The 141,360-nt window shown below is 41.3% G+C and overlaps 9 protein-coding genes and 1 long non-coding RNA gene across 14 annotated transcripts in view; 6 read left to right on the top strand and 4 right to left on the bottom strand.

Annotated features, from left to right (window-relative positions):
- Positions 1-394: 394 nt before the first annotated feature.
- Positions 395-8,931, bottom strand: LOC106924955 (ribose-phosphate pyrophosphokinase 2). The gene is made up of 7 exons (XM_014998933.2): positions 8,623-8,931; positions 4,546-4,729; positions 4,232-4,330; positions 2,375-2,499; positions 2,050-2,223; positions 1,783-1,942; positions 395-1,330 (listed from the first exon to the last, which is right to left on the bottom strand). Exons 1-7 carry the CDS (start codon positions 8,742-8,744, stop codon positions 1,238-1,240), a joined length of 957 nt encoding a protein of 318 aa, XP_014854419.1. The 5' UTR covers positions 8,745-8,931; the 3' UTR covers positions 395-1,237.
- Positions 8,932-10,534: 1,603 nt separating this feature from the next.
- LOC106924954 (histone deacetylase 4-like) lies at positions 10,535-74,893 on the bottom strand. 4 transcript variants are annotated; one of them, XM_014998927.2, is made up of 27 exons: positions 73,859-74,893; positions 69,298-69,692; positions 53,487-53,555; positions 44,875-45,221; positions 38,118-38,268; positions 36,132-36,255; positions 34,500-34,618; positions 27,871-27,999; positions 27,658-27,767; positions 25,671-25,802; positions 25,374-25,560; positions 23,143-23,363; positions 20,776-20,991; positions 19,791-19,986; positions 19,544-19,677; positions 19,364-19,466; positions 19,235-19,281; positions 19,035-19,142; positions 18,218-18,273; positions 17,931-18,018; positions 17,724-17,843; positions 17,296-17,393; positions 16,961-17,079; positions 16,322-16,455; positions 15,492-15,576; positions 14,998-15,142; positions 10,535-14,724 (listed from the first exon to the last, which is right to left on the bottom strand). In XM_014998927.2, the coding sequence occupies exons 2-27, from the start codon at positions 69,419-69,421 to the stop codon at positions 14,682-14,684; spliced, it is 3,405 nt and encodes a 1,134-aa protein (XP_014854413.2). In that variant the 5' UTR covers positions 69,422-69,692; positions 73,859-74,893; the 3' UTR covers positions 10,535-14,681. The 4 variants fall into 4 exon arrangements, with proteins under 4 accessions (XP_014854413.2, XP_014854416.2, XP_087870376.1 ...); XM_014998930.2 differs by having other exon boundaries at positions 10,535-14,721; positions 73,859-74,892; XM_088014250.1 differs by lacking the exons at positions 69,298-69,692; positions 73,859-74,893 and having other exon boundaries at positions 10,535-14,721; positions 53,487-53,960.
- A 6,790-nt stretch (positions 74,894-81,683) lies between these two features.
- Positions 81,684-85,106, top strand: aamp (angio associated migratory cell protein). The gene is made up of 11 exons (XM_014998926.2): positions 81,684-82,002; positions 82,168-82,311; positions 82,404-82,523; positions 82,695-82,834; positions 82,971-83,115; positions 83,410-83,493; positions 83,620-83,735; positions 83,811-83,905; positions 83,980-84,070; positions 84,147-84,301; positions 84,601-85,106. The coding sequence occupies exons 1-11, from the start codon at positions 81,912-81,914 to the stop codon at positions 84,674-84,676; spliced, it is 1,257 nt and encodes a 418-aa protein (XP_014854412.2). The 5' UTR covers positions 81,684-81,911; the 3' UTR covers positions 84,677-85,106.
- Positions 85,107-93,160: 8,054 nt separating this feature from the next.
- Positions 93,161-94,757, top strand: LOC106924966 (G protein-coupled bile acid receptor 1). The gene has a single exon (XM_014998950.2). The coding sequence runs from the start codon at positions 93,180-93,182 to the stop codon at positions 94,215-94,217; it is 1,038 nt and encodes a 345-aa protein (XP_014854436.2). The 5' UTR covers positions 93,161-93,179; the 3' UTR covers positions 94,218-94,757.
- A 9,431-nt stretch (positions 94,758-104,188) lies between these two features.
- On the bottom strand, positions 104,189-108,753 carry LOC106924952 (intermediate filament protein ON3-like). 2 transcript variants are annotated; one of them, XM_014998923.2, is made up of 9 exons: positions 108,492-108,753; positions 107,092-107,300; positions 106,924-106,984; positions 106,704-106,799; positions 106,442-106,606; positions 106,240-106,365; positions 105,938-106,158; positions 105,815-105,837; positions 104,189-105,101 (listed from the first exon to the last, which is right to left on the bottom strand). In XM_014998923.2, the coding sequence occupies exons 1-9, from the start codon at positions 108,702-108,704 to the stop codon at positions 104,863-104,865; spliced, it is 1,353 nt and encodes a 450-aa protein (XP_014854409.2). In that variant the 5' UTR covers positions 108,705-108,753; the 3' UTR covers positions 104,189-104,862. The 2 variants fall into 2 exon arrangements, with proteins under 2 accessions (XP_014854409.2, XP_014854410.2); XM_014998924.2 differs by having other exon boundaries at positions 105,065-105,146; positions 108,492-108,745.
- A 153-nt stretch (positions 108,754-108,906) lies between these two features.
- LOC106924951 (keratin, type I cytoskeletal 18-like) lies at positions 108,907-112,776 on the top strand. Its single transcript, XM_014998922.2, has 8 exons — positions 108,907-109,357; positions 109,445-109,527; positions 109,882-110,038; positions 110,114-110,275; positions 110,356-110,481; positions 111,045-111,271; positions 111,428-111,462; positions 112,294-112,776. Exons 1-8 carry the CDS (start codon positions 108,977-108,979, stop codon positions 112,626-112,628), a joined length of 1,506 nt encoding a protein of 501 aa, XP_014854408.2. The 5' UTR covers positions 108,907-108,976; the 3' UTR covers positions 112,629-112,776.
- A 5,011-nt stretch (positions 112,777-117,787) lies between these two features.
- arpc2 (actin related protein 2/3 complex, subunit 2) lies at positions 117,788-125,118 on the bottom strand. The gene is made up of 10 exons (XM_014998921.2): positions 124,902-125,118; positions 123,665-123,699; positions 123,353-123,465; positions 121,514-121,559; positions 121,175-121,361; positions 120,892-120,985; positions 120,274-120,400; positions 119,749-119,849; positions 119,068-119,168; positions 117,788-118,303 (listed from the first exon to the last, which is right to left on the bottom strand). The coding sequence occupies exons 1-10, from the start codon at positions 124,973-124,975 to the stop codon at positions 118,282-118,284; spliced, it is 900 nt and encodes a 299-aa protein (XP_014854407.1). The 5' UTR covers positions 124,976-125,118; the 3' UTR covers positions 117,788-118,281.
- Positions 125,119-125,604: 486 nt separating this feature from the next.
- LOC148160755 (uncharacterized) lies at positions 125,605-129,895 on the top strand. Its single transcript, XR_015765737.1, has 2 exons — positions 125,605-127,215; positions 129,514-129,895. It is a non-coding gene; the product is annotated as an uncharacterized LOC148160755 (long non-coding RNA).
- A 665-nt stretch (positions 129,896-130,560) lies between these two features.
- On the top strand, positions 130,561-134,126 carry LOC106924949 (C-X-C chemokine receptor type 2-like). Its single transcript, XM_014998919.2, has 2 exons — positions 130,561-131,349; positions 132,503-134,126. Exon 2 carries the CDS (start codon positions 132,505-132,507, stop codon positions 133,558-133,560), a length of 1,056 nt encoding a protein of 351 aa, XP_014854405.1. The 5' UTR covers positions 130,561-131,349; positions 132,503-132,504; the 3' UTR covers positions 133,561-134,126.
- Positions 134,127-136,012: 1,886 nt separating this feature from the next.
- slc19a1 (solute carrier family 19 member 1) overlaps positions 136,013-141,360 on the top strand; it is a 7,707-nt gene continuing 2,359 nt past the window's right edge. The window contains exons 1-4 of the mRNA XM_014998915.2: positions 136,013-136,075; positions 137,448-138,024; positions 138,751-139,495; positions 140,831-141,023. Of these exons, the coding sequence (XP_014854401.1) occupies positions 137,773-138,024; positions 138,751-139,495; positions 140,831-141,023 (1,190 nt within the window). The 5' untranslated portion in view covers positions 136,013-136,075; positions 137,448-137,772. The remainder of the gene's footprint in view (positions 136,076-137,447; positions 138,025-138,750; positions 139,496-140,830; positions 141,024-141,360) is intronic.

A 141,360-nucleotide genomic window follows, 5' to 3' on the forward strand; every position in this document is an offset into this window, starting at 1 on the left:
AATATTCAAGATGGATTTCAATAAACTAGAAGGAACTTCAAGTAAAAGTTAAAATAATTTCCAGGTGTGTATTTTATTGGTTTATGTTCATCAAATATGGAAAAATCTTTGCAGTTCCACTAATTAAAGGTTATGCAGCTTTTTTCTGTTCAGTTTGATCATTTCCTGCATTTTTTTGACATTCTTGCAGACGCCAATCCATATTTGTTCATTTTTGCACCGTCGTTACCTGTGTGCGACGCCACTTTGATGCAAATACGTATTCAAACTCCACTTCCACGCAGGTGCAAAATGAATAAATTAGCCCAATTCCTTTCATGTTTTGTAGACTTAATAAAGTATTTATTTCTGCTAACTGTGTGCGTAAAAGAGAAAAAATCAGACTCAGTCGGGATCAGTTTGCAATTTTCAGCGCTTTATTATTAAAAGAAACAGCTATTCCTGTGGTACATTTAAAAAAAAAAAAAAAAAAAAAAAAGAAAGATCAGCACATTTCTTTCTTTTAAAAATCACCTTTCAAGCCGCTTTCAGGCACACTGTGAAACCTGTCTTTATTCAACAGAAGTGACCCGTTACAGCTGTGGCAGCGACGCCGCTTTACAACAAACAGGTCCCGGATTCTTAACACTATTTAAAGAAATAAAAAAAAAAGCTTTGGGCTCCATTGATTCTCATGACCTTGTTTTGAGAGAGCAGGCAACGAGCCTGCCGCACCTTGAGTTAGTTAGAACTTTTTAGTACAATCAGAAGGATTAGATCAGAGAGAGGTCATGCTAACATCATGACAGCAGCTTGTGGCTCATGAAAAATAATAATAGAAAAATAAAACTGATGGCATAATCTGAATCCCTGCTCAAGTCAGACTGTTAGTGAGTTAAAAAGGTTAGAAGGAGACGCTCTTAAATGTTTACGCCGCATGCCAGAGAGGAATACACGACTGAAACTGGATTCAGCAAGAAATTAAAAAACAAAGAAAAAAAAAAGAAATAAGATGCGACACGATGGACCACTTGGTTGAAGTGAAACTTAAAACTAACAGGAAAGTCATAAATACAAACTTGGTCTTTGTCTGCTGAGTGGAAATGTCACTGAGGATGTGTGTGTGTGTGAGTGACCGATTTGGGAGTCACACGAGCGAGGCCGTTCGGCCAGAAAGTGCCGGCCAGAGAGGCCTCGTGGGAGGAGAAACGGAGGATGATGAGGAGGAGCTGGAGAAGGAGGGCGGGGTGGTTCTTCCTCACAGAGGTACGTGGCTGAAGAGATACGAAACCGATTCGCCGTTGTGGGTCCTCCTGATCGCCTCGGCCAGGATCATGGAGATATCGATGACCTGGTGAGAAGCGCAGGAGCCAGCTCAGTTCTGCGGAACACTTTCTAAAAGTTTCACTTCTGTCCTCTGATGCATTCACTGAGGCTCCGAAAACTAAAACAACTTTCAGTGACATTCAAGCACCGTTCAATAATCCTCAAGGTAAGTTTTCAAACTTTTCCAGCCCAACTTGGGAGATAAAAACAAGACAAATTAACTCGAGAAGACAGATTCAATTCACCGTTATACGATACAGTTTATCCAATTTAGTTACAAACTTGTTTAAGGACAAAAAAAGTCAACGTTTGAGAAGCAAGAAGGGAGACTACAAACGAGTCTACGGGGAAGATTGGGGCAGAAGTTCATCAAAAACAGAAAACTTCTGGAATAAAATCCAAAATGTTTGACTCAAGTCGAGGGGATCAGTAGGTGACCTTCAGAATTAGCAGGAAAAAAAAACGTAAAAAGCCTACCTGTATCTTTGGGCACGCCTTCATCTTCTCCTCCTGTGGGATGGTGTTGGTCACCACCACGGCCTCGAACGGCGCGCTGTTGATGCGGGAGATGGCCGGGCCGGAGAAGATGCCGTGCGTGAGGATGGCGTAGACCTTGGTGGCGCCGGCGTCGATCAACCTGACGAACGACAAACCAACACGGCGCCTTTGAGAGAGACGTTCGGGGCAAGCGGCGAACGCCTCGAGGACCTGAACGGGGTGGGAAGGGGAGAGGGAGGGACCAACTTGTCGGCGGCGTGGCAGATGGTGCCGCACGTGTCGGCCATGTCGTCCACCAGGATGGCCACGCGGTCCTTGACGTCCCCGACCAGAACCATGCGGTCCACTTCGTTGGCCTTCTTCCTCTCTTTGTGGATGAGGGCGAAGTCCACGTTGATGCGGTCGGCGATGGACGTCACGCTGCGCGAGACGCAACCAAAGCCAAACAGAATCAAACCGAGGGTCTGTTAATCGGCTGTGCCTACGCGACGAGCGGCAAGACCGTCTCCGGCTTATCCGACCCGGCGACGCTGCCCTTTGACCCCCGACGTGTCTTATCAAATCTGCTCACCGCTTTGCTCCGCCGGCGTCTGGAGACACGATGATGCAATTCTTCCACTCAGGAATGTTTTCTTTGATCCACTGCAGGACGGCAGGCTCTGCGTACAGGTTGTCCACGGCGATGTCAAAGAATCCCTTCAGAACGCAGAAAAAAAAAAAGAAATATTTGGCTTAGGAGTTCAGAAAACCTCACAATTTTGAGAAATTTATTTAGTTGATAAGTCCTCGACTTCCTAACTTCTTAAAGTTCAGTAAGCATACATGAACTGTTTCCTAGGCGACTAAATACGACCCAAGAGACATTTAAACGCTTTTAAACAAAAGAAAAGAGATTAAAACAGACAACAGAAGGCTAAAACTCACCTAAATCTACAGTCGGATCAATAATTCAAGTTTAAAGCAACAGAAAACTGATGAGAGTAAGGAAGTAATTATTTGTTTAAAATAAATAAAAATAAAAAAAAAATTAGTGGGACTTTAAAAGGAACTGAGATAGAGAGCTTTTCTGCCAGATCTGGTTTGAATTGGTTTTAGGATGATTGAAATTAATAATCATATAGAATAATAAATTAAAATGTGTATTTATTGAATGTTCAAGGCATGTTTATTTTACTGTATAAATATTTACTTCAGGATTAGTCCTGTGTATATCATAAGTTTATCTGTGAGCCTCACCCATTAAAATAAGTGGGCGGGGCCAACAGTGTGGAAGATAAGGTGATTGGTCGGCACTGTGGCTGCTGGAAATTATGTCATGACAGAATGAAGCACTGGAAATATGAAACGATAATGTGGCTTCAATATGTTTAATTAATGAATGTTCAAAATATTTCACAAAATGATGCATAAATATGATTAAAGTTTTGTTTTTATTAAAATGTTCTGAAGAAACAAAAATGTGCATAACAAGTTATTTATTTGATTATGGCACATTTGGTCTTCCATATTATGGATCTTTATAGTATATATAAAAAAGACTCAGATGTTTGCACAAACATAGTAACTTTGGAAAAATGTGCTAAAGAATTGAGAAATTTTTTAAAATGTAAAGGTAATTAATTTTTTTAAAGGCTAACTTTATCAGTTTTCACTGTTTCTTAATGCAACATATGCAAAACATTTCCACAAAGGAATGTTATTTTTTATGATGAAGTTTTTTTCTTTTTTAAAGTTGCAAATAATGTGCTTTCTGATATCTTTGTCTGTAAAAATATTTTTTTAATTTATAGATAGACCCTACTAAAAAAATAAATAAATAAACCCTAAAATTATTGTAGAATTTAAAAATATAAACTAATTTTCTAAGACAGGAGTTAAATAAAAAAAAGTTTTTTCCTTTTGGAGAGCATAAACAAGTGTTCAGCTGAACGGAAAGCAAAAATGACATAGGGCTGAAAAGGCTGTTGACCTTTGACCCTAACCATTCTCTTTGCAACCCATCTATTTCAACATGCACTGCCCTATTACACCATCACCTTTCTACATAATGATCTGTCAATCACTTATTTAGCATTTCTTCTATATATAATCTGAAATATTTTCTTTTAATTAGAATATAAATAAAACGTATTTACCAAGAATTGAGAACAAAGTCAACTTTTTTTGTTTCTAGACCTTAAATTCTGTGAAAGGAGTGAACACTTATAGAAAGTTAAAGAAGAAGAAGAAGAAGAAGAAGAAGAAGAAGAGCTTTTTTCTTGTAAAAAGGGGCTGTGCAAACTATTCCAGTAAGGATTTGAGTTCTGGAAGTCTTTTTAAACCGAGGTCAAATTTAAAAAGTCAAATTTAGTTCCCATTTTTCTTGTGTATTTTTTTTTATCTCTTTACACATGTTCACATGTTCGTCTGGCAGGTTGAGCTCACACACCTGGATCTGCGAGGCGTGGAGGTCCATGGTGATGATGTGGTCAGCGCCGGCCACCGACAGCATGTTGGCAACCAGCTTGGCCGATATAGGCGCTCGACTCTGAATCCAGACAGAAAAAAAGACAAAACAAAACGATGATCGGGGTGTGCAGATGCGCTGGCGCTGTGCTTCTGAAGCGTGCCCGCACATGCAGAACGTGCTGCACGACTTTTTTTTTTCTCTCTCTCTCTCTCTCTCTCTCTCTCTCTCTTTTGGGAGTCGCCACTTCGGCACTGCAGGGGGAATAACTCTCTGGGCTCTGCGGCTCGCCTGACCTTGTCCTTCTTGTCCTGCCGGGCGTACGGGAAGCAGGGGATGACGGCGGTGACGCGGGACGACGAGGCAATCTTGCAGGCGTTGATCATGATCAGCAGCTCCATCAAGTTGTCGTTGATTTCGCCACAGCCGCTTTGGATGATGTAGACGTCCTCGCCGCGCACGCTCTCCCCGATTTCCACGCTGTCGAGGAAAAAAAAAGTTAAAATAAAAACAAAACAAACAAAAAAACACTTTAGCAGCATTGCTGTTTCCCAGGCTGCTTGGGTTGCCGGCAGCACGTAACTGGTGATTAATGTTGATCAAATTCCAGCTGTATAACAAAAAGCAAACAGAGGTATAATGTGAGAAATCATTTCCAGGGACTCCCTCCACTCTGGTCCTTGACCTTTGGGGTCATCTGGTCGGACCGGCGCTGCAGCAGAGCAGAGCTGCGAGAAGGAAACGGCGCAATCTTTGTTGTTGCGCTTTGCACCACACAAACAGATCCAGTTCCCTGGAGAGAAAGTTAACTCTGGATTATCGGAATTGTTTTTTTTTTCTTTTGTTCAAGTCGTTAGTGGAAACATTACCAGCTTAAAAAAAAGAGAGAGAGATAAAAAGGTTGAGGCATCGTTAAAAGCTCTGACCTCCTTTGACGAAGGTGAGATTATAAAGCACAGCGTGTTCTAAGAGCAACATCAAATTTAAAGTTTTGCAACTTTGACTAGGCCGTTCTAACACGCTCAGACTCAAATCTCGTGTGGATTTTCTTCCAGAATTTAGCTCCACCTTCCCAACTTGCCACAACAAAACTTCCCCGTCTCCGCTTTAGGAAAGCATCGGCAACTTATTTTTACCATTTACCATAAAACAAAAATAAACAACAAGTGACCCCATGACCCCTGCAAACAAAAAAAGGCTACTCAAACTGCTTTGTTTGCCACAAGTCCATGCTGAAACGAACGCTGCAGTGGGGAAAAACACCACCACGACGGAGCGGCATGAGGCCCAAAAAGGTCATCCTTCCCAGCAGCGCACAAGCTGAGAGAAACAGGTTAAAGCCAGGGGCAGGAAATCGTCAGTAAAAGACAACACCGGTCAGAAAGGTTGGAAATTAGTGAGCACAGATTGTGTGCATGTGATGAACCACAGCGGAGTTGAGAGTAACTAACCTCCCTGACGCAGAGCAGCAATGCAGCAGGGAGCTGCTGATCCACTCCGAACTGTAACCCAATCACATCCGAGCGCAGGAAAAATGACTGGAAACGAAAGTTCACCGACTGCATGCGTTACTGGACAGAGCCTGCCTGAGGTTGACGTGACAATTTCAGCGTCTGCTCCCGACGACAGAGGCAAATATGCTGCAACCTAACTGTTAAATATTTGCTCCTGCCTGTATGACTTCTAAAAAATGTAAGGTACACAAATTTTTATGAATTATTTTTGCATATTGTTTAATTATGAAATAATGAAATATAGAAAAGCTAAATAGCTTAACTTATTGAATGTATTTTAAATGTTTTTTTGTCTTTAATTAAATTTAAATTATATTAATTTCCCTTTTGGATCAATAAATACACTTCAGGGTTTCCTCCAGTGTATTATAAGCCTGGCGGTCTGCCATGCTTTACTAGCCCCTCCGCCAGGCTAAGCGTTGCTTGTTTACGTTACTATGAAAGGGGGGGGGGGAATCGTTTTTTTGTTTGTTTGTTTGTTTTTTAAAGCCGGTTCTGCAAGCGTCTCTTTTGCTCTTAGCATTTCACTAGCAGAGCAGATTTATTCCTAAAGGATAGGTTTATAATAGGTTTATAGTTTATGCATTCAGCGTGGACCAATCACACCGTTGGCGCCTCTGCGCTTTGCCTCGCGCGCTGCCACCTCCTTTCACTCAAACTGGACAAAAGCTGACCTGTATGGACATTTACATCAACTTACTGTGCGGAATTATGATCCTTTGGAGAACTCTAGGTAAGAGTTTAAAACCCGCCGCGTTAGCTCTGGTTGCGCAGCTCAATGTGAACCGCAGGAATAAGTTGTAGCGAATTCAGAGGCGCGTTGTGGAGCGGTGAGAATGATTTATCTTTGTGAACGAACAATTATATGCGGCGTTTACATGTCAACACGCTGCCCAGCGTGTAGCTCTGTGTCTGTCTTCCCTGTAAAGTTTATGTCTCTGGTCCCGGTTGGCCGGAGAGTTTGTGGATAACGAGCAGCGCTAACCTGATCATGCAGGTTCAGCCTGGTGAGGAGCTTTCGCGCTCTCCTCGGAGTCACGCATCACGCAGATGTTATATTATTTTAAGTATTATTTTTCCGGTTACACGATGCATCAAACCATATCAAATGCGTTGTCTACTTAGAGTTAATGCGCGCGGCCGCACGGAGATCTGAGAAGCTCGTCCCATAAACTCGACCAACCAGAATAGTTTCTGTGATGCTTATTAAAAACTCAACAGACACAAAATGAAAGAGCTACTAAAGCCACATTAGCAGCATTGAATTAAATCTCCTGTTTGTTGCGCATTTCTGCGTAGTGCAGCAGATTACCTCATCATGCAGGGCCGGTCCAAGGCTGTATGAGGGATGGAGCAGAATCTGACTTACGGGCCCCTTTTGTTGCTAAAAATATCAGCACCTCTAACAGCTTCTGTGTTAGATTTAGTCAAATATGGGAGAAGGGAGTAGTTTAATTGGCCAGCCTAAAAAGTAATAAGTTATAATCACAGTTTACTAAACTGGATTTGTAAATTCAAAGATTAAACTCACATCAGATTGTTGCTATGGTAACAAAACAATCTAACTATGAATATTGTTCTTTGAAGTTTTACAAAGTAAACTTGCTATGCCTAAACAATTGAATCAAATTTAACAGCATTGATCATCTCAATAAACAAGTGTTACATTTATGTATCTGTGGTCTGTTTTAAAATATTAGCGTTTATGGGGCCGCTGAAGCTCTTGGGGGCCTGATGGAGCTGCTGACTTAATTTGGATTAAACAGAAGTGCAAATTTGTTGTTTTTAGACTAGTTGTGGGTTTAAATAGCATTTCACTCGGGATCTTTTCCCGTAACATATAATTACACAGTAATACTTTTACATTTCCTGTCAACTTAACATCTTTTAATGCAAAAACACGGTGGACCGCCGGTGGACCGACTCGACGCCCGACCACCGGGCTTAGCAAGTTTTCTGGGGGAAACCCTGCACTTACATTTGCATATTGTCTAGTGAATAAATTATTTGCTAATTTAAATAATTTCAGATATTTATTAATCTGTTGTTAATTTTTTAATGTTTGGTTTGTGACCATTTTAATTGTTTTAATTTGATTCACAACATTGCAGGAAATGACATTTAATTTTAAGGAATTATTTGGATATCTAAGGAATATTTAGTTGTACACTTAAACTACTGAATAAACTGTTGAATTATTTTAATTACTGTAATAACATAAACCTGTAAATATGGGCGTTTCCTATTTATTTATTTTTTATGCCAACGATGTAAACCTGTATTGTGTTGTTATTTTTGTCTCCAAAATCTAAGCATAAAATAGAACATTACAAAAACTCCGATATAAAGCAACAATTACACACATATGTGCAACAGTACATGAAAAATACTGCAACAGATATCAGTCAGGCTAAACAGAAGAAGGCCACGCGGTGTTGTGTCCAATTTAGTACACCCCAAAACTCGAGTCCAGTGTCCCAAGTTGCAAATGTTAGCTTCTTAGCTAACTATGAGAACTTTAGCAAGACCGTGAAAAATGAGACACAAAGTCTTGTCACAGCAAGCAGCGAATACGCTTAACTATTATTCAGGATCTAAAGTCAGACTTTCTGCTTCGTTCAAACTGCAGGCATGTCAAAAACATAACAAAACACTTAAATATGGGCTTTTGTCCGAGTATGGGGACACTAGCATTAGCTTGCTGTGTTTACATGAGGCTACATGTTAGCCTTGAAGCTAAGCTACACACACGTGATAACGGTGATGAAGCACCGTACGAGACCAACAGCTTGATTTTAACATGCAAAAATGACTAATACAAAAAGGGAAACACAGTGTTTGAATAAACCACGGACCCACCACGTCTCTTGGTTACTAAACTTCTTGGTGATCACCTTCCCGAGCTCCAGTCCGAGCCGATCAGCCACTTTCTGGGACAGATCATGATGGGAGCTCCCGCTGAAAAGCACGATGTTAGGCATGTCCACAAAAATGAGGGATTCCGCTGCAGACGGGTTAAAAATAAAAAGGCGACGGAGATCGCGGAAGCAATGAGGGGTCTCTCCCCGCAGGGTGATGAAGACGGGGGGAAGTAAAGAGTGTTAATGTTGCAGCTTGAGCATGGCACAGTCGCAGCGCTGAGGACAGACGGCAGAGAGGAAATATGAGGTCAGTATTTGCATGTAGAAAGGAAGAACCCGCTCCTCATTGGACAGTGCGGAGAGTCACTGATACAGTCATTGTTTACTATAGATGATACGGCAAGCTTTGTAACATATAATTAACCCACACCGCTGTCTGTAATTAATTTTACAGATAACATTAGCACACTTACTCATTAACTTTAGGTATTAACGAGATATATCGGGATAATAACATTATATTGCTGGCATGTGAACTGAAATAAATGTTGACCATATGGTATGGTAAGAAGTGTTATCATATAATTACAGGTGAGCTCCCACTTTGTACTTGCATGTTGCCATTTCGTCCTTTCTTCTTCCATTTTGTACTAACCATTTCATCCCCGAGTACTTCTGTGAAATATTTTCTATCAGTTCAGTTTTCTTTTCACCAATTATGTTTTGTAATCATAAAAATGCTAAAATCTCGTTCACAATTTAATTAAAGATTACATTATTTTATAAATTCTTTGTATTACACTATTTACTTTTTATAACAAGGGAAGTAATTAACATATTTGCCAACTTGCACCGTGATGACAGACATTTTAAAACAGTTGTACAATAAGATTTTTTTTCAGCTAGCAAAAATCTATGTCTGTATGTATTAAAGCAGCAAAGCAAAGGTGAATTTGTTTAATTTTAAATTCTGGTTTGGCTTAAAAGGTGAAATTTCACATGAAAAAAAAAAAAATAATATATATATATATATATATATATATATATATATATAAGTACTTTGAAGATGAAAATCCAAGTAGAAAAGTTGGAGATTTCTCTTTAGCCCAGACCTCAAAATCCAACATGGCTGCCTAGTGTCTACAATCAAGTGACAACTGCAGTATTAATAATAATTTGACCTATATTTTTTTGTAAGGCAAAGTGAAGTCCAATTCCATTTGACAAGTAGTACCCAAAAATATCTGAAATGTTGATATTTGATAACAGTGCTGTTATATGATAAAAGAGCTTACCAGACTTTCCTTAGTGACGCTGATTGAAATTGATCTAAATGTTTTTACTGACAGGTTAGCACTCATTTTGTTTGTTATATTTTGATGCTATTGCATTTTTTTATTAATCTGTTAATTCTACATTACTAAAATGCTCTTTTTTAATTTTTGATAACTTTAAAAAATAATAACTGCTTCTTTTATCAGCTGAAACAACTTTTCTGAGCAGAGGCAACTTTTCCTGCAGAACTTTAGAGGAAAGTCACCAGACTGTTTTGTAATTAGGTTTTCCACTCAAAGAGAAGTCATCTGAGAGTCTTTTTTTTTTACAGTTGTCATGTGCTGGGAAGCTTTTTTTGTTTTTATCACGTTATCAGATCAGATGCAACAGAAAAATCAGAAGCAGAGGATCTACATGGAGTTATTCCAAGTCAGGGATTGATTGTCCGACAGCATTTTGAACTTTGAGCAAAACTGGGAACAAGATAGCTCTAAGTGTATCTATCTCTTTAAATCAATTCTGCTCAGACTTCTTGTTGTCAATTAGCTGCATTCATGAAATAGCAAAAAAAAAAAAAGTTACTCAATCAAAACATTTATCTGGTTTCATAAAGGAAGAAAAAAACACAAGAAACATTTGTAATTTTCAGAAATATATTCTATAGATGATGTCAGAGATGAAATGTCTAAAGCGTAGGTCCCAAAGAAACAGAACGTTTTTCATCAATAGAGACAAACAAACAAAAAATAACTTTTTTTCTCATCAATGTACATGTAAACCAAGATTTGCTCTTGAGCCACAGTGGTTTATACACACACACACACACACACATATATATATATATATATATATATATATATATATATATATATATATATATATATATATATATATATATATATAGAACTGGCCGAGGTGGGTGTGACAATCAAATGGCGATGCCCTTTGTTTTCCCAAACTGCCTTCCGGACAACATCCGTCATTTGCAAGAAAATAAAAATAAAATAAAAAAACCCCTTTGAAACGAGAGCGTTCTTTGGGAGTCTCTTCTTGGAGTTGTGAATGTTTGCAGAGGTTTTGGCAGAGCACGTCTCTCTAAAACGCAGTCCGTAAGTGCTGAATCGTGTTGAAAAATATCAAATGCTTCTCAGCGTCAAAGTCTTTTAGTAAATCGTTCGGCCGGCGGCGGAGGCTGGAGAAAAGCCTCCCCCGCGCCCGGGAGGTTTCGTCTTAAAAGTCCCTCCAGTGTTCTTCTGTTGTGCAAATACAATTTTCTTTTTTTTTTCTTCTTCTTTTTTTCCCATTACATAGACAAGCAGGCATGCTGACTCAAACCATGCAAAAGAGTTAAAGTTGGTGCGAGCAGACAGCAAAAAACAACAACGAAAAACAAAAACCTTACTTAGGTTTCTACAAAAAAATAAAATAAAATAAAATAAAAATACTTTAGAGAAGCCAAATTAAACAGATAAGTGGAATGTATAGTTAGGCTGGAAAAACATCAAATCAATTTCGAATCTTACAGGTTTATAAAATGATATTGGCTTAAACATGATGGGCGTCTTTAAGTTACAGCTGAAACTGCATTTGTTTGAACTGTAGAAAAACCCATTTTCCCCTCACCGTTTGACATTAAATCAGCCTAAACGTTTTTTGTTTTAGGTTAGCATTTTAAAATAAAAAGTTAACTGTTAGAAATAATCAAATATTTTGTTTAATTTTCTCAAAATTGAGACACTTGCATGTGAGTCGGTTTCAAGCTTTGAATGTAATTGGAGGGAACATTTCAAAAATCCTCGAGCGACCTTAACAGGTCGACTAAATATCAGGACATTTTTGTTCATTTCAAAATTCAAGCTAATAAAAATCAGTGTTGTTATTCCAGCATTCAGCAAATATAAGTAATTTAAAACAGAACAATTAGTCTGATTTAATGCCCAATGGTGAGAAAAAACCCCGGCAACGTTTCCTTTTTTTTCAATCCAGTGTACGTAAACGTCCGGTTAAAGCTGCGGCAAGTCGGTTTCTTCTTCTTCGCCGTTTTGAGCCGTGGGGAACTTACGTGAAAACGGCCTCGAAACGTCTGGTGAACATCATCCCGTGCGCGGGAGGAGGATGAACTGATGAGGCAACGAAGTGATGAAACGCGTCAAAGTCGACTGCGGTGCCGTGCTGCGATTCGGCCAGAGGGCCGCTTGAAAAACAGTGCAGTCGATGACGAGTTCAATACGCTGTTTGTACACCGTACTAGGTTTTTTTTGCTCACAATATCATAGCTGTCATAAGGTAAGAGTACATTTATAAAGTTTCCATATACAAATCTCCTATAAACAGTACATGTTATAAATACATAGTTGATGAAAATGCTGAAAAAGGCTTCGAGAGCCGTAGAAAGAAAGAAAGAAAGAAAGAAAGAAAGAAAGAAAGAAAGAAAGAAAGAAAGAAAGAAAGAAAGGAAGAAAGGAAGTGTTGGTTCTCGTTTTCCATAAATACAAGAAAAAATAAACGACAACAGCACTGAAAGTACATGAACGCAGCCCTATATCTATCCAGAAAAAACCCCAAAATGGATGAAAACAAAACACGACAAAACCTATGCATGAAAAAAACAAGATGTTAGAAAAATAATCTTGCACGATAAAAAAAGAAAAAAAAAAAGTGGACTCGCTGAACTGAACACGTTTCTGATATCATAAAATCGACAACATCGATGCGGAAACTCAAACACGTAGATACAAAACCGACAATACTTGGATTACGGTCAAAATATATTCAGTTAAATATACACGACTGGTGTGAAGCTCACATTAAGGTAGTTGCCAACCTTTCGATCAGCACGCGTAAAGAAGAAACGCTCACATGATCCGAGGCGGATTAAATCAGTAAACGTTGGACCGGGTATTTTGAGCTTTGCCGCCCCCCTCTATGGTACCATGTTGGCCAGCCAGAGCTCCGAAAGGCACCGCTTTACATGATGCAATACTTTAAACACAGACAAAAGACCACAGGAACCAATAAGAGTGCTTTGATTGGTCAAATAACTTCAAGAAAACCTTATTTCAAACTTGTTTTGGGGGGAATTTTTTATATTAACTATTTTTTTTTATTTTTTAATGCCGTGTGGGCAGATGCCCAGGGCGGCTACAGAAGGGGGGTGGAGCACCAAATGTAAAAAAAAAAAAAAAAAAAAAAAAAAAAATACAAAGTAAGAACTGAAAAAGTTTTCTATTGCTTTTGTTCGTTGTTTTGTGGTTACAAACATCGAAATTATCTTTATTAATTGTAAAAATGCAACCAAATTTATGATGACGTTCACTTAATTGCGAACTGATACAATTTGCTTGTGTGATTTAAGACTAATTAAAAAAACAAAAAACAAAACAAAACTAAACTCCAGACATTGTTTTTGTCCCCTAACTGGCATCATAATGCATACCATAGAGGGTTAAAGGGCCAATATGTGAAACGTTGCATGTCGACTCGCCCTTTCCAGATAAGAGAACGGTAAAAATGCAAACTCATGCTTTGGCTTTTTTTCTTCTTCTTTTTTTTTCCTTTTTTCTTGCTCGCCTTTCTCTTTTGGGCAACATTCGTTAAAATCTGCTTAAAATGCATGCTCTGCAAATTGTTCTGCAAAAAGCGCTGACTCTTAAAGGGAGGCTACATCAAAGGCTAAACTGCTGTGAGAGTTCGCGATCCGATTCCTTTTCTCGGTGTTTGCACCGTTGTCTAAAGAAGCTGGCAACTACCTTTTTACAAAACAGTTTCTTTCTCTCTCTCTCTCTCTTTTAAACTTTTTTACAGAAAAATAGATCCATCAAAAAAGTAAAGTAACTCTTCAAGAGAGGCCGTCGGAGACATAAATGCCATCTCCATCACTTTCTAAGTAAACATGCTGAAAGATTGTTAGCTTTTTTTTTCATCGTTCCCCGCCTCATTCCCCCATCTCCTTCCTCGCACCAATTCCTCGGTGGGAGAAACGGTTAAACTTAAGGCAATCTTTTTCCTGAACAATCCTGAAAACAGGCGGACCCCAGCCCCCATCCCTCCAAGGCACTCCTCTCACTCGTCAACCTTCGACGGCAGGCTGCTCCAGGCGACTGTCTCACCCGTCGAAATCTTTTGCGAAAGCCTTCCTCGGACGACGGCGAATCCACAGTGAGTGCGGCACGTTAAAAAAAAAAAAAAAGTCCTCCCAGATGCCGCAGCGTTCCCCTTGTTTAGTGGGGAACGAAGTTAAGAGAAGAGAAACAAACACCCCCACTAACCCCACAACCCTCCCACCCCACAACCCTCCCGAGCTGCTCCAGGACAGTCGGGATCGTCCGCTGTCCCTGCTTTCTCGACTGAATGCGGTCAGAGAGGGCAGCTGCGCAAAGCACCGAGTGTGACGGCACACCTTTACCTTTCTGCGATAAGATCCGACCTCGACCCCCCTGCCGGGTGATCGCACAGTCGGCCGCTGTGGGCCGACGCCAAGGTGCGAAGACTGACAGAAAAAACAATGAGTGTCTCTAAACGAGTGCTGCTAAGCAACGCCGTTAAGTTTTGTTATTTTATTTTTTTCCTCCCATTTCAGTTCAGTCCTCCGTCTTCTGATTGGCTCCCTACGCTGAGGCTGAGCCCGCCCCCCTCCCCCTCCCTCCTTTTAGACTGAGGGATCGCCAGTCAAGGTGACTGACGTGGTGAGTGGGGTTGGGGGCGACTAAATGAAGGGGTCAGCCGAGGCTCTTCTCCGGAGAGGTCAATGGCAACACTGCAACGCCCTGACGCCTGCCTCAGTTACAGCGGAGCCTCCTCCTCCATGGGCTCCTCCTCCACCCTGCTGGGAGGAAAAAAAGTCAGAAAATATGCCTATATGCAGATGATCTCACACTCTTCATCAAATTCATACACTGACCAAGATGTAGAATTTAAACAAGAGTGAAAAGGACAGTAACTTCAGAAGGCACTGTATGTTTAATGTTTAGATGATAAGACACAAATTCTACAAAACTCCAACTAAAAACTATAAACATATCATTTTGTGATTTTCAAAGCTTGTATTAAAAAAACAATTAGAGGAATTTGTCTGCTTAGCTCTCTCAGGAAGCTGCACCTTTGATCCATGGTGTTGGTGTTGGCGACGGACAGAGACGCCATGGCGCTGACGGCCTCGGCCTCCTCCGAGTCGCCTCGCTTGGCCTCCAGCAGAGAGAGCCCCAGCCGCGATGAGTAGCGATGCACCGAGCGCCAGTACTTACCTGAGACGGAAGGGGAGGACAGGACAAAATAAGAAATCGCGGGGAACGTGTCCCCGCGCTTGTTCGTTCTGGTGAAAGTCAATGTATAAAGAATGACCAAAGAACAGTGCCGTTCTAGCAAATATACAATTGTAACACAGTTAAAAATATGAAAATCTTTCCCACTCTATAACCTGAACCTTTAAAAGTCCTACAAACCACTTCCATGTCTGTGCTTTCTAATTCTCCACTCAGAGTGAGACCCCTGTCCATCAGCAGCAGAGAACCATGTGTGTAATCCTTTGTGTTTTGCAGCTAAAGAACATCTGTGTGTTTCTGCATGCGTGCGTGTTTACGTGACCGAACTCACTGTGAGTCTCTATGACTTTCTCCAGAGAACGCACGGCGTTGGGGTTGGGCCTCTGCTCCAGGATGGCCTTTGGAAGCGGATCCAGCTGCACGTGACAAAAACACACAGAGCATGGAGACATGAGGATGGAAACATGAGGATGGAGCGGGTTTCCACCAGGGGTCAGTCTGGACAGGAAGAGCACAAGGGAAAACAGGGCTTCGTCCATTCCCAGCAAACTCCCACTGTTCTGTTTACTCCTGAAATGCTGCTCCACAAATAAATCGACACTGCATGTTCAGTAACATACGACTATTAGCTTTCTAGCTAGGAAGATTTTTTTTTTAAATCTGTTAACGCATTCAGAGTAGCGCTTAAAAACAAAGTGTTCAAATTTTTCCATACCAGATTTTTTTTTCTCACTTCCTTTTCTAAAAATGAAATTACAAATGACAAAAAAGTGTTTCTTGAGATGGAGTGTTGGTGCCAAGCTGTGTTTAGTTATGATTATATAGTCACAATTTTATCAGAATAAATACACAATTTTACTAGAACATCTTAAAATTATAAGAAAGTTGCTTTGATATGAAAACAGCTTGTTCTTTTTTTTTATAGTTTGACCCTTATGTTTCATCACAGAGTCGACCTGAATTCAAAGTCCAAATAAATAGAAGCAGTAAAATAAGATGGCGTCTCTGAAGAGCATTGGAGGAAAAAGAAAAAAAAAATCCAGATTTTCCAGAAATAAACTCTTCAAAAACCAAGAATGCAATTAATCTAAAAAAAAACGGATCTAATGTCCAGCCGCAGTTCAGAATCAAAACTTGATGCTAAATTTTGGAACTTCTCACCTCCTGCCCGAGCAGGGCGGCAACGCAGGCCTCAGAGGCGTCACAGATGGCGGTGAGGTCGTGACCTCCCTCCAACGCCAGGACCACCCGGCCTCCAGCGAGGGTCATCAGCTGCCTGGTCAGATACCCAAAACCTGAGCGGACAGAACCCATCAATCAAATATGCGCATATTGAGGGTTTCTGCAGGGTTCACTAACTTAAATTAAGACTTTTTAAGACCATAATGAATGGAATTTAAGGCCTGTGTCTCCATAGAAATGTAGAAACGTTGTCCAGCCAACTGGCAATAAAATTATGCTTACCATGATGGACAAAAAACCCCCCAGCTAGCTGTGTATGTTAGCAGTGAGTTAGCATTAGCTTCAACTGTCTCGAGTCAGAAAAGAAACTATATAGAAATAGTCCTGTCAAGACAAAACTTAAGGCCAACTTACCTTTTTAAAATATATTTCAGACATTTTCAAGCCTTATTCTTACCAACAGTATTTTAAGACTCTTTAAGGGTTTGCAGACACCCTGATATTTGTCAGTCACATACCAAAAAGAAAAAAATTGGATGCGGTTGCATGTTATCCTGCTGGTGGATACAGCTGGTGTTTGAGATAAAAAAAAATCTACTCAGACAATCTTTTGCTCACATTTGGAGGTCAGGGTGTAGCCGCCCAGCGGTGGGGGGTGTCCCTCCACGGCGTCGAAGCCGGAGGAGACCAGCACGATGTCCGGAGCGAACTCGTCGGCTATCGGCATCACCACAGACCTGGGGAGAAGGGCGGGGTTGCGGGGGGAATTATCATTATCAAGCTGCACAGCTCACTCTTCAAGGTCAATAATCGAAACAGGAAGCAGTGACGAGGTATTGATTGAGTAAGTTTCAGTTTGAGAAAATTTTGCTTCAAACATCCTGGAACACAGTTTAGTGATTACAGAAAGAACCCAAAGCATTAAAATTGAGTCAAATCTTCTCAAACATTACCTGAAGGCAGCCAGGTACTCTGCGTCTCCCATGGGGGGGTCCAGGCCCCCAGTGAAGGCCACATTGACATTAAAGCCCACCCCTGGACCGCTCCCCACCTGAACAGAGGAACCAAACAGAAAACAGTAACAACCTCCATTATTTTAATTAATAATAAATGTATTTTTTCTTAAGTGTTAAAATAATAAATTAGTAATAAATAAATAAAGTTTTGGGAAAAAAACTGCACTGATTAATTAAGAAATGGTTCAGAATAAAACTTTTAAGAAAAGATTTAGTGGGATAATGATTCAAAACATTTGCCCAAATGTTCTGCAATTATCTAAAATATCAAACTGAGAAAACGGGAGAAGGTTCCAGTGATAAAAGTTAAAATTGTTCATAGTTTAGAAAGATTTTCAGTCACCAGAAGAAATTGGAAAACTCACCTCATCGGGCGCTCCACTTCCTGGAAAAAAGTTGCCATCGTCGTAGCGATGGATAGAGACGTAAAGGACATTAGGGTCGTCGTAGAAAGCCTGCTGGGTGCCGTTGCCATGGTGAACATCCTTAAGTTCAAGAGATAAAGTGAACTCGTTCAGTGCCAAACCAGGACCGGGCTAAAACTAAAAGATGCGGTTGCTAAGGAGACGGACCCAGTCCACGATGAGGATCTTGCTGACGCTGAGTCTCTGCTGCAGCAGTTTGGCTGCGATGGCCACCGAGTTGAAGTAGCAGAAGCCCCTGAAACGGCAGCAGAGATGGGAACCGTCACAAATCCGCACGCAAACGCATTTCAGTGCTCCATTCTCATGTTCACATGGCAACGCTTCGCCTTTTGCGCTTTAAGTGCAAATAAACGGTTAGTTTATTAGTTAGTTTAAAGGTTTAATGGTCCCTGCTGCTGTTTGTGTGGTTTGTGTGGTGACGGCTGTGGCCTTACATGGGGGTGCTTTCCTCGGCGTGGTGTCCAGGAGGGCGGACCACTGCAAAACCGTTCTGGGAAGAAAAACAAAGGTCTGTTAACGGCAGCAGAACTCATCGACACAAATAGATAAAAACCTGCTGCAGAGGAATTCACATCCCACATCCAGTCAGGCTCCAGCCACAACATTCTGGATATTTTATAGGCTTTCATGTGCCAGATTAAAGTTTTTTATGATATATATACACACACACACATATATATATATATATATATATATATATATATACACAAAAATGACACTTTTTGAGGAACGTGGAGAACGCTCAGTGTGTTGGAAGAAGTAACTGAATCCCTGTAGTGAAACATGGTGGTGGCAGCTTCATGCTGATGCCTTTTGTTTTATTGTTGGTGGAAAGTAACAACCTACGTCATCCATCAAATTTTTTCCCAAATCCCACCCCCCCTCCTTTTTTTTTTGGGAATTCCACTTTGTTTCTTTCCTATCATATTTATTATCCCCCCACTCCCAAAAAACCAGGTAATTATGGCATGAATGAAAAAATCTAATTCAACAAATCAATAACAAGCGGTAAACATTTCTTGTTATTCTGCATCACAAATGAAACAAAAGAACATTGGTGCTAAACATTATTTGCAAAACTTTCCTCACTTCAACTGATTTATTTAAAAGTTCAAAAGTTAACGTTTTATTTCACTGTCAAGATTATTCCATGATCCGGGAACCTTTAATTGAAATGCATCTTTCCATCTTCGCCGTTCTGACTCTAAATCTACTGAAAATCAAGCTGTGGACCTGGTAAGAACCGTTTACCTTTAGCTCTCCGGTTGCCACCTTGAAGACCAGCTCCACGACGGAGCCGACGGCGAGCCGCGCCGCGCTGGACGAGTGGACCTCGTTCCAGATGGTGTCGCTGTCCACCTGAAACGCCAGGAAGCACGTCAGACACGCCTGTGTGGGGGAGGGGGTAACTTACGGGAGACGAATTCGGGAAACGCTCGGTTGTGACTGACCCCCACTCCTCCGCACGGCAGCCGAACGAACATGGGTGTTATGGAACCTGTTGATCGGGGAGGAAATGTCGGATTAGCTGGAAACGGCAGCGGATTCCTCCTGTTTTTAATGAACAGAGTGAAGCTTACAGTCGAGTTTCTGCCGGAGTGGGTTGGTCCCGTACAGCAGGACGTGGGCTTCGGAGTGGACCGTCTGCAGCTCCTCCAGAGTGGCCTTTCTCCCACGGATACACTAAGCAAAACACACGCTGTCACATGGAGCAGCGATCGCGGTCCGGCCGCCAAGCGGATTCGGCTTTCTGGTCTCACCTCGCACTGAGCTCGGAGTCCGGTCTCCTGCAGCCGCGACCAGATGCTCTGGATGCGCCCGGCGTGCTCCGGATGGCTGTTGGTGTTTCCGCACATGCACTGGTGCTTTTGCATCAGGGAGTCGTACACCAGGCCTGAGGAGAAGCAAAACTCTGCAGTCTGAATGCCGAGCTTTCAAAGGCTTTCCGAGTCGACTTGAAATTCAAGCGTTTTCCAGGATTTCAAGGATTCGATCAGGTCTGCTGACCTGTGGTGAAGCGAGGCTTGGTGGGAGGATCCTGCGAGGGGACGCTGATGGGGAAGGACGACGCCGAGGCCGGAGACGACTGCGCCCTGGACAGGGGTCTGTGTCCGGGGAAGGACATGGTCATGCCGGCGGCCTCCATGGACGCCTGGTAGTTCCTCAGCTGGTGAATCCGCTGCTGCTCCAACAGCAGAGCCTGCTGCTCGCGCGGCGACGAGGAAGACGAAACAGATGTTAACAAGTTTTAATGGACTTGCGCATGCGATTCATCTAAACAAGTTTAACTTGTTAATGTTAATAACACCAACTATTTCAACCTAAATGCCACTCCCCCATGGACTGTTACCTAGTTTACAGCAGAGTTACGCTGTCTTGTACTGCGGACGGCAATGCAGAGTTGCAAATTTGAGAGAAAAGACGAGTAAGGTGTCAGGCTGGGTTGCTTAGCGGCAAATTTCATTTTAAAAATACACCAAATTCGAATCCCATCCTCAGTTCCCTTCCTGCATGTCTTTCCTCCTTTCTCTCTGCCCACTTCCTGATACATTACTGCCAAATAAAGTCCACTAGAACCAAAAACGTCTTAAAAAAATACTTCAATGGACGCTTGGATAAAATGAGGTCATGAGGTTATTGCAATGATAAATTATCATTCCTTTGAAGCACATTATACTTAACATTTCTAAATTATGTTTGAAACAAATTAACTTTTTTTAAACAGTCCTGAATATGAAAACCTACAAAATAGAGATGCTTAGTTTGAGACAATAAAACATTTTCTTAAACATTTTATATTTCAAGCTTACAAAGTTAACCGTAGTGATGAGAAGTGTGATGAATCTGATACATTTTTTAAAAATAATTTGACTGTACTACTGTAATTACAACAAACCGCCAACAGATGGCGGCCGAAACAAATGATTTATCTCTGATGTTTTGTCTGGTGGAGGATCCAAAGCGATATTCTGGATGTAAATTCATGCTGTACCTGTCTGAAGAGCAGCTCCTGCTCGCGCTCGCGGTGCTGCTGCAGCACCTCCTCCTGCAGCTCCTGCAGCTCCTGCGGGTCCGGCGGCTCCTGCTTGATGGTGACCCCGGGCGGCAGGGCCCCGGCGTCCTGGTGCTCCCTCAGCTCCTCCTCCGTCTCCTCCGGGTGGCTCTGGTGCTGCCGCCCCACGGGCGACTCGCCAGGCTTCCCCATCATCTGCGGAAAACGCAAGACAACAACAGAAAAAAAAAAAAAAATCAGTTTCATAATCCAACAAATCCCATCCAGCGCGAATCGAATTGATGAATCATTTCCTTTCTCTGAAGCATTCTGCGTTTAACGAGCTTAATTTGGATTACGCAGTCAGCTCCTCTCCAGCCTCTCTGTTTCTAATTGGATGTGAGTGGCCTGTGCTGACGGGACACCAGGGTGACATGTCTCGCTGATCAGAGGCATTCCACACTCGGAGTCCCGCCGCTCGTCATCAACTCATCCGCTGATTCACTTTCCACCGACACGGACCAGTCAAAGCCCCCAACGGCTCTTGCCCTGCCAGGCCTTGCAGAGGAAGACAAAATGGGAAGTTTCAAGCGTGGCCTGCAGGTGTGTGTGCGTGTGTGTGTTCCCAGAGCTACAAAGCCCTCGAGTTCCGTGGTGTTATGCCAAGGGGACAGCATTGACGTCAGAGCATTCATTCGTCCTCTGGGCTTCTGTCTGAGTCTCCTTTGCGTTCAAACAGACATGGACGTGTCCCCGCCGAGAACCCTGTGCTCCACTTACTCAGAACCGGTTCAAACCCAGGTCCGGTACCCCGTTCGCAGCAGCCGCTGCCAACTGGAGGCGTTTTCTTCAGTTTCCTGTCTTTTAAATCTTTGTAAATCTATCGTTTTTTTTAACCATAGTATTAGTATAGAATTCCTCAACTATGTTTCAACTCTCCTTGACGATGAGCTTTTTTTCTTTTACAAATAAAAGTCAGAAAAGTGCAAATAATTACCCGCTGATGCCGTTTATGAAGGGACGTCTAGAGCAGGGCTGTTGAACCCGCTTCCATTTTGGGTCAAATCAAGATCATAAATGATCTTAAAGGGCTGATTGTCCCTTTAAGAAACTTTATGACTTGTTGATATGTGAACATTTTCACTCAGGCGCTATAGGTATTCCCAGTTTTCTCTCTCCGTAAGGATCTGCTTCCCTCTGTTTCTACGTGGGTAATGCAAGCCTGCTGTTCTCCACAGACCCCGTTATGAACTGTGATCACAGATCAGAAGAAATATTGCTCCAGACGGAAGCGCTGCTCTGTGATGTTCGACGAGGAATGGCTTCAAGTCTGGGCGCGCGACCAAAGAGGAGTTGTGGAAGGATGATTTTTATTTATTTATTTTTTAATTTAAGTTTCTTCTAAATCTACTGAGCAATGAAGGTATGTTTGGCAACCAAAGTTGATATTTGATATCCTGGCTTTGTTCGCTTCTTATAGGTGAAAACAACAATAAAAACAGGAAAAAATAAAAAAAGAATAAAAATGCATCTGGTTTCAACTGAATAGAGATCTTAAAATAACTACATTGATGCATATTTCATATGGACTCAATGAAGGCAAATCCACATTTTCCGTAACCACAGAGAAATGTTGAGGTACAAATAATTCCTCGGTGTGCCGGCGGCTTTTCCAGAGGTGTTTGTGTGGAAAGCCGCCGCTGGAGAGCTGGGAAACATCTGCGAGGGAGGGAGACGGAGCGGGGGAGGCGGAGGAGAGGAAATCCCTCGTTTCATCCGCCCACCTCTCTTCGTCTCCTCCGGCGAATCCTCGGCTCCGATAGGTAAGAGCCGACAGGAGCGACCGACTGCTCACTTCCTCCCTTCCCATATGAGGCGCGGGCTTCCGCTCCGTTGCCATGGCAGCGAACGGTTAGGTCGCACCGACCACAGTCACAGAAACGTGAATGCGAGCGTTTGCAGATATAAACTCACACACACACACACACACACACACACACACACACACACCCCCACACACACACAATCGGGTTGTGCTATACGTGTCGGCCCATACCTGCTTCCACCTACTCACAAACAGAAATACTACAGAGAGGGAGAAGAGGAGGACGCCTCATTGGCTGAGCTGCCGGCTGCCGCCTACGCAAAACTACAACACTCCTCCGGCCCTCTGGAACTGATAATTATCTGTTTATTTCACTGCAGTGTCGCGTCCAGTGGGCCGCCACCAGAGCCGCTTCCACCCCGTTCACTGAATATTTCAAACCTCGCTTTGAGGTCTTTTTTTTTGTTTGTTTTTCTTAATACATTCAACATCGACAGCTGACGACAGCAGAGCGGTGGATGCAGGAGGGGAGGAGCGGGTACCTTGTTGAGGTGGAGCTGCTGCTGCTGGAACTGCTGCTTGTGCTTCTCCAGGAACTGCTGGTGCTGCTGCTGCACCACCAGCTGCTGCAGGGCCAGGGCCTGAGCGTGGGCCTGGGCGGCGCTCCCCTGGGGCAGCGGCGCCGACTGGGTCCGCCCCAGGGGCCGGTGCTGCCGCTGCAGCTTGGCCATGGAGGCCGACGACATGGACATGCCGCTGACGCCTGGGGACGGACACACACACACACACACACACACAAACACACACGGTGGGGCTTGGGGATTAGATGAACGGCACAATCTGATCTGAACTTCCCGGTGAGAAATGTTGAACTGGTAACGCTGAAAGACGGAAAACGGATCAGATCTGTTCAGGAAAACAGTCTGGATGACAAAATCTGGGATTATGTCAGGATTCCTGAAGGGAAAAGTTAAATGTACAGACTCAACTTCTGTTCATAGTTTTTAGTTTTTCTAGACTACATTACATTTTACTGTAACAGATGTGGAAAAGGGTTTCCGGCTTTCCTGAGAGATAAATATTCAAATCAACCTGAACTCATGGTTCTATGGAGAAACACAACAGTGGCAGCATCATGCTGTGGGGATCAGAATTGACACATACAACCAGAGACTGATTAATCATTTCATTTCGAGGTATCAGAGTAAACGTGTCTGAGCCCCCCCGTACTCTTTGGTTCTCCTTGCACTGATTCCACCAATACAGACGCTCTGCCGCCGCCGAACCGGAGGTGTGCGAGCAGATGCACGAGTCAACCCGAACCAGCAGAACCATCTGTGCCGCCATACTGCAGCGGCTCCTCCGGCGTGATCATCCGAGCCCAACGCCATCTCAAGGCGCGGCGCGGCGGTGGGGGGGGGAAAGCTATAAACCTTAATGGGGGCCGCTAAATGATGCAAGGAGTTTGACTACTGTGCAGATTTGTCCACCGCTGCATCGCCAGGATGCAGAAACCCCGCCGATGCGCAGCTGCCAGAGAGACGGGAGGAAAACAAGAAACAACGGTTTTCTGTCCTCCGATCTGTAATTTCTCACATCTGGGATCTTCAAAGTTTTATCTTTTTCTTTTTTTTTTTTTTTTTTTTTTTGTTGTTAAAGAGCAGAAAACAGTCCTGCGTGCGTCTGCATGTGCGTCACAGCTCTTTCAACGCTAATGCCCGTCTGAAAATAGAAGCCATGTTTTTTTGTCTGTGAATGAGCTGATGGGAAAGGGCACACAATGCTCCCATGTCACACTCTCATAGCATACGCTGACATATGAAAGGAGCTCATTAGTTTGAGCAAATGAATGGACGTCTGTCAGCGAGAGGGGGTTACATCCCCTCTCGCTGTGAAAATAAAAAGTGAGAACGCCTCACTTTTTATTTTCTTTTTTGTTTTTTTAAATGGCTCACTGCTTTCCTTCATGTTTTATTCAGTTAACGGCAATTTTTCCAGACTTTAAATGGAGAAATCCTCTCGAAATTAAAACATATCTGAATGCACACGTTTACCAACAAGCCATGAAACTAGATGATGTTCTTCATTTCCTGAAGAAATCAAATTGTGACTTTGAACATCAAAAATACAGAATGTCATTCAGATAGAAACACATGTAAAAACAAACCTAAAATTTAGATTTAAACCACGGTTCCTACATATTTCCAGACTTCCTGGTCTTTTCCATTCATCCTAAAATCCATCACAAGAAAGTTCATTATGGATCTGTGACAAATATTATTAGGGTGATTTGAAGAATGAGAGGGTGGAAGGATGTAAGGAAGGAAGAAGACGGATGGAACAAGACAAGGATGGACAGGGAAGAAAATTGGGAGGGAAAAACAGAGGGATGAGGGCAGAAGGAAGAAAGAACAGAGGTAAGAAAAGACTGAGTTACACAAAGCAAGGAAGTACAGAAGGAATGAAGGAATAAAGGAAAAAGTAGGAAAGGAGGACACAAGGAATAAAGAGAGGACAAAAAACAAAGGTAGTGCAATGGAAAGATGGATGGATACAATTAAAGAAGAAAGGTAGAAAGGAACGTAAGGAATGAACCAACCAACTTTAAGACAACAGGAGACAGAATAAAGTCTGGAAATACAAATATTTTTCCAAAATCCAGACCTGGAAAGAAGTAAAATCAGATTCCAGGAAGCCTGCTTTAATGCGTTTCCCAAGTCTGGAAGACCTGGGAAACGTTCCACGTTTTCAAGGCTTTTCGACTCGGCCTCACCTGTCACCAGTGGGCTCTGAGCGGGACTCTGGTCCATCAGAACCATGTGCTGCAGCAGGGGGCTGTGAGCGCCGTGGCCACCGGACCCGCCGTCTGCGAGGTAGGGGCTCAAATGGCCACCGGAAAGGAAGGGGGGGCTGAGGGAGAGGGCTGGTTGCAGGCCTGCATCCTGCTGAGCGGAAGTCACCTGGAGGAGAGGGCGAGAAAAAAAACAATGAAAAAAACAACAGATGCTAAACTGCAAAATAAACACATTCATGGATGCAGAGTCAGACGTCCAGCTGATTTCCTCCTTACGTTGGAGGCGGCGGTGGCTGTGGCAGTGGCGGGCAGCCCCAAGGTGATGTTGGGGAGGGACGGCGAGGTGTAGAGGGACAGCTGGTTGATGGAGCTCTGATCGCCGCCGCACAGCCGCTGGGCCAGAGACGCCTGGAAGACACATTTACACAATCTGCATCACGGATACGGAGAAACATCCAGCGCACGACGGAAAACCGACACCACGATTCCGAATTACAATAAGTTCATTTTGTTGATTAGCTGAAGCTTCCTTGGTGGCAGCTGTCTTCTTTGACAAGCCAGTTTTACACCTTCTGTTTATTCGCACTTTGAATTCAGGTCAACTCTACGACAGAATGTTGGAGCCAGGCTGAAAAAATGTTTCTACTCCAAAAATAAAGTCGTAGGACAATAGAGTAAAGGTTAAAAGTTCATTATGTGACTTTAAAAAAATACATAGATTTACTGTTGCAGGAAAACTGTTTATCTGCTATCAGCGATGGCCATGATAACAAACCTGAGAATTTATAAGCAAGAGAGGGAGAAGCATGAAGATAAAAAGGAGTGATTGACAGCGCTAAGACCCGCCTCTTGCCTCTAATTGGTTGTTTCTAGTTAGCACTGAGAGAAGGCAGACGAGCTTGATTTGTTGGAGATTATTTGTCTCAAATCAGAGAGACAACTCATCTCAAATTGAGACAAATCATAGTTTCAGCAAATATGTTAAAATATATTTACTATTAAAGTTACATACTGCAGCGTTAAGTCTTAACTTTAAGATGCTCTTTTGGTAAAATTGCGTTCTTATTCTGCTAATATTATAAAACAAAAGCCACTTTTTGACAATATTTTCTGTCATTTCTAATTTCTTTCTTTTTATAGAAGAAGAATAAATAAAAATCCATTAAAATCAGATCCGGTATTGGGAGAAAGAAATTGTGGTTTTTATTTGTAAGCCGTGTCGCCCAGGCCTGGCGGACGTCCGCACATGGAGAAACGGCATTTGCTCCCTCCTGGCGTTCTAACGTTGTCACAGCCACCGGCCTCCTCCACACTGCCTGAGTGGCCCTAATGGTTTCCACAAATAGCATCCTGCCAGCTCCTCGACGCTGTCTCCCCCCGTCTGGAGCCCCGTCACCTCGCTCACAGCCTTTGTATATGCAACAGCCTGAAATGTTTGGTGAGCTAGAAACCAGAGACACAAATCTAATCCTACAGTTACAACTTTTTTGTTGTTGTTGTTGTTTTATACGTGTTGAAGAAGATTTTAGGTTATAATATTTCTTAAGAAAGAAACTCTTTGGCTCAATCTTCTCTTCGATCCCAGGTTCTCCCGGCGGACCGCGTGTAGCCACACAGAAAACAACAATGGGTGTTGACGTCACAGAATTACAGAGTTTAATCCAATAGAAGACAACACATAAAATTACAACAGAAACTGCAGAGCAACAGAGACATACATTCATTTACCTGAGACAAATGGAAAAGGAGAAGGAAGAAAGAAAAGCAAAGACGTGCAAAGACATCTTTGGAGAATTGCAAGAGCAAATCTGATTTGTTACTCCTGTGTAGAAAGTTTTATAGTAAAGGCGTATTCTTGTCTTTAATTTATTCAAATAAGGCGTACCTTTGCCAAGCAGAAGCTCTCTGACCCTTTTAAAACTCCTAGCAAGTCACGATCTAAGACCATTTGTCTCCATTGTTTAAACAAAGTGGAAGCAGAGACTCTCCTGAACTCCTGCTGATTTATGGCTTTTCACGGATCAGTGTGAAAAGCTGGAACTTCTCCTGATTGTTTTCCCACACAGATCAAAAGTTCAAAAGATCTAGCAAACCATCTGCTGTAACTACAGGTAACAAAAAGGTCAATAGGCCAGAATAAGTTACTAATTTCAAAACTATAATTAGGCTATTTCAATCAAGACATGTTAAGTTTTAAAACTAGCATATTTTAAATTCATTTTCTTAACATACGCTAGAAATAAAGACGACGGCTGTGATGTACCTCCATGTTGTTGGAGACGGACACAGTGATGCCGTTCTCGTTGGGGATGTTGTTGGAGCTGTTGTTCGGGGAGCTGGGGCCGGAGCCGGGGGCACTGCTGCACGCCGAGTCTGAGACAGGAGGAGAAGAAGAAGAATCAGCAGGAGTCTGGGAAAAAAAAAGGTTTGAAACAGCGGGATCCTCGCCGCCGCCTCCTCCTCCTCCGCCTCTCACCCGCCATGTCGAGGGAACGCTTTTTGGCCGTAGTGATGGGGCTGTCTCTGCGGCGGAGCAGCGGGCTGCTGCGGCGCTCGCTCACTTTCTGCTTCAGCCGGGAGCGCAGCTTCAGGTTGGGCTCCGAGGCTACGGGGACAAGGAGGGACCGACATCTGTCACGAAGCGTTTTTAACACAAAATAATCTGCTGGTTTCATTTAGAAAAAACACCAAATGATGTGTCCCTCCCCCCCCTCTATATGTGCATGACTGAAGTCAGAGTAGAAAGAAAGTACACCCTCTTTCAATTGCCGGGTTTCACATACTGGAATATATTAAAAATCTGCGATTGATTAATTATATTTTTTATCAGATTATGATCATTTTAAGAGGGGAAAAACTAAAATGCACCATAAAAAGCAGAAAATGAATGTTCTTAATTTTTTTGCTCTCAGTATCAAACAATGTCAGTGTGGAATGTGCTCTGTCTTGTAATTTCCACACTCGAGGTTAGATTAAAATAATCCCAGAACTCGGTGAAGGCCGGATAACTGCATTTGTCTCAATCGCAGCTGAAAGCGAGGACAGAGAACCGGGCGAAAACAAATCGAATCCAAAACTTTTCATGCCTCAACAGAGCTCTGAACAAAGCGCCGAGCTTGAAGAAAAAAGTCAAATTTTCACGCAACAATCTCACAATCTTCCAGCTTGGGCTCCACACACGTTTCTGTTATGGAGCACCTTCCACAAAGCTGCCCTGTTATTAAAACCTCTTTGCAAGACAAACTGTTACACGCCGCTGTTCATTTAGCCTACAATTCATCCCTCCCAATTAGATGCTTCTGAACAAGCCAAACTCATATTTTCCCAAAGATGAGCTAAAAAGCAATTAGCTCCAATTTGGGAGCCGTGTCTGACTTGCCTACATGGCATTTCAGTCTTTTGTCTGGCCTGTCACAGACTTGTGAATAGAGACAGGGAGAAGGGAACGGCATGTCACCTTGGCCAGGCCTCCGGCCACTAATGCTCTGTTTACTTTATCCAGACGTTCATCAGCCTGGAATCTTTTCACTATTCATTATCTAATTTTTGGATATCAAGCCCAAAACCCAGAGGATGGCACGACCGGATCCATCTGCCACTGAGACCTCGCAGGAGCAGGAAAGCTCCAGGAAGCTTGCTGTTCCATGTAGAGGAGGGAGATCTCCTTTCAAGTAAACACTTGTAGATTTTGGTCCCGTTTCCAGTGTCAGGTAAAAATAAGCGTGATGAAAGGAGAGAGGTGTGAAATACAAAGTGCGAAGGGAGAAAAGGATGGAAAACTCCTTCCAGTTGGAGTTGAACCAATTAATGTAGACAGAAGTCTGCTTCGGAAGCCAATTTACTACGACTCTCGTAAAGGGTTGCAGATCACATCAATCAGACTTTTGAACACTTCGAGAAGCAACGTCTAAATTTCATCCGGAAAGACCCAATGAATGGAACTTCATGCTGCCAGGCAACAGCGTAACCAACCACGACGCCTTGCGGTTCAAACCGATCTTTGAAATCAAGTGCAGTTCAGGGAATATTTCTTTGTTTGTGACGTAGCATACACTCTTCAATACGAAAAAGACAGCAGACATACCATGATGGTGTTGATTGTCTGGGGATGTCTGCAGAAGGTTAGCTACTCGTCCAACCTCACCAACCAGAAGGATTAGCAAGGAAGAAATAAACTTTCTAAGAGCGCGTTGCCACCAGGCCTGATTAGTCCGCTTCAATCCAACCGTTTGGCTAGAAGGTTTGGTTTGTTTGGAGAGATGTGAATCCGCGATTCAGACCAAAAAAGCGAACTCTGGTCTGTCTAAACACCTAGGTCTTGGTTTGAATTCATTTGCGAATGCCAAGGAGCCCGAAGGCCGCTTCAAAAGCAGGAAGTGAACTATAGCGTAGAGCATTCTGGGTAAATAAAATCAAAACAAACGGCTTGTTTTCTTTAGCCAAAGACAAAAGATGCTAAAATCCCACGCTATTCTATTTTTATTTACACTTTCGTGAAGAAGGAAGTGTCTTCTTCAGAGGTTTTCGTGCTTTTTCCTTCAGTGGTTCTTGGTGCGACGCCGCCACAGGAGAGGAAGTGAACAGGTGTTTCAAAGAGATTTGTTTGTTTGATCCGGTGCAATGAAAATGTCACAGATGTTGAATTTTTGGTCTCCAATTGAAACACCCCAAGGCTCACTTTTGGGAAGTAGAAGTCAACAAGTCTTCCCAATTTAGTCGCTAGTTGCAGTTGTTTCTGTCATATTATTACAAATGTAAACATGTGGAGTTTACATTTGTGTTAAAGCTTTGCTGGTTTGAACATTCAAAAATAGGTTAAAGGCTTTCAGGGGAAAGATGTGCAACTATATCCAAACCCTAGCTTACACTTTAACAGACGTAATTTCTCCCTGAATTTGATGGCGGTGACCATTAGCATGCGAAAGGAAAAACAAAGCCCCGGGACTGACAGGAATAATAATTAGCACCCGGCGAAACAGAAGCGTTTGGTTTCTGTTTTCCGGCGGAGCGAAAACACATTTGAGAAAGAGAATGATCCGGTGTGACAGGAGCCCGAATGATCACAGCAAAGATGTACTCAAAGCCAAGTGGAATTGATCCAGAGAATGTCAATACTCGTGAAAAGAGGTTTTCTCCGTTACCCGAGATGACAGGAGAGAAGACGACACAATGGGATGTTTATGGAAATGCAACTGCTGCCAAACAATGTGCTGCTTTTCAGAGAAAATAGCAATGTCAGTTTAATTAAAGCTTATAGTTAAAGAGCCCTTGGTTAGTTTAAGCTATCTGCTTCAGACTCATAGACCATTTTCTCCCCTCATTTCATCCTGATACTCGCCATTTTTGCACTACTTGCAATTGCAGCTTATAACTTTATTTTCTTTGCTTTAGAAAGTATGGCAAGAACAGCACATTTGGATGAAGCTACTGTACTTTACATTATTTGAAATGTACAGTACATTTCGGTGTAGTTAAAATTTGCAAGTACTTGAAACACCTCCTTAAAAAAAGGCTTAAAACTGACTAATTTAATCATTCAAACACCAAATATACCTTAAAATGCATTAATACAGACGGTGGAAACCTTCTTAGCTAACAGCTTTATCTCCACCACTCTTAAGGGAACAAACACCAGCCTAGCCGGTAGCATTGCGTCTAGCTTCCGAAGATGCATTTTCTTTTGAATTTTTGACATGTGCGCTACAAAAAAAAAAAAAAATCAGCTAAAAAAACAAATTAGCGAATATTGAACCACAAATAGGTCCACTATATGTTCACGATGATCCTCATTAGAAATGTGTAGCTACATCATATCACTCCACAGACGGCCTATTGTTGTCATCCCTGTCAAAATGGGCCGTAGAGCGGAGTCAGAAAGCTCCACATCGCGCTCAATCGGGCCGCAGCTTGTTGCTTTGCATTTCTGCGTTGTACAGCTCCAGACTCCCTATGTGCCATTGTGTCCATGCGGAGGACGGGCTGCCCCAGTTCAGGGTAAAATCCACGCTTGCTCTGCCAGGAGCAGTACGCTTAGCTGTGCCTCTATCAAAGGGTGCTGTGAGTCTGAGGGCCTCACGCTTTTCCACACCGGCTACGTCTCTCTGAGGCATCTCTGTGTGTGAGTGCGCGGACCACACAGGGCATTATTCATGTGATGCTCTCTCTCGTTCCTTACTGTGCGATATGTAGGGGAGGTTAATGGGTTTGGGCCCTCTATCTGGACGACGGAGGTTTTTAAGGAGCCCCCGCTCTTGTCACGCGAACACACCATCCGCCGAAGTAACTTTAAAAGTCGCGACATTGGCCATAAGGCATCCACGGCCTCTCCTGTTGTTGCCGGCACAGACGCGTTCTAGCAACGCGCCGCTGGTACGACGTTCCTTTTCTGTTTTTATTTTCGGCCACCGCTGGAAATCCTGGCTTCCAGGCTTTGACTTTTACAACCTGGCGCTGATATAAAAGGGCCTCTAAACGATCCCGAGCTGGGATTACCATAAGTAAACTCCACAAAGCACGTCATTGCTGTGGGCAAACATCAGGGTGGCACAGGTTCTCCTCGCTCCCGGCAGCCAAGCACAATCTCTGGCATTATAAAAGCGGAACGGCGACGCTCCCGGGACCATCTTTTTGCTTCTTTTCTCCCCCCGTAAAGCAGGTTTATTTTATGCGATCATTGTGCCACATGATTTATTTTAAATCCAGCTTGCCAGCTCGTTTTCGGTGCTATAATCTTCCATTTCAAAGCCGCTGGAAGGAGATCTCCATCCTACCTGCCCCAGAAAATTCTCAGTGTCCTTCACCCTACTTTCCCTCCTTTTTTTTTTTTTTTTTTTGTTTTTAACTCTCACATTATTCCCCCCCACACCCTCCCCGTCTTCTTGCTCTCCCAGGTTGGAATGTGGCTGTGTGGGCCAGTGTCAACTGCGGTCTGTCCGCCATCGCAGCCAGCGGCTCGAAGCCTCGGAGTAAACAGGCCCCAGGCTGCAGCCGCCTGCCACTGCGCTAAGTGAATAATTGCACTGTAAGATGACCGCCGCTTCGCAGCTACACCGCCGCGGCACGCTGTTCACACGTCGCGCACCCGCACACAAAGCTACGCTTATAAACACAGGGCGGGAGGGGGGTGAACAAAAACAGACGGAAAACAGCTGGTTTTACTCTGTAAAAAAGATGTAAGGCCGTGAGCCGCAAGCAAATCTTTTTTTTTTTTTTTTTCCAGCGGGGCATTAAGGAGTATTTTAGCTGCTTTACAGAGATCTGACAAGATCTGGGCAGGATCGAAAAGAAAACACGCGGCTCAGTGTGACGCTGCTGCTGCACCGTGAGAGGGAAAAGCACAGCAGTGGTTTTATTCTTAACATTTTATGTACAAGAAAAGATGAATTACTGTGCTTTTTCACCTGTTTTTCCTCACAACATCCCACTTCCACCTGCTTCTGGTTCTTTAGTGAGTTACAGTAGCTAATAGAAGATCAGGTCAAAGACGCCACAGCTTAGCTAATGTAGTGTGTGCAGGTGGTGCAGAAATGTGCAGCTAGTTTTAAGGAAGGTTTCTGCATTTAAAAGACAACTTCAGCTGTGGTGAGGAAATTCATTGGATGTTTTTGTTGAGTTTGAAAAAACAACAGTATTTGATTTCAGATGCAGCGATCAGACTCTTACCGACTGGAACTGACTTTTGTTTATTCCCGAGATTTTAATCGGGCTATTCCATCTTTTCATTGAAAGGCAACGACACGTACAAAACTCATTTCAGTGAACATATTCAAACGTAAAGCATTCGCTTTCACACAAGAAAAAAACAAAGTACATCACAACTCTTTGATGAGTTCTTTACAGAGAAAGAAAAGGTGGGAATTTTGAGTTTTGGTGCATTTAATGAACCTAAAACATCAGCTGTTTTTAGTCTGTTTTTTGAGTCAAGTAAAAACTTGAAAATTTGATTATTGGTGGATTAAAGATTCACAACATATCAATATCTACATTGGTATCAGTCGATGTTTGTCACTTTTTTAAAGATATTAGTATTGGTCCGATAAGGAAAAGCAGCTTGATAATAATGATGTTTATTTCCAACTTATTGTTTGGGTAAGTGTATTAATGGATATGTTTACAGTAAATGTCTGCTTTTGACCAAAAAAACCAATAACATCAATATATCGGTCAATATTGATATCAGCCTAAATGTTCATATCGGTAAATCAATAACTGTAATCTTTGACGTTTCTATACTTGGTTATCTTAAAAAGAAAGTATAATGATGCGGCAATCAGCCACTAATCAAAATAACATGATTTTCAATTGATTGGCTCAACCATTAGCAGGTCAAATATGGAAAGAAGTAGAAATGCATGAAGAGTAAACACCTACATTTTTTAAAATTGAAACAAATTAACTAAGATTATCTTATAAATCTAATGTTGAAAAGAAAAAACAGAATTGACCAAAATCTGAAATAGCACGAATGATCAGAAATCGGTATCGGCTTCAAAAAGCCCGATCGGTGTATGCTTACTGAAGATTGGTTCAAAGAAAAAATAAAAGTAAGAAGCTCTAAAGACAGTTTGAGTTTATTCTCAGATATCTGTCATTAGTAAAAAGTTGAAAGTATTTCATAAAGCAAAGACCTGAAGTCATAACCATTACACTGTAAGAGATCAGTGTCCCACAAAACGTCTCATCATGTCCATTAAGCTTGTTTTGCTAAAATATTAGAACTATTATCCATTTATGCATCAAGCTAAAGACTGACAAACATTTTCCAAAAACTCAAAGAATTCTGGAAGGACATCTTTAAAATAAATCAGGTAACAAAATCATGATTCTCTTCCCACTTAACTCTCTCTCTCTCTGTTGTGCTCCACTACCACCTACACTAACTCTTTAACACTCTCATGTGGGGGATGCTTGGAGACCCTGACAGCCTAATGTGGATGTGATTAATGGAGCAGACCTCTGATGCTGTTTAAAATATGCCAGACATGAGTCTGCACTGCAGCTAGCAGCCGTAGCTCTTCTGTGTGAGCATGCATGCAGCAGATACGCCGGTCTTCACCAGTGAAACTAGGGAGTTTGGCAAAAAAAAAAAAACAAAAAAAAACGCACCAGTCTTTCGCAGCGGGAAGTCGTCCCGAGGGTTGTAGACGCCCAGCACCGGGTGATTGTAGGTGGACACTGTGGTTTGTGGAGGCGAGCTCTGGTCCAGAGAGCTATGCTGGGTTTTTCTGCAATAAAAAAACAAACAAAAAAAAAAACAAACAACAAAAAAAACAGAAATCATCAATGGTGTGTGTCGAAAAGAAACCATCTCGTTCTCGTGGACTTAAACGATTAAGGCGTCATGCAAATTGCTTGGCAAGGATGCGGACATGTGTCGCCATCTGCTCGCTTCCTACAGTACAAAGTGTCGTTTGTAGGGAAAAACTTAAGCCACGTTTGGATCTGGCCCAAATGCATGTTCCTGACAAGAGGGTAACGCAGTTGTCTCTTCCAGAACTCAGTGGGAGGCTTGAGTCCAGAGTGAAGGAGTTCATATTTAAGTTAGGAGCAGAGTCAGAAATACACAGACGGTGTATTACGTAACGGTATTATGTAACATTGCTTATTCTCTCTACTGTATTTGTAATTTATGGATTTAGTCGTGTCATTTTACAAAAAAACTATATAGTTGTAGAGGTAGATCATTATGGAAAATGTAAAATTAAAACCTTACAGCTGGCAGAAGGTGAAGTCATAAACCAGAGGGCCCAAAACAGAGCCCTGTGGATCCTCAGATCATAAAAACATGCCAAAAAACATTAAATTAACTGTTAAACCTTAAAAAATATATTGAATTTGTATTTCACACTCAAATTAATTTTTTACCCTTATTTTATTTCCTTCAAAACTTTTATTTGCTGATATTGAGTAAAGAGGGATCATTAAAAATGCTATTTCTTGTCCTTTTGCTTGTCAACTGGGGATAAAAATCAGAATGTTTTTTTTTTATTATTATTTGCATGTCATGTCAAAAATCTCCATTTCTTTTTCATATTAATGTTGCAGTTTCTGACACAGTGGAAAAGCTGTCTTGAAATAGATTCAAACGAGAATAAATTACATTCCCCGGCTATATTTATTCCTCGGAGACGTCAGAGAAGTGGGAAGATGTCGTGAGGACCACGCAGGCGGTTCTGAACCATCTTCATTTAATTTCAAATGTAATATTTTCTTGCTTCGACCACGAATGTGTTGTCAGCTGACACAAGCATTAAAAAGGTTCAAGACTACAGACAAAAAAAAAAAAAAAACGGAAACAAGAGGGAGATGAATAATCTCACCTTTCACCTGTGTTTTTACTTTGCGACACAAGCAGAAAAGCTAAACCTGCACTGATTTTATTCACTGGCGTATCTTTCAATCTACCGATGTATGCTACTGCATAATGAACGCTCCAGTCGACGCGACCTTGCTGTGTTTATGCTCGCTCGGACGCGCGGCAAACAAATCGGAAATAGCAAGTGTGCACACCTGCAAAACGGATCGAGGAATGCTACAATTAACTCCAAGGACTTTCAGCCGTCGTCAGGATCCAATATCCTCCTCTCACTTTCACGTCTGCACCCGTTTGTTTTCTGCCTCTGATCACTCAGTGAGACTCAAACAGAGCAGGTATTAGCATGTGTCATTACTTAGCTGTCAGTCCACTGTTTTCTGCTGCTTCCGATCAGGTGACGGTTAATGGAAAAGCCGTCTTACCGGTACCAGTAGGGGGCGTCGTTGGGGAGGCCGCCCTGGTTGAGGCTCCGCTGGGCCAGCGCCTTCTTTTTGTTCAGGACGAACTCCTGCAGACGCATCTTCACCTCGGTGCTGGCCACGGCACCTGATGAACACAGGGAAAATACAAGAGGCAATGAATTTTTTGTATTTAAAATTCATCAATACTTGAGATCCCTTCTAAAAACATTAATAACTCTTTATTTTAATATTTCAAACAGCAAATGCATCTTAGAAAGCGTCTTAGCAGTGGCTATCATCTAGTCTTCCTTATCTCCACTCTATGGCGTTCAGCCAATCAATGCCAAGTATAATAAATGGAACTCTTGGATTGGCTGCTTTGCAAACGTTAGCCAACAGCGTGAAAGTAGCATTCCAGCTAGGTATTTCTGCTTTTTATCAATTTTGTTTTATTCCCCTACATTTAACAAAGAAGACATAAACTTATCTAGGAGGTAAAATATTATTTCATTGATTTAAAATCAGTGGAGTCATCTATTTGTGAAATGCAGCAGACATTTCCTGGATCTAGGATTAAAAACAGACAATCATCAAATGGGAAATTTACTAATTACCACACAAGGAATTAAACAAAAATGATGCAAAACTCATCGGAGAGATTTGAAGACACCATCGCCACACATCGCACTCATACAGACACACGGGAGCAAACACAGCAACCCTCTGGCTCCCTGCTTGCCCGATCCCTGAACATTTTCCATAAAGTGCGAGAAGGCGCGCTCTCTCAAGGACGCCTGTCCATTTGCTTTCAATGAACTTGTTGAGAGAGACGTCCAGAGGTAATAGCTCGGCCCGGCCCGCGCCAAGGCCACCGGGGTATTACCACTCGTTCGCCACTGCAGAGCGCGCCGCCTCTCCGAGTGAAATGGAAACGCACGTGAGGCAAACACAACAGTTATTTCAACCTTGGAACGGCTTGAATGAGGAGCTCTTACTAAGCCTGGCCGCCTGCAGCCCGTCTGACACGGAGAACTATTTACGGAGCTATTTAGCCGCGGAAGTGTCTAGTTTTGCTTGTTTTAGTGCTAAAAGACAGAATCTGTAATGAGAGGTGTCAAATCTTTTAATGAAGTTTCTCCCGCTGCTTCTAATCTCGCCTCACTTATGGTGCTTTTGCGATAATTTCACTAATTGGAGAACCACAACCTGAAGTCGTATTCATCACCTCTGAGACAGAAGCACCTTTTAGTTACAGCTGCAAGTCTGTGGAGTAAATCTGAACCGGCTTAGCAGATCTAGAAACTAAAATCTTTGCCTGTTTTTCTTTGCAAAATAACACAACCTCAGTCAGATCGGACGGAGAGCATCCGAGAACATGTAAATTTAGGCTTTGACTAGCCCATTCTAACACACAAAATACATTTTTCTTGTCATTTGTTCTCACAGTTTGAAGAACAAACCTAACGTGGAATATTTAAACAAGACAAAATTAATCTGATTCTTGCACACAATCTTAAAAGTGTGGCATGAATTTGTATTTTCCTCTCCTGAGTCGGTGCTGTGTTGCTTGCCACAAATTTGCAGTAAGATGTAGATTTGGGCTTTAACTATATGCCATTCAAACACATGATACGTTTACTCTTGGGCCACAAAAATGTCATTTAAACAATTTTAAAAACAAAAAACTAATTTCATTGTGACTTTTTGTACATGTTTATTTTATAAAGTATTCATATTTTTTCTTGTGAATTGATCTGCAATCATCGTAGATCTGAAACATAAAAAAAAAAAGCTTTTTCGCGGGGGATTGATGGTTTTCTAAAACTTCAATTCCTGTCCTCCCGTGTCCACAATTAAACACATAAAATATCGAGATCTAATGCAACAAAAAGTGGAAAAAGCTCAAGGGTCGTGCATATTTTTTTGGCACGAAAACGTTGCACAAACATCAGGCGTTGCCATGGTTCCGCGCGCAGACGGAAAACACGCGGCGTCGGAGCGACTTACTCTCCTGGCCCCGCTCCTTGTTCTTCAGCAGCTGCAGCTTCTGCTCCCTCTGCTGCTTCTCCAGCTCCTGCTCCAGCCGGTGGTTCTCCATCTTCCTCTGGTGCTCCAGCAACTCCTGCTGGTGCTTCAGGGCCAGCAGCTCCTGTTGCTGCTGCACAAAGAAACATCAGGAATATTGTGAGTTAGAAAAGAAAAAAAATGGAGAAGGGCTTTCTTCCTAACAGCCTCGTTTGAGCTCTCTTCAGAACAGATTCAATTCGCTGCCTTTCTCGCTTTGAAAAAAGTATTTTCATTCAACTTCTGCTCTCTCTGAAGTAAATAACTCTGACAGCTGTTCAAAGCCATAAAATTAAACCTCTGCAATTCCTCTAAAAACCTCAGGCCAAAAGCTTTAGCCTTTAAACAAATATAAGCAATTTAACTGGGAACGAGGCTTTAGCAAAACACATAATCCAATCTGCTTACTTCCTCGTCGCGCTGTAAAAATCTTTTTCTTTTCTTTTTTTCATTTAAGAAGGCTCCGAGAGTAAATTTCTTTATTTTTCCGCTAAAAACCAATCTGTGGCCTGACAGCTTGTCCTGCAACCAAAAGGTCAGGAATAAAATCAGCTCCAAAGCTACAACGTGCCCACGATTGCCTCCTCTTCATCACGCTGAAGGGTCCTTAAAAAAAACCAGACGGAGACCCTCGCTGTGAGTCACTGTGCATAAAAGCAGCCAATTAAACAGCACCGAAATGAGCTTCTGCGATCAACAATACGCCGCTATTAGAGACACAAACGTTCCCTGATAGCAAGACCGAGACAACCTGAGGAAGTCTTTTTTAAATAATGATTTAGACTATTGAAGATTTTTAAAAAAGGTATCTAAAGCAACCTCACTATCAGAGGAAGTAACCTGATGACTGATTGAGCCACAACTGACACCAAGAGTAACTAAAGAATTAATTTTTCCTGAGGAATTTTGGTCGACTCTTCTCTGCAGAGTTAGCTGAGCCATTAAAAAGGGTCTGATGGACATGTTCAAACTGCTACTCCAAAACCGTCAGTTTTTATATTCTCTGAATAAAGTTAATCATTTTTGAAAACCGAATTTAGTGTTTACAAAATGTCATAATATCAACATCATTTCTCAAGTTGCACTGATCCACTTTTTTCAATTACGATTCTGATATCATTAGTTTTGGTTGATGATAATCGGATGTTGAAAAACAGCTGAATTGGCTAAAAACTTTACTTTTTTTTTTAAACACAGTAATAACTGCACCAGTAGAGCATCACAAAGTTGGTCAAACATGTAAAAACAACACAACTTTAATTTGTTCACTCAGTGCAACTGGGAGGATAACAGCCAATATAAAACAAATAATAAATTAACTTTCGGGATCTTGGGTTGTTTGAGTTGGATTTGGGTTTTGTTCATTTCTGTTTTCCTTAGTTTCTTTTCTTTGATTACTTTCTGTTTTACTTACTTCAGTTCAGTCATTCTTAGTGTTTCTTGTTACGTTTAGTTATTCCTCATCACTCCAGTTTATTATGTTTCTTGGCTCCAGTTGATATTTAGTGTTAAATTTATTTCCCTTAGGTGCTTTCCCTCACTCCCGAGTGCCACTTTAGCTCTCTCTCTCCTCACACCTGCAACCCATTAGCTCTATAATTAGTTAGGTCTTTGTTCAGAATTTAACCTCCCAGTGTTTAAACCCAAGCACTGTGAACGAACAGTCCTCGCTGGTTCCTCCAGTCATATCCTGGTTACTCCCACCGTCGATACTCTGCTTGCTTTTTGTTCCTGGTTCCTGTTTTTGTTCTGCTCTGGATCCCTGTGGTCCCTATGATTTTTTTGTAAGTTTTCAGTTATGTCATTTATAAACATTCAACATGATCCATGGTCCCCTGTCCATGGTGTGTCCCGCCTCTCACCCATTGACAGCTGAAGACAGGTACAGCACCCCTCCCAACCCCAATGGGATAGGTGTGTAAGAAAATGGATGGATGGATGGATGGATGGATGGATGGATGGATGGATGGATGGATGGATGGATGGATGGATGGATGGATGGATGGATGGATGGATGGATGGATGGATGGATGGATGGATGGATGGATGGATGGATGGATGGATGGATGATCCATGCTCCCAGCTCCTGTGAGTGACCAGAAAATTCTCTGTGAAGAGCTGAGGTCACTCCAAGCTTGTTTAGTGACCTGTATTTGATTGGTTCACAGCGATGCCATGTAATCATCCGGATTGCAAACCCTGTAGCCGGGCATTCTGCGGCAGAGACGTAAACCTGTGTTTGCGGCGAGGCCAAATCAGATCCCCGAAATGAGGCTGTGAATAAATTAGTGGCTTGGGGCCGAGAGGAGGAAGAGCTCTCTGGAGCGCAGCCAGTCATCGCTTTTTGACTTCAAACCGAGGTTGGGGAAGAGGGAAGAGGGGTTTTAGTGGGCGGGACCTCCTCGCCCACATGCACACAGGACACTTACACACCCAAAACCCCTTGCGGCTCGGCTGACCAGAGCCGTGCACATCCTTCCCTCCTAACTTGTGCAGGAGATTTCTCTGCCACCCGCAAACGCAGACGAGCGAGTGCAGGCAAACGTTTTGATGAAATTTAAGAGGATGTGTACGTTTTCATGTTTTCTAAGGCAATTCTGTGTGTGTTTTGTGTTTGTGTGTGTGTGTACGCCCGGTGAATAGAGGTGATTGAGGCCGGGGGGCTCCACGCTGAAGCCGTGCGTCACGAACATCTGAGCTGTCCCGCCGCTTCAGACCGCAAGCCAAGAGGACCCTTTAGATGGCAGCGCCCATTAACCAAAGCGTCACGAAAACCGAGGCAGGACTGTGCTTGGCAGATCTTAACAGGGACGGTGTGTGTGCGCGGAATTTTAAGCCAGAGAGGCAAGACGTACAGGAGAAAGGAGAGCAGGATGTGGATTTAAGGGAGAAGATTAAACCAACGACGTTGATTTGTCTTTAGCGTCTAATTTTGTTGCTCGGCAAAAAATCCGAACAGTGGCGCTGTTTTCGTTTTCACTTAGTGTCAACAACTTAGCAGCTTTTATTTAAGAGGCATAATTTGAGTCATTTTTTGCACTGTTCAAAATGGTAAAGACTAGAGAAGACGCCACTTGGATATTTACTAGCAGAATTTATGAGGAATCCACACCTATTTTCTTGCTGTGTAATAAAACTAAACAGGAAGTGTTATGAACAGCTTAAATGAGGATCAGTTTACCCCCTCTAATGTACAGTAACAATTATTATAAGCGACATGAAAGATTTTTAGAGGAAGGAACTGAAGGCAGGGTTTCCTCCAGTGTATTATAAGCCTGGCGGCCCGCCATGCTTTACTAGCCCCGCCGCCAGGCTAAGCGTTGCTTGTTTACGTTTCTAAGAAAGGGGAAAAAAAAAATCTTTTTTTTTTGTTTGTTTTTTAAAGCCGGGCTGCAAGTGTCTCTTTTGCTCTTAGCATTTCACTAGCAGAGCAGATTTATTCCTAAAGGATAGGTTTATAATAGGTTTATAATTTATGCATTTAAAAGCCGACAGCGTGGACCAATCACACCGCTGGCGCCTCTGCGCTTTGCCTCGCGCGCTGCCGCTGCTTTACCTCAGCGGGATCGCGCGCTGCCGCCTCCTTTCACTCAAACTGGACAAAGGCTGACCTGTATGGACATTTACATCAACTTACTGTGCGGAATTATGATCCTTTGGAGAACTCTAGGTAAGAGTTTAAAACCCGCCGCGTTAGCTCTGGTTGCGCAGCTCAATGTGAACCGCAGGAATAAGTTGTAGCGAATTCAGAGGCGCGTTGTGGAGCGGTGAGAATGATTTATCTTTGTGAACGAACAATTATATGTGGCGTTTACATGTCAACACGCTGCCCAGCGTGTAGCTCTGTGTCTGTCTTCCCTGTAAAGTTTATGTCTCTGGTCCCGGTTGGCCGGAGAGTTTGTGGATAACAAGCAGCGCTAACCTGATCATGCAGGTTCAGCCCGGTGAGGAGCTTTCGCGCTCTACTCTGAGCCACACGCATCACGCAGATTTTATATTATTTTAAGTATTATTTTTCCGGTTACACGATGCATCAAACCATATCAAATGTGTTGTCTACTTAGAGTTAATGCGCGCGGCCGCACGGAGATCTGAGAAGCTCGTCCCATAAACTCGACCAACCAGAATAGTTTCTGTGACGCTCATTAAAAACTCAACAGACACAAAATGAAAGAGCTACTAAAGCCACATTAGCAGCATTGAATTAAATCTCCTGTTTGGTGCGCATTTCTGCGTAGTGCAGCAGATTACCTCATCATGCAGGGCCGGTCCAAGGCTGTATGAGGGATGGAGCAGAATCTGACTTACGGGCCCCTTTTGTTGCTAAAAATATCAGCACCTCTAACAGCTTCTGTGTTAGATTTAGTGAAATATGGGAGAAGGGAGTAGTTTAATTGGCCAGCCTAAAAAGTAATAAGTTATAATCACATTTTACTAAATTGGATTTGTAAATTCAAAGATTAAACTCACAGCATCAGATTGTTGCTATGGTAACAAAACAATCTAACTATGAATATTGTTTTTTGAAGTTTTACAAAGTAAACTTGCCAGCTCCGTAAAATCTTGTATTTAAATGTTAAATAATTTAAAATAATTTAATTTATGTATGCCTACACAATTGAATCAAATTTAACAGCATTGATCATCTCAATAAACAAGTGTTACATTTATGTATCTGTGGTCTGTTTTAAAATATTAGTGTTTATGGGGCCCCTGAAGCTCTTGGGGGCCTGATGGAGCTGCTGACTTAATTTGGATTAAACAGAAGTGCAAATTTGTTGTTTTTAGACTAGTTGTGGGTTTAAATAGCATTTCACTGGAGATCTTTTCCTGTAACATAATTACACAGTAATACTTTTACATTTCCTGTCAACTTAACGTCTTTTAATACAAAACACGGTGGACCGACTCGATGCCCGACCACCGGGTTTAGCAAGTTTTCTGGGGGAAACCCTGGAAGGAATAATCTCAGGTTCAGGTTATGCTACTGAAAATTATTTAAAGTTTGTTTTTGTTTTTTTTAGGAGATGGTGGTAAATATAGAGGGTGCTGTAGCTATTAACGGTCCTACCAGGGACACATAGAGCATTAAATCGACATCCCAATAACAAAGAGCGAACCTGTGACCTTTTTAATAAAATAGTTCTGGAAATAACTGCTTCGCCTTTGCCAAAAAGTACATTTGTGAGATGATTCTGATGTTGGCTCTGGTCAGCATCAGTTTTTGATACAGGCCACATGGGCAGCTGCCCAGGGCCACAATTAAACAAGGGGGCACACAAATGTAATATATCATAACTATGTCCAAAATAAATATTCTGTTGCTTTAATGCACCTTTTTGGTTTTATGGCTATTGTCTTTGTTTATGCATTTCTTTCTGCCACACTTTTTCTTTCCACTAAACTTTCAGCTTCTTTGGTAATGACTTTAAGTGCTTTACCGTCCTTGTGGAGGGTGCAAATGGCATAATTGTAAAAATGAACAAAAAATACATTCTTACTATATCAGTTTCACCTGAATTTAGTTATTTAAACTTTTCATTTATTGAGATGCAATCAATGCAACACTTCTGTTTCTATAAATTTTCGGTTGTTTGTACTTATTTACTTTTTAAAGCATGTTATTTTAAGAAAAATTACGGTTAAAAAGTGTAAAAACACATGAAGAAGCAAAAGTTGCACAGATTTAGCAATAAAAGAGAAGTACAATGACAAAACCCCCCAGAAATGTCCAAAACGAAGGAAAAGGATTTAAGGAAGTATGAAAAGAGAACATGGGAGGAATAAGTGAAAGAGAGTAAATACAGGAGGAAGAAAGGAAGACGTTAATGGAAAGAAGAAGTTAATGACAGGAAGGAAATGGCAAAAAAAAAAACAAGAGATCAGTGAGGAATACAGGAAGAACGACAGAGTCACAAAGAATGATTATGATGAGGAAGAAATCTTTTTTTTCTACAAAAAATCTGAAAGATTCACCTCTTTTTTAATTTAAAAAAGTCATAAAAGCATGAAAGGACAAAAAAATGTCAAAGGCAGCTAAAATAAAGAAGCAACATAAAGTCAAGCTAAAGATTTATCTTCCCTCCAAACAAACCGAGTTGAATCTATTTTAAGAAAAACAAATGCTGCAGTATTAAAACTTTCTCTACTTCTGCACTTCCCTTAGACGTGCGACGCCACAAAGTGATGCACGCTCATGTGGAAACGAATGAAACTCGGTACGTTAGAAGAGCTGAAAGACAGTAGGATCCACTCGGCTCTAATTAAATTCAACTCCAGCTTTTTAATCATTTAAAGGAAAGCTTCACACGTCCATTTCTCACACTCTTTCCTGCAGCCAGACACATCTTTATATTGCCCTCATCCATCCGAGGAGTTAAAGAAAATGAAGCTAAAGTGCCTTTCTGTTTCTGCTCTCACTCTCTGCTTGCACCGAAGCCATTTAAAGCTGATGAGGCTGCTCTTAGCTGCTGAGTTCAGTCTGTTATCGAAGACTCCCGAGGCTGAATAAATTAAGAGCCGTCTTCGTTTGGTTTGGGGGAGATTTAAATAGCGATGGTGTGCAAGCCCGTTGGTTTTATGTGGAATAATTGGACTAATTTAAAACTCCATAGGTTCTTATTGTTTTGCGTCCTTTCAATGAATTTCTGCAAAACGGGTGATGCTGCTCGATAAATAATGCTAATTGTAAATGATGTACCTTAATGTGCTCCTGGAGCTGGGCCTCATGCTGGCGAGACAGCTGCTCGTGCTGCCGCTGGAACTCGGCGATCAGGATCTGCCTCTGGATCTGCTGCTTCTGCTTCAGGGCCAGCAGCTCCTGCTGCAGCTGCTGCTCGCGCACCGAGGCCGCCACCACACCGCCACCGCCACCACCGCTGCCGCCACCAGATCCTCCCAGGGAGCTGGGTGAGAGCTGGCCCGTCGGGGAGAGCGACGACACCTGCTGCTGCTGCTGCTGCTGGTGGTGGTGGTGGTGGTCCACACGCAGGTCCATGGGGATGGCAGCAGGGGGCAGACGCAGGGGCAGCGCAGAGTTAATGTCCACTGAAGAGGAGAGAAGAATAGGAACCATCAGACAGGTGGAGATGGAGGGATAAAACAGATGGATGGATGGATAATGAAAGGTTGTTGCGATGACGTAAAGCCTTTCCCATTTCCTGCCTACTTCGTGTTGCCAGGTAGCTCCTACTTCAGCGATTTCTTACTTCTTATCAAAACTGGGTGTGTGAGTGAAATTTAACTTATCTCTTCACAAACTGCGTCTAATCACAGGTAATTCCTGGTATAAGAAGGAAAATTACTGTTACCTTAAGGGCACGGCTGGTTTGAATCAGCCTTTTTTTCTCTTGATAAACAAAATCAGAATCAAAATTTAAAGTCCTGCACTAAAACCTGTATTACTGAGTATTTTATTGATACATCTCACACACAAAAAAAGATGAGCTCCTGCAGGAGTGTTTTATACCAGCGAGGCCGAGTTTCCTAAATAGGATGCACTCATAACTCTGTGTCAACAACAGAAGCACATTCTGACGCCAAAGCAAGACAAGCGGAGCAGGATGAATAACCAAAACACGGCACAAGGTTAAAAGACATGCGAGCAGACATGTTCCTCTTCTTTTGCACATCGCTGTGTGTTTTCATACTTGCGCAACTTCAAGGTTATGAAGCTGAGGGCGGATTAAATCAATGCACTTCACGAGTGCTATTTAATTAGTCTACCTCTTAGAAAAATGCCCGGAAGAGAATTTTTTTTTTTAAACTTTGAGATTTTCTTTAATTAACACACACACAAAATAAAAGTCTCCCATACTTTTCACGCTCCTTCACTTTTATGGGAGGAATATATAATAAAAAAAAAAATGACTTGGCTATTTTAAGCAGCACATTAGATAGACTGCTTGTAAAACAAGAAAGCAATAAACGGATAACGGAGCTGTAAATCAGACCGTCGGATTAAAGCTCTTGGATTTAGTTGCCATTTCTGAGAAAAAAGTTGTTCTTTAATGAGCGTCACAAATGTTGGTGAAGTAACACCAGTTCCAAGAGAGCTATCTTTAAACTTGGTAAAATCCTGATAAGATCTGTTGGGAAGAAAAAGTGCTGTGCTGCTCTTCCACACAGCACTCGCCGACCCATCCGACAAAGCCTGCATTGACCCTTCCCCCCCACCTCCTTTCACCCCCCTGCCCCAAAACCCCTGGCTCGGGGCACAGGAAGCCCACCAATCCGCCGGCTTCCTACCAATAAGTCTGGACAAACAGGAGCCGATTGGTCCGATTATTTGCCTACAATGTTTGCGGAGAGCCAGGGACACTTCACGTTAATGAATCGGCAAACAAAACATCAGCGGTGAGCTGAACTGACGAACACTTTGAGTTGCTTTCTGCTTCTGCTGCGGGATGTTCCGTGTTTGATGCATTTACCCCCCCCCCTCCTCCTCCTGAACATCACCAAACTGTAATTGCACATCCAAGCAGCTTTGCTACTGTTAAGGCCATATGGTGCCTGAATGCTGAAATGCTTGACTCTCACTGTGTGCAGCAGGTGAAATGCCATCCCCCCCCCCCATGCGGTTATTGCAGGAGAACAGCACAACAACATGCAACAGGGTCCTAAAGGACTGCAGTCATGTGGGGGGAGATTACAACACGTCTCATAGGCTGCTGCTGCTGCTGGGACTAATTGAAAGGGAGCCTACGATCTGACACGTGATGAGAAGATGAGAGAAAGGAGAGCTTTATAAGAAAAGAGGAGTTGTGTGAAACTATGAATCGGTAGATTTTTCTTTTTTAAACCCTCTGACTCATTCAGTCTGCGGTAGCTTTTACCTGAATCTGCATGAGTCACTCTGTAGCTTAAGGTTGGGAACCAGTGGCCGATCTCATGACTTTTAGGGTCAAAGGACATCACTTAAAAAATAAAAATAAAGATCTGAAACTGTCAATTTTAGCTGACTTCTATAAAAGAAACTTTAAAATCAAAAGAACAGCTTTGAAGAGATGAGTCAAGTGGAATGTTTTGGTCAATTTTTGAGCATGTTATTTCTTTCTTCAGCACAAATTAATTCTTTAAAATCGGAGTAGAAGCGACGTCACACTGTGTGCGAGACATATCTGTCGCTGTCAAGAAGGGATTTACTATCAGAAAGAAAATGTAAGCTTGGAGTTCAAATTTTAAACTGTCTTTAGTGTCGGAAAATATTTACGTTAGCTATGTTAGCTTTACTAAAAACAGTCTTCGTATGTATTTCCAACAGAATGTAGCTTGAAGGTTTGCAAAAGGTTCCCAACATTTCCAAATCCAGCATGTTTCACAACAGAGAAGTTGATCATCTAAAAGGATTGAAACAGAGACACTTTATTAGTTGCTGAAGTCCTGCTCTCTTGCCTTCTTGCAGCCTAAATGAAGCACAGACACGTCTTAACAGTTTGCCTTTATATAGCTTCTTAACCTAGTAACACATTAGTGCTTCCCTTACCTTCCACACTGCAGAGCGGCGTTCTCAATGCAACTTGGTAGAGTTTAAGTGTGATTTACTCAAGATTAGGAAAAAGATCAGTTTTTATTTTATTTTATTTTATGTTATTACTTTTAGGGTCAAAAGATGCCAATTTCGGTAAAACTTTGACCTGTTACCACTTAATTTAAAATAATAATGTCTTGCTCTCTCTTGCCTTCTCACAGCCTGAATTAACATAAAACATGTCTCGACATATTTAGTTTAAAACACAGCTAACAATGACTTTTCTTCACTTCTTTGCACCATGGTAGGACGTTTTCAAATATCTGAGTTTCCTTTTCAACAGGCCAGTTGCTGGTTAGAGCTGATCAAGCTTAAAGTTGTCTGATTTCAGTAGGCAGCAATTTTCCCGTTGCCTCTCCATTAAAGTCTAATATAGCGCCACCTGATTCTGCATGAGTCACTCTGCAGATTAAGGTTGCAAATCAATGCCTCATCTGAAGCCCTTTAGGGACAAACAGGTAGAAAAGCAAAGCAATCGGAAACATTGGTTCTGGGGACGACGGAAAAGCAGAAACGAGGAAGGATGGGTTAGACCTGCACTTGTCAGAGCTGCGCCGCAGCCTTCTTGGTTAATGTGAATCCATAACTCACTTTACCTCCTCCCCCTCCAAAAAAACCCCCTCCACCGACACAAAATGTTCATGGGGTGGAGGGGGAGGTGTCTCTGAAACGATGCACTCATCGATGGCGACGCATGCGGATCCGTAAACACACCTCGCTCGGCGTCTCCGCCACCCTGGCGGCGCTAATTGCTCACCGGATGAAAAGCGGGAGCTACAGAAAGAAGTCAGTGGTGTCGTTACCCATCTTCGTCCTCTCCTCCTCACTGATGCACCCTCCTCCTCCTCCTGCTCCTCCTCTTCTTCTCTTCTTCTTTCGGTGTGTTACGGGGGAATGACAGCAGTACTCGTCTGACTTGTCCTCATGCTCTCTGTCTCTGTCGTCCTCTGCTCCGGTCTTAACCTGATGGGTGTCTCCCTCCCCTCCCGTCTCTCTCTCCTCCCCTCATCCCCGGCTTGCCCAGTGGTGACATCACAGGGCAGTCTCAGGCATGCAGCCTGTTTATTCTGCAGCTTTTCCAGGAACCAGCGTCTCTCTCTCTCTCTCTTTTACACACACAAACACACACACATACACACACGCAGCACTCCCTCTCTTCACCCTCTCTACTCTTTTCGCCTTGCTCAACCCGCTCTCCCTGCTCCTAAGACCGAGGAAATCCCTTTTTAGCCTCCCCCCCCACACACTTCTCCCACTCACTTCATGCAGTTCCCATCCCAAACTCAAAATCACAACAAACGCCTTTCCCTTTTTCCCCCCCGCCTCTTCTCTTGGTATTCCCAGCACAGAATTTGCCTGCATTTCCCTCCCCAAACAGATAAACAAGTAAAATGGATTCAGGGTGAAACAGAGCGGGGGAGTTTTCCCACTCCGTTCTATTCGCAGCGACGCGCTTTTGTCAATCGGAGGTTTAATAGCAGCTCCGACGGAAAGTTTTGCGTGACGCGTTTGGAAGCAGCTGTCGGTCTTCGTAATAAACTGTGCAAAAAAAAAAAAAGATCCCGCTTCTGATCTCTCCTGATTGTTCATCTGGGGTTCGGTCAGCATACCGTTTAAAGAAAGCACAAACTGTGTTAGGCTTAGCGACTCGCTGAGCAAACTGTGGGCCCGAAAGCGTGGCCAGAAAAGTGCGATCAATCTCTCCCCTTCCAGCCGCGGCGGAGCTGCAAATGTAAACTAACTTTCTCGGAGTCCTTTTTTACAAGTGAGTGCAGCCAGAATCGTTGCGGAGACAAAGCCAGGTCAAAAATAACGCTCTGAAGGGACGGTTGTGGATTTGTTTCTCTTTAAAACTGTCAGTGCTGCCTCAGAAGTAACTTTAAAGCACAAGACGGCGCAGCATCTTTTGCATTTCTGTTGCAAAACACCTCTCCAGGGTGGAATCGGTTGTGTTTTTCCACCCATGAGGTTAAATTTATATTATTTTACAACCTGGCAAAGATAATTTTTATTACCATCCGATAATGTCTGCTGTCCTTTCTTTATATATTTTACCCCAACAGTAAAACCACATGCCAACAGATTGCCAAACCGAATCAAACGGCCGAAAATCTTATTTTGCCCGATCGACGATCAACAAGCCCACTCCTTTAAACAACAACATCAAAACGGGACCCCAAACTCCACTGGCCGCACGCCGGCGGAGTTTGGGCTCTAATAGCCAAGAGAGAAGCTCCTGGGAATGTCCCAGCTGCTGCTCGGAAAAGACCCGCTTTGATACAGCCCCCCTTCGTCGTCTCGCGCTGACGTCAAGCGTGTTCCTCTGTTTACTGATGCACGCGGGATAAAGGATAATGTGAGGGGCCTTCGCTGCCAAAATCAAAACAGAGACGGCATCTCGGGGGAGAGCCGTGGGAGCTTCCAGGGAGCCTTTGCGCAACGAAGCCAGTGTACCTGTTTGACAGCAACTGGGTTCGGTTTCAGTTTGTCGGATCTAAATAAAGGCTCCCCCCTTTGATCTGCAGCCTGATTTAGCTCAGATTTGTCAGCAGAAAGCACACGATTCAGTTTTAATCGGAGCTTCCTGCCGGCGTAACCGAGACATTCCTTCTCATTTTCTATTCATAATTCTATTCATATTAATATTTTCTATTCATTTCATGTTCTTAAAGGGCCGTTTGCTCTGGAATGTATTGATAAAACCCATTACAAATTGTTAAAGGGGCGGTATCGTGCAAAATCAACTATTTTTTTTTTTAGCTTTACCTCCTGTTATAATGTTAGTTTTCATCAAAAACAGACGGGAGTGTTGCTTTGATTCTTTAATCCTTGTATCTCCATGGCAACCATTCAGCTGTGCAAAACACCTGGGGTTGTGGGGGGGGGGGGGGGGTTAGCCCGGCCTTTAAGGGGCAGCTCCACCTCAGAGCTGCAGTTTTCAAGTTTCTGAACTTCACTCTGCTCCTTCAGACTAGCCAGCAGCAATTAGCAAACACCTGGTGGAACTGAACATCAACTGAGCTCTTTATAGGAGCTACTGCTCAGCGCAAAGCTGGTAAAAAAAAAAAAAACATTGTTGAATAGTCATGTTGTGATGACTTCCTGAAGGCGGAGCTTCTGAAAGGGCTTTTTTAGAGACAGAAGCCCAATTTCAAGGTGTTGAAATACAAAATCAAATTTCTTTAAAGTGATATTTGATATAGACAGTGTTTCTATAACTGGATGTAACTTTATTGTGCTATGAAATGATACTACATGCCTGCAACATATAATAGCACCATTTAAAAATTGTAATAAATAGCCGTGCTTGTGATCAACAAGTACTCATTAAAATGACATAATATTGAACATCTTTTCAGTCCCTCGAGGATTTTTTTGATTGTGATCTGTTTTGTTTTTGCAATAAAAATCACTGTTTTGTGGTGCTAATTTAGAAATATTTGCAAGGAATTTTGCCATATTTCCACCTATGTTTGACGGTTAATGTAACTTTTTGTTACTCGCCATATCAATCACCAACTAGGTCCATCAAAATAAGTAATAAATTAATTAATCGCATGATAAATTAAAACGAGCTCAATGATTTTCATTTGCATAATGCATGTTTTTCTCTTTTCTCTCTCTTTCTACCAAAAACTGGATGACAAATGTCTTCTGTCTGCTGCTTTGGTGTCAGCTGGTCCCTTTTTATTTGTCGTTTCTGTTGTTTTATTTATTTATTTTTTGAATATTTAAAATGTCTTCGAGTTCCAGAGTTAAATGTCCATTAGAATTGAAAGTTTACTAATTACTTGAGAATCTGTTCTTGCGTCATTAGGACATTACCATTATAGTATTTGAAAATTGTTTCAAAAAGACGATTTCGTTTATCGCAAATAACTTTCTTGGATAATTTATCGTCTTGCAAAATTTGCTATCTTGACAGGCTTAGCTAGCACCACTTAAACCAAATGTGGAAACAACAAACTCAATTATGCATTAGTGCAACAAAAGAGTGAATTTTGGAGATGACAGAAACATAAAAATTTGAGAGACTGATTGATGTAATTTGCCAGTGTGCAGATAAAATCGACTTTGATTTGATTAATAAAATATTACCTTGAAGGTTTATGCATCTCTTTGGAGTCTATAGGGCCACATTAAAAGCTATGGTGGTCCAGATTTGGCCCCTGAGCCTTGAGTTTGACACACTTGATTAAAAGCATCAAAACTAAGAACTTCCACCATGACAGGAGCCGTTTCTAACCAACCATTTTGGGACGAGCACGCAATCTCCAACTCGTCGCCGCCTTAACGATCGTCAGGCGACGTCTCTGCAGCGGCGCTCTGTAGCAAGAAGGAAGGAGGTGGGAATGAGAGCGGGACCTGGAGGCGGCGGTCCCTCTCGGCCTCTGCAGCAGGGCTTTAATGGAGCGTGTCACAGCTCGCTGCCCAGGCTGATGCAGGAGGAGGAGGAGGAGGAGGCAGAGGGCGCCACCTGAACGCACAGCGGTAAACCTGCTCTCCCTAAAGCCAGCCGCACTGGAGACGCATCCATCGCATGGGAGCTTCCTGGCAGACGGTCACGAGCTCCCAGCCGCCGCACATCCGACGTGTCGGATGCTCTTAAAACAATCTGTGCTGCTTTGTGCGAAACCCAAACTCAGGTGTTTACTTTTGACTGGAGTAACTCCCAGCAGGTGCAGTGACCGCAGCTTTGCATTCCAGAAACAGAGCGCCGTCGGTCCGGACACCGGCATCCGATTACCGGGACGAGTGCAACCACGAATGCATCGGCACTTTTTTTTTTTTTTTATAACTTTAGTATTGTTGTTTTTTTCTTTACAAACAATTTATTGCTCCAAAGTGTCATGGCAAGGTTGACGGCAAAACAACAATTCACAAAGTCAGTGATCTTTTCCTGGACTTTTTCAGCCAAATATAAACGCAAAGGTTCAGTTTTAACTTATGACTTTTAAAAGTGGATGGGTGGGTGGATGGAAACATTTTTCCATCTTCTCTTCTCTATTCCTTCCCAAACCAGGAAAACTCTTCACCCTACATTTTCCCGCCTGTGTGAGATTTAAAAGAAAAAAACAAAACGCTCTCGGGTCACAACACGGAAACCTCTGCAGCTCCGTATCCAAGACAACAGCTTTCCAGAATATCCGATGAAGACGCTCCGGTGGATTTCAATATTTCATCACCCTAGCCAGAGGCGTATAGAAAACAAGCCGGTCTGCTGCCGATCCCAGAGCCCGGATTTATGAATCGGACTCTCCTCTGGCTGAAAAAAAAAATGAAGCCCAGCAGCTTCAGCTTCCTTGCGCCAGTTTCTCCTAAAAAGATTCCTGCTCATTTCTCAACTATCACTACAAAACACCCATTTATTCTCAAGAATGCTTTGGGAATTCATCAACAGAGAGCCCCATTTCTTCCCCCCCCCTTATTTTACACTAAAAGGCGACAGCGGCAGCAAGAAAAAGTCGCCTCCGTTTGTTTTGAGACCAAAAACTAAGTCAGGAACTTGCAGCAAAACACACCAGCGACCTGCACAATAGCTTGTTTTGCTGTGTATGTTGGCAGTTTTCAGCGCTCCGGATTTTCATTCAGCAAAATGGCACGGGGAGATAACCGACTGCATAAATAAAACACACGAGGAGTCTGTTGGAGGAGTTACAGCGTCGGGAAAATGGAAGATTTTTTGTTTTTTTGCACATTAATAGTGGAATCACATCCAAACACACACACAAACACAAACAGACACACGCATACACACACAGAGGGATTAGGGATTGTCCAACCTGTTGGGATGTGGTTGAGCGCCGACGTCTTGAGGACCTCGAGCGACTGCTCCTTCCCCAGGATTCCCTCTGTGGGAGAAAGAGAACATTCTGCTTCAAATATGGTCCGCAGCATCGAGACAAGGGGGGGGGAGCTGGTTGCCGGCGACGATGCGACTGCTTTAAAAAAAAAAAATAAAAAAAAAAATGAGAAAGTAAGGGGGGCTTCAGGTCATCCGAACGGCTGGGAGCACGTGCCGCGGCGCCGACGCTGCTGCTGCAGCCTGATCCATGAGCGGCGAGGAAGAAGGAGGAAGAGGAGAGCGGAGGAGGGAGGAAGGGGTGGATGCTTTGGACCGGAGCGGAGCGCTCAGATAAGCTTCGATTCTGAGGGATGCTGAGCGCGCTCATCAGCGCCTGTGTGTCGGTTTTGGTGTGTGCTTGATAGCGCCTGTGCTCAGCATAGCAAATGTGGCTAACGGCGGCGGCGGAGGAGAGAGGGATGGAGAGGAGCGGGGAGGGGAGTGGAGGGGAGGGAGGTAAAAATAGCTCACCCTTTTGTGTATAACAGCACATGCAGAGCACGCACGGCGCACACACATACAGACACAAAAGAGGTGTGTGCGTGTGTGTGTGTGTGTGTGTGTGTGAATGCATGCATGCATGTCCGTGTGTGTAGGCTGTAATTATAGTGGCAACATGAAAAGGCTTTTGTAGCTGCTGAGCCCTGGGAAGACATGGCTATAAAAAGCAGAGCGACACGGAGGATGAGGATGAGGAGGAGGAGGGTGCATCAGGGATAGAGGGGAGGAAGAGGTAAGAGGAGGGGTGGAGACAGAGGGGTGGGGGGAATGGAGCAAAACAAAAAAATCACAATGAAAATGAATATTTTTAGTAACCACAAGCACCTGTTTCATATGTATTCTGATCACAGACGTCTGAGGGGCGCAAGCGTGCAACTACTTCTTTTGGATTGGAGGTAAAAATAAATAAATAAATAAAAACATGTGAAACCCCCTCTGGAGGATTAAAAGAGCGGAAAACAGGCGGCCGGCCTCTCCGTCTATTTCTGGAACTCTCTCTGGAATAGCCTCGCACATACACGGGCTTAATTAGCTGCGAAGCTGGAGGATGCGTTTTCGCTGCGGATTGTGCGGCACCCTCGCATAAGCGTTTTTTTTTTTGTTTTTTTTTTTGGCCTAGTTGAAGCAACCCCCCCACCCCACACACACGCACCCCCCCCCCCCCCCCTGAATCCTGCAGACGCGGTGTGTCCAGAACGCACAGGTGAACCCTCCAGTCCCAGTCTGGGCGGCTCCGGGTTTTTTATTTATTTATTTATTGAATTTTCTTTTGCAAAGGAAATGAGGTGCATCTGCATGCGATGACACCTGTGGCTTTGGAGTAAATCCACCCTGCTTTTATTTTTGCACAACTTGTGTCTCGCGCTCAGGCGGAGGATGGATGCGTTTGCATGCGGCGGCTGGCGCGGCTTTTGGTGCAAACCGCGCGGTCGCACATAAGGGCTGTCTGCACACGGATGGGAGGATCCGTTTCACGTTCTGCCAGGTTGCAGCCTCAGGCTTCAATGGGTTTGATTGGACAGATTATGTGATAGACAGAAAAATCTGAAGTATTTTTTAGTCTAGTTTCTACTGCAAATATCTTAGTCCACTTGAAAATAAAAAACAAGAAGAGCTTACAGGTATCTTTTCAGGAAGATATGTTGATTTAAATCCTTAATACTGATGAAAAAGAGCTGGTGAAATAATATGGCAGTGGGACGAGTCGTTATTAACTTCAAACAAGCTCCTGAAAAGTTATTTGCAAGTTTGTTTTGTCTTATTTTAAGTCTACTAACATATTAGGAGGAGAAACTAGACAAAAAGACTTAGGGTTGTTTTTGTCATTTTTGCAATGATGTTAAACGGTCTATCACAAGCAAGTTTGTGTTGTTTGCAATTTGCATTCGTCCCAAAAAGGTTTTCTCATCTTCAGACAGTTTTTGCCCATTCTTCTTTGCAAAGCAGCTCTGATTGGATGTAAAGCACGCGAGAACATTAGATTTATGTCTGAACTTTGACTGGGCCGCACAAGCGTATGAATAGTTTGGTGTTTTTGTGCTTAGCTTGGAATTGAGCATCAAGACTTTGTAGTATAGTCGATTAATTCAGCTCCATCCATCTTATTATCAAGTGTTAACAGTTTTTCTGTCCCCTGCTAAAGAAATCGTCTCCCACAGCATGACCCTGCCACCGCCATGGTTCAAGGTTAGCTTCCTTGCAAACTCTCTCCCCAAAGTGTCCATAACAACGAGTCGTGCTCCTGAGCCTTCATGGTGATCTCTAACAGACCTGAAACAAACCTGGAATATTTGGCTGCCTTTTATTGAGGAGTATTGAGCTGTGAATACAAAAAACTTTTTAAAAAAAAACCATGTCACTCCACTTTGCACTACTTTGTATCGGTCTGCTTGCTGGTCAAAATCCCAGTGAAGTCCGCCGGCGTCCGCGGCCGCAGCGAAGCAAAAAACGTGGGGGACTCTACGGGATGCGAATAGCTTCGCAGCAGACTGAAAACGAAGCCGGAAAACAGCACAAACAAGAGAAGACGGAACCCACAACAACAAGCCCCATCAATCTTAAACGCAGCCTAGTTCCCCAGCAGCTCCCCTCCTCCTCTCTTATCTTTCTCCCGCTCCTTCTCTCGTTCCTCCTATCTTCTGGCTCCCAGTGGGGAAGCATTGGGAAGACGGGAAGCTAAAAATAGCCTCCGCTACCCTCGGGCGGAGAGTCAGTCATCCCAGCCTAATGCAGCTACTCACTCCCCCCCACCACCACTCTGTCAAAAACAAGCTTTCTTATGATGAGCAAGGAGAACAAGGGGGTTGTGGGGGGACGGGACTTGACCCGGTCTCTGCTCGGCCTTGTTGAAAGAGGCCTTTGTTACGCGGCAGGAATGAGAATGAGACGTCTGTCCACGGCAGCGTGGCGTTTACAAAGAGGGACGAGGGGGTGGAGTGGGGGGGGGACAGAGAAAGGGAGGAAGGAAGGATGCTCCGGCCTCATTACATTCAGCGCACTTCCGTTCTGGCTGCTTCGTCCAGGGTGACTCCGGCGAGGCAAGGTGAAACCAGACAGGAACAATACGATTAATCAAACACGCCTCTCCTTGAAGAACGCTTTTCCTCTGGGGGCGCAAAACTCGCTTCCCGAGGGCACCGCCCTGACGTCATGGTGACTGATAAAGGAGAATGGGTGACCCCCGCGTGAGCCTCCGCCAGTTTGCGTTCGGAAGGAAGCGACGGTCTGACCCTGGTTTCGTACTGGGGAGAAAAAAACAAAACAAAAACAAAAAAACAAAACAAAAGAACACCAGTGATGCAATTTGCCATTTCCCTGTGTCTCACTGTGAAAGCCTGCATTTGATATAAAGTGAAAAAGAAAAAGAAATTTAACTCGAAATCGGTAATTACACTACAGAGGCATCTGCTGCGTGTCGGCTGCAGAGGAGAAGTTCAAGCTAAACTAGTGGAGACGGAAGCGTGCGGTTCAGATTTATGAATCTAATATGGCTGTGACATTTCAATGGGGGGGGGGTTGTGTGAAATTTATAAGCGCATTCATAATTTAAGCTGGCAAGAGTGCGGCGCTTTCATTTAAATAGCTGGAAATTTACGAGCTCAAGTGGGATTAGGTGAAAACCCCCGTTCCCCCCTTAAAAAAAACCTGTAGTTCTCCTTTGTTTAATGTCTCCGACATCATTTTTTTAATTTGCTCATTGGAAGCCAAACATTTAAGTTGAAGCCTCCAAGATGCACCCAAACAATTTAATGTTGAACGTTTTGTGTAAGATTTGATTTACTTTAATTATTCCCAAGCAGTTGAGGTAAAACGCAACGCAGTTAGAAAGAAGTCGGACGGCGTTTTCCTGCAAAGTCACGCCTTTAAAAGACAAACTATCAACTGCGAGGTTGCAAATGTTGAAATAAATGGATGTATTTTCAGTATATTTTCCTTATTGGCACAAAAACCATGGAGAATTCCAGTTTCATCTGTCCCAGCTAATTGGTAACAGTGCCAATTATTATAAATAAAAGCCTTAAATTGGCATGAAAATTGCTCATATTTCTCCTTTTAAGATATTCCACAGTCACAACTCCTGCCTCGGTGTCTTATGTGATTTAAATTAATATATTTTGTTTGGTATTTTTGCCAATTATTCTCATAAATGCCAGCAAATAAGGAGAACGGTGACCAAGACATCCAAAAGGCAGATTTCCCATCTGATATCTGCAATTATGTGCAGACCTTCTACTTAAGGAAAGGATATTTTAACTGATATACTTTGTTTTATATACTTGAAGAAAGGCAAAAATGTTCAAGGAAATAAGATTTGATTTGTTTGAGTTGAACATCTTAACAGTTTTCTTTGAATGTTGTGAAATAGATCCAAAATGGAAATCGTACAAATGCTTTTAAAAGATGTAAGTTATTACTTCAAATTTTTACTTTAATCTCATACACTTAAAACTCAGCGAAACCAAAGGAGGGACTGGTTGCCTCCAGATTTTTTTGGTTGTTTTCAAACAGCTGTTTGTTTGTTTATTTGCAGAGCTGATAAAGTCACTAGAAACCCAACTTTACTATTGTAGAAGCTTTTCTTTAAATCTTTCAATCAAATGATTGGAAGCTAATAAAAAAAAACCTAGCTAGCTTTTTCTAGTTTTATTCTGAAAAATCTCTTACTTCTTCCACTTCTTAAAAATGGCATTTTATATATATATATATATATATATATATATATATATATATATATATATATATATATAAAACGTGTTTTCAAAGCAGCAGCATTTTTTTAAATTCATCATCTCGGTTTTGTCTGCAGAGCGGCTCGTATAAATAGCTCATATTTGCTCAGTTGATTTTCTAATGAGCATCCGAGATAATACCACAAATGGTTGCTAGGAGACCTGTGATGCAACTGCAAAAAAATTCACTGTAGCTGGGCCTATTGCCTTACAACAACAAACGCCCACGCTATCACAGTTGCTCATAGTGCCCCTGCACCTACTATCGACTCAGAGTAACAGGTGCAACATTTAATATCTGTCTCAACTTTCGCTTTTTTTTTTTCTCTCTCTCTCTCTCTCTCTCTCCCTCCGCCGTCCCCAGTTTTCTACTAAAGATCATCTTTAATCTGCTTGTGTAACTTTCAGCATCTCCCTGCTGGACGGGGCAGACGTTCGTACTTTGCGGCCACCGCTGCATGCAGCACCATGTCAAAAGGCACGGGGACGGGGTTCTGGGGAAGCGGTGTAAACTATAATTGCCGCCGACAGCTCGCTGGCAGAACACAGTGTATCCCGTTTCTCGGCTGGGTCGAGACAAAAGACACGGGGACAAAGGATGCGTCCCGCTGCTTTCATTAGCTCATGTTCACTCTCTGCTGTCTTTGTCCCGACACCAATTAAAAACAAGGCTTTTCTAATGATTTAAGGTTGAAATGCCATGATTAGGTGTTTGTTTTTGGGAGGTGGGTGAGGGGTGGGAGGGCGTGCCTCACTTGCACAAGGACAAAGTGGGGCTTGTGCACGCCGTTTGGACAAGAGACCCCCTGGGTTTGTCCTATGATGGACAGTTGATCGTGTTCAGCCAAGTCGGTGGCACATGGGAGGACGGAGCGGACAAACTGTCTGGCTGGCTGGAAACTCCTCTCTCTGGGAGAGAGAGAGAGAGAGGGTGCGGCATTGTGGGAACACGCCGCAGAGTATTTTGCAACCTTTTTTTTTTTTTTTTTTGTAATTTGGCTTTTAGAGACAGAAACAACATGTCTCCACAAGTGAACAAGCTGAGAAACGTGACAGTCAGGGTAGAAATTACCCACCGCGAGGCGTGTGCACCTACCACGGCGGCGGCTGCCACACACCGAAACAAAAAAAAAAAAAAGGCCAGGGTTTGTGTCATGCATGCCCTCGTCCTCCGTTTTCAGCAGCAAAGCGCTCGATCATGAAAGGGAGAATCAACACGATGGGGGAGGGGGGGAGGAGGAGAGGGAAGAGAACCAAAAATAATGATTGTTTTGTGCACCACATGCGCACGTGCTCATATCTGGTGTGCGTGCTGCTAAAAATAGACTCAGGGATAAGCCGGGCCCTTTTTATTGCAGTGAAAGCTTTTAACCCGTTCGGCCCCGGATTCCGCCGGCCTGATGTGTGATCGCACGCAGCTGCAGGAGGGGATGAAGAGCGGGGTGGCGGTGTGGGGGGAGGGGTCAGTGAAAGGTGCCAAAGTGGAAAAAAAGGGATGAGAGAACCGTTGTTTTTAAAGAAAAATAAAAAAAAACATACAAAAAGTCCCACTAACTTTCCATTTCCCGAAACGTCTCCTCATTTTTGCAGTAAATTTTTGTGATAGACCAACAAAAAGTAGTGCTTTATTGTGGTTATCCTAGGTACGATGGCAAATATTACAACAATGTTGTCGTTTTGAGACACCGTCTTTAAGTAATATTCTGAAAATGACATAAGTTTGCCCTCTCAAAAAACAATAAACTTTTATTTTGTTACAGAACACTACGCACCAGAACTGGAAGATATGCTGAGGGTTGGAGTTGAACAGAGCTCTGAGAGATGTTGTATCATTTTATTTTAGTGTATTGTAAAGGGGGTTTTACTCATAATAACGCACTACCCTGTGTTGGTCTACCACATAAAATCCTATCAAAACACACCGATGTTTGTGTTTGTAGTGTGAAAAAATGTGATATAGTGGGTGTGAATACTTTTGCGAGGCGCTGCCACTGTGGAAAAGCTCTCATCCTCCAGCCTCAGACCGCTCTCTAAATCTCTGCGCCGCTACCTAATAGTATCTGGCAGGTGTAATAAAAAGCAAATCCATAATATAGATGTATAGCCATCTGGAGATCTGTGTGCATACTGTATTGCGATGTTTGTCAAGGATGTGAGTAAGATCCAAAAACAGTACAGAAGACAGATAGAAAGAGAGGGGGAAAGAGAGAGAGAGAGAAAAATGTGGCATCAAATTATTCTGGAGAGATTAGCGGGCGAAGCAGCTGGCTGCCAAAAACGACAATCTAATACTTTTCAAATAAAAATGAAAGCTAATAAATCTTTCTGACCCCCCCACACCCCACCGCAGCGAGACGGCATCATCCAAGATTGCCAGGCTGCGGCGTTTCGGTTTGGGAGTTTGATTAGTGCGTGCCCTGATAAACCTACAAGATTAACATTTGGTCACGACAGCAATTACCTGGAAATTATTAAGACACGCCTCGTCTTTCGTTAACAAGTGTATAAAGGGAGACCCGTAAGGTGAGCCACGGCGCTTCCCTGGGGTCGGCGCTTCCTCACCAGGAGGGAAAAATCCCCCCACACAAGGGTGAGAGTGTGCGTTAGTGTCGCCGCTTTGCCTGGAAGACGGTTTTACATCAGCAGCGGTCCCTCTGCGTTTCTGAGAAAAGTCCCCGCTGACCAAATGGTAAGAGCTGGCGAACAGTTGCACACACACCAGGAAGCTGCTTAATTATCTTATCGCAATTAGCTGACGAGTCAAACTTTACAGCCGCTGAAAGCTTGTTTCACTCCTTCAGTCAGTTTCCTTGGTTTTCCCTCCTCCTCTTCTCCCAACAGTCGCCAATTACTCCACCTCTTCTACCTCTTTGTGATTTCTATTCTCGGCATAAACGGTAGAAATGCTCCCCGACTTGGTTCTCGGTCAGACGCATGTGCTGCAGGTTGTCCCTGGTCTTGCCACAGCAGGTTTCGGTCTCTGCGTTGTCAGGCCTGGATTCCTGTTATTTTTAACAGCCTGCCTCCAGGCGTGTTTGCTTTGGTTCAAATTAAATGAAAGTTTATTCATTACGCCGCCTCCCTGCCTCCTGCCTGTCAGCTGGCGCTCGGCTCCACGTCCACGTCACACCGGTGAAATCTGAGCATGTGAGAAATAATAATAGTAAAAAAGAAAAACTATATTTCCTTACTCATAAGGAGCAGACATGCATATAAAACAGAGGTTTTAAGTGTAAATCTTACAGTTTAAGTGCAAACTTTATGGATTAAGAGGACTGAAAATGTTGCTGTAAATCAAACTTTCTTCAGCCAAGTACTTAATTAGGCTTGTTTACTGATCTGCAGCAGACTATTTATTTTACCAATGAGTGCGGTAAGGTGGAGGGTGTTGCCAACATTGGTTTCAAAACAGCGGGTCATAAAAAAAAAGAGAGGGGGTGGGGGGGGAATTATTTTATTGCCCTTATAGAGGGAAAATAATCCTACAGAGTTCACCGACAGATTTGAGATTTGAAGAGAAAGCTCTCAGGCGCTGCCATGTCAACGGAAGGACTTTAAAGTGCAGGAGCAGTAAAAACAAAAGTGATTTTAAAATCATTAATGCAGTGCTACTAGACACGCTATTGGCTGGTGCCTCCAAACCACTTTTGTCATCTTTTATTTGGGATAATTACTTGGGATTTAATGTAAAACAACCAATGTATAAGCATACTTGCAAAGAACACTTAAGGACACTACATAAATAACTGATGTATAAATGTTGGTACCATGAGTACTGGTGAACACATAGCATGGCTGTGAGTCATCTGAGGTCCTGAAATGATAGATTTCATCAATCTAGGAGTTCAAAAGTTCAAATCATCCAGAGAGCAGAGAGAGAAAGAGTTGTTTTTTTTCTTTTTACTGCTTTGATCAGAGCTGGGCAGCGTACCCAAACGTTGTACTCAAATAAGAGCAGAAATACTTTGTAATAAAATCTAAGTATTTGATTATATTACAATTATTACGTTATTGCGCTGTAAAAAGTACAGCGCAATAAAAATATCCTAAAATAAAATTTTTCAACAAAAATAGTTCCTCAAGTAACTGAGCAAATGTAACTAATTACTTCCCAACTCTTGTTTTATGCTTGCAAACTACTCAACATTCAAACTACTGTGCTAATAATTGTGAGACTTCAACCATGACTGTGGCATTGCAAATGAAAACATTGTCTTAGCAAAGCTGGTTTGATGGAGTTAAAACTAGAGAATTGTCTGAAGGTCTCGCCTGTGCTGCAATGCAAGCAGCTTTGCTAAGCCGTAAATATGTAAGTTGCTTAAAATGTCTAAACCCAAGAGAGAACAATTTAATCTCGGCTGGCACTAAATCATCTAGTGCTCCTTGTTAATGTTTATTTTAGACGACTGTATATTCCTGGCTGATTTGTGTTGTTGCTATATAAACCTAGAAACTGGTACTTGTAACCTAGATACAGCAGAGCCTACGAGGAAAGGAGCACTGTGTCAAGTTCGCCAGTTCAGAGCCGTAAACGACACTCACGCCCACGCAGGCCCGAGCACAATAAAGCGGTAAAAAAGATCTCATCTGAAAGCAGTTTATGTCCCGCTGCAGCTTGATAATGTTCGAGGAACGCATTAATCTTTAATTTTCTCCCCTTCCCGCCCCCCGCCCACAACCCCCACATGCAAAGATTTAAAGTTCAATCCTTCCATTCACAAATACGGTCCATGGGAGCTACTTAGCAGCTACTCACAGGCCTCACGCTGAGTGTGTGACTCATACGCGGGCCCAGCTTGTACTCCAGCGGTACACCATGCAGCCTTTCCTGGAAAGCCAGCTCATTTCTGACTAAAGCAAATCACTGGCAGCTAATGGCATCACCTTCCCTCTTTAGTGGAGCTGCTCTGACACCTGAGGGCTGCTCTCTTTGAATCCTGATTTTCATGTTAGCTCGCTTTTGCATGCATCATTTTCACAATCAAAACGTGTGGTGGAGCTGCTTTTCCTTCCATGTTTTTTTTTTTTTTTTCTTTTTTTCTTTTTGTTAATACCCCACCTGGCAGAATCTCCATTTTGTCTGCGCCGCAGAAATTTACATCTACTATTTGTGGTTTGTTCTGCGTAGCAAACAAATATCGCAAAGACTCTTTCCTTGTGGAGACGTGGCCAAAAACAACGGCTGCCAACAGGAACTGATAAGTCTGGGAATGAGAGGGAACACCTACAGATGTAACTAGAGTTCAGTCGATTCTTAGTAAAGGGCAATGAACAGCAACAGAAACAGTTAAAAGTGTAACCGAGTCATAATCCGGTCAATCATTAACAACCAACTCACATACACTGACTTTTTCAACTGTAAACATATGCTCCTGTTTGAGGAACGATTCCAGTTCAACCTCACTCAGCAATATTGAGCCAGCTGGGAGGAGACGGTCATCAGACACAGTGAAATAAGGCTTGTACAGTTATGGATGGCCGCTCGGTGGAGAAGAAGCCACTGCTCCAAAAGAAACATCAAACACCAGATTACAGCTTTCTAGTGAACTCGGGGACAGAGGCTTTTCTGTTTGGAGAAGTTCTGGGGTCTGATGGCGCTAAAACCTGGTGTTTGACTGTTCAAGCCTGAGAACGTCATTCCTATAAGTGGCAGCATTATTTTGTACATGGTTTCTGGAGCTTTTTTAAAGACCATTAAGACCATTATGAATTAAATGTAAGGCCTGTGAAATGACAAAAATATACAAAAGAAAATTGTAAATATATAAATCATAAGGGTTGGGAACAGTAGTGAGTCAAGGGTTAAACCAAACATTGTCCAGCCAACTGCAGATGAATTTCCACTTACCTATGATTGATGTAAAAAAGCTTGGTTTACCCTCGATAACTAGGTAGTAAGGGTAAAGCAAGGTAAAGCTAGCTGGCTTGCAAATTTTACCCTTGTAATCTAAAAGAGCTAGCCAGATAGCTCTTTTAGAAGCAGGGCAAAGCTTGCTAGCTAGTGAGTTTTACCCTTTGCTGGGGTGAAAGAGCTATGTAGCAAGAGTAAAGAAGGGTAAAGCTAGATAGCCAGCAAGTTTTACCCTTTGCTAGCAAGAGTTTATTAGCTGGTAGCCGTCACTGCCTCCACTCACAGAACAAAGTGAATTTAAGACCTATGAGTAACGTAGCTAAATTTATTTTTTTTATTAATTTAAAACGTTTTAAGGATGAATGGACCCTTTCTTGTAGGAATACTGCTACAGAAGAAACTGTACTCTTCAAAAATATAGATGGCGTCACAAAGAATAACAATATTGAAGCAAAAATCTCTCAGAAGTTGAAGCTCAAATGACCCAACACATACCGGCAATTCAGTTGCTAAGTCTTTTGTGTTTGTCAACATCTGGTTACAAGCATTTTTGGGGGGCCATTTATCTGTCACAGGTTTGTGCTCCAAAAATAGCCTTTAGCTACTGCAATTGAGCTTCAGCATGACATTTACCCAACCATTGATGTATACTTAGCATGTAAAACAAATGTTGTAGGCTAATATAAACAAAATCTGTCTGTATACGGAGAAATCACTGCTGGATAAACACTGCAGGCCAAGTAAAAAGTCTTATCGGCCTGACCCCCTTTGTTCCCAGAAACGGTAACGCGACAAAGCGCTCTGCATTTCCCTTTTCTGGGAAAACGGTTTATGGTAAATGATATTTAATCTAAATATCCCAACGCTTTTGTAATAAAGAAAATGAGTAAGTCCTGGATAAAAAAAAAAAAAAAAAAAAGTGCCCTGCAGTAAGCTCATTTACAGATTACAGAAACGGCACCATAAGCAGGCAGGCACGCTCAGAAACATCCAACAGAAATGGAGCTAAAGGAGAGGAGGGAACAACACACACACACACACGCACACACGCACACACACACACGCAAACTCAAAGGAATTTAGGACGAGTTGTCAGTGTTCCTACAGATTTTCTATGTAGAAATTCCACTTTTCTAGATTAAACTTTCTAAAGGGTGGAAGTATGGACGAACAAAAACAGAAAGAAGGACGGAAAGACAAGAGCAAGCAGCAGTACACATAATTTTCCCACTCTTTTCTTTTCCCCATTCTTCTCCAGACCTGGAAAATCCTGAAATCAAAGTCCAGGTCTTTCCAGACTTCCCCGTTTCTGTGGATGAACGTGACCACAAAGTCTGATGTGTTCCTCTCTAAACACAGCAGACTGCTTACCCTGAGCTCCCTACTGTCTCACAACATCCCCGCCGCCAAAAAAGTAAGATATGGAAGACGCCTGACAAGTGCCTGGAGGTCACACTGTTGCACATTTCTCTGTCTTTGGATGTCTCCTGGCTGCCTCCTTCCGTCTCCCTGCGTGTGCACCAACATCCAACAAGTGCATCTCCGAGCTGTCACTCAAAACGAGACAAGCAACACCTCAGATCGACGCCCACGCCTTGGCAGCTCTCTGAGGACCCGGATCGTCTCCTCCGGAGGCTTTTCGAATGCGGCTGAGAGAAATATGAATCACCTCAACCCCCCCAGCCCTGCGCACGTTTCCCCGGCCGCCGACGAAATGATCATTTTTGTTTTAGTCGGAGGTGAGCGAGCAAAGGGTTGGCAGGTGGATCCTGGATGCTGGGGAAGCAAAACTGCGGAGATAAGGCATTGCGGAAGGCCAGCGTGGGAAATTAGAAAAGAGCTAAACGTTTTGTTTTGACAGCATGCGGGGTCGGTTTCGCTTTTTTCCGTCGGCCGCCGCGGCTCCGGGGCCAAGCTGGAGAGCGAAGCTTCCTGACCCGTCTTCACGGCAGGACGCCGATTCAGATTTCACTATTTGTGTTCTCTTTTTTTTTTTTTTTACAGACATCGCATAAAGGGGAGGTGTTATTTCAGAGCTTTTTGGACAAAAAAGCGAGAGCTGCAAGGGAACACGACTAAGGGGGTTTATTTTAAAAAGACGAGGTTTTTCTTACAGTTTTTTTGTTACTTGGCGAGGCCTAGGGGTCTAATGTTACCTGTATTATTAGAGATGTAGGAACTTGACACCTACAAACAAGTGATTTTCACTTCACTTTTGGGCTTTAAAGGTCTTCCCCGAGCGTGACTTTAATCAGAAATGCAAACACAGATTAAGGTAAAACTGAGAGTATCTATGTAGAATAAGCTAATTATGATAAAAACATCTTCTTCCTCCTTTGTTAAATCAGGAAATTATTCATGCGGAATATTTTTAGGGAAGATTAATTACTGCCAGATTGATAGAACTTTTATGACAGCATGTGAACAGGAACACATAACACTCTGATCTAAAGAAATTCAGGAACAGATGAACAGTCTAAATGATGATTCAACGTACACTTTATAGAAACCGTTTAAAGGAGAAACACATGACAAAGTGTTTCATTCTGTGATTTTTAAAACATTTTAAATGGGTTCAAAACAATTCATCGGATTAATCGCGATTAATCAATTATTTAAATAATCATCAACTAAATTAGTAACTGATTAATCATGAACTGGAGTGTAGAGATTCATAAAAAGAACATTTGCTGAAAGAACTACACACTCAGAGCTGTAGTTAAACCTACTCTATGCAAAAAATTATACATTTTGCACTGAAGATGAAAAATATATTTGTTTGTAAATGTGTCCTACCCAGAATTCCTCAAGCGGCATAGCAAAGTAATGATTAGTTGTTGTTTTTTTAATAAAAAAAAAGGAATTATTTGTTTATTTGCATCTTTTAATGTATTTCTAATACTGCATTTGAACAGGGTGAAGTGGTTAAATGAAAAATCTGTAGAATTTCTTTATCCGATTAATCAATTAATCGTCAGAATAACTGATTACTGGAATAATTGTCAAATGCAGCCCTAGCAGCATTTAAAAATATAACTATGATTTTGCTATTAGTGCACATAAATATGTGTAAAAAACCAAACAGTTTAGTACACCTGTGCTGACATGGATCCAGATAATCTGCCACATGCTGCACATATTAAACCTCGCTGGCAAACTGGCCGGTCCACAGGGAAAACATTTCACTCTCCAAGCTAACCGAACTGGTCCCAGTCGGTTCCTGCACACTTAAACAGAGCTCCAATGAGAGGAACTGATGCAACACTACTGTAACCGTGGACCAGCGCAGCGTTTCTGAGACGTGTCTCAGAAATTTTAAACATCAGCATCCTGATACTTTCCCTGCTGCCGAGTGCACATTTACTTACTGTCACTCCTCAGCTGTAAAACGTAACATGTATTAGCAATGAATGCCTCAAAATATTGACTAGTATTTGAAAATGTGATCGTAATTTGCAACACAGCGTCAAAGTATTTCATCATCTCAGGTTGTTCGCGTTTCACCTTAAGAATACATTAGTTGGTCGCAGGTGAAGTCGTCGAGGTGAGTTTTCTGCCTCCGCGGTGCGTTCAGGGGACGTTGGAACGCCGCGGGCGCTCACATCCCTCCAGGGAGGCCTGACGGTTGCCTCGGCTGTGCTATTTAAACTGCACACGTTCCCAGGTGTGCAAAGCCGACACGCTGGATACCACGTCAGGTGGCGCGGCGGCCGGTGACAGCCTCGCCGTCTGCCAGCGGGTCACGGAATCGTTCATCAGCTCCCTAAAACGCGAGCCAAAGCTGCTGAACGGGAGCTTCATTAGCCTGCCAGGGAGTAAAGGAAGAGCCTCGCCTAATGAGACGATGCTGTGGACCTTCTATCACCCTCTGGAGCTCATTCATATTGAATTGAGCCTATTAGCCGCCATAAGACCGGATTAAAATGTTTTATTGCGTTTTAGTGAGCGGCGATCCGTCTCTACCAGTAATCAAAACGTGGCGTTCAGCAGCGTGGCGGCCAAGTGCTCGTTACTCGACGTGCGATGGTTAACATTTCATCAGGGGGCTCAGAGGACCCCCATCAAATGTTAACCCACCCGAGAAGCGAGAGGCTTTTATTAACTCTGTTTTAATATATACAGTCCCCTGCAAAAGTATTCCTACCCTCCATAAGAGTGAAGCATGGCGGTGGCAGTATCATGCCGTGGGGATGATTTTCTTCATCTGGGACAGAAAATGTGATCAGAACTGATGGGAAGGCAACACTGGACATTAGGAGAATAAAAAAATATATAATTTCACATAAGAATCAAGAGTCTCATTTGCTGTGATTCAGAATCGATGTAAAATTTCCCAAAATTTATTTGAAAAAAAGGGGGGGGGAGTCTCAATTTTCTAACTATACGGGACGTCGCCGTGCAGTTGGTATGGGAACGTACGCAAACGCGGAAGACACCAAAACAAAGAGGACAGTACAGAAATGAAAAAGGGAAAGAGACACAACCGAACCCGTTGTTGTTGAAGATAAAAATACGGACTTGTTTTGGTTTCCACCGAATGCTCGGTTTGTAAAATGAAAATTGAGAACTCCCGTAAAATGTCTCACTGAGACAGCCTCAACAAGAGACTAAAAGAAAGGTGGCCAAAACAACCAAAACGGCACGAACATGATGCGACTTGGAACAACCCAAACCCATTTATCATTCTGTCTCGCAATTCTTTACACACCTACAGATTGAAGGAGAAATCATATGGTTCAAATTTAAAACCGATTATCAATCAAATTGTGAGACAGTAAAAGACTCCCGTCCTGCTGGGAGTTGTTTTTGTCTTGTGTCAAAATATTGTAATTGTCAGTGGGCTTGATTTCCAAAGCACTGTATTTCATTCCATTGACCGTTTGACGGCACTAAATGCAGCCAGAGCTACAATAGAATGGCCAAGTCAAAGCCCAGACTCAGATCTAAGTGAGAATCTAGTGAAAGACTTTAAAAATTGTGTTCCATCCGGTCTGGTTGAGCTTGAGCTGTTTCCGGAAGAAGAATGGGCAAATATTTCCGCTCGTGCATATTTAATCTAATTAAAAGTATATTTAAATTTGAGATGAGATGGGAATTTTTTTACATTATATGTTAAAAACAATATGGCTAACAATAACAAACTTTTAAAAAGAACTGAAAAGTCTTACCTTGGTGGCTCTTTGATGTCATCTCTGTCAGGTTGGTTCCCACGCAGTTCAGCGAATCGAGCAGCCGGCTCGTTGTGTTTATGTGTGTGTGTTTGTTTTTGTACTGCAGAACAGATGTGAACATTCGTGTGTATGTGTGTGTGTGTGTGTGTGCGTGTGTGTGCGTGTCCTTGTGTAATGCAAGTATTATTCACAGGGAGGCCGTTATCCTGCCAAAACTAAGGGCGTCTGGGAGTGTCCGCTTAAATGCGAGCTCGGGCTGATCCAACGCTCCGGACAGTCGAACAGGAAACTGGAAGCAGGCGTCCAGCAGCAGCAGCAGCCAATCTCCATTAGCCTAATGATGTGGCTACTGCACTTAAAGAGGCAGCACGCTGTCTAGCATCAGCATCAACCTAGGAGACGAGACAGAAAGGACAGCGTCGTTACCGCTTCTTTAAAAACAGTCGGAACTTTCCTGCTTTAAAACAGAAGGAATCGGTTGCGAACGTTCTCCGTTTTCCGTCGGGTTATTTTCGTAAAATCTGCGTCAAACGCGAAGCCTCTGCTGATTTGGAGGAGAGTTAAAGGAGAGGAAAAGTTTGGTTATGCTTACCGATTGAAAAATGTTTCCTAAAATCTTCAGAGCAAAATGGTAAGAAAGTGTGAAAGGGGGGAAAAGGCATAATGTGGCACTTTGCTGCTGATCAAATTGAACCTTTACTTCTCAACGTGAGTTTTAAAAAAGTAGAAAACGTGGCTCCGGGTCATTTTGCCCCTTCACCAATTTGTACCTCTCACCCGTAACGCCGAGTCAGTTTGTTTCTCTTTTTAGTTAAACACTTTGAAGAATTATGGAGCTATATATATATATTTGCTTTTAAATCCATCCAGTTGATGGGACTGAATGCTTACATTTTTAAGGCATAAAGTTTTATGCTACGCCTTCTGTCCACCAATTTGGGTTCTGATCCTCATTTTTACCAGTTTGCGCTAATGAATTTGCGCAGGAGACTCCAAGTAGATTATTTAAAGTTGGGAAAAGCAATGGTGACTGAGTGAGGAAAAAGGTTGCCAAGGGAGGGGAGATTCCTGCTGTTTTATTTAGAAGAACAAAGTTCCTTCTGACCACAACATTTCATACTTCATAAAAAGTCCTTATGAGACACCACAATGATGTATTTGTAAGTAACAGCTGTTGAAAGCCACACCAGAAAAAGTTCCTTATAAATATGTTCGAGGAAGTTTTTTTTGGTCAAACAGATGCAGGTCACCAGAATTTTTTTGGGTACAAAATAACCCAAATTGCAACTATTATCCACAAAAGGTGATCTTTTTATTTTGGAAAGGGTTTTGCTTTGTTGTTATTGATAATAAATACTTGTACTTTAATGTTCTTTGGAAGGTAATGGGGGGGGTAACCTGAATGCCTTGAGCCCAAAGCTTAAGTGTCAGATGTAATCAGTGGTTAACCCTGAAGCACCACAGATAGAAGGGGTAGATCTGCCCCAGGGGGAGGTTGGTGTGGAGGTGGGAGAGGGGAGGGGGAGCGGCGTGGATGTTTACTCCCTGGCAGAGGGTCTCCGAGGCTGTTCGAAGCAGGACGGATGCACGTGTGTGTGTGTGTGTGTGTGTGTGTGTGTGTGCGCGTGTGTGTGTGTGTGTGTGTGTGTGCATTAAAGGCTGGGGGTTGGTCTCAAGACGAGAGGGGCCAGACAGTACAGCCGCAGGACAAATTGTCCCCCCGCCCCGCCAAAAAAAAAAAAAAAAAAGTCGGTCACTGCACAGTGCACGCACACTTTGTGATGAAGGGGCAGAGCTGGGAAGGGGAGGGTCCAGGTTTTAGGGAGAAGCTGGCTGCAACACCATTCTCCAAGGGTATCTCATCTGTCAAGGGAGGGGGGGCATTAACGCGAACGTCCGAGACCATTGTCCCCCCAAGACGCGTTGGCTTGATGCAGGGTGACAGAACTGGGGAGACATGCCCTGCGGCCCAAAGTGTGGCGATGACGGAAAAGCACTCACGGGGAGCAGCGCGGAGGTGGAACATTTCCTAAATATTACAGAGAAGCTGTAATTTTATGTGAAAAACATGAAATATGAATAAAATTTTAAACAATAACGACTACAAGTGTGACAATGTTTTTTTTTTTTGTTTTGTTTATCAGACCTGTACCCTGTGCAGCCATGTCAAATCCAATAATAAAACTGCTTTTTTAAAACAAACAAACACACTCATATAGTTATATTTTTGACCACAGTGCAGTTTTTGGGTGAATAACAGGCAAATCATTTCACATTTTGCTCTAAGTTTTAACACTTTTTTTTTATTTAAAAACAACAAATAAATAACCGTATCAGACTTTATCAGATGATTGCTTTTCAAAAGAAGAGAAAAGTCAATCCTAAAAAGTTCTGATGTTTTATATTGACAGAAAAAGTCTAGATGCAACTTGCAACACGCAACAGATTACAGCAACTTTACTTTTAAATGATGTACTGTCAAAGTTTATGTGAAGAGGAGTGGACACAACTAGAGGTTTATTTGTTTTTGGTAGCGTCTTGTTTTGGTAAATCACCACAAGAAGCTGAAATATCTCAAATTAATTAAAGTAATTGTTTAAAATGTTCTCTATTACTGTAGTCAGAATACTTTCAAAATGTGCATACACAAGATACAATTCAGTATAAGTTACTGGACATAAAAGCAATATTAATATCTGATATCGGTCCAATTCGGTGCATATTCTTTTAATATAAGATCTGGAGATTTTCATTTTTCTTTTTTTTAAATAATATGGACATAATTGATCATGAAATCTTGTGCAAATAGACCTTATTATCAGAATCGTTATGATCAAACCAAGGTAACGGTACCCATCTCCTGCTAGTAGAGATTATTTATTCGAGTCATCCCTCGTGTCCTGAGAGCAAACTGTGAAGAACCAACAAACATTTCTGTAAATCTTTTGTAAGACTGGCACAACCCAGTAAGTAGACCACACCATTTCTTAGGCAACTTTTTCGTGCATGAAATAAAATAAACAATGAAGCTACGTGGATGTGGCTTCGCTACAAAATAGCAAAAAAGAAAGCAGCAGTACCATAATAAAAATACTCCAGGCTCTGGAGTATTTTTTCAATATGTTCTACCCCCATTCCTACACAAACGTTGCTATTTTGTAGATACAAACAAAGAATCTTTCATGTATCACACACCTGCAGCCATGATTTCAATTATATAGATAAACATTCATAAAAATGGGAAATAAAACATTAATTTGTAGCCACATTAACGCACTTGCACTGACTGACAAAGCTAGGGATTAGAAATAATTTGAAGCATAAACAAAGAGTGAATTTTGAAAAATTATTTGCAAAGCAGCTTTTCTTGCAGGAAGAAAATGTTAGGACTTATGTTACAAATAGTATGAAACAACCAAGTGCTGAATAAATTTTGTATTTTCAATCTCTACTACTGGTTTTTTATATTTTTATAGTAACTTCTGTAGGTTACCAAGTGAACCAACTTACAACTTTTTTCACGATAAAATCGAAAGGTCTGCATCGTGAGTACGAAATGACGGTATGAATGACGGTATGAGCAGGAGGCAGCAAAAGCCAGAACCAATGTATATCAGAACTAAGCTGCTTAATCAAAAAGAAAAAAAAGATGATCTCCTTTTTAAAATCTATTCAACTTCAACTGTTAATTTATGGGTTCAAAACAAATAATTGTATGTTATATACCAGCTTTTAGCTTCAAAAATTTGGAACTGGAATCAACAACACAAGAAAATGCATCGGTGGACCGATTGTAGATGACACAGCTTTCTGTAACCCCATCCCTAAAAACGGAGGGCTCACATACACTCAGCCTGTTTCCAGTACAAAACACAACTCTCTGACATACAAGGACAAAAAGTCCACTTCCTCTGCACAATATTTGCAGAAACATGAGCAAAGCAGCGCTTTTAAACCCACCATAATCTACAACTCAGATGTCGCTTTAACAGCTTTAACAGTCCGTACGCCCCCATTCACAAAAAAGAAAAAAGATTGACGCATGCAGAGAATTACCACCGCCCATCCCGAACCATTCACACACAAATATCCGGGCCTGGACCTCAGTTTTACACCTTTTCCATGCCAGCAGCCCGGTCAGAATAGCTCCGGAGAAGTGTTTTCACTCTGTATTTTACGCTAAAGCCCACGGCTCGTTGCTGCTCTATAAATAGCTCAGCAACAATCGGCATAATAAACATCGCCCCTCACTTCCCGCCCGCAACAGCGCAACAAACCGTAGCCGGACAAAAAAAAAAAAAAAAAAAAAAAAAAGACGGCTTAATTCCCCGAAAAGAGGTGAAATAAGTCCTACCGCCTTGAAACACGACTCAGACCCACGGACGACCGTTGAAATGTAGCCGTGGAAAACGAAAGCGAAGCGGAGCGGTGTGGAAACTTGAGCCGGACATTGTTTTGATGAATCCCTGTGTGTGGATCGCATCCCTGGCGGAGCACCAACATGAAAGCGGCGCTGCTCGGCCACACATTCATCCGCAAGGCGCACAAACCGGCTCACCTAACACGGGCCAGGCGGAGGGCCAGGCGTCCCGACGTGTGTCCCGCTCGGTTTGCCTTTTATTTCTCTCCCATGTTAGAGACTCCGACGGGGGGGGCGCGGACGGGGAAAGAAAATTCATCTCCTGACAGATTCCGCCATACTGGATTTTTGTTACAGCCCCAGCGTCACATGGAGCGCCCCTGCATTTACCAGAGGCGGGGTCAGCCGGATGAAAACGGGCCCATCTACCACTGTCCAGGGCTGGGTTCTGGTTGGAGATTGTCGCTACGCTTTTAATAATAATAATAATAATAAAAAATATACTTTGTATAGTAAAGTGTTTTACAATAGCATGGAGTCGGTACAAACTTTATTTGACCAAATATTCCTCAAATAAATCCAAATGTTATCAGAAAGTTGCTTTAGTTCAATCAATAACACAGGCAGTCATATATTTCTAATGTTTATTTCTGTTAATTGTGATGATTGTGGCATCATTGTTCTCGGAAAATAAAAATTTCACTGATCTTTTGACCTTTTATCTTTAATGCTGAGCTCCATGTCTGCCAGGGACGTGAGTAATTATGCCGCCGATGGTTGGTTTGGGCTCCTTTTGCGTTGTGTCGTTGCAGCTTTTCCTTCTTTTTAAACATTTTTCCCTTCCACTTAACTTCCCATTAATATCACTGAATAAATCGCTCTGCAGCTTCTTTAGCGGTAACTCTGTGTGGCTTGCCTTTCTGGTGAAGGTTGCTGATGACAAGTTTTTCCCATCATTACAATGATAATGTAACATTTCTGGGGACTGTTTTTTTTAATATTTTTTATGTCATATTCTAAATATTTGCCTGTAAGCCACAATCATTGTGTGTGTAGTGAGTTATGCGTACTTATCATTTATCTAACATTTTTGAAAACTGTGTGCCCTGTGCTCATGATTTACTGTTAGTATCTATCTAAACCCTATTTAATTGTAAATGTGATAAAAATTTCAAGTCATTAAAGTATTTATAAGAAAACAGTTTAAAGCCTTTTTGATGTAAGTGCCAAACAGACGGGAGTTTTTTTTTTCTAGTTGTTTTAGCATGAAGTAATTCACTGCTGCATTACTGACAAAGGGCCAGCTGTTTGGAAACATTTTATTGTGAAAAACAGAAGGTTTGGCGCGGAAAGTGAAGGAACTCAACCCATAACGCCGTTTCAAAACCTGCAAGCTGTTCTACATGCAGTTACGTCATTTGATCGATTTTTGTTTCTAATCTTTTAACACTCAAGGCTAGCCCACCATGGGAATCTCACCGTGGATAAAGGTAAAATCTAGGAAACAAACAGAAAGTGTCTTTCTTTGAAATTCAAAGGAATCTGACATTATCATAGTTTGGGAAACATAATATCATTCAGGAATTCAAGGAATGTAAGAAATGCGTGCTCACTGGAGCGGCACTGTGTGCTATCTGCGTCACTTTTTTTTTTTTAGCAAAAAAGTGGACCTGTCAGGGTGAAAAAAACCCCTGAAATCTTGTGAGAAACCATTTTCTTTTGTTACATTTGCAGATGCATATTAAAGCTGCACCATAAAACGGTGGTTTAGAAACGTTACAGGCCTAAGAACTCAATTAAATGCTCCCGGTGCTCTCCAAACAACCCAATATTTCTCCCTCCTGCATTTCAACCTCTCCCTCCGACGCTCGACGTCTTCCATAACCTTCGCCAGCAAAATGAAACAAACATTTTTATCCAATTCCTGCTCATTGCAACACGAAACGCCTTTCCCACCACCAGTGTTAATCCAATAAGCCTTTATTTCCATTACTTTCTATTTGATTTTGCATCTCGGCAGCCACCCACAGGTGAGTCTGAAACACCGCGGCCCGTTTCCGCTGACTCGATTACCGTAATATGCTAAGCAGCTTCCATATGGGCTGCATCTGCGTGTGGAGACGATGTTATTATTCAGAAGGCGCAGGAAGACTCTCTGCTGGGGAGTTCAGTCTGCTCTCCCGCCCCTGAGGGGGGCTCCTTCCACGGCTCACTGAAGCTCACAGAGAAACGCTGGGAAAGACACGAAGGAGCTGAAGGAGGCAGAACTTCCAACTTTACAATGTCTTGTTGTTGACGCGTCACTTTAGATCCCAATGAAATGCCCTCGAGACAGAACAGGTAGAAAAATCATGCTAGATATTTTAGCACCATTCCAGACATTACTAGACAGCACTAAACTCCCTCATTCTTTTTTTTTATTTTTTTTTTTTAGCGAAAATCCCAAGATCCTGCTGGCTTTGCTGAAGGAAAAACTCACCAACCTACAAAAACAACCCCACCTCCACTGGCATGCACCCGTGCCCTCCAACATCATCTGGTACCGCAGCCTCTTCCTCTTTAGCAGCTCGACCTCTCCTCCTCCCAGCAAAGGCTGTCTGTGGCTTCAAAACGATGTCTGGTCTTAATAACGGCGGCTCACGGTGTCGTCTTTAGCCGCTTCAGCTCACATCCAACTCTTCTGGGCCTGTCTGCCCGTCACTGGTTCTAAGTCAAGATTTGAAAAATGCAAAAGGCGTTTTGACTTTTCTCGAAGCTTTGTCCGCAAAATATCACTGCTGCAACTACCAAATGGCAAATCTGTGGATATACCGTAGATGTTTTTAGTTTGAAGTTTTCAGTAATTGGTTCATTTGGGATAAGCGACAACGGCCTGTTTAAACCTTCTTTCCTTTCACCACATCTGATAAGCTCCCATGACAAGTAAACTAGTTTCTTATGTTTGTCTGATTGATTAGGCTCAGTACATAATATATTTATTACTTTAAAATATTCAGCTGTTAGCCTATTTTTAGCTGTCAGAAGAGCCTTCTTCAATGGATGAAAACAAACAAAGCCAATCCAAAGAAGCAGAACGAAACTCTGCCGCACTCGTAAACTTTAGATTTGTTTTATATGTACCTAAACTACTGATTTTTAACTATCAAACTAATAGTAAGCCAAATACAGACTTTCACAGATCAGTGTTGGGGATGGAATCCGATGTTCCTCTGCATTAGCAGGTGCAGATCCCTAATGACTTGATCCTCGCCTTCCCTCTTTGTTCCCATCAGAAATAGTCATCTCTGTCACGAGACTCTCTTTTGTTCGTTCCAACCTGACCTTGGCTTTTGCACTGCTCTGCTGCAGCTGGCTTTTACTTTTATTTCATTTTTTTTAAATTGAGGTTGCTCCTCCTTCGGAGTTAAGGGGAAGGAAGCCTGTTGGGATGGTCATATCCATGGAAACAGAAGATTATACTGTAATTTGTGGATGAGCTGCAGAGGCTTCGGTTACATAAGACGACAGGTCTTGGGAGGCATTGCTGATGTTGTCAGTAAGCTGTTTGGGGCTGCAAACTATGACAAGTAAACCCGAAGGCCTTCCTCAGGTTTTTTTTTTTTTTTACAAGTTTTCCAATTGGAGGGAATAATTTGAGAGGTAAATATGTGAATTCTCCAGAATGCAAACAAAACAAAAAGTACAACCATTAAATGTTCTTTTAAAATGCTCCATTAACAGGAGCGTTAAGGTTAACGCTGGTGTTTCTCATCACTTCCATGTGGCTTGATCGTCAAACTGGGTTTACAGCAGCTGTCCGGGAGCACAGATTGCTCCAGGACATCTGCATCCGTATTGTTTGCATATTGACTTTTGCTGACGCAGACGCGCGCGTTAAACGCTCAGATGTGTGTGTCTGTGCGACGAATCTGAAGCGAGTTCATTGAGAGCAATGATGTCAACGCAGGGATTAGATTTGGTTTATGTTGCCCCAGAGCTGCGCATTTGCGACGAGCACGCTCCAAACTGCCAAACCGATGATTACGTCGGTTGAACTATGTTTTTGCATCCAGGAGGGTATTTGGTACCTACTTTCTGTTTTTGTGGGGGATTATATTCAGCGTGATTCATTTAAAAAGGCATCTGTACCGCAAAAAGGAAAAAAAAAAACTGGCCTATAAAAGACATCCTGAGTAATGACGTTCCAAAAATACACCATGTTTCAGGCCGGTGGCTGGGTGGGGGGGATGGGGAGCAGCAAACTGGCCGGAAAGTTAACAGACGAGCGTTTAGTGCCTGCAAAAAAGAAAAAGAAAAAGAGCTCTGCTGTGATACCACAGAAGACACATCACACACAGGCTGTGGACCAGACCACTTGCAATACACACAAAACTGCCTGTTAGTGGTTTTCGAAGGGAAGCAGTTGTCTCACCCAACACAGACCCACATGAGTCAGATGCAGTGTGCAGACAACACTTTGCAGACCTCAAGAATCATAAAGATCCTCTGCCTTTAGCCCACGAGGATGAAAGCACTTGCGACTCTCAACAGTTGTAGATTGTCCAAAGCCCATTTCTGCCTTTTGGGTATAGCTCATGTGACATGTTTGAGAGAGGGAGGAAGAAGCAGTAATGGAGTCTTATTAATAAATAATAATAATAATAATAATAATAATAATAATAATAATAATTAATAAGCATCAGCATCCAGGCTTCTTCAAGTCGCGCCAGTTGGTCTAAAACTTTCCATCAAAGCCAACACTGAGCTGCACACAGAGTAATTACCGGAGCCATCTCCCAGGACGTTTTTATTCATACTGCTGGTGAGTGCATAAAGGTGAGGGTACGGCACTCATAGCAGATTAATATGGCTCCAGTAGCCGGTCGGGAACAGAGCACGTTGTTTCCACTACGGCGCTGCGGAGACTATGGCTATTTCAGACATAAACCAGCTCGCCCGGGCGATAAACTGAGAAATGTTATGACGGGTCGCTCCTGGTTTCTGAAGCCCACCCAATGCGTCGTTCCAGAGGCTTTGGAGACTTAAAGTTTCTAGCCCGTGAGTGGACAAACTCTGAGTGACGTCAGCTTTACATTTAAGGGGAAATCTTTGCGTACTTTGACATGAATTTTTGGAAAAATTTCTCCCAAAAAAAATGTCTCACTTTGTCTACTGAAGAGAGTAAGGTCTTTTTTCTTTTTTTTTACGCTTTTAACTTCAAATTATAATTTGGAGAGATGAAAAAGACAGGAATTTAGCAAATTAAGCTAAAAAAAAATATAATGCAACAATTACAGGTAGTGAGAAGTATGTAATAATTTCATCTCATTTTAAAGACAAACAAACGAGACCGAAACCGTCACCTGCTGCTCCCCCACATGACTCATGGCATCTGAAAACAAAAGCAAACAATGCTGATTCAGAAGCAAAGCAAATATTAAAACATGATATGAAACCGACTCTAAAAATACCACGGAGCTAAAATAGGAGGAGGGAATGAATATTTAAGCAAATCGATGAAGAAAATGAAATCAGCTTTAAGACTAAAAATCTAACTCAGACAGCAAGACGGCCTCGGCTGCAGGATTTCCATCAACTTCTACCAATTTCTGTGTCTGCTGCATAAACAGAAATGAATGGACTTCCTGTTGTCAGGCTCTGTAGGTGTAAACACTACTGACCTGACCCCATGATCTCCTCACTCCTGTGACGTTTTCTCTGTTGAAAAGCTTGCAACCACAGTCATGTGGTGTTGATGCATACCAGTAGAAAAAGGCCAGTAGCTTAGATGTCTTAAAAATGTAAAGTCTTTATTATAACATGGCAGGGGGGCGGGGGTTTAGGCTTCTTTGGTAGTTCTGGAAACCGAGTCACATGATTTATTGGTTTAGATAGAGACTCCTGACCAGAATATGTCTACTACTGTCTATAACTCAGAGGAGATACAGTTTGTGTATTCCAACGAGATTCACTGCCAGTCTTTTAAAGCCAACGTCTTGAGTTTTAATAATCTCATAACAGCCTCCGTGCCGCTCCACAGGATCGCTCACAAGGAAAACAGACACCAGTAGTAATGTTTTCACATGAAAATAGGCTCATTTGAATAAAAGTAAAAACATTTGCATCTTTCCTCAAAAGGAATTGACATGTTAGAGCTGCAAATATCCTCAAAGACCAGATTAGTTTTATAAATCATACAACTAAAAAAAATTATTATGTCATGTATTAATACCGCCTTGATAAATTGTGAATAGTTTTTTAGCAACAATATGAAGTAGGCTAAAAAAAAAAACACAACAATGGTTTAGGGGGCTGTTGTTTTTCCACAAATTGGTTTGAATAGTTTTTAGCCGTCTCAAAAAGTGAAACGTTAATTTGAGAACTGCTTTTATTATTTACTCGGGTCCACTTCATCTGACGTTGAATTAACTTAATATTAAACATTGGCAACAAAAGACGACGTCTGTTGAGGTGGAAAATACCGTAAAGAACTGAACCTACCAAGCGAGTGAAAGCAGCTAGCGGTGTTTAATTTTCCAGTGCAGCATCGTCCAATGCTAGTCATAAATGGCTGCAGAGTTTATATAAATCTGTTACTTGCTGCAGATTTAAGATGCCTAAATAACCTACACACTGATATTTCCACATCTCTCCCATCACAAGATGCTTGTATTTTTCCACAGAAGACTAGAAACGGAGGGGCCCGAGCAGCCCGTAAAACTTATTTGGGCATCCAGCGTGTGACTCCTGCCAGCAGCGTATAGCCAGGGGCGTTCAAGTCCGACCAAAAAGACCTGAAGTAGACAAACTGCGTTAAGTGTTCATAAAATGTCCCTGGCACGGGGATGTTTGAAGGAGGGATTGAGGCAGGGAGAACCAGTTTCTTTTAAAATGGAGAGCAGCCTTTGCCACTAATGATGTTTTCCCTGTGGTTTTACAGCCTATGTCTACACGTCAGGAGTGTACAGTCAGACATCTGGGAAGAAAAGTTTTCAGGCTGTTCCCAAAGTGCACAGGAATCAGAAATCCTGTTTTTCTTTTCTTTTTTTCTTTACAGAGCTTGGCAGGGGTGTGTTAAAAGATTGGCAAAGGGACAAGAGAGAGAGAGAAACAGAGAGAGAATGGGTCCGTGATTAAACCATTCTGTGGCGGTATAGTCCTAATTGTCATTAATGTGTGATGAAATTTTTTAGCGTCTTAAAAAAACAAACAACACTTCAAAAGTGTTTGAAATTCCTCTGCGACTTCTTAATGCCGTGCAGGTAAATTGCAGTTTTGATAACACCCCATTATCCCTCCTCCGTCTCTCAGGAGAAGGACTCTGAATGTTAATCAGAAAGGAAATCATTCCAAGCTGCTGTTTGTTCAAGAGGGAGCAGAGAGCTGCTAAAGAGGAGAAGGATGTTAATCAGATACTGAGTACACCAGATAAGCACAATGAGCAATGGGTAAGGAGCCCAAATCTTGTCTATAAACTAATAAAATACTTAAAAAGAAAGATATTGTATTAAATGAAGAAATGAATGAATAAAGAAACAAATTATAAGAAGATTATGACTTTTAGCACATTATGCAAGTGTACAAATATAAAAAAATGACAATTTGTATATCTACAATTATAATTAAATACAAAAATACATGCAACTATTTATATAACATAGTAATATTACATTGATAGAAAGTAACAATTATTTTAAAGAGTTAAATTATTATGAAATAGTCGATGTAATTATTAAAATTTTCATTTACATATAAAAATATATAATGAATGTATATTTTTATTTAACATTCTTTGCAAGATTTTTTTTTCCTCTCTTGGAAGCTGAGTCATTAGTTTGTCAACAGCACCACCTGGTGGATTTTGCGTGACTCGGTTCTACGTTGTGTAAATCCCAGAAAACGACTCCACCCACTCTGTCCAGACAACCAATCCCAACCTTCCCTCTAACCATTTCAGCCAATGATAGCCCGGGTTGTAAGGAGGCGTTACTCGGCATTGAGAACGTAATTGGTCGCTTGTGTGACTGGAGGCCGACCGAGTGCTTCGTCATTATTATGCGGCAGTTCCCCAGTCTTCAGGCAGCAACATGTGAAGAAATCATGCCCAGACAATTTTTCTGACAATTTACACTTGCTCGGCTAAGTTCTTATATCACATAAAGCGACGTTTATGAGTAAAAGAGCGGCTTTTAGATTCTGTAAGTAGCTAAAAGTTAACTTACGTGGTGTTATTAGCGCTGGTGTTTTTGCCTGCTTTTAGCCTGTTGGCGTCATGGACAACACAGAGGAGAATGCCATAGAGCTCCATGGAGATGAGGAAATAATTGAAGTAATCGATCTCAACGACACAGAGCCTGGGCCAGGTACTGAGGGAGTCCTTGCACTGACTGCTTACCTTTCAGCGGTGGTACCGAGTTACAACTTCTGTGTGTTTGGGGAATGGAACAGGACTTCAGAAGTTATTTAGATCCAAGTTTTTCTTGGAATTTGATGGTTTCAGCATTTATAGATAAGCTTTGTTTTCCTAGATGATTTGGCTGACGACTTGGGAGACGTTGACTTTGAGGATCCTGGAAACCCGGAGGACGATAATGAAGGCTGGGAGACGGAGGATGAGATGGAAGCAGAGGCGGAGCAAGATGACAGCGAGCTCACCTTCTCCAAGCACACAGGTAGACCCATCCTGCAGGTTTGTGCTGCATCTGCCTTTACGGCTGTTCAAGGCTCAGACTTTGTCCTGCTGCCCTCCTCTCCCCGTGCCCAGGCTCTGTGTTCTGTGTGAGTTTGGATCCAGCCACAAACAGCCTAGCCGTGACGGGTGGAGAGGATGATAAGGCTTACGTCTGGAGAGTGAGCGACGGAGAGGTCGTGATGGAGTGCACAGGTGAATACTCCTGCTCAAATCTACCTATCTTTGCATCCATTCAACCATCCAGCTACTTATCTATTCATGAATCTGCTTCTGATCATGTTTTTTATTTATTTATGTATCCATCCACCCAGTTTTTTTTCTGTCTAATATGCGTCTTGTTTTTTTCTTATTCTTACCCTGCAGGACACAAAGACTCGGTGACGTGTGCCATGTTCAGCCATGACTCATCTCTGGTGGCTTCGGGGGATATGAGCGGTCTAATCAAAGTCTGGAAAGTGGAAACAAAAGAGGAGATCTGGTCATTTGAAGTCGGAGATCTGGAGGTAAGATGCAGAGAGTCAGTTTATCTCTTGTTTTAAGCTTGTTTTTTTTTTTATCCCTTAGAGAAATATCAAAAATACAGAATTACATCAGTAGATCAACGTTTTTCTGTATTATGTTCTTTCACCTCTTCCTCAGTGGTTGGAGTGGCATCCCTGCGCTCCCGTGCTGCTGGCGGGGACAAACGATGGCAACGTGTGGATGTGGAAGATCCCTGCAGGAGACTGTAAAACCTTCGAGAGTCCTGCGTGTCAGGCAACCAGTGGCAAAGTCCTCCCTGATGGTGAGAAAACACCAAAACAAAGAACGCCTCACAATATTCAGAAAGGTTGTAACAAGTGTTTAGTGGTGAATACGACAGTCAGGGTTTGATTATAGACGATTTATAGTTACATAGACTGAATAAAAAGACAAGCATTAAAGCAGACCTGTCCTAAATCTTAAAAACTTTATCAGCGCTCACTAAAGTAAGTGTTTCTCCAGATAAAAACATTAAGAAAAAACTAATTTACCATCTTAAGTTTGATGCTGTCAAGTCTTTGGGGAAACACTATGACGTTGCCACACCTTCCTCCAGGTAAACGAGCCGTGGTGGGTTATGAGGACGGAACCATAAGGGTGTGGGACCTAAAGCATGGAAATGCCATTCATGTCATTAAAGGTAGGACACAAACACATTGATTACTCGGCATACATAGCACTTTATGTGTTCAGGCCAAATTATCACAGTACATATGTCACCAAGTCAGGAGATTTCAAACAGAGATTAAAGTGCATCCTTATGCAGGTCAAGACGGACACCAGGGGGCGCTGACCTGCCTTGCTTGCAACAAGGATGGCTCCCTCATGCTGACGGGTTCAGTGGACGGCTGTGCCAAGCTTGTCAACACCACCACAGGCAAGGTGGGTGCAGCCGTGAGCCAGTATGCCCAACAGACATCCTCCGAGAAGCTCGTCTCAGTAAAAGTGTGTTCACAGGTAGTTGGAGTGTTCTCTGTGGAGGGAGGTAAGGCGAAAGGATCGAAAGACGAGGAAGAGTCCAACTCCGTGGAGTCTGTGGGATTCTGCAACATGTAAGTTTAAAAAATCGGATTACAAAATGTGACACGTCGGCTTCAGCGTCTTACATCTGCGGGGATGTTTGCAGCTTACCTCTCATAGCTGTGGCGTACCTGGACGGGACTCTGGCCATTTATGACCTTTCTACACAGGTGCTGAGGCACAGATGCCAGCATGAGGTGAGTGTCCTTCTGTTTTGCTTTAGTTCAATACGTTGAAAAATCTCCTCACCACCACCTTTTACTGCCTCTCCAGGCGGGGATCGTTCACCTGCAATGGGAGGAGTCTTCGTCTGTGGTGTCCACCTGCAGTTTGGACGGAGCGCTGCGTTTGTGGGACGCCCGTTCTGGCAACCTGTTGTCCGAGTACCACGGACACACCGCAGAGATCCTCGACTTCACCATCAACGGGTACGACTGCTTTGTTTCGCTCGCTTCATTTCTAATAGGTGAAAACAGTTTTGTAACACAGTACATATGTCACCAAACTTACAAACTTAAGTTTTGTAAGGATGAAAGAAAAAGTGTTAAATGTCCTTGTTTAAGGACAGAATTCATAGCCTTCCATGAAAGCTTCAATTTTAATTGATTATCAAACACATTGCTTTATTAAGGTATACTTGTTGCAAAGCATTGTTTTTGAACTTTTTGACTATTAAAGCAGAACAAATGGGATTCCCTCACCTGATGGTGTCCTTGTGTCTCCTCAGGGAAGCGTCTCTTGCCGTAACGGCCTCAGGAGACAACCAGGCCAAAGTGTTCTGCCTCCAAAGACCCGATCGATAAAAACAAAAGCTAGAGGAAAAGGAAAGAGGAAAATGCGTCACAGCAAACGGACAATTACTGCTCAAACTTTCTGTTTTCTTACACCGGAGAATAGATTTTCTTATCCTTTCGGTATTTTAAAGTATCCTCACGTGTTTTCTTGACAGAAACCCTTAAAACAGAAATGCTCTTGATTTCTTCCTATTTTCCGGTTTGTCAGATTAAAAAAATCCACCTACTTGTTTAGTTTAAATGGTCTTATTCATGAATCAGCACATGAAAGGACAGTGATTTTTTTTTTCTCCCTGTAATTGTGGTGCATCATTTCCTAAATGTAAGGACGTGTGTGGTCTTTCAACTAAACACACAAACTTATTCATGTAAACTCAATTGTAAATACAGACAATAAAACAATATGCTCTCCTCTGGGCAATTTAAACTTTTATTATCATTCAGGGACTGCTTTGTGTCTTATGTTCATTCTCCCATCTATTTTTGTGTGTCTACGAGATAAAGACGTTTCCTAAAGCAGCTCAAACCAAGCCGAAGGGCAAAGTTGTTATATTACGGGTCGTGGCAACATGGTTAACCGGCGGAAAAAATACTGCGCTCGGTTAAATCTGTGACTGTAAGTGCTTCTTTAGCCTTCAGTTTCAGCTGAAATATGTTATTAGATAAACATAAAAGCAGAAGTTGAGTCGATCTGGAGATGACAACCTCCTAAGGGAGGGAGTTTTTTTTTTTTTTTAATAGCTCCATCAACTTTAGATGTGATTAAAGCAAGACTGAATCAGACAATGAGTTTGAAAAAGCTCACATAATGCATTTAGCTCTTTATAATTTAATAGAAACGCAGCACCATGTGCTTTCAGTACTCAGGACATCAGGTTAGGAGGTTTTTAATGTCATTCTATAAATCCCACTTGTGTCTCCTTTGTCTAGTAAACTTAACTTTTAGATTGAACTGATCTGAAGAACTCGGACCAGTCTCGGTAATTGACCGGCCCACGTTGAAACCAGCAATGGGCGTATCAGTTATCTTATCTGCAAAAAGCAGGTGCAGCTAAGTGGTTGTTTTTTTTTTCTTTTGGTGTTATAAATATGAGGATTGTATATAAAAACTCACAATTCAGTTTCTCTTACTATTTGTTAGAAATAACCAATAAAAAGAATTTGTAACCAAAAAAAAAATGTTACAAACAAAAGGCCTGTCGATCCTCTCAACATACCTGATTGTTTCTATACTGTGCCGCCGTACATGGACATACATTTAAGTTGCAACATTTCTGGTATAAAAATCAGTTTTATTGCTCTGTTGTAATCTAACTTGTTGTAGTAACTGAAGTACTGTGTGGGACGAATTGGAGAACTCCATTAAAACCTACATCAATCATCTGGACTCGTGTTTAGGCATAGTGCTCAACATCTGAGGCTTTAAGCAGCATGGGGTTTCTTTCCATTCTTACATAATTAAGATCCGTTGGGGAATCTCTGTTGGTATAAACATAATATTCCTGGAAGAAGACTTCTACGCTGAGAAAAAAAGGATGTTGCTCACGATGACGCAGTAACAGACTTAAACTGCGTCCAGAAAATACTGTTTGTTTTGTTTCCTGCTAAAAAAGATGATATAAACTCAACAACTTCTTTGTTAGGTTCTACTGTTGAATTGATTGTTACACCAAGCACTGAATTAGTCAGCCACACATAACTTGGAACATTTAGAGACTAGTAGGGAGCAAAATTGTGATATTTGTTACCTTTCCAGCTGATGCGGTTAGCTTTCACACTGCACTGTGTCAAGCAATCCAAACCCTTTGAAGAGACTGTTCCCCTCCTCACCTGTGGTGGCGCTGCACCAAGAAACACTGACACAAAAGCTTCTAAAGAAGACACTGAGAGCAACAAAGAACACAAACCATTTCTTCTTCTAGCACGACACTTGCACGTTTGTTTTTGTTCTATTTACTCAAAATGCCCTGTGCTATAGTCTGCTTCCTATTTTCGGAGCGCTCTCCAGTTCACATTCGAGCCGCACAAGAGTTCACCTCAATCAAACCGAGACGGAGGTTTGTAGGCGGAACAGAGTTCTCTTTTTGATTGCACATTCACACCTACCCAAACAAGCAGGACTTTCTAGGCAAACGAACTAGAGTTGGATTAAAGTCGACCTAATGGGGTTGGCGTCAGTGTATCTCTGATACACATTGGTGCGCACTTTACTCCAGAAAGCTTCCTAAATGTTGTTTACCAAACCAGGGATGCCTACTGTCAGCCTTATTTCTGTCCTCATGCTCTTCCCTTCCGCTTGGCTGTTCAGTAAAAGAGGAAACCGTCAGTGGGTATCCTGTGCACAAGTGCTTTTTCCTTGTGCCATTGTACAAAGCCAAAAGTGCAAAGGTAAGTGACCCAGAAAGGCTGTACAGCTTCCCCTTTTTAAGGCATAAACAAGATGTGTGTTTTACATAAATAAAAGTATCGTAACGTGTTTGCGCTACACTCAGTAGAGTCGCAACAGGACACCGGGGGGAAAAAATGACATCTGTCTGATGTAGTTTACACTGACAGTAGGGTATTTCCCTCCACTGTCACAACACAGTGTTTGGACATTAGTTTTCACTTGCTGTTTTGTCTCGTCTCTGTTTACACTGTCAGAGTGCTAGATGCATTTATTGATTAAATGAGCAATTGTTTAGAAAAGCACTTCTCCAATAACATTTCATAAGGCTGCGGTATTCAGAGAAAAAAACTGAGCAAAATCTCATGTCTCTTTCCATGGGAAAAAGTGGATTTTCTGTCTCCCGAACAATTTGTGGGAGGATTATATATATATATATATATATATATATATATATATATATATATATATATATATATATATATATGTGTATCCTGCAGAAATAACTTTTTTTTGTTTTCTAACTGAAGCTACCATATTTTAAATTGCCTACTTTAAAGGTGTCAACCCTGACAACAAGATTCTCAGACATGAAAGAAACAGTCAATCTCATATTACTAATACTCCTAGCTTTGGTCATGATTTCTGTTTTTAATACAAAACATAAAAAACTTTTTATTATTAATTTTACTCTGCTGGAATTTTTTTATGTTATTTAGATTGCAAGAATGTTCAACTTTGACCTTAGATCCAATCAAACTGCATATTATATACAACGTAACAATTTTTACTTTGTGTGGACAGTTAAAATATTGCTTGTATAAGTTTAAATGAAAATGTTAAAAGGCGTCTAAGGATGGGAAAGAGGAGGTAACCAATGCTCCAATTCCACTTGTCATCAGCCACTCGTGATAGATTAGTTCATTATTTGCTTATCTGTTTATTTTATTACAAAAAAAAACAGTAGCACCTTATTTGAAGGGGGGTGAATAAGGCTGACATGACACTGTCATAAACATGACATAACACCTGTCATGAACGTGAATAAGCCTTCATGAATATTTATGACTGTTGTCATAAAGAGTCATTCGGTTAATTATGACACTATTATGACATTCAAAATGTCTTTGTTATGACAACTTGACATTAACCAATAAATCATTATTGATATAAATTTGTTATAAAAGTATTACTGATTGCACGTTTAAAATGAGGTAACTTTATGTTATTAAAGGTAAAGTTTAAACAGTAATAATTTCCTGGTTAATGTCAAGTTGTCATAAAAAAGACATTTTGAATAATGTCAACTTTGTATTAAGTGTCATAATTTACCGAAAGACGCTTTATGACAACAGTCATAAATATTCATGAAGGCTTATTCATGTTCATGACAGGTGTTATGTCATGTTTATGAAAGTGTCATGACAGTCACCCCCTTCAAATAAAGTGTTACCAAAAAAACTTTATTCAAAAAATATTCAGTATGAGGAGCCTACATGTTTTTCTAACCATGCCCCTAAAAACACAGTCTGAATAGAAAACCAATGGATAAAAAGAAAAACGTTCCCACTTTGGATAAAAATGTTCACATTTAACTATATTCCGAAGTTGATTTTTCTGTAAATATATTTTCTCCGGCGATGGCTATAGCTATTAGTCACTTTCACTGTAAAAAAAAAAAAAGAAGTCTCAAAAATTTTGATTATCTTCTTTGCAAACCAAGTTAATTAATCTTATTCCATTACATTTTTCTGCTGTACACAGAAATAAACCAGCTTATGGATTTGATTAATTATCGCACAGGGCCTGGAGTTCGGGGAAATTCGAAATGCTTTGTCTCTTCTTGTTTTTCTTTTATGTCCAGCTTGTCCTCCCTGTGTTGTCTTTTTTCCAAATGCTCCAAGTCTTGGGAACATTTCTGTTTAAAAGCATTATCTGAGCGCAGCTTATTCATCTCTTCCAGGCTCCAAACTATCTGGGTAAGGAGGGGCCCCTATGTTTGGCTAGCAAAACAGCTCTCCACTGCTCTGCTATCCAACTTTTTGTTTAAATATCAGACGTCTGTGACAGCTGTTATGAATTCAGGTGTATACATACATGTATTTATAAGCGTTGTTCACCCTGAGGGCAAATAGGAAAATCAAGTACCGGTAGATGCTAGCTTGTATATGAATCTATCCAAAAGATGGCTTTCACACTCCCCGCGGACTTTTTTTTAAGATGTAGTATTTATTTGGAAAATCTCACTTGCTTTTGAACAATAAAACTGCTTAAAAAACAGGATTTTCTGCTTGGCAATGACTTCCATGTTAGCTTGCTGAGCTAGCTTGCTCAATTAGCTTTATAAGTTAGCTCTAGCAAGCTTCTTAGCCTTGTAGAAACTTGTTTTTTACATTTGGGTATTTTAATTAAACAATTTATATCTACTGTTTTAAAATCCACTGTTATGTTTTTCTGCATTGTGTGGATGTTGAAACTTTTTATTGAGAAAAGTGAAGTTCAGCAACAAGTTAAGAACTTGTCCATTAAGCTAGATGCAAACCAAAAATCACTATCAAAGTATTACAATATGTCTATGTATAATTATGTACAGTACGCAGCTCAGATGTATCACTACACAAATGTCACAGCAATTAGCCAAAAATAACCACTACATTACATCGTCAAAGAAGATTCACTCACATCAGCATGCTAAACGCTTAAGAGTGGCTTAACAGGAGGCCTGTCTGACCCATTTTCTGATTAATTCAGCTAATTATTATTAGAGGATGTCATGTAACTTAGAAAGTAGCATACATTTAGCGAAATGGGGGAGAATCACTTGCAGCACATATCTAGTAGATGTGATATTTTATTTCTTCACATTTAGACTAATGTAAAACATGTCTTGAGATACATCAAGACGTTGCAAGATGAGAAAAACATTTTCCTTCAGATGTTTCTAAATTTCATGATTCTATTCCAAGTCGTCCAGATCCTGTAGCACCAAAGCAGCCAGACATCATCACTGCAATTTTTTTTCTTTCTGTCTGGAATTAGTTTTGCAACAGATGTATCAAGAAATATGCCTTCCAAAATGTTCAGCTTCAGTCTTGTCAGTACACAGAATATTTCTCAAAAGTCTTGGTGCTCACCAAGATGGGCTTTTTTGGGGGGCGGGGGGAATTTGAGATGTTGTGTTGTTTTTGGTCAGCAGTGGTTTTGGCTTTGGAGCCCTCTGTCCTGTCTCTTCATTATTTTCTAATTAAATCCAATCAAATTGTCAAATGAAACCCAAAGAGGCTGTTAATAACAGCTAACTCATTATCTAACAATGAGCATAATTATATTTTCACCAGTCAGTCGAAAGGTTCTTTGATAAAACATGAGGAAAAAGTACAAAATCTGAGTTAGTTGGATAATTGAGGGTTAGAGGGCACTCCTCTTACTGCCGGCAAACCCCGTTTAGGACAAGACAGCCTCAGGATGACCACTACCTCCTCCTCCTTCTGAGCACACTTCCTCTTTAAAGTCACTGTGAGGAAGAGAGTTGGCTGCTTGTTCTGTCTCTGTCTGAGCTTGGACTGTGGGTTGTTAAAGCTGTTGGGGTCGGCCGCTCTGTGTCTCTCCTTAGCGCTTCTGGCTGTGGATATGATATGCAGCAGAAAAGGAAGCTGAGATTTCATCTCACAAATGATACATGACCGAACGATTCATCACACAAGGTAACAAAAGTTTAAAATTTCCTTCTGGTTTTTGATTGAAAAAGCTTATACGGGCTCCTGATGATCATTTCATAAAGATGTGGCTTTTCTACAGCATATTACATGTTATGAGGTGAAAGATTACTTTGATTCAGAATGTTATTTAATTGACTCACGATGCTTTATGTCAGAGGAAGCATCCAGCTTAAAATAGAGTCAATAATCTGCTGCATCCCTGACTATAAAGACCTTCCAGAAAGCATAAAACTGCTCTTTACTTGTAAAGGCTAAAAACCAATTTGCATTGTGTGTTCATCTTTTAAAGAGCCTTTAAAAACACCATTTGCTCAAACTGTAGCAGGACTTTGATACCATAAAACTCCCCCTCGTTCTGCTTGAAAATGCACTTTTTACACGCAAACCCCTGGAAATATACAGGCATGTTTATTTTCACTATCATAATTATAGTCGATATTCAATACATTACTGCTTGCTGGCGTTTGATATAACATTAAGCACCATAAACACAAATATTATCGGGCTAGGTGAAGTTATTAAGAAAGTGGAAGTGGTTCTAACACAAAATCTGATAGTGGTTGTTCAAGAAGACTAAATGCTGGATCGAAAGAGGCAAAAAAATAAGTTAGTGCAGCTTCTGTTGTTTTGTTTTTGTTGCTTTATTACCCATGCACATTTTTTTATTCTCCCACAGGATGTTTGTTCACATTTAAGGTTTGAAAGAACTTGGAAATTATTTATTGTGACCTCATTTTTTTTATCATAAAAAACCTACATAAACAGTGGTAGTTTTGATACCACAGAGGCAGCTCCCCAAAGGGGCAGCTCCCCATTTCCAAAGGGGCGGTATAAAAACTCAGAAAAAAAAAAAAAATACCGACTGGAATAATTTGGAGAAGCTGAGTATTAACCAACTAGATAAAGTTTTGTGAACAATTATGTCATGGAAATAAGCATAACAAAAACGTAGCTTTGAGGAAACTATTCAGAGAAAAATTTAAAAAGTAAAATGAATCCCTGGGTAGAGGTCCAAGAAAAGTGAAGTCACACTAATAATTAAATTTTTTTGTTTGTAAATGAGTTTTAAATGAGTCTCTAGGTCTTTCTAACAAAGGGAGGCAATCATGCAAAGACCACCACTGCATATGAACAAAATAACCGATAAAAAAAAAATTATTCTCCAGGATCTGTATCACATCCTATGATTTATCAAATTTTCTCAATATAAATTGCTGCATTCTCCAAACACATGCCCTCATCTGATCTCCGCTCACTTCATTACAAAAGAGACAGCAAATAGGGTCAGACCCGTCACAGTTGAGGCGACCTATGACCCCTGTTGCGTGTGACTTTTTAATCGGTTTAATCTGCAGCTTCAGCAGCTCTTTTATAGAAAGGCACCACAGAGAACATGTGGTGAATATAAATAAGAAAATTCATAAATACTCAGCTGAAGTGGACCCTTGAGCTGCACAGTGATCTGCACAAAGAACTATTTTAAGTGGCCCTATTTTAAGAATATTAACGACTAGTTCACTTTAAAGAGAAAGCAAATTTTTAAGCTCTTTCAGCTCACTTTAAGGTGCAGACAGACAGAAACGGGTTTCTGTGTTGTTATTTCCTGCGCACCCCAATATGGGTGAAATCCCCCAATACTACAGTATGTGGGAGAATGTCTTATGGGTCTGATGGAACCAAACTCAGATTAACTTTTTTGGCCACATAATCCAAAAGGTGGTACATAAAACACTGCAGATCGCCAAGAGAACGTCACCCACAGGGAAACATGTTGGCAGCACTAACCCCAGACTTTGAAATGAAAGTTTTGGAATAACTGAGGGCAAGACGAGACAATCTCAGAGATCTGGCAAACTATTGCTAGGTAAAGTGGGCGAATACCAAAGATGTCTGATTCCTAAAGATTAATCCAATTAGTATTAGTTTTTAGTTTAGTTTTACAGGACGAATATCAGATTATTCTTTGGATTGGAAAGGATTCATCAGGGCCTCTGCTACACCAGAACCTGGCATTTTAACAGAAGTGTCCAGCATTTTAGGAGTTTAAATCTAAGTGATTTGATATGAGTCCGTCTACACCTTTTGAGGCACATTACTGAGCATGTGTGCATCATCATTACTGATTCAATCTCTTCCTGTTTGGTTTTATTTTTGCAATAAATTCCTCCGGCTTACTTCCTCTGCTGCATCCTCTTTTGTATCTTATTGCATCCGTTCGGTTGTTTCTCTTAACCTAAAACTGTCGTCTTGCTTCTTGCAAGCCGACAAGGTCATACAATGCATTTGCATGTTTGTGCAAACATCCGACCCCACACAAGTATAGCCATAAACCTTCTGGGTCCCCCACTGCTTGGTTTTTATAGTTTGTTTTTGCTTCTAGGGTAGCTGTTTACTGGAGTGCGTGCAAATGGAAGGAGGCCTGCTGATTTCACCAGTGATGGCCCACGCTCTGGTCTCGATGGAGAACCTCATCTACATCATCACCGTGCCTCTGTCGACCTCCATCATCCTGGCCAACCTGGTCATCATCCTGGGCATCTCATGCAACCGCCAGCTCCACAACACGCCCAACTACTTCTTCCTCAGCCTGCTGGTGGCTGATATGTGCACAGGCGTGGCGCTGCCCTTCATCCCATTGATGGGTCTGAACCGGGAGCTGAGCTTCAGTTCCTGCCTGGTGGCTCACATCTTCCCGAATTTCCTCTTCTTGGCGTTTTTGTCCAACCTGGTGATGGTCCACTATGAGCGCTACATTTGTATTGTCGATCCTCTGCACTACAACACCCTGTGGATGCATCGGCATTTCTCCTTGGCGCTGCTTATAGTGTGGGCACCGCCGCTTTTGTTTGCGTCTCTGCCCGCTTTCGGGTGGAGCAACTGGTCCGGGCCGGATTGGAATGACTGCTGTGAAAGTGCCGTAAAGTTCCCACCTCTTTCTAACTGTACGGCCAATCTGACGTTGTGCTGCTCTTACAGGAGGGTGTTCCCCAACGCCTTCATCTACTTAGAGGTGTACGGCCTTGTTTTACCAGCCATTCTTCTCATCGCTGGCATGATCGGACGTGTGCTGTGGATCACAAGAGGCCAGATGAAGGACATCTGCCGCCTCCATAGAGCGGTGGAGCGAGGAAACCAGGCGTCGGACCAGGAACAGAGGCTGAACTTGCGGTATACCCGCTGCTTAGTGGCGGTGTCCCTGACCTTTCTGGCCTGCTGGGTTCCCTACCTTATTTACATGCACGTCTGTATAGCATTCCTCATCATTGACACCAAGCAGAACTCCATCACTCACATCGTGTTGTCCTGCATCGGCATCGGAAGCATGGCCGTGGTGCCGATGGTCCTCGGTTTGGCCAACAAGCAGTACACGGAACCAGCGTTCAAGCTTTTCCAGAAACTCAGAGACAGGTGGAGGGCACGGGGTTCAGACGAGACTGCAATCTGAAATAATGCTCCTTGGCGTATTAATATTTATCGAGTTTTCTCTGCAAGAATTGGTATCGGAAAGAGTTTGCGGCAGCTTATTTTACAGTGAGTTGAATTACGGTACCGTTAAGGTAATATGTCATAGCAAAGGCATCATAAAGTCTTTATAAATGTCAAATAGTGAAGTTATCTCCAGTAGTTCCCTTACCTATAGTAGGAAAATGTCACATGGTCATATGTTAGAAAAATAGTCATTGTCAAAGCAGAGGCTAACCACAGCCATTTTTGTTCTCGCTCAAACTAAATTAAACTTAACTTGAACTACAAAACTAGAATAAGGGTTCAAAGAAAAAGCTTTTCAAGTTGTGCACACATGTCCTATAGAAATGTGTTTATTTGGTAAAATGAACCAAAATTTTACACCAAGAAAAACATAACAGCTTTAAGAAAACATATACTGGTTACTGAACAGAAATTTGTATGTTTTTGGAAAATGGAGAGAAAAAAAAACAATATTTTATTTGTAACATAATAAAGAACCTGCATGAAAACACTGAAATTACATTTTAGTGCTGGCTTTATATTTATTAGCATTGTCCACAGCCACATGTGGCTAAATTGCTAAAAAATCTGATAAAATGGATGGAGTGGTGAAAGTCTAGTCTTCCACCACTCCTTCTGGATGAATGCCGCCCTGGGTAAGTGCGTCATTCTGCCACCCAGAGCACAACCAAATATGTGCTCACACACCCAACAAAGCCCAATAAAAATGGTATCACTAGAAAATATTCATCTGTTATTTACTGATCTAGAAAGATGGATATGTGAATAGTTTTCAACTATATTTTTTTCCACATAAATATTTCTCAAACCATCAAATGTAGAAAGGTCTTCAACTTTAAAAAACTGCATAATTAAGTCCAATCAATTTTTATTTGCATGTATTTATTTATTTATTATTTATCTTATTTTTTAAACGTATAAATATAAACTTAAAAATCTATTTTAAAATGTAATATGCTATTTTTTGCTACTCACATTTCTCGTCATCTGTGGAAGCTCTGACTCCATTAAAACAATAACAGTGCAAAATAAACCACAAAACTAATAAACTGCATGTAATATAAACTATGGTGGCATCAGCCACGTGTTTTTACATGATTCCTGCCACAGAGGGGCACCAAATCCCATTCACTATGCATGTAAATATTTCATTGTCGACCTACTTGATTTTTTTTCTCCTCTAGTAGAAAATCTGTTTTAAAAACACAACTAAATGTATTTACTTTTCAAAGAACTAAGCTAAATATAATCTGTAAGGGAATCACTATTATTAAAAACTTTCAGAAATGTAGAAAGGTCTTCAACTATGCCTTATCATATGCAACATGGTTATGAAAATATAGCTCCAGTTCATTCTGGATTACTTCATTTTGTTTTGTTTCAATTATTAATTCCACACAAATAAATAACCTTTTATTAGGATCCAACTTGAATAATTGTTTCCTTTCTAGTTGAGTAGAAGTTACCAAGGCCCCCTGACCCCACCTTTTAGATGCGCCCTTGATTTAAGATGAAGATAGGATGCCCTTTCACAATATGAAGCAGTAAAATAGAAGATGCCCTCTAGGGCACTATAATCTCAGAGAAAAAGGGTTTCAGATGTCTTTTAACCCTTGTGCGTGCGAGGACTGAGGCAAGCGTAGAGGTCTATGGAAAATGATATAGGTTTTACATGTGTGGGGTCGGTTGGATCCCATTTTGACATACACGGGTCAAAGCCTTCAAGTTCCCTCCAGGAGATGATGGTAAAGCAAAGATAACTTGGAAGAAGAAGAAGAAGAAGAAGAAGAAGAAGAAGAAGAAGAAGAAGAAGAAGAAGAAGAAGAAGAAGAAGAAGAAGAAGAAGAGCAGCAGGCCATCTAAGGAAAAAAAACGGAGGGGTCTTGCAAATACTTTTCCTTTTGCATCATAAAAATCTTCCTGTCATTTTATCAGATGTTTCTTCATTTAGCCTAACATATTTGTGCGTCACCTTAAAATTATGCAAAAAAAAAAAAATACACTTATCGCAGGAATCAAGTTTGTTCTGATTTTACTTGAAAGCATTTCTGCACATCCATCCATCCATCCATCCATCCATCCATCCATCCATCCATCCATCCATCCATCCATCCATCTTCTTTACACATTTCTGCACATTTTCGTGTCATAATTAATAACAAACAAGGACAAATTAACAGCGAGGAGAAATTTCTAATATGAAAAACTTAAAATTCAGCAAAACAAATATGTGTTGTCCGTCGACATCACTGTCCAAACAGAGGTTAGTTTTAAAGAAATGCTTATTTTCACCATCTGAATCTTTATTTTAGAAGGACTATTTCCTCTGTCTTAATTTTGAATACACTGCTGAGTTAGTTGTTTAAAAGAAAGAGTGCCACCTACCAGAGCCATACGTATTCTGGCAATTTCTTTTTAAATTTGTTGTGTCACATTAATATGAAGAACATTTTTTTCAGTTTTTACAATTTAATTTTTTTTTAAGCAAAAAAAATTTATAACACAAGAACCTTGCGTTGTGCAAGACAAATGTGCTTCACCCGGCAACAGCGTAATATCAAGCTATCTTCTGTATATTTTTCGTGTCGAACTTTAACGTCAAATTTTATAGAAACAGCACGTAGCTGCAACTGTATTTATTACCCATGCATCAGTGATGTACAGTGTAGAAGCACAGCTCACAGATGAACATGATGTCAGCATTTTTCGTGCACAACCTCAGTTGAAAAGAGTCATTGATTTTCTCCATCTGTCATTTCTCCTTGCTGACAACGTTTACTCCTACTTCCATCAGCAGTGTTTATCTGTGTTCTGGTATGCAGGCTGTGGAGGAAAGATGGATGCAAGGGCAACCACAAATAAATCTCCAAGGCAAGAGGGGATTTGGCCCAGCAATAAGAGCATGCACGACAAGAAGCTATATCCTTGTATCCAGGTTCCAGATACAAGGATAAAATGTTGACTAAATCAACTTGTAACATTGAAATCAACAATGTTGCAAATTGATTAAATCGACTTGCAACATTTATAGTTCTCACAATTTAATTCTGATGCATACCCAGATAGCACAGAATGATTGAAACAACATTGAATCAATGTCAGCCAGAAACATTGAATCAACGTTGAACGCTGACATTGAAACAACATTGAAAGTGGTCGGTGACTTGTATGTTGAATCAACGTTAGGGTTTCAACCATAACTGACATTATATCAATGTTGATTCAACCATCATCTGTATGTCAACTTGTATGCATATTTGTGTTGATAGTACATTGAATCAGTTATGAATCAATGTTGATTCTACATTATATCAATGTTGAGTCAACCATCATCTGAACGTGGATCTGCATCCGGATTTCGGTTGATTCTACATTGAATCAATGTTGATTCAACACTCATTTGACTGTGGATCTGCATGCATATTTGTGTTGATTCTACATTGAATAAGTTAGGAATCAATGGTGATTCAACCATCATCTGAACGTGGATCTGCATGCATATTTGTGTTGATTCTACATTGAATCAATGTTGATTCAACACTCATTTGACTGTGGATCTGCATGCATATTTGTGTTGATTCTACATTGAATAAGTTAGGAATCAATGGTGATTCAACCATCATCTGAACGTGGATCTGCATGCATATTTGTGTTGATTCTACATTGAATCAATGTTGATTCAACACTCATTTGACTGTGGATCTGCATGCATATTTGTGTTGATTCTACATTGAATAAGTTAGGAATCAATGGTGATTCAACCATCATCTGAACGTGGATCTGCATGCATATTTGTGTTGATTCTACATTGAATCAATGTTGATTCAACACTCATTTGACTATGGATCTGCATGCATATCTGTGTTGATTCTACATTGAATCAGTTAGGAATCAACGTTCATTCAACCATCAGCTGAACGTGGATCTGCATGCAGATTTGTGTTAATTCTACATTGAATCAATGTTGATTCAACACTCATTTGACTGTGGATGTACATGCAGATTTGGGTTGTTTTTATATTGAATGAAAGCTAAGGATTTATGTACATTTTACGTCTGATAGGTCTACATCATAACATGCCACTAAAAGTTTCTTCACTGGTGTTAAACACTGTATTATTGGCAGATGATGCGTAAACTGTGTACAAAAGTTTAAAAATGACAACATGGGTTTGATTTAACATTTTATTTAAGAAAAGAGGGACAGATCTTTAAACATATTTGATTCCTTTTTGACTGTCAAAACAACAGTATGTTGTCTACAGAAGAACAGAGTCCATGAAGTTAAGCTTTGTACTGTATGAAGTAGGGAAACAGTACAAGTCGTGGTAACCCCAGTTTGACTCTGGTTGGCGTCACTTTGATTCCTTGTGATGTTTTCCTCTCGTTCTGGTGCGTAATGAAGCCACTTCTTGACAATTTTGCTGCAGTCCTCAAGAGTCAGCTTTCAGTCAAACTGCAGAGCAACAGCTGAAAAAAATAAAAGTGAGGAAGGTGCCAGTTAGAAATATGATAAACATTTGAAAAGTTCTGAAACACAATGAAATATTAAACAGTGTACTGGTTACAGGTCTGAGAACAAATACAAACCATATAGTTCCCCATGTACACTCACTGTTAAATTAATATCTTAATCTTTCATTAATATTTATCTTAATGTTTACATATACAACTGCATTTACCCATCAAGCTGCAGTATAGTGTAGGATTTATGATATTGATATTAAATCAATATTTAAAATAAAGGGCTGTTTATCAGAAAACCTAACAATAAAACTCAGGGAGGATCAGGTTTATTTAACACACCAGAGACAAATAAATCAAACAAAAGGTGATTTATAGTGCAGTTGGAAAAATTATAATTTATACAGAATAAACTTCCATCAAATAGCTGGTTCAATCTTCCATCAACTACAAATATTTCCAAATAAGTTGATTAAATTCCTTAAAAAGAGTCTATATGCTAATAAAGATCCCACACAAGTAACAATAGTCCAGTTCAATTTAACCAGTTACCAATCCAAGGATCAACAGACTGAATCAGTCATTAGCAGGTTTAGTTCAGTGTTTCACCTGCCTTACATGTTAAGTGTTTCCCTTCTGCCTCACCTGGATTGAATCTGTGGATGATTAACAACCTTCTGCACTTCTTGATGGCTGCAGACGGTCATGTAATCATCCAACTCAGCTGTTCTGGTACAGAGGCTCATTTAAGCACGACCCTAAGCATATCATAATAAAAAGTTAAAAACAAGTGATTACTATCACAACAATTTAAAGCCCACCTGGACCAGCCAGCCTTACACTTCCTTGTCCACCACATGTTCTCCAAGACCAAACAATAGGCCCCGCCCTATTTTAAAAACTCAAATCCCACAAAATCTCGCAGGATTTCATACTTAGGCCTGGAGTGGTGGGTAGGATGAAAATAATACAAAAGGAGACATGATCTCAATTATTAAAAATATCCGTTTTGCCCCAAAATAACCAGGATTACTATGGGCACAAAACAATGCCCTTATTTTTCAATAAACACATTTAAGATCAAAGTAATATTGAAAAACTTACCATAAAAGTGCTCAGCGGAGAATTCAATTCAGAAGCTGGTAGCAAACAAGCCAGCAGCAAAGTGGCTTTTTGGTTGGGACAAACCACAAGTGTAAAATTGGGGAGGTGGACTGTACAACTCCTAGTACAGACTTGTAGATGTTTTTGTGTCAACACATTATGCACAGTCAGTAATAATATTTACAGACAAGTAAGAAAAGGTACAGAAAGGAATCACAACCCACTGTTCTCAACATGTAGTGCTTAATTTGAAACATGATTAACCCCCACCTAGTAATAAAATGTTCTGATCCAGAGCTCAAGGAGGGGGAGGGAAGAAGGAATGAGAGGGGGTAAAGAGGAGAAGGTTGGGAGGAGCGGCTGGGTGGGGGAGGTTTGGGAGGGAGTAGGGGGAGATGAGGAGGTAATGAGGGCTGCAACAAACTGCCCAGATTCCACACAACGGTAAATAAACGTTGAATTATAGTTAGAATGGTTGATTTTTGGTTGAGGTCAACAACTGACGGTTGATCAACCATCAAACAACCATCCACCTCCAGCCAAGTAACCAATGTTGAAACTGTGTCATTGAGTCAATGTTGTTTTGTGGTTGAAATCTAATGAATTAAATGCTAATGTCTGATCAACGACTGATCAATGTTGAATTAATGTTGAATCAATGTCAGCTCTTTTGCCACACCCCTTCCCCTCCTCTCCTCCTCATCAGAGCTCTGGGTCAGAGCATTTTATTAGTGAATGGGGGTTATTACATTCTAAATTAACCTCTGTAAAGGATAGTGGGTGAAGATTCATTTCTGTACATTTTCTTTCTTTTTCATAACAAAGTCCTACTGACCATTTGTGTGTGATATATTGACACAAAAACATCTACAACTTACTACAAGGAGTAAGGAGTGGAGCGGTCCACCCCCGCCATTTACATGAGTGGGATGTCCCAAACACACAGCCACTTCGCTGTTGGCTTGTTGGCAAAAGATGTTAATTCAATGTTGAATTGCCATCATGTGCAATCTGGGCAGGCGCAGAGCTATGGGGGGGGGGGGGCTTAAATATCTGATTATAGACTGAGAAAGTCTACTGCCTGTTGAGAAAGGTCTATTTAATGTTAAAGTTACTTTCCCTCAATGGAATATATACTAGTCAGTCCCAGTGACCGTTTCACTCACGGTTTAGCCGATGTGTTTCCTGGGTAAAGATCAACCAAAAAACGCAGACCAACCTCCCCGCCCCTCGCTCAACAGTTTCTGGTAGCGCAGGCGATAAACGTCAGGGGCCTGGTGATTCGTTAGGGGTCCGGTAATTAGCCCCGCCCCCCGCCCAACGCTGACTTGTTCCGCTAGTGAATCTGGGTACAGAACGGAATCACAACTGTTGTCAACACATAGTGCTTAAGTTAAAATGTGATTAACCCTCACCTAAAAGGGGTTGTGCAGTGGTGGCGCAGGGGTTAAGCACAAACCACAATCAAGGACTCAGTCCTCAACACAGCTGTCACAGGTTCAATTCCTGACCTTGGCAACCTTTGCTGCATTACCCCCCTTCTCTCATTACCCACCTTCCTGTCAATTAACCATCAAATAAAGGCCACTAGCCAAAACAATCTTTTAAAAAATGAAAAACCCTCACTTAAAATTAAAGTTGTTTCACCTGATTGAGGGATAGATGGGCCCAGGTGGGGGGAAAGAGGTGTGTGTGTGTGCTTGGCGGGTGGAGGGAAGGGGGTTGGGCATTTGAATGGCAGGCGGTGGTGAGGGGTGCAAAAAACACCTGAACACTTTGATTACTAGTTTTTCCTCAAGGCAAACTGACCTGCATGCTTTCAGTTCAGCAAAACCTTGTTAATCAAATGTTAATTAAAATCATGTGTGCTGAATTAGGGAAATGGCTAAAACTTGCAGGGCAGTGTGCCTGGTGCCGGTGCTGAAAAACACTGGATTCGATGTGGCATTTCAATCAATGGATGTTAATTGGCTAGAATTGAATGGTTGTTTGATGGTTGATCCAGCTTCTGTCATTGACCTGAACCATACATGCAGCCTTTATGATCATAATTCAACATTGAATTAACATTGTGTGCTATCTGGGTAGTTCTTCCCCAAACCTTGACGTCAATCAAACTGACCTGCGTTTTTTCAGTTCAGCAAAACCCCGTTAATCAGACGTCAATTAATATCATGTGTGTTGAATTAGGGAAATGCCTAAAACTTGTAGGGCCTGGAGGACCAGTGCTGAAACACAGTGGATTCGACGTTGGCATTTCATTTATTTGATGTCAACCACAAAACAACATTGATTCAATGACACAGTTTCAACATTAGTTAATTGGCTAGAATTGAATGGTTGTTTTATAGTTGATCCACCATCAGTTGTCGACCTCAACCAAACATGCAACCTTTGTGATGACAATTCAACATTGAATTAACATATTTTCCAACAAGCCAACAGCGAAGCAGCTGTGTGTTTGGGACATCCCACTCATGTAAACGGTGGGGGTGGACCTCTCCACTCCTTGTAGTAAGTTGTAGATGTTTTTGTGTCAATATATCACACACACACAGTCAGTGAGAATTGTTATGAACAAGTAAGAAAATGTACAGAAAGGAATCACCACCGACTATCCTCTGCAGTGGTTAATTTAAATGTGATAACCCCCGCTCAGTAATAAAATGCTCTGACCCAGAGCGCTGATGAGGAGGAGAGGAGGGGAAGGGGTGCGGCAATACATCTGACATTGATTCAATATTGATCAGATGTTGATCAGACATCAGCATTTCAGTCATTAGATTTCAACCACAAAACAACATTGATTCAATGACACAGTTTCAACATTGGTTACTTGGCTAGAGGTGGATGGTTGTTTGATGGTTGATCCACCGTCATTTGTCGTCTTCAACCAAAAATCAACCATTAATCAGACTTCGGCATTTCAGACATCAGATTTCAACCACAAAACAACGTTGATTCAATGTCACAGTTTCAACGGTTTGATTGGATGGTTGTTTGATGGTTGATCCACCGTCATTTGTCGACTTCAACCAAAAATCAACGATTCTAACTATTTTTCAACGTTGATTTAACATCATGTGCTATCTGGGTAGACATCCTCAGAATTAAAGCCGTCTGAGCATTTATTAGCACCTCTATTGATGATATTTTAAAATATATCAGAATAAATTCACCATCTATTCAGTAAAAAAATAATGCAGAACTAAAATGTTTTTAATATCCAACCTTGAATTTAAGTTAACTACTTCAGTGAAGAAACAATTTCATCATAGGGAGTAAGATTTTTTTTTTCCCCTTAACTCTTCAAAATGGAAAATACAGAAAATCAGACACTATAAGCCCCTTTACGTTTTAAGCTGACATTTATTCAGTGGGGTAAAATATATATCAATAAAAAAATTAAAGTGAAACTTTGCTCGAAATAGGGGCAGAACACCTACAGATAAAATAAATAAATTTATAAAGATATGTTTAACTCACCTCTGGTGTCTTCCTGTATTGCCGTCCGTCACCTGCCCTCGTGTCACAGGTTCCCGTTGCCCCTTTCCACTTCTTGAAGCCCCTAACTGCCACAACCTTAGCTAGGAAGTGGGTGGATAACCAGTCGTGGCCCTTAATGAGAGGGTTAAGCGAAAAAACTTTCCTCAAAAGTGTGGAAAAACAACTAAGCAGAGCAGTCAACGTTGGAAGTCAGTTTTCCCAATTTCTCTCAAAATAATTGCGTTTTTTCCGTTTAATTTATCGGCGCGCCTTCGTCATTTAACTTATTTGTTTTCTTAATTTTGATTGGCTAATGAGACGAAGTGGCGCGTTTACAGGGCAGAATGTGACTCTGGACTTTTTAAGATTAATTTATCGTGCGTGTTTTCTCTCTTTTTTAATCTAAAATGCTAAATAATATGCTGTGCCTACATTTTTGCTAATTGGAACCACGTCCTTCAGTCACCTGACTGTGCAAAGAACTAAAATGAGATCGGGGTACCAATAATGGTAGCATATTTTTTTAATAATACAGAATTTGTATTTTCTGCATATATATGGAGGAAAACATTCAGTTGGAGGCAGACTAAGAGGAAAACAAAGGCCTTAATAACATTAAAAAGCAACCAAGACATCAACTATTGGGGCAATAAGAAGCCCAGCAGTCCAGGGATGCTTTTATTACTCAGTTACATCATGTTCAGGTTATTCCATTGGACTATCTTGTATGTTTCAGGAAGACAGAGGAGAACCGGGAGACGAGGAAGGGGCAATCGGATGAGATTCCTGGGCTAAATGGTGCAGTGTCTCTTTTAGTGATGAGTGTGTTCCATATGTGTGCATGAGGGAAATAAAAAAAAAACAGACTCAGCATTTGTGGAGGTTAATTTATTAGCAAAAAACCCTGAAATCTGATTACTTTAGATTCATTTGAAAGATTTGAGACTCACGTGAGCACAAGAGCCAACAGAGTAGTTCAAAGTTGCAGCATTGCAATGCTGTAGGACAATGTACCAAAACCAGAGCAATACATATATAAATATATTGTTGAACTTTTAAGTACCAGTCTGAGAACCTTTCCTTATTGTTTTTATCTGCAATTTCTGACTCATACTGGTAAGATGGGAATCAAGCAAACGGAAACACTGCCGCATGCTCGGACCCATAAATCCATTTATCCTGAAATATAAACAAACCTTTACACTAGAAGGTTTTTCTGTGTCACAAAGACAAAACATCAGGGCTCGGGTCATCACTGTCTGAAGGAAATAACACATGGAGAAGATGAAAGGAAACACTGAAGCCCCAAAGGCATTGCACATCCCAACAAAAGATAAGAAAAAAATACACGGCTTGACGTAAACCAGTTCAAGCACACATTCAACCTGCCACCAAGCTGCAGTCAGACGTTCACTGCCAGAAAACATGCAAGAGAGAGTACTACTTTTAATTTCATTAGGAGGTTTAAATGGTTAATTATAGCTTCATTTTGGAAATAATTTGTTCACATTTTGCGGATTTGGCTGCAGGAAGTCCCAGAAAAAACATCAGTCAGTGTACTGGGTGCTTTCGGAGATAAGCTTTCCACATTTCACCTCCACCCGGATCAGCACACGCTTTTTGGAGGGGGTGGAAGATTCCTGTGTACTCGCGGGGTTTAGGGTCTCGTCCGGTTCCGGGACGATGCTGAACTCGAGTGTTGAAGGTTTCCCGCGTTTGTCTCGCAGGTGACTTCTTCCGGGCAGGTGGTTTTTCTCTTGCGGGTGTTTCCTCTCTGGGTGAACGTCTGCGTGCAAGTAAGGACTTGGATTGGTTGTTTGTATTTAGTAATCTGAGCGGAAGAGAGGTTTGATTTTAGTGAAGCACAAAACAACAGTGAAGATTGAGATCTGCAGAAATTAGTTACATGCGTGTTATTGTCATATTTGGAAACTGTGGCATCTGTCATTAAGATTTGATCTAAATTTAAAGGCTTTTCCTTAGAGAAAGAAGGGTTGTCACTTCACAAAGGAAAATAAGAAAACTTGCTAAATAATCCTATTTCCAGGAACAGAAAAATATATGTTTTCTGTACTTATTCCTGTGACATCTTCAAAAAAAAAAAAAAAACGAGCAAGCATTCTAACTGACCTCCAGCTGGACCAAGAAATTTGTAATTTTCTGAACAAAAATTAACTTATAAGTTATAATTATAAAATTATTTTCTCGTTCTTTCAATTTACTATTCCTATGTTTTTTATACAAGTTGTGAATTTTCAAGAAAAGGTGCGTTAGGGTGTCAATGGATGTTAAGACTGTGTTAGAAGGACGTATAGCGTATAAAAATCAAAGAAATTTCTAACAATTATTTTATTGGTCACTAAAGCATTCCAATTCTGCATATTTTTCATTGGTTAGTTTGAGATCACAACATGCAAAAAGACAACTCTGAAATGCCACAATTTAGATTTTTCTCTAAAGGTTATTCATGTGTCTGAATGGTAATAAAATGTCTCTCACCTGAACGTTGAAAGTTGTTCATTCTTCATGGAGATAAAGGAGAGGGGAAGACGTTAGTCAAAGCGTTCGGACACTTTCATCTTATTGACACGATCTCACGTTGCAATGTCTGCCGACCCTTACCTCTGCTCCTCGCCCTCTAGCAGCCCGCGGTAGGTGGCAATCTCGATGTCCAGAGCCAGTTTGATGTTCAGCAGGTTCTGGTATTCGCGGATCTGGTTGGCCAACTCCTGCTTGTTTGCCTTCAAGGCCTCCTCTAGCTTCTTAATGGTATTTCTGGCCGCCTCCATGTTCTCGTCGCCGTCTGTTCTTGCTTTGTCAATGTCGTTTTTCAAGGACTCTTCCTTAATGTGGCAACAAAGCAACGGATATCAGCAGGATGGTCAGAGTGTGTGTAAAGGGGTTACTGTCTATCAGGTTCTTACCTTTCTTTTCAGACTGTCCAATTCAGCAGTCAGCCTCTGGATTTGGCGCAAGAGGTCAGAGATGTCCCTCTTTTGGTCACGGACTTCCTGCTCCTTCTGCTCTGAACTTTGCTCCAATGACTCAATCTGAAAGTTGGGAAAAGTTTGTAACATTTACTTGCACTGTTATGAAAGGACTGAATCTGTTTTATTTCATCCTCACCTTTCTCTGGTTCCATTGCTCCGCCTCATCCCTGGCGCGAGCGGCATATGCGGCATACTGCGCCTCTACGGTCTTGACGTAGTCATCCATGTCCAGAGACCGTTTGGCGGACTTGGGAAGGGTAACCGTTTCGTTCTTGATCATCGACTGAAGCTCCTTGATCTCCTGCAAGGTGTTGAGGAGGTAAAAACAGTTATGCTGAGTTTTCAACCTTTTTAAATGTATCTAATGTTCAGTGAGTAAGTTAATAGTTTTCTGTTACCTCGTCGTAGCCATCCCTGAGGAACTCCAGTTTTCTGTTCAGATCCTCCAGATCCAGAACCTTGTTTACCAAATCCAGATGTCCTTCATCTACGTTCTGTTGAACACATATAATTTAAATTGTAAATGGAAAAAAAATCATGTAAAGATGGAACATTTCACAACATTTAAACATGTTTAGCGGTTTTCATTCCCCCAAAAGCAGAAAATTCTGGTACTACCTTTTTGGCAACAACAAACTCAGTCTCCAGCTCAGTTCTCTTTTCTAGTACATCCTCATAGCTGCAAGCAAGAGAGAATAAAAGGTAAAGACATGACACTGCAGGAAACACAGGTATGTTGGAGTCATCCACAATTTCAAACATGGACACCATCTGTGAGCTGCTTACATCTTCTTGGTGTCATCCACATCCTTCGCGATGTCTTCAAGATCACTCTTCAGTTTTTCCTGGTCGTTCTTCAGGTTGTCAATCTTCTCCTGCAGTTTGTTCTCCACCTGCCTCACGATGGCGTCCACGTTCCCGCTGTAGTCCTCCTGACCCTTCAGGATATCCAGCTTCTTCTCCAGTTTCATTTTCTCATCCTCCAGTTCCTTCACCTAAGAAAAAGGAAGAACAAGGGATGTTCACTAGATATAAAAAAGGAAAAGTCACTTGTAGTAATTGAGGCAAATAGTAACTTTGCATTTGTTGCACTTTCAGTGTCTGCGATGTGTCCGATATCTCATTTCTGGGAGGGAAACAGCACCTTAAAGATTTGTAAGGAATGTCATAGCACGCTATCGCTAATTTTAAGGTTCGTCTGTGTTTTCTTTCAATTTTCCCCTCATTTTTCCAGTTTTACATTGAATTAGGCCCATTCCACTAATTTACCACTAGATGGCGATCTTGTTTGCCATACACAATAGAAAACCGAGCAGAGTGAGTCACTTTTCATGGCCTCAGGTGCTAATTTTACGGTATTATTATGTTTGAACTGTTAAATGTTGATGTCATTATGGTATTATTAGGTCTCATTATGTGTTTTTGTATTTTTTTTTTCTTTTAGCTGAATACTTAAAATTTCAAAGTAAGCTTAATGAAAATGAGAAAAAGTGTGTCTTTCTTGACCATATTGTATCCACTACAATAATTAGGCAAATCTTTTTAAAGGACTACAAGTTACACACACACACACACACGCATGCACACACAAAGTCTCCTTTCTTAGATTAGAAGTACTTTTTAAAAATGACCTTTAAACTGTTAAACAAGATTTTCATTCAGCCAATGTTATTGTAATGTTTTCTTTTTATCTAATCTTGCATGTATGCAAGCGGAGAATCATCAAAATTAACAAACGCGAACGCTTAAAAAAGTCAGTCTGAGAATCTATTTAAATTAACAAATAATACAGCACTGCGAAAAAATTAAGAGAACCTCCACTGAACCCCATTAAAACTTCATGATTATCCCACCAAATATTGATTTCTGAACTCTTTTTGAGTTAAAACATTAGAACCGTTTCTAAATTAAGATTAACTTGTTTTCTTTGCATTAGTTTAGGTCTGAAAGCACTGCATCTTTTTTGTTATTTTGTCCATTCCTTGTTTTTTGCAAATAAATAAAAAAAAATTTGTTTGGAATTTTGGAGACATGTTGTCAGCAGCTCATAGAACAAAATAGCAATATTCATTTTACTTCTATGCCTATAAAAAGTAAAATCAGAGAAACTGATCATTTTAAGTGGTTTCTTAATATTTTTATATATAAAAATAAATAAATAAATGAATAAATAAAATTGTACCGACCTTGTCGATCAACTGGACAAACTTGTCGTTGAGGTCAATCAAGTTTTTCTTCTCCCCAGTTTTTCCCTTTGAGTCGAGCTTTGGCGTGGCCATGCTCATTTTGGGCTGTTTGCCGCTGAGGTCTGAGGTCTTGCTGCTGTAATCACTTCGTTTTGACATGGTGCTGAACCTTGGAGACTGACTGAGCAGATGAACTGAGATCCTACCTCGCATCACCTTTATAAAGTTGTAGGATGCACCTCCCCAACAACTTTGCAAGTGTCCAATCAAAACAGAACATGTGCCAAATTACCAGAGAAGTCGACATGAAATACTTGAATTTCAGCCCTGAACCTGTTTGTCCAAGAGTGAGGAGGCAGAGTCCTTAATGTGGGCGGATAAGAAGGCAGAGAGGAGCTATAAAACTCAGCCCCCTTCCTTTCCATCCAGGAGTAGTCTTACCCATCATCGATCAGCCAGTTCTCTGTCATCCATCATCAGCAAACATGCCTAGAAACACCAGCGCCAGCATGTATGGAGGAGCCGGGGGGAGGGGCGCTAAGGCATCCGTGTCCAGCATTGAGGGACTCCGCAACGTCCTCCACAACAAAATTGAGAATGACTCCGCTAGAGCCAATCCCAGCACCGCTCCGGTCACTGCTTCCCAGCCCAATGGCAGTCCCGCCCAAGCCTCTCTCCCAGAGAACAAGCAGGAGCTGCAGGGCCTGAACAACCGCCTGAAGAACTACCTGGACAAGGTGCAGCAGCTGAAGGAGGACAACGGCAAGCTGCAGAAGGAGATCGATGACATTCTGGCCAAGAGGAAGGCTCCTGAGATGAGAGACTGGGATAAAATCCAGAAACCACAGGATGATCTCGACAAGGAGGTGGGTTAAGATAAACATTAAATATTCTTGTCTGTCTTCTTCTTCATCATCATCATCATCTTCTTCTCATTCTTATTATATGTTTAGATCAAGAATCTCACCATGGAAAATGCCAAGCTGTTGCTCCAGATTGACAACTCCAAGCTGGCCCTGGAGGACTTCAATAACAAGTGAGCTGAAACTCTTGTCTTATGGTTATTTGCTCAGTCAGAATTTACATCATATCCATACTGGAAGGAAAATAGATTTCCGCATTTATTTCAACTCATCTTTCCAGCATTCAATGGGTGCTGCTGGTCCCATAAGTCCAATGGTCATTTGGTGATGGGTAGGTCCCCAGTATAGGGCAAACAAAAAAAACAAAAAAAAGAAATATTACAAGAGAAGCTCATTTTGTTTCCAAGTAAGACCATGAAAGTCCTCTAAGCCTTACGACTTCTTGGCAAGGGGCAAAGGGTGAAAAGTTTCTAGTGGATCATTTGACATGTTGCACTTGTGATGATGTCTCCGATCTCACTTAACAGGTTGGACGATGAGTCAAGGATGAAGAAGGAGTTAGAAAAAGACATAGACACCCTGAAAAAGGATATCGAGGAGACCAAGCAAACCCGAGATCAGCTGCAGAAGGAGATGGAACTGGTGGAGGATGAGGTGAAACGCCTTGAGACTGACCACAAGAAGGTAAGGCTAAGTTTGCTTGGATCTGCAGTGTTATTTTTGATACTTGTTTAACTCTTAAGCACACGGTTGTTGTAGGAGGTTGACAACCTTTGTGAGAAGATCAAGAACTCAGAGGTGAAGGTGGAGATTGACTCCCAGAACTCCAACCTGGCCGACATTGTCAAAAACATACGGATCCATTACCAAAAACTGGCTGACAAGAACATGAAGGAGACAGAGGATTGGTACAAGGACAAGGTTCGAAAATGGAAACCGGGCTGCTGATTTCCGCCCGAGCTCGTCTGATTGTCTCACCATGTTTGTTCCTCCCATTCTAGTTTGACAACATCCAGGTGAAGGAGGCCCAGAACAACGAGGCTTTGGAGTCCGGAAAGTCAGAGTACAAGAAGCTGCTGAAGGAGAAGAAAAGCCTGCAAATGCAGATTCAGGCTAGCCTCAGCACGGTTTGTAATATATATCTATATCTATATATCTATATATATATATATATATATATATATATATATATATATATCTATATCTATATATATATATATATCTATATATCTATATCTATATCTATATATATATATGTATATATATATATATATATATATATATATATATATATATATATATATATATATATATATATATATATATATATATAAACGTCATCAAATATGCAGTGAACCTGATCTTTCTCAAGTCTTTTGTACATCCCAAAAGCATTTGCTCTGAGTTGGCTACCAGCAAGGTTGGCCTTCACAGGCATTCCTGTCAACCTTGCCATTAAGCTTAGGGTGCTGGTTAACGTCAGAAAAAACTGCACGTGTTCCTGCAAACCAACAAAAACACGCTTTCTGGTTCCTAATAAATTTGGCCAAAAATAATAAGATACGAGCAGCAAGGTTTTACAAAAATTCTAGCTTTAGTCATTTTTATGGACTATCTGCAAAAGTAATTCCTCCAAAAGGATCTAAGTCCTGTACATTAGCTCTAACAAAATACACCTTTCTGCTTCCAGATCAAGGCTTTGGAGGATAATCTGAACAAAGTGAAGGCTGAGAACAACAACAGACTGGTTCCAGTCAACAACATCATCGTCACCCTGGAGGCTGAGCTGAAGGAAGTGAGGGCTCAGGTGGAACAGAAGGTGGAGAGCTACAAAAAGCTGCTGTGCCTCAAAATGAAGCTGGAGAAAGAAATCCAAGAGTACGACAACCTGATGGGCATAACAGCTGACAAAGAGAGGTGAGGATGCTCCTCTGCACCTTTTCTGCTTACCTTTAGCGTTTCCTTCTTGTCGCTCTTAGTTCGTTTTAATGGACAAAAACTCCTACCAGAATAAAGGGTAAGCCAGTTAAATATAATACTTGGTGCATTATTTATCCTCTTCTTCCCTGACAGCTTGGAGCTTAATATAAGGGACGCATTGTCACAGGGTAAGTTCTGGATTTGCCTCCTAGGACAGTGCTAAAAACCCAAACATGAAGGCAGATCTCCTGAGCAACCCACTAACCCTCTCACCAAAGCAAACATGGGTCAACAACTCACCAGACGGATGCTTTCGGTTCACTCTTGCAATCTGATTGGCTGACTTCCAACTGGAAGAAACAAACAAACGCAAAAATGTGACCCTTGTTCTCCCACACGACAAGTGTAAGCAGTTTGGTTGATGCCGTGGAGAGATTGATGAACAGCAGACATGCTCTTATGGTCAAATGAAAGACGACAGGCGTAACTCTAAATGGCAGTAAAGCTATTTTTCTTTGAAATGCTACGTTTATGGCTATAAAAGAAAAACATTCATACCTTCCATGTCTGTTGTGCCTTGGGGCAAGTTGCCTGACAGTCTCTCCACTGTTTGACGCCAGTTTACACCAGTTATTAAGGAAGTGCTCAGTTAAACATGAATGCCTCACACCGCTTTCTGTATAACAAAAAGTTTAAGTGCGCTTAAAGGCTTTCAGAAGAGATCCTGAGTCTTTGATGCCATTAAGGGCACTTCCACTATTTTTAACTGTTAATACTACTAACTGCAGCAAATTGCCGTCGTCTTCTAAAAGCGTAACCACAACCTGATTCTACTAAAAAAAAAAAAAAAAAAAAACTAGAACAATTAAAAAGTCTCACCGCATTCAAACCCGAATCAAGCTCATGACGAACTAGCTTCTGATTTAGCGGTTTTTGCAAAATCCGGATGAAGGGTAAAAGGAACACCTGCACACGGTGCAAGGGAAGCCCTGTAAAACATGTCCTGTTTCTGTTCACAGAACAACAGAGTCCTAACAATCAGGACGAGGAAGGGATGAAAGAGGTCCTGGTGGACGATGGCCACGTCCCCATAACCCAATCCCAAGCATCAAACATTCAATCAGCAGCTGCGGATTCTGGTAACCTCGACAAGGAACCTAAGAAGCCTAAGAAACCCAGCAGCCAGAAAAAATCCAAAAAGAAGCAAAAGAAGGCTAAGAAAAATTCCTCCTCCTCTTCTTCATCATCCTCTTCTTCTTCTTCTTCTTCTTCCTCCTCCTCCTCCTCGTCTTCCTCCTCTGAGTCTGACAACGAAGAAGAAAAGGACACACCTGAAGTGCTTGTGGAAGATTGATGTTTTAAAAATGGTGCTCTTATCCGTTTTGTTTCTCTCACTCAGTAAGATTGGTACTGTTAAAGCCACATAATAGGTATGGGGGGTTCTTCAAACGTGTCTTCTATGGTGTGAGCAAAAATAAAGATGTTTTCGATGCAGAAACAGACTCTTTTGATTTGTGTTGGTGTCAATAATTCTTACAAGTGACCATAAATGACAAAGAGGAAAAGTAGTTGACATTTTCCTAATATTATCCAAATAATGAACCCTTTATGACTATATAACACCCAAAAATGGCTTTCATATGCCAAGTAAGCTAAGAGGTGGCCAAATAAATATGAGACATAAGCAAAGTTACTTGTTAATTTGTGAGCAATTTAAACTATTCACCTTTTAAGATTTTAATTTGTCACTCCTAAATATTTAAAATGATCAAAACAAATCTCAGCACCAGGAGAAGACAACCTGAAAAAATAAAAAAAGTAGTTTTTAGTTTTGATAATTAAGCCGTCCAAATACAACCCTTCACCCTCTTAAATCTACAAACAATTGGGATTAATTTCAACTTTCAGATGGCTGAATTCAATTTCACAAGCCACACAGAAACCTGACCAAAGGACCGATAAGATGAATAAGGGTGGAGATCTCAAAAAGCATCACATCATGCCTCAATTTGAAAATCTGACAACAAATGATGAAAAACAATCAACATCATCAGTCTGAAAAGGCTTTGGTATGCCAGTGAATCTCCAGGAGAAATGGAGAAAACATGGAACACTGGTGAACCAAAATCACTCCAAGAAAGTATCCATAACTCATCCAGGAGGTCACAAAAGAACCCAGAGCAACATCCAAACAGAGGTGGAGAAAGTACTCAAAAAATGTACTTAAGTAAAGGTACAAATACACAGACAAAAATGTACTCAAGTAAAAGTAAAAGTACCACATTAACATTTTATTTCAGTAAAAAAGTACTGGCTTTTAAAAATACTTAAGTATTAAAAGTAAAAGTACTTGCTGAATGCATTACCTAATCACTAATAATATTAAGTGTACCGATTGTATTTAATTTTAATACATCAGAAATGTGCCATTCTAATGAGCAATGCCACAGATAAAGCATGTTTTTATTGTCTTTATTCTCTCTAATGTAGCTTAGATATGTGATTCTATGCATTATAATTTCAGGGATGGAAACATCTTGTCTTCTGTCCTAACATAGCATGAACTTCACTTTTTTTTTTGCCAGTAATGGCATTTTATTTTGAAAGAAATCCAACTGAAAGGGTGGGCAGGGGAGGACATGGAACCAAGGAGCCACATAGCAGAGTTGTAGTCTAGACCACCGAACCCGAGACCAAATCAAGACCAAGACCAGCGCCCCCCGCTACGTGAGAAAAAAAAATTAAGTTTACCTATCAAAACTGCTTCTCAAATTGATCTGAAAGATCCACATTCCCATAAAAACACCTAGATATTAAATACTTAGAGCTGACATAAATGTAACCAGTATCAATTAAAACTCTTCTTTTTTCTGTTTTGCTTTCATCTCTGTGCTACAATTCGCAGAGGTCTCCTGCCATCCCTAAAAAAATAACGCTCTGGGCGGTTTCCCATATTGCCCATGTCAGAAACTACAACTGTCTGCACCATTAAACATAGCAATTAACTGTAAACAACGCTCAACTATGATCACTGTCCAAGGCGCAATAAGGAAGAAGTAACCAAGCAGAAGGAGCACCGTGACTGTTCTCATCCTCCTTCCTGCTGCAATGTCTGCCACCATGACATTGACTAATATATATTTGTCATGTTGAATTATATTCAGTGTAGAGTGTTCTCTGTGTTAAACTCTTATTCACGTCTGGGTCGTCATCCTCTCTCAGTACATGCTCAGATTGGTGTATATATATATATATATATATATATATATATATATATATATATATATGCAGTCCAGAAATGTGCAGTTCTAGGCACAGCCAAGATACTGCGCAGAACCCTCAAGCTCCCAGGCCTCTGGTAGAGGACCCGAGCTCAGAGGATGAAAGAGACCACCCATGGAGGGTGAGAGGGGATTTTTTATTTTTTTTTTTTATATGTATGAAATAAAATAATAACAGCTACTGCAGTGTACGCAGAGCATTACAAGAACACACAACGGCTGTCAGTGAAGCTTCAGTCCTATCCACCTTAGTAAAGATCCGAATGTCATATTACTATATTGCACTTTGGTCACAGCGTTGTCCCATATATGCGACACCTCAGTCTACACCTCCACACAATAATTCAGCATTGGTGACAACTTTTTTTCATCGCAGATGCAAGTGTGACTCAGTCAGTACAACTAGCTTTGCTAGCATCACGTCCACAGAGCTTACCTTTCTGCAAGCTTTGCTTCCAAGTGACGCTAAAAGTTGGACGAAGTCCCCACCATCTGTGAAAGCGAAGCGCTGGCTGATTTTACATGTCACTAAAATCAGCAGCGCTAAAATCAGCGCTGCTGATTTTAGCGCTGCTGATTTATGCAGCATATTACTCACGATTAGACAGACATCTTCTCCCGCTCAGACAAAAGCACTGCACATGTCTTGGAGCTCCACGTGCGAGTAAAGGGGGAGGCGATGGGTGACAACAGACACACGTAAGTCACGTTATTGCTTGGATTTTACGCGCCACCATAAGTCCCTGAACTACACATTTTAACTAAAAAAAAAGAGCAATGCCACTTGGATGTAATGAGTAACGCAATAGTTTTGTAGAAATGTAGTGAAGTAGAAAGTACAGATACTTACTGCAAAATGCAGTGGAGTAAAAGTAGAAAGTATCCATTATTAAATCTTCTTAAGTAAAGTACAGATACACGAAAATTGTACTTAAGTACACCACTTCCCACCACTGCATCTAAAGTACCGCATGAATCATTTGTCTTGAGTTGGTGCGTCCCATTTGAAGTCGGAAGTAGGAGATTACGACTGGAAAGTCGTAAAAATCAACTGTGAGACTTTTCAGAGGGCATTAGCGTGGGAGAAACGTCGACTACACCCAGTGACCACTTGCAAGGCAGAATTCGAATGTCAATATGGCCGAACTTCACATCAACAATAGTGAGCTGTGGTGGAAACGTGTTTTTGAGTTGAGTTGCTTGAGTTACATACTACTATATTGCACTTTGGTCACAGCGTGCAATATAGTACGTTACACAGCAACTCAAGCATTGGCAAGCTTGAGTTACACAGCAGGGCTATGATCCACATAGCAACAATCAGCAAATCAAATTCTAGAGTTAATAACACCAGATTGAAATTGCTCCGCGGTTATGTAAGAAACATTTCCAGTTAAAGCAAATCCTTGGCGCCAGCTGCTATTGCCAAGTGTGGCTCAGTCCTAGTCCTAAAATGCTATCAAAAATCTGAAATGTAAAGAAAACATTTCTCTTTTCAGGAGAATATCAAAAAAGTAAAGTTTTCCTTCAGATGTTGGACATTAAGCAGCACTTGGAATTTCTCCATCAGCCCTCAATCGGACTCCTTAATAGCCAATTACGCTGGCCATTGGGTGACGCTAGCCTCCTATACTTTCATTCCCACATTGGATTTAAAAAACGAAAACGCATACCAAGGACCTACAACTGAAGCTTGACTTTAAAATAACATGTCTGAACAAAAACAACTTGAAAATACGACATTCTTGATTGTTGGCATTTCCCGTGTTTACGCGCACTCGGAATGAAGTTCTTTTACATTCTGTGTGTCCCGAGATTCAACCGTGCGATAACATCTACCGGATCGTTGGAGATCTATCACAACGCAGAGGGCTTTCCTCAAGCGTCTGTCCTCAAATGGCTTCCAAAGAACCAGAAGAGATCTTATCTTATAGACTTTCTTAGTCAAAACCATTTTCAGTGATAAGGTTCTAGAGTATCTTCCATTGTACGGTTCAACGCTCCACCATACAAGATTGTGATTGGTAACAGGCAACATTTTGTGGCTTTTATGTCGATTAGTGGCAAAACCCTGACCAAGTACTCAACTTCTGTCATGAATTACTGTTAACAGTGCTCATCATAAATGTAGTTATCATAATACTGTGGGATGAGCTAAGTTAGATGTCTTTTGATTGAGGCATGACATTTTTGGATGATTGTTCCTTCTGGTTTGGGATATTGTGCAGCTGGAAAGTTTTATAGCCCTTACTTTTTTTTATGGGGGGGGGGGGGGGCGTTATTATGGTTTGGTAACCATGTGAAGGTATTATTAGCATCTTGGAAAGCTAAACTAATACATGAACTACGACACCAAGTCCCAGAGGTGTAAATGAAATATCTTTAAACTGAATTGAAATAGGAGTGAGAATACATCCTTGAGGCGCTGCTCCGCTTAGTTCAATGATTTGCACTAGAGTGCAGGTTAGAGTAACATTGTGTTAACAGTTATGGAGAATTTTATTGTCAGAAATCCACTGTGGCTATTTTTATCAATGTGATTAGCTTGTGCGCAGAACTTGCGCAATTGTCATTTGCGGATTAGCGGACAAGACAAGCAAACTGTATGTGGTGGGAGCCACCATTGTCGATAATTTCTCTCAACTTTTTTGTCGATTTAATCACATAAAATCCCAATAAAACAAAAAAAATATGTGTGTGTGTGTGTGTGATGAAAGAAAACAGACTCGTATGACTCATAACATCAGGTTCTGTCACATTAAGTGCCTGGACTCAGGTCCGTACCTCACCACTCCTGTTTGTTTGCCTCTTCCGCCACGCAGAACAAGGAAAATTCCTTTACTAATGAACATGAAACGATAGTGATAAAATATTTGCGGCTCGCTTTAATTAATCTGCTCTACTTGTTTTTGTGATTGACAGTTTTAATTGTGGTTACCTTCCTCAGTGTCTGTGCCCAGAGCGCTGGTGTTTGCAGTTTCACTGACCACAAAAACACGACAGACAGTATTCCAAACACAATAGTAATCTGGAATCTGCCAAAAAATAAAAAATAAAAAAATACAAATGATTAAAGACTCATATTTCCTTGTTAAAATATGAGGAAAAAGTCGGGGTGGAGACAGAGGAAAAACGAAAACAGAAATGCAGAGATAGTGCATCTCAAGATTGGAAAAAGTTTTATGAATAAAACAAGCTAGAAGGTATTCTCACAGGACAAAAAAAAAAATCATTTCGTCTTTTTTAAGTGTTTTATTTTTCAAATGATGATGGTACAGACGACATGAAAGCACAGAGAGGAAATTTCAATCATCCAACATGTGGACAATGCATGGTGAGGGGAGGATGGGGGGCAAGCAAGAGTACCAAATGGAGTAAAATATCGTATCAAAAGTTTCATTCATTTTGTTCATATATATATTTATATAGGACTAATAATTCTCTTTAACAATGCAAAGCAAGGAAATGCCCTTTTTTCCCCATTTATCTTTAGCTTTCCTTGTGTAGAGCCAACTTTATTACTCATCCGAAAACAGGAAGAAATCTTTAAAAAAAAAAAAAGTAAAAGAAAGCTGGATGTTTTTTTTTTCTTCTTTTGGGTGGGAGGCGAGGCGAAGAAGGGTGGGGGGACGTCCTGAAATCCTGTCCAATGTGGCGTTGAAGTCAGATTTGTGGTGCGGCTGAGCGTGCCCACTGGGGTTTGGGTCTCTCCACAGACGGCTGGCCTCAGCGGGAGAAAGTCTTCCCACTACAAAAATAAAAAGAAAAATAACATTAGGTGAGCCAAACAGCAGCTACGATTTTTTTTCCTGACACTTTCTCGATTGGGCTGGAAGGACTTTTATTAAGCTTACACATCCTTGATTGAGTTAGGACATACCAAGAAGTCGAGTCTTACCTTCTGACGCAGACAAACTTGAAAACTGTCCCTAAAAATGAAACTATTCTCTACAGAAGCTACAATGAAACCAGTTTGTTGTTCAGTAGTTTGTCACTAAAAGTTGCGGAAACACTTCCCCCCCCACCTCCGCCCCGAAAACTCTCATCAAAGAAAACAATGAAAACCGATAGTGATAGGAATTTCTCGGTATGCTTTAATTCTCTGCGAGCTGCCAATTAAATGAGTGACTGATGGGTTTCATTTTCATTAATTGCATCAGAAAATGGCTGCACGCAATTCATGTGAAGTGATTGACCTCTATCAAAGAAGTTTATTGTTGCTGTAATCCCAGAGGAATCCGAAGCAAAACATGGCAACAAAGGCGAAAGGAAACGTGGCGATCGTGTGTCGTGACTAAATCTCAAAAACCTCCCTTCAGATCTCACCCGAAAGAAAATAAAAATAAAAAACAGTTTGAAAAAGATTCCTAAAGCATGAGTCGTATTGCTGAAAACAACATATTTCAAATATGTTGTGAAATATATAAGGAGAAAAAACAAAAACGTTTTTGTTTTTTCCTCCTTATCTCGTTCTTCTCTGCGCGCCGGTGAACGTGAATGAAAGCTACTCACGAAATGGTCTTCATCTCCTTCTTCTCGGCGTCGGGTCGAGCGCGGTTCAGCACCTTGAGGAAGTCTGACGTCTTGGCTCTCATCCGTGTGTGAATGTAGGCCTAGGAGAAGATGAAAAAAGCAAAAAAGTATGAAGATCTAGATTAGCCGTTGCGAGATTTTAAGATAACGGGACGCTTTTAGCTTGTTTCTGTTTGCGATGATGAATTTCAGCACAATGTTTTATTGTCATGCAACAAATGATTACCGAGCAGCGCATAGCATGAAGAGATGGAACGAGAGATTGGACGTTTTAAGAGCGTACCAACCCCCGGCGGCCAATAAATCCACCTTTGTTGACTCACTGCTTGAAGTAAGGGCACTTAACAACCACTTCCGTTATCCGTTTGTGATCGGAATGTTTCCATAGAAGCTTTGAATGACATTCTTTCAAAAAAAAAAAAAAAACCAAGCTGGGATTACGACGTTTAAGCATAAATCAAACCCAAACAAACACCTGTTCTGGCAGGACCCTAATTTACACTTCCAGCTAAGCTTTTTATTTGAACAGAAAGGCTTTGTGAGCAGTTTGTCTTCGACTGCAAACCCTGATTTCAGTTGGGAATGCAAACTCTAACTCCTGCATTTTTTTATGTTTTTGCAAAAAATAGTGCAGGTTTTATGGTTTATGAGCAGAGTCACCTTGGAGCACTTTATGTGGTAGTGCAGGTAGTCCCTGAAGGTGTGGATGAGGTTGATGGTGTTGTCTCTGGCATTGGCATTGGTGTGACGAGGAAACAGGACTGCAGGGACGCAAGCACAAAAACACACTCAGAAAACAAATATCGATAAGGGCTGAAACGATTCATCGCGATAAATCGATCATTGAAATAATCGGACTATACAGACGTTTAAAAAAAGGCCATTTGCTGAAAAGACAACATATTCACAGCAGTCTTTAAGCTAAAATTTATCAAATGCATTTACATTTTCCATTTGTTTTACCTAAAACTCCTCAACTGGCAGTTTTAGCTTCACCTGGTTCAAATTGTTGTTGCATTTTAGCCAATAAAATGTTTTTCTCATTTAAAAAAATAAGTTGATTTGTTTATTTGCATCTTTTAATGCATTTCTAATATTGTAAATAAAAAAAAAGGTTTTTTAAAAATCCGATTAATTCATTAATCATCAGAATAATAGATTATGGAGTCATAATCAATTACGGACCGAAGGTGATGTATCCGATGTTGTCCCCGACGGCAGCGTCTGTGTCCTTGAGCTCCAGAGGCGGCTCCCTGTGGCTGAAGAGCACCTGGGGGGCCGTGTGGCTGGCTCTCCGACCCTCTTTAAACTCCTGCACACAGAAACACATGTTGCTATGGATACCGAGGAACCTTTATGTCACGTTGCAACTTTAAAAGTCTTAAAAACTGGTTCAATTTAACTAACAGCACTGGCTGAGAGATGATATCCAAGTGTCTCTCAAAGATTAATTGTGAATGTTAATGCTGTGGGCAGGAATGATCTCCAGTAGCAGTCAGTCTTGCAACAAACCTGCAGCAGCCTCTGACTGAAGACTGTGGCAGTGTGTCACGACACGCAAACAGCTCAATAACCAGCCAGTAGAGACGGCATTTAACAACATGTCCTGGATGACAACATTAGTTGCTAGGCAGCTCTGCTAATCCGCTTCGTTTTCTATTCTTTGGTTATGTCTGAAACTGAAGTGGCCTACTTAAAGGTGTGGTGAGGGTTTGTGGCAAACTGTTTTTGGATATAGGGCCTGGTTTTTATTAAACATATATATATAAAAAGGGCACGTTTGCGATTTGCCGCCTCGCTCACCTGCATGAAGACTTTCCCGATGATGACGTCGTCGTCGTCTTTGAACACGGTGCTGAACACGACCGTCACTCTGTCCTTCTTGGCCTCCAAGTACCTGAGGGTCCGAACACATTTAGTTTGATCTAAAAGTCAAAACATGTCTATTTCAGGAGGGAACTGCAGCTCTGAGTCAGCTTACAGAGACACACGTCAGCTGAATAAAAGGAACTCATCTATTTGGAGCCAACCGCTTCCTGACTGATCTCATCAGAGAAACAAAAAACTAAATACTTGATGCTCGTACATGGACTCGTCGTCTCTGTAGTGGACCACGGCCCTCTTCTCGCCCTCTTTGCCTTCTTCCTGGAACTTGAAGTACTTCTCGAACACCGAGGCGAAGCAGTTCCTCTTCAGCATCCCCGCCTGGTGAACGACCTCGTCTTTATTGGACGGCAGGGCTTCCAGGTCGTAGAGCAGGGACACGTTGTAGCCTTGAAGGGAAGGTGACAAAACGAATAAATAAAGGAATCGCAAAACTTTTCATTTCACAGATTTGTAACAAAACATGAAAAACATTTGACACTGCAGATAAAAAAAAAAAAAAAGAAAAAAAAGAGAGATTTAAGCAACTTTGAGAACTTACCAGCCTCTGGTGAAACCAGGAAATTTCCATACACCCTCTTGAGTAACTGTAAATAAATAAAAGAATGATTTTTTTTTCAAGAATCTCAAAAACAAAAAGATACAGAAGCAAAAAAAAAAAAAAAAACAAAGTCTGGAGTCGATACAAAAGTGATCTAATTCAAGTGTTTGTTCATTGGGATGATTACAGCTAACAGGCAATAAAATTTCCTTAGGAGTGCTGTATCTATGTATGCATGTTAGTGAAAAATTTAGTGGAAGGAAAATAAGAGTCGGCTTGAGGATGCCTCTGTATCAGTAACTGCAATGGGCGAGGGTGGGACTTAACCAATACGGACTTTTATCACGATATTTTATGATACTATTGTGATAACAATAAAAGTGATGATTTAAAAACTATTTATTACTTCTTTTTTGGTAACCATGTGGCTGTGACTGTGTGTCACTGCAATTACAGCCCCAGGAACAAATACTGTTTGAGAAAAAAACATTCCTATTCAAAACACACTTCTGATTCAAATCATTAAACTTTTAATCGCAACTGCATTTAATCATATTTTCAAGTTTATTGATATTTATCTATGCTTCCTTTGAACAAAATCTCGACTACGGAGAGTTTCAGGGTTTTTTTAACATCAACATGGAATATATGACAACAATAAATCAAAATTATCATCCCGATAAATGATAAACGATAAATGATACCACCTCCGCTTAAAAGTAGCTTTATTATTTGAGCGCTGTTATTAAGGTTGGGGCTGAACGACGGCCACGCTGTGATTTTCACAACGCCCAACACTTCCCTGATTTTCAGCAGCTTGTGTGAAATCAGAAGACGGAGCTGACTTGAATAACAACAGCAAGAGAATGAGCGCCCGAACGCACCATCTGTACTATAAAGGAGTCAAACTGGGGCTGGAGAGGAAAGAACATCTCCAGGGGTGAGAGCTAAAGGGAGAGGGGGAGAGGGGGAGCTCCTCTCTAATGAGAGCCTGTCTGTTTGGTATGAGCTGATGTGAACAGAGCAAATACACACGTCAGACTGAGGTATGGCAGCAATGCAGCTTTAAAACTATGTTTGCACGTTCCTCTTTTCTTTTCAACTCGCCGCTAATTTGAGAAAGAGGAATCTTTCGAATCAAAAGCAGGAAAGAATGTGAGAAAACCAAAAGGCTTCATCCTCAATAGTTTCCAAGCAAATCCTCAGCATGAAAGCATCTTGAATTTTGGCTCCTTTAAACGTCCCACTAAGACTGGGCGAAAAAGGGGGTTTGGAGAGGTGGGGTGGAGGGAGGTCTTTTCGGAAAAGCAGCCAAGCTGTGAGCGCACGCTGTCTGCAGCTCACAGTCGGCACTTCCTCGCCTCGGGGGCGAGTCACTCGAGCTCACTTCCTGTTTCTGCCTGGAACCACAGCAGCTGCTTTCTTCCTTACATGGCAACAGAGTGTTTGTACTGAAGGTGCGATCAGAGCAGCAGATGACGGATCGGCTTCCTAAATCTTCCCGGTCTGCGACCGCCACTCCGACCTTGAAAACTTTGGACCTGAGGTCTGGGGTTTCCCCAGCGACGACACACCTGTGCTGAACAAGATTTACGTGCCTGCTGATACGCTATCAGTGCAAAAAGCAGAGCACAATGTCAACACTCGTTGCAGTTTGGTGGTTGACTTTCAGAGTAGAGGAACCAGGAGTTGCACTTTTGAGTGTTTTAAGCGCAAGATGAAAACAAGACCGATACATTTTCGACACCTTAAAGCCGACTTTCAGAAACGTGTGCATGAGAAAGCTGCGCAAAGATATTCCTCCAGACTGCTTTTTGACGGTTGATTATTGGGGTTTACCTCGTCAGCACCGTGCTCCTGCAGCTCCTTGTAGAACTTCAGGGAGATGCTGACCATCACTTTGGTCTTGTCCCCATTGGGGTTGGAGATGTGGTACAAGACGCCATCGAAATCTGGAGCAGCGGGAGGGGAAAACATTTATGTCTAGAGATGAGAAATTAGCCATTTTCTGCTATTTAATGTCAGCGCTTTGACAGCTACTGACAGAGTTGCACAAATATAAATCAGTAAGATTTTTCTTTCTCTCTAAAATGAAAGCATTCAGTGCACTAAAAAGGCTTTAAAACTTAAATAAGGTCGGAGGTTTCTCACCAGCAAACGTCACATCGACGGCCTCGGGTTTGGTTCTGTCGGGACAAAACGCTGACTGTTAGCATGCAAAAATGTACATATAAAGCATAAAATGTGAAATTATGGATATGGGTGGTGTATTAAATGAGAAATAAACAAACAAAAAAAAATCTATAAAAGGAGCAGCCAAAGAGTTGCCGTCTCATCTCTGAGTATGCAGAGTTGGGCTACTGTGAGTTTCAGTACGTTAAATTCAATTCCTAAAAGTGATTTTACACAGAGGTTATCTGACTTCCACCTTTTTCAAATGAAAAAATAGCACTAAGTAACAGCTACCGATGGTGCAATTTGACTGAAAAGCAAACAGTTGTGAAATATGCACTTTCCTATGACAAAAAATGTAATAATTTACAATTTAAGTTCAAATATGGAAAATGTAAATTGATCTCGTCTTTTTGAGTTTATTGTTCCTTTATTCCATGTTGGAATCAAACGAACGCAATTAAATATGTAATTTATTCTATTATTCAATCCAGATAGTTGTAGTTGAGTTTGCTCCATGAAGGTGGATGCTGCAGGGACCTGCTGATGTAGTTAGCCACTGCGAACTGACTTGACTCGGCTTGACTACAGGAATGCGGAAGCTGGGAAGAGGAGTGATGGTTCACTGACATGTAGCCACATAATGGATGCGCAGAGCGCTGTAAAAGCTCTTAATAAGGCCGTTTATGTTGCGTAAACCACAGTTTTGTGCTAAACACGCTGCTGACGAATAACACTGGGACGACTTAAGAGTGTTAGGTTGACAGCGTTTAGCCAAACACAGTTGTGGGGGAACATGTAAACCCCTCTTTTGAGTTGTTTCAAACAGCCAAACATAAACAGACATTTTCTGCTTTGGTTTCTGTATTTATTACATGTTCGTAAAATTACCCCCAAACTTTTATTTGTTTTTGTGTGTGTGTTTTCTTCCTTATTGTAATGTCTGGTCGGTGGGTTAATCTGCTGAGGATTGCCATTTTTGACATAACACGGCCAGTGTAGACACACCCCAGCTTCGGGCAAAGCAGCCCCGGCGGAGCAGCAAGCTACATAGTTTAAGCTTTTTCAGCACATTTATAGACACTTAGAGCTGAAACATGCAGTTTTGTGAGCTTTTATCGGCGGTAGTTTCTTGTCTTTTTTATTTTTAAAGCTGCGGTCCTCTTCAGGGAAACGCTGAAGGGGGAAGCTAGCTGCCGTTAGCAGTTTTTCTCACCCGTTGGATGCGCCGTCGAACTTCAACGTCAGCGTCTCTTCTATGATGCGGTTATTAATTTCTAAGAGGATCATCGCAGCGGATGCCGGTGCTATTTGGTAGGATTAAACCGCTTTGTGTCAAATATTAGGTGAAAATGTTTTCCTCCCTTGACAGACCAGACCGCTTCCGTCGAAGCTCCCTCCGCCTGTAGCTTCCGCGTACTTCACACGCAGGACCCCGGCTGATTTGGGTGGCTTCAAATATTGCCTGTCTTTAATACGCCAATTCAATTCAGTTCAAAAATATTTTATTTATCCTGAAGAAAATTTTAATTCAGTTTATTTATATAATATTTATATAATTCATAGCATTCACTTTTGCAGCAGGCCTTCATATTGAACATGAATGTAGCGACAGTGGGGAGAAAAAAACCCTGCTCCAACATGCTTGCAACATAAAAATACTTCCTAAATTCACAAAATATTTTTTTTTCTATAAATTTGTGTGATTTTCTTTATTTGAAATGCTGTGGCTATTTCTTACTCTGTAGCTTACACTGTGCCTGTATGTGCTATTAAACACAGGCACATATTAATAACACAAATACAATATCATCAAAAAGCTAATATAATTAAAAAAAATCTGTTTTAATTGAGCAAGAAAATATGTCTTATATATTACCCAGAGTCATTAAACAGATATGTTTTTCAAGCATTTATTTGTCAGGCTAATTGCAGCAGTCAGGATAAGCTTCAGAAAACAATAAAATATTCATTTTAGAGATTGTTCCTCCTTGTTTGTGCTACACAGGATTAGTAAAATCCCTCAAAACTCAACGTTAAAGTTGTAACCGTGACTGTGATTTGAAATGAATTATTACAGGGACTTCTGCTTTCAGCCACAGAGAGAAAATGAAAGCTTCTGTCAAAGAAGCAAATAGTCAATTTTGATCCTCCATGAAGGCGACTTGGGCTTGTGCCATGGAGCCACTGATCTAAAGGGCCCTTTGTCAAGGTGAAAAAAATAAATAAATAATACAAGAGCTAAATACGTATTCAATTAGATTTAATAAAACAGTAGCAACGTTGGGCTCAATTTTAGAATAGTTACGTTTGGTATTTATCTTTGGCAACTCATTATGTGTCAGCTTAAAGAGAAATTAATAACCGCATAAGGCACACTGTCTTGATTGTGCCAAGTGCCAAACACGGGATGAAGACCAAATTAACCCCTGGCACAGATTCAATTGTTGCTAACCTGAACTAGACTCTGTTTTTCCACGTCAGCAAAAAGTAAAATCTGAAGACCGCCCATTAGCAGCCAAACAAAGGAGGCGCAAATGCTGAAAAAAACAGCTATATGATTTTTTTTTTTTTTTTTTTTTTTTAGAAAAGTTGGTGACGAGATAAAAATAGTCAAGCAACAAGAGGAGATAGAAAAGAGATGTTTTGGTGCTACTAGTCAGTCAGCCGGATTAATTTTACCACTGAAACGGAGCAAAAGAAGAAGATTAAACATGATATAAAGGAAGTATCTTACTGTTTGGGTATTAATATTTATTTATTTTATGCTGTTAGCCTTCTTCCCATTGTCTTGTATGATACAATATTACTTTTCTACTTTTTATTTTTACTCTTACATTTATTGAATCACCCTAACTTGGTTGGGAGTCAAATTTGTGATGCCTTTCCTTTATTACCAGTCATTTGTTTGCGGTCATTAAAACCTTAGTTATCGTCCAAACCTGGACTGGACTTATTCAATTCTGAGAAATTACAGGAACTATAAATGTAAAGCTCGACAAAAGCACAGCCTTTATTTAGAAAAATACAACTATTTAAGATTTTCTACATTTTGTCTTGCAGTTTGATCAAACTTAGTGGTAATCTGCACTCTGCTGCCACTCACAGTCCTATTTGCTTTACAGTGCTGCCAGAAAAGGCCACTGTTATTACACTTGCTGATGGAAAAATATGTGTGAAAAAAGATCAAAGACTAATTGAAAATATCCTAACCTCTATATATGGACTTTATAAAATATCAAATTAGAAAGCCAAAGCAGTGAGATCAGTTTTGTCAAACATTTCTTGGTATCAATCACTGTTTTTTTTTTTTTTTTTTTTTTTTTTTTGTTCTTTTGTCTTATCTCTTTTGGGGTCTTGTCCAATGATTCACATTCTTCATCCTTCCGCTTTTGTTTTGCCAAGTCGAAGCATTTTCCTTTTTAAAGGCTCACCTCAGATGTTTTCATCTCATTGTCAGGGAAGCTGGTCAAACAAAAACAAGACGCATCAGGATTGCTTTGTTTTGAGACTTCAAGGTAAGACTACAGGTAAATAAAAAAATTTGTATTTTATTCCTCTTTTTTGTTTCTTCATAAAATTAACTCCAAGTATGTTGGGAATTGTATCTGTTTGCAGATACTTTGACTTCAGGAGGCTGAACTGTTTTTTTGTGTTAAAGTTTTTGATATTTTACTTTTTTTGACTTTAAAGAGATAAAAACAGTTATATATATTTTTTAAAACATGTTTAATTCTTCCAGGTAAGAAAATAAAGATAGTAAATGATTGCTTTTAATGGATCACCAGAGACTTTATTAGTCGCTATTAGTCGCCACAGTAAAATTATTTAAAAACTAAAACAGTGGTGAGTATTTTAATTGACGATTCATTAAGTCCAGCCTGAAATTCAAGCTTTAGAGATTTAAATATACCTGAAAATTCAAGACTTTTTTTTCTAAATGTCTATAATATAGGTAATTTTAGATGAATACAGTTTATTAACTACCAAATTAATGTATTAGAAAAGAAAAAAATATTATATATAGAAGAGTACTAATTTTGTTTGAAAAATGAAACACCTATATAATTTGAAATCATTTTAATAAAATTTATTTTCTCTTTGAGTTATTGCAGATCATACAGTGATAAGAATATGTTAAAGTACAGTTTAAAATGTGTTTTTTTATTTACCATATTGAATAGGAAATGAAGGATCAAACAAAGTTCTGGAGGAAAAACATTATATTTTATGTCTCATACTTAGTTCAAAACTATACTTGTTGCGGCACTATTTTAAAAAAAATACAGATTTCTACTGTTTTAAAATGTTTTCATCTTTTAACAAGATATATTCTCTAACCATAAAAAATCTATTTATTCTAGTATAAGGACTCTGTAAGTGCTTTAACTACTTTCTCAGAACTGAGACAAAAGTAATTAAAGAGATAAAGCTGGATTCCTTAGTAGTAACTAAACAATCCAATTTATTTGTCATATTAATAACTTGTTCCTCTGGGGGGGAAAAAAACCCTCCTAGTCCTCACAGAAGAACAGATCCGGTTCTTCTTGTGTACAAAATAACTAAAAGATTAGATAGGCACCGTGTGAGTTAATTATTCTTTTGGATGTAACAATATACTAATGAAGTGTTTTTCTCAGAAGAGCCGGCTTGGTGACAGATGTGCAGTAAGCGCATAACCGTGTGATCGTACCTGCTGTTGTTTTTCATCCTCCGTCTTTCTATTGTTCTCTGTAAATTCATCAGAGCGCTTCTAGTTTCACTTTAAGAGAAATATGTACGAAACTCTGTCTTTTCTCTGAGCTTAAAAAGGGCATTTACTGAAAAATGTATATATGTTTATCGTATGATGTTTGTTTAGTTGATTCCAGTAAAGGCGCACTGTGGGACGTCTGTCCTAACACACACACACACACACGCGCGCACACATACACAAAAAAGTCTGTTTACTCGTGTCTCATGAGGAATTCAGCTGCTTCTTTCAGCCTTTTTCCTCCTGTGACTATTTTAGATTAGATAACAAGCTGCTCAGTGTCTGTTTCGGATTGTAAAAAGAAAAAAAAGAAACCTTTTAGCAGAACAAACAAAATACCAGATCAGAAACCGTATGTGCAGGTGTGCCAACAGACCATTTGAACAAATGAGGAAAAAAACGTGTGACTCACTCAACAGAAACCCCCTTCTTTTTAAAGGGGAAAGAAATCTACGTGTGAATTTCTATGGTGTCAGTAATTAGTGAGCTGTTGAAGCAATAAAACCTATAAACATGCTTTCGGCCTGCAGAAGAAAACTGGAGCACCTGCAGTTCTCATGGCAACCAGGGAGAAAACATCGGTGCAGATATAAAACATCCAGTTACATGGCGTCCTCTGGGTTCTGGCAGCAACAGGACTGACTGTTATGTACACAAAGAGGGCCTGAAACCTCCAGCTGATAAAGAGAGAATACTGAGAACTCTCAGAGTAACTGGACTGACCCAAGAAAATCTCATGATACTTGGAGGACTTATCTGCTCGGAACAGCGAGACATCTTTTGGAAAACCCAAACCTATAGGATGTAGCTGCAATTTGTGTAGTGTGAATTTAAAGGATTTATCCTTAAAAATTACTAAATAAAGGCATTTATTTCAAGATTAAACTGCTTTTAAGTTGTTGTTTTTTTTACAAAGAAGAGTTGCATTACAAAGAAGAGCAAAACAGAAAGGTGGGAAGGTCAAAAGTAAACACAAAAGTGCAAAATGAAACGGCACATTTCAGGTGTGAAGGAAGAGAGCGTTTTTCATGCGAATGAAACTTTTAAACTTGACTGGAATGTCTTCTACTTTCAGTTGTAAGTTTACCAGAAAAACACGAGGATGGCGTTTGATGAAGCGGCAGCCTGCAATGCAGTCTTCAAGCTGCCAAGATGAGTATCTGCTGGGCGAGTGTCTTCCTCCGAAGCAAATCAAACAAGAATCCAGACACCAGTCGAGTTTTTCCGGAGAGGTTGCTCGAGTTTTCCCAGAAAGGCGAACGTCCAGTCTTACGGACTTTCAACGTGTGTGGCCAGCTGCCAGCCTGTCGGTACAACAAACAGCTCAGGTTTTTCCAGATGAATGGGATCCTAAACAAATCTGGAATTCAATGTGTTTTGAATATATCCACATTAAATGCTTCCACATATGTATGATGATAAAGGAAAACGAATAAAATGTGTGTGTTTAGAAGAAATATCCAGAATAAATATCGGATTCTTTCAAACTCTCCCAAGGTCTTAAAAAAAAACACAAGTGTTTTACTCTATGTGCTGACTGACGGTGTCACGGTGACCCTGCGTGCGCTTCTACGAGGTTATTTTTGTTGTGTGGTTTCGGGAACTGACGGTCTGATGGGACATGCTCCAGCTTCCACACTGTCCGACCGTGACATCTGCCGTGCTCCCACTGAGCATCATGCCAAGAGCGCAGAATTGATTTGTTGTTCAGAAACAACAAATCAGATTTGTTGTTCAGAAACAACAAATCAGATTTGTTGTTCAGAAACAACAAATCAGTAAAGCAAATCGAACCTTGGAGTAGTTCTGCTTTTTATTTCATTGTTGTCAACACCTGTTCAGCTGGTGAGAGCAGTAAGAGACACCTTTGACTTAAAAAAAAAGTAAACTATATACTGGCATTTCTTGTTGGGGTGCCGTCTTACTTCCTGGCGGCGTGACAATGAGGGCATTTACACTTGTAAAAGCCTGCATGTTGTTAAGCAGGGTAAATAAGAAAGATGAGTCAAAGATGGAGTAAAAATTAAATGTGTGTGTTTTGATTCTTTGGAAGAGCAATATAGCAGTAGAAGGCGGGGAAGGAAGGGTTCTGTCAGCCAGTCTGCCACCTGTCATTACTGACTACTTTACAAGCTTTTCTTCATGCTCTCTGATGTTTGTCTCAACATGAAGCTACCTATTTTCCTACTAAAACAACAGAAATACTGGCGAACCTCTCTGCTTCAGAAAAATACCGAGTTGGCAGATTGTTGCTTAAAACAATCAGTCTTTTACTCAATCAAGGAGGAGAACATTTTACAAACCGATTTCCAGAAAGTGGATTTTGTGAAACACCTTGCAACACGAAGCTGGTTACCCAACGAAATCCTGTGACACACACTCACCTCTTGTGTACAGTACGAAACATGAATCTCCAACCACACAAACTTATAGCTATCAATAAGCGTACCCTGATTTTGCATCCGGTGAATCATCAGAAAGCGGAGACGGGCTCAGGGAGGCCGTTTACTTCTACAAAGTACAGGTTGGGTTTCTTAGAAAATGTGAAATATTCTGCAATTTTATGGTTTGATGCATCCAAAACTCCAAAACAACATCGAGAAACATGGTGGCGGGAGGTTAATTATTATCAGATGAAGATGAAGTCCTATAAAGGTAGATGGAACTATGAAGCCATTCCAGATTTTTAGAAAAATACTTATTTATTCTTAATTCAACAATAGATTATCTTAGAGGAACATGTTGTAGAAGTGAAAAAGTGTTGACGCAGTCGTGTTCAGGAACACATGTAAAAAAAGGGAAACAGGACATTGGGTCAATCCCGCAGTAGAGAAAAACAGCTGGACATAATGTATTATTACCACACTGGCGCAGAGTCATTTGGATGCTGGGGTTTCCTATCAAGACAGAGGTGAGTTCCTGATGCAGTTCATCTTCTAAAACATTTAAGAAATCTGGCTAAATTAATGACATTTGATATAGTTTGAAATTCAACAACTGTGATAGGAATAAAAAAGAAGAAGCTTAGGGAGAAAGCTGAAATTAAATAGCTTCACTTCATGAGTTTAATGTTTTTGTGACTTTGTTCTGTATTTTCCTGAATTCATCAAATTCAGACATTTATTTGTACCTTTTAATGGATATTTAAACTGTTGCCTTGCTAACAAAGAAACTGATTGTTATTTTCACATTAAGCGCACGTTGGAGGCAGTGCACCTCCAAGTATCTTCCTGTATGAAACGTCTATGAGAATTGAAGATGGAATTTATTTTCTGGCTGAATTACAATTAGGAATAAGGGTAGACATCAATAAAGTGACATCCACTTAAACTTCAATAATATTTTGGTTACTTCTATATTGCACATTTGCTTTAGGAACATTTTATTTGTGTGCATGTTTCAAGCAGGAGCATTACTATTGGTGCACAGCCTCCAACCTCCTTTTTCTGTCTAAATTTACAGATTTTTCAGTTGAATGTAACTCCAAATTATTTACAAAAAATTGCCTATTCACAGATGTTTTCAAACACCATATGTAAAATATATAACAAAAAAAAATCCAGTTTGGGAAGCTGAAATATAAAGAAACATTATCGATACGCTATTGACTGGTATTTGCAAAACAGCCAATCAATGTGTGCCATTCATTTTCCTTGATGCTGATTGACTGAACCCCCAAGAAAGTAAAGAAAGAAGAGTAGATGTTAGCTTCTTCTGCAGCGTGACGACAGCTTCCATTTTGTGTATTAGAGCATATTAAGGTATATTTGAATTATTAAAATGGGTGGTTATAATGGTTGTTAGAGGGGATCGCAAGTATTTGTCAATTTTAGCAATGCATGGCTGGCTGTGGTGTCTGATCCACTGCATTTGATTCAGAGGAAATGATTATTTCCACCAAGAGGATATTATGTAGTTCTAATAAAGAACCTCTCTTCAAAATCCCACACTATGCTTTTAGTATTTCCTTTAAAATGCTGAAGCTCTGAAACCAAATTGAAGAACTTCTTCAAACTGTTTTCTTCAGTTTAAATGACAGATTTAACTCTGTTTCTTTCCCATAGCCATGTCCCTCACCTACGTCTTCACTGACTACTACTTTGAAAATGAAACTGAACAGCTCGACCTGAATCTAAATACAATACCATGCAATCCAAAGCCCCTGGATCCTACAGCAGGGGCGATCTCATCTCTGATCCTCATAGCTAACTTTTTACTGGCGATCCCTGGCAATTTGCTGGTAGGATGGGTGATCAGCTCCAGCAGACAGGTTTTGACTTCATCGGACGTCTACTTGTTCCACCTGACTATAGCAGATGGACTCATGGCCCTGACACTCCCATTTTTTGCAGTAGCGCTGGTTTGGGGGTGGCTCTTTGGTGACTTCATGTGCAAGTTCCTCAACCTGGTCATTGAGGCAAACTTCTACACCAGCATCATCTTCCTGGCTTGCATCAGCGTCGATCGGTACCTTGTGATTGTGCGCGCCAACGAGACCCACGGGACTAAACAGAGGAAGTGCAGCAGGATCCTTTGCGCGGCGGTTTGGGCCCTCGGCTGGGGCCTCGCTTTGCCTGCCCTTTTCAACGACGCCTTCAAGCTTGACGAGGACTCCGAGAGGCTCATTTGCACGGAACGCTTCGACATTGGGAGCGTCACCAGTTGGAGGATCGCCACTCGTGGGTTTCGCCATATTTTCGGCTTTCTGATCCCGCTGGCCGTCATGGTGGCGTGCTACGGCATCACCGTCGCCAGGCTGCTGAACACTCGCGGTTTCCGGAAGCACCGGGCCATGCGGGTGATCATGGTCGTGGTGATTGCGTTCCTGCTGTGTTGGGCGCCATACCATATAACCATGATGATCGACACGCTGATCAGGACCAACCTGATACGGTTCGACTGCAGCTTCAGGAGGTCGGTGACCTTAGCCCTGGATATAACCAACACCCTGGCTCTTCTGCACAGCTCCATAAACCCGTTCCTGTATGCCTTCGTGGGAGAGAAGTTCCGGAAGAAAATGATGTGCCTCATGCAGAAGAAATTCAGACAGGAGAGGATGTCGGGGTCAAAGGTCAGCCGGTCAACCTCTCAGACCTCGGAGGGAACTGGAACAATTCTCTGAATGTGTTGAGCTCTTAAACTTAGTGCTTGTATAGTGAGAGGAATCAACAAACATGGACACATGGCTTAACGTTGTCTTTGTATCTGATTTGAGATGATGAAAACTGGCAGCAGTGTCCAAATCCATCACAAAAATAAGATAAATTATATCAACTTTAGGACGTATCGGTTTTTTATTTGTTTGTTTGTTTGGAAATAAAAGAGTATAGATATTTCAATTATGTTCAATGGTAGGACTTCTTGTATTCCTCTTAGATATTATGACACATTGCTGCCATCTACTGGAACTCGTCATGTTACACCTATGTCGCCTCTATTCATTGACACAATGGTAACACATTTTGGGATATATTTAAGAAAATAAAGTACGGTTAAATCCCTTACAAGTATACTTTTACCGTATTTACAAAGGTACAGTGTAAAGTTTCAACTTTTATCTTTCTTCTTTGTGAATAAAGACGATGCTGAATGTGTGCTTTCTTATGCAAATACATAAAAGTATATTTTTTTCTATCCAAACTTGTTTGGTTTGATTGTAACCAATAAATCTATTTACAACTTGTTAAATGGATGCAGTCTTGTTGAATTTATGACTACTGTTAGCTGCCTTGAATTTGTTTCAACTTTTCCAAGAAGAAATTAATTTTATTTTACACATTTGCATCTTTAAGATAAATCTATAAAGCAGATGACAAGAGTCAAAAATCATCATCGACCACAGGAATTTCCCATTGAACCTCAAGCTAAATAAATTGAGTATCCTTCTTCCTCTAGAGCCTGGGGCATTCATTTATAAATGGAAGTTCCTTCTGCTGCCTATAAACTTTTTTTCCCTTCCACTCAACTTCCCACTAATAGCAAATATTGTGTGGTTTATCTCCCTCTTGCGGAGATAAACCACACATGGTAACAGAATATGTTACCATGTCAGTCTTTTTTATTACATAGCATTTGTGTAATAAAAATACGTTTATTGCTCTAATGTAAAATTTTCAGTGAACCTGGAAGTTATAGTTATTACAGCTGCATTATTATTATTATTATGATTATTAATATGATTATGATTATTATGATTATGATTATTATTAGTAGTAGTAGTAGTAGCGGTGGCGGTAGTAGCCTTGTAGTAGTCATAGTAGTAGTAATAGCATTAGTTGCTGCAATAGCAGTGACCTACCAGAAGAGGTCATACATGAACTTTTTTCAAGGAGAAAGATTAGTTTAAAAGTAAAATCAAGAAAATTATTGTAAGGATATTATTATTGTCGTAATTTTTAAACATATTGCTTAAGATATATTTTAAAAGCATTAGCCAGTCAAAATAATTCTTTGTATGTCATTTTTGTGTGAGCTGCACAAGAGACAACTCCCCAAATAAACATGTTACAACTTATGAGACCATGGGCTCTTTGCACCTAAGGCGTTGACGTCACATCTCCAGGAGCTAATGCGGCTCACTTTTTTCCGCTTTGAGTTACCATGACTGGTAGAAAAGACTAAGTCGTATTTCAGATGCAAAAAAACAATACTATGAACATTGTTGTCTTCCTAATATAATGGGCTTTTAAGTTTTCATTAATTTCCAAGCGATCCTGAATTAAGAAGTTGGCTTGTAAATATCTGTCGCTACCAGCTAACGCCGCACAGCAAAGTTTGCAGCCTTCACTTCACTCCGATCAGCCTAAAACTACCGGGGATACGGATGGTAAATAAAGGAGCCTCCCTGAGTTATTTCCATGGAATCACTTCTATATTCAGCCTGAAAGAGTTTATGGGAACGAGAGAGCAGACCAGAGCCAGACAGCCGAGCAACTGATCCGCCTGTACATCCTGCTGTAAACACCGTCCTATCTGAGCTCTTCACAAGAAACATGCAAAGGTAATAAAACGAAATAACACGGAGACATGAAGCAACACGGTCATATTTTTCTAACAGCAGCAACTTTGAACCTGAACAGCTGAACCAGATCTCTGACACCAGAGCTGCGCTACTGTTAAACTATGAGGCTTGTTGAGCTTCGTCAGGCTTCGTTAGTAAAAAGCCCGAACCGGAACCGAACCCCGTTAGTCTGTGACACTAACGACAATAAACACACATAATATACTTGAAAATTAGATAAATACATTGTCCGTTAGAATGTTTAGATACTTAAATAGTACATTTTACAAGAACAATGTCCGAGAATATTGCCTACTAGCATAAGCTAACGTTAATGTTAGCCACAAATTTTAAGTAAAACTCACCTTCGTGTCAGTGAATGTATAACGAGGCGAACATCTTAAAACCTTTCTCCAGCTGACTTGTTGGGGCTTCGGATCGACATACAAACCTTGGCCAAGCCCTGAAAGCACCTAATGTAAATGATATTTGTATTGGATCGGAAACAATCGAGCCGCTTTACCCCGAACGCGGAAGCTGAGGTGCAAAGAGCCCATTAATCATCTTGGTTGTGGGATAGAACTGCAGTTCCCAGAATCCCACGCGATTTTAAAGATTTGCAAGTGGTCCGCACGAGGTAACGTTACATTTATTTATTACATTTTTAAGCCCCCCGTTTTATGTTACTGAAATGCACGTTTTTAACACGTAGCTAATCATTTTCTGGCTTGCTGAGGTTAATTTGCTTTAAACGCCATTTTAATCATTTGTGCTGACGGAGTCCAGATTCCTGCTTCGCCTTTTAGACAGTAATGCTAACTTGTTAGCTGCAGCTTTCTAAATATGTCGTTAAACACATGACTGAAAACCTTATGTCTCTTTTTAAGCTTTTCAGCCACATTAGGAGCTAGCCCGCGCTAGTACCGCGTGTTACGTATTTGTTACGTGTTTGTTGTAAAAACACATCCAGTCAGACCTCGTCTTCTGTTGCACTGTGTTGTTTTCATTATAATAACACCTGGAAATAATGCAGAAGGGAAAATAAGTAAGGTCCTCATTATAAACACATTAAAATGGTTTTATAGCACTTGTTTTACTGTCTCAGAACCTAAGTGGCTTTAGAACATTCTGGGCCTTGCAAAAGTATTCATACACCGAAAAGGTGGGTACAGTACTTAAGAGTAGCGCTACTTTTCACTAATGTAAAAAGCTATCCAAGAAATAACTTAACTAAGAGTTAGTTGGTAAAATGATAGGAACACATTTCATTTTGTGCGAATTCTGATGTTTTAAAGGCTAAAATAAAAACGTTATTAAACATAAATAACCTTATTGTATTGCAAATTTAGGGTAGTGTGTTTATGTTACTCTTAAACAGTATTTCATAATAGTATCACTCAAAGGTTAAAAGTATGGTGCCTTAAAACTACTTGCAAAGGTAAATTTTTGGCACAAAAAAAGCTTAAGCAAATATAACTAATTACTACCCATTTTTTATTTTTATTTTTTTACATTTTATCACTTATTTATGATGTATCTTAATACAATTTTAAGCAAGAAACCATCTGCAAGCATGATGCTGCCACCACCATATTTCACTTATAATTTGTGTAATGTAGTTTATTTTCCTGATTGTCTTTTTTTTTTGCATAAATGTAACACCACAACACATTTGTGATTTAAACGGATTTGTTTTCTCAGAGGGCAGTGATTTGTTGACTTGGGTTATTTTGCATGTAGTTTAGATGGATTTGTTTAACTAAGCTTCCTTAATTCCATGTACAGAATACAGTACGTTACAATGTCGGTCTCTGAGGTGGAAAACATCACAAGATTTTCTTGTTGGCCATCATTTCATTATGTTTACGTCTGATTTGAGCTGTTTTTAACCCAAATGTGGAGAGATTTTGTTTAGGAAAACCACAAAGAGGGTTTTCCTTTTTTACTTTCCGTTACGCAAGACAAAGTCGGATTGGCTCAACTGACAGAACACGCTGTTATCGTTTCAGGTCAACAATGCGCCGGGCCTCAGCTGCTGGATAGCTTTCTGTCGGAACAATATTGCACGGTCGAAAGGGGCAAAGGTCAACAGCTTCTCTCTCATGCGGACGACGGCATGCTAGCTGTGTACCTACGATTTCATCATCCTGTAAAATGGTTCATTCCAGGTAGCTCAGCCTGTCTTCACTCACAGAGGACCAAGCGGCGTCAGACAGCGCCGCAGGGTTTCCTCTTTCATTCCAGCCGGAGCAGTTTTGCTTCACATGCTGATCTGACAGAGCAGCGGAAAGGCAGCGCTTCGTATCCAGGGGCGACCGACATCCAGCAGCCACGATGGCAGCTGACCGAGCAGCGGCGGGGGAAGACGTGGATGTGAAGACGCCGCTGCCGCCACCGCTGGAGGACGGCGAGGGACGCGGGGATGCGGAGGCGGCTGCGGCGCCGTGTCCCGCCGAGGACGGCGGGAAGCTGACGTGCTCCGTGATGTTTCTGTGTTTCTACGGGTTCATGTCTTCCATAAGGCCCGGGGAGTCGTTCATCACACCCAATCTGCTGAGCTCAGAGAAGAACTTCACCAGAGAGCAGGTCAGTGCGGTCCAGACATTGATAATTAACTCGGCAGAAACGCAACAAAGGCTTTCCAACTCGTCCCGTTACAGTCGCATTGCAACTTTGCAACTGTTTGTCAGGATTTTCTGCTCGGATGAATTCATGTGTTCCCCGCAGGGAGTTGACTGATCCGTCTTACTTGAGGTCACAGTTCGCATTCCTCCTAACTGCGTCATCGGAGGAGGATGTGTGACTTGTACAGATGCGATTTTGTTTTATGACTTCGAAGGACCGAAAAATGAGCCTAATAGTTCAGAAAGGTCTCTAAAGCAGTTAAAGTGGACAGACGACTCATGCTAATAAGCTTGTTAAAAATAGACAAAAGACAGTTGCTTTTATTTTCAACCTTCTCCTATTTTGCTTAAACCTTCAGTGTTTCTTTAGTTCATCCATCATCCACCTATAAATCCATCTATTTACAGTTTTAAATGATACAAAAATGAGAACTATGAAGGGTTGTAGTTTGAAATTTGGATTAAAAGGATTGAACTCTTGAAATTAGTGTTTTAACAGAAGTGTTGAAGGATCCAGGATTTGTTCCTGGATATTAAAAATAATGCCACTAGTTTCCTTGTCTTCTGTGTCAGTTAAGAAGTTATTTCATGTAAAATCAACCGTAAGACCGTAGAAACATTTGTTGCAATCAGTGTGGACACTCTGTGAGGGGAAAAGTTTTAACCCGGCACCGGCTGCTGTTCCCAGGTGACCAATGAGATCACTCCGGTGCTGACGTACTCCTACATGGCGGTGCTGGTGCCGGCCTTCCTGCTGACCGACCTGCTGCGCTACAAGCCGGTGCTGATCATCCAGGGCATCAGCCATGTGGTGATCTGGGTGCTGATGCTGCTGGGCGCCACGCTGCTCCACATGCAGCTGATGGAGTTCTTCTACGGCATCACCATGGCGTGCCGCGTGGCTTACTCCTCATACATCTTCTCCCTGGTCAGCCCGTCGCTGTATCAGCGCGTGGCCGGATACTCACGCTCCTCCGTCCTGCTGGGCGTCTTCGTCAGCTCCGTGCTGGGCCAGCTGTGCCTGTCGCTGGGCGACATCAGCTACCACACACTGGACACCATCTCCCTGGGCTTCGTGAGCTTTGGGCTGGCGCTGGCGTGCTGCCTGCCCTGGCCGAAGCGCTCACTGTTTTTCAACCGCACGAAGAGCCGGGAGCCGGCGGAGAAGGCCGCCCCCTCCGAAACGGACGAGATGAACCCCACGCGGGCGGGTGTGTCCTTGACGGCGAACTGGAAGGAGTCCATCTTTGTGCAGATGCTACTGGAGGTCTGGAACATGGTGAAGAGGCCCAACCTGAGGCTCTGGTCCCTGTGGTGGATCTTCAACTCCACGGGGTATTACCTGGTGCTGTTCTACGTCCACATCCTGTGGAACAAAGTGCAGTCCACCACCAACTACAACGGCGCGGTGGAGGCGGCTGCGACCTTACTGAGTGAGCGCTTTACCTGGAATTATCCCATCTGGAGTTAATGGGAATATATCTGATGTACGCTGGACTTTGTCCTAATGCATGTGTAGGTCATTTAAACTGATATGTAGGTCCTTTGAGATTAGCAGATCCTGGCACTTTCTGAAAAGTCTAATATGCAATATTAGAAATCCATAAAAAGATGTAAATAGCAAACAATTCAATTCCTTTTTAGAATTCGGTCACACAGCATTCCTTTAGTGAAGGCTTGATCATTTGTAGCATCTGCTGCTAAATGATACATCTAGATGAAGTTAAAACTTGAGGAGTTCTGGGTGGAATAGATCTCAGACAAAAGTTGTTTTTATATGAATGCAAAATGTGCAATTTTGGTTAAATTGCGGCTCTTTGGGTGTTTTTCTTTCCGGAAACAGCCATTTCTGAGTCTGCATAATACAGTTAATGATTAATTGATTGCTAAATAAATTGCCGATTATTTCATTAACAGATTCCTCACAATTTTTTGTTGCACAGGTAAAAGGTAGGGCGGGGCAGTAAATCAAATGATCAGGGTTTTTTTAGTGTTTGAAGATTTACATTGAGTGAAACCTTCGTTTTTCACAAATGCACTCTTTGGGTTTCTGTAATTTAGTGATGTCAGGATGCCCCGGGTGGCCATATTGTTTGACAAGCATGCTTTATTTACAGCTTGTATTTAAATTGGACTTTGAATTCAGGTCAAATCCCAGTGATAGAAAAAACAGCCAGCCTCTGAAAATTATTTTCGGTCATTTGCAATTTCTGTTTGAGAAAAGAAAGCAAGGGAAGAGTGAGTTTAGCTTGGTTGGGGAGTTTTCAAAGTAAAAGCTTCCGTCTTACAAGCCCGGGAGGATTTGGAGTTTTTCTTGTGAAAAAGTCAAGAAAACCCAGAAGAAAGTATATAGAGTCTGATAAACAGATGATAATAAATTACTTATAATTGAATTTTTCCTGCAGGAAAAGATCAGATTTGGGTCGGTTCTTCTAACAGACAATTAAAGCCGTACCTATAGTCAAATGCTCCATCATTAGAGGCTGGATTACCTATTGATCTCATTCCCCCAGAGCCGTGAATAAAACCAACTGCTTTACGTTCCGTTTTTACTTCTTTCTGCACTTTAAACCGGTTAAGTAACCTGGAGATCACATGGAAACACTAAAGTGTCATAAAGCAAAACGTGATGTTGGGTAACCAACAACCAGATATCTTGGTTTGTTTGACCTGTGCTGATTGATTTCTGTGTACTGTTCTAAAATCAATGGAAAACAATGGGATTAATTCAAAATTATATCATTCCTCCCTCCCCTTCCACTCTGCAGGTGCAATCACCTCTTTCATGGCGGGCTTCGCTAAAATCCGTTGGAACGTCTGGTCGGAGCTGGTCATCGGCGGCATCACGGCGCTGCAAGCGGGCATGCTGCTGGTCATGGGCACCACTGGAAACATCTGGATCTGTTATTCTTGCTACATCCTCTTCAGAGGATTCTACCAGTTCCTGGTTCCTATCGCCACGTGAGTAACAAACAAAAAAAAATAGTATATACTAAGATGTTTCTGAAGTACGGATTTATTTTTATTTTATTATTATATAAACCGATAATGGCTGAAATTGTGCTGTAATTTGCCGTTTGTCGATTTAATTTAAAAATAAAAAATACCACCCTCTGAAGTGGCATTGATACGGCAGTCCAGTTTATAATTTAATCTTTGCAGATTGAGAAAGCTGCATCTGGAGTAAAAGTTTCCCGTTGCCTAGCAGCAAATTTTGCATTGATTATAAAGACTTATTCCTGCTTGTAGCGCCCTCTAGTGTTCAAACCGCTCAGTTGGGTGTCACTGTCTTCTCACC

The sequence above is a fragment of the Poecilia mexicana genome, unplaced genomic scaffold (assembly GCF_051168715.1).
Source record: "Poecilia mexicana isolate PSO_F unplaced genomic scaffold, ASM5116871v1 scaffold_2, whole genome shotgun sequence".
NCBI classification, from domain to species: domain Eukaryota; kingdom Metazoa; phylum Chordata; class Actinopteri; order Cyprinodontiformes; family Poeciliidae; genus Poecilia; species Poecilia mexicana.

Coding starts and splice junctions, on each gene's coding strand:
- LOC106924955 (XM_014998933.2), bottom strand. CDS start 8,744: ATGCCTAACATCGTGCTTTTCAGCGGGAGCTCCCATCATGATCTGTCC. Junction 4,730..8,622: donor TTTAGTAACCAAGAGACGTG/GTGGGTCCGTGG, acceptor TTTCCTCGACAG/CGTGGAAATCGGGGAGAGCG. Junction 4,331..4,545: donor GGCAGGACAAGAAGGACAAG/GTCAGGCGAGCC, acceptor GTCTGGATTCAG/AGTCGAGCGCCTATATCGGC.
- LOC106924954 (XM_014998927.2), bottom strand. CDS start 69,421: ATGTTCACATCTGTTCTGCAGTACAAAAACAAACACACACACATAAAC. Junction 19,467..19,543: donor GACTCCGAGCTCAGTGCGAG/GTGAGACCAGAA, acceptor TGTTTTGCTTAG/TGTATCCGTGGGAGAAAGGC. Junction 18,019..18,217: donor GCCGAGGAAAGCACCCCCAT/GTAAGGCCACAG, acceptor CTGCCGTTTCAG/GGGCTTCTGCTACTTCAACT.
- aamp (XM_014998926.2), top strand. CDS start 81,912: ATGGACAACACAGAGGAGAATGCCATAGAGCTCCATGGAGATGAGGAA. Junction 82,003..82,167: donor CGACACAGAGCCTGGGCCAG/GTACTGAGGGAG, acceptor TTGTTTTCCTAG/ATGATTTGGCTGACGACTTG. Junction 82,312..82,403: donor CACCTTCTCCAAGCACACAG/GTAGACCCATCC, acceptor CCCCGTGCCCAG/GCTCTGTGTTCTGTGTGAGT.
- LOC106924966 (XM_014998950.2), top strand. CDS start 93,180: ATGGAAGGAGGCCTGCTGATTTCACCAGTGATGGCCCACGCTCTGGTC.
- LOC106924952 (XM_014998923.2), bottom strand. CDS start 108,704: ATGCGAGGTAGGATCTCAGTTCATCTGCTCAGTCAGTCTCCAAGGTTC. Junction 107,301..108,491: donor TTGTCCAGTTGATCGACAAG/GTCGGTACAATT, acceptor CCTTTTTCTTAG/GTGAAGGAACTGGAGGATGA. Junction 106,159..106,239: donor TGGACAGTCTGAAAAGAAAG/GTAAGAACCTGA, acceptor TGCCACATTAAG/GAAGAGTCCTTGAAAAACGA.
- LOC106924951 (XM_014998922.2), top strand. CDS start 108,977: ATGCCTAGAAACACCAGCGCCAGCATGTATGGAGGAGCCGGGGGGAGG. Junction 109,358..109,444: donor AGGATGATCTCGACAAGGAG/GTGGGTTAAGAT, acceptor TTATATGTTTAG/ATCAAGAATCTCACCATGGA. Junction 109,528..109,881: donor CTGGAGGACTTCAATAACAA/GTGAGCTGAAAC, acceptor CTCACTTAACAG/GTTGGACGATGAGTCAAGGA.
- arpc2 (XM_014998921.2), bottom strand. CDS start 124,975: ATGATCCTCTTAGAAATTAATAACCGCATCATAGAAGAGACGCTGACG. Junction 121,560..123,352: donor AGGAGCACGGTGCTGACGAG/GTAAACCCCAAT, acceptor ATTTATTTACAG/TTACTCAAGAGGGTGTATGG. Junction 119,850..120,273: donor CATCGGATACATCACCTTCG/GTCCGTAATTGA, acceptor GCGTCCCTGCAG/TCCTGTTTCCTCGTCACACC.
- LOC106924949 (XM_014998919.2), top strand. CDS start 132,505: ATGTCCCTCACCTACGTCTTCACTGACTACTACTTTGAAAATGAAACT.